General features: G+C 35.6%; 19 protein-coding genes across 34 annotated transcripts; 12 read left to right on the top strand and 7 right to left on the bottom strand.

Annotated features, from left to right (window-relative positions):
- Positions 1-7,336: 7,336 nt before the first annotated feature.
- Positions 7,337-11,204, bottom strand: LOC122317062 (WUSCHEL-related homeobox 8). Its single transcript, XM_043133962.1, has 3 exons — positions 10,751-11,204; positions 8,314-8,844; positions 7,337-7,807 (listed from the first exon to the last, which is right to left on the bottom strand). Exons 1-3 carry the CDS (start codon positions 11,052-11,054, stop codon positions 7,728-7,730), a joined length of 915 nt encoding a protein of 304 aa, XP_042989896.1. The 5' UTR covers positions 11,055-11,204; the 3' UTR covers positions 7,337-7,727.
- Positions 11,205-16,108: 4,904 nt separating this feature from the next.
- On the bottom strand, positions 16,109-21,710 carry LOC122316053. The gene is made up of 6 exons (XM_043132541.1): positions 21,373-21,710; positions 20,711-20,921; positions 20,142-20,218; positions 17,858-19,573; positions 17,580-17,736; positions 16,109-17,184 (listed from the first exon to the last, which is right to left on the bottom strand). The coding sequence occupies exons 2-6, from the start codon at positions 20,790-20,792 to the stop codon at positions 16,538-16,540; spliced, it is 2,679 nt and encodes an 892-aa protein (XP_042988475.1). The 5' UTR covers positions 20,793-20,921; positions 21,373-21,710; the 3' UTR covers positions 16,109-16,537.
- Positions 21,711-25,182: 3,472 nt separating this feature from the next.
- Positions 25,183-35,788, top strand: LOC122315786. Of its 3 annotated transcripts, XM_043131941.1 has the most exons (24): positions 25,185-25,395; positions 27,237-27,367; positions 27,753-27,837; positions 27,941-27,994; positions 28,156-28,247; positions 28,327-28,430; positions 28,796-28,868; positions 28,997-29,384; positions 29,880-30,200; positions 30,295-30,498; positions 30,988-31,083; positions 31,178-31,241; positions 31,359-31,486; positions 32,095-32,341; positions 32,500-32,651; positions 32,739-32,863; positions 33,339-33,462; positions 33,561-33,619; positions 33,882-33,978; positions 34,076-34,265; positions 34,398-34,496; positions 34,962-35,080; positions 35,246-35,305; positions 35,499-35,788. In XM_043131941.1, exons 1-24 carry the CDS (start codon positions 25,357-25,359, stop codon positions 35,595-35,597), a joined length of 3,150 nt encoding a protein of 1,049 aa, XP_042987875.1. In that variant the 5' UTR covers positions 25,185-25,356; the 3' UTR covers positions 35,598-35,788. The 3 variants fall into 3 exon arrangements, 2 of the variants coding, with proteins under 2 accessions (XP_042987875.1, XP_042987876.1); XR_006244114.1 differs by lacking the exon at positions 35,499-35,788 and having other exon boundaries at positions 25,183-25,395; positions 34,366-34,496; XM_043131942.1 differs by lacking the exons at positions 25,185-25,395; positions 27,237-27,367; positions 28,156-28,247 and having other exon boundaries at positions 27,757-27,837.
- A 92-nt stretch (positions 35,789-35,880) lies between these two features.
- LOC122315787 (HMG1/2-like protein) lies at positions 35,881-37,557 on the bottom strand. The gene is made up of 8 exons (XM_043131944.1): positions 37,395-37,557; positions 37,257-37,311; positions 36,999-37,100; positions 36,798-36,855; positions 36,637-36,681; positions 36,464-36,544; positions 36,279-36,365; positions 35,881-36,181 (listed from the first exon to the last, which is right to left on the bottom strand). The coding sequence occupies exons 2-8, from the start codon at positions 37,301-37,303 to the stop codon at positions 36,158-36,160; spliced, it is 444 nt and encodes a 147-aa protein (XP_042987878.1). The 5' UTR covers positions 37,304-37,311; positions 37,395-37,557; the 3' UTR covers positions 35,881-36,157.
- A 2,319-nt stretch (positions 37,558-39,876) lies between these two features.
- Positions 39,877-41,525, top strand: LOC122315788 (serine/threonine-protein kinase ZRK1-like). The gene has a single exon (XM_043131945.1). It carries the CDS (start codon positions 40,059-40,061, stop codon positions 41,139-41,141), a length of 1,083 nt encoding a protein of 360 aa, XP_042987879.1. The 5' UTR covers positions 39,877-40,058; the 3' UTR covers positions 41,142-41,525.
- Positions 41,526-42,455: 930 nt separating this feature from the next.
- On the top strand, positions 42,456-46,058 carry LOC122315789 (protein GET1-like). 3 transcript variants are annotated; one of them, XM_043131947.1, is made up of 8 exons: positions 42,458-42,651; positions 42,775-42,909; positions 43,249-43,328; positions 43,807-43,877; positions 44,422-44,492; positions 44,586-44,667; positions 45,082-45,131; positions 45,818-46,058. In XM_043131947.1, exons 2-8 carry the CDS (start codon positions 42,880-42,882, stop codon positions 45,902-45,904), a joined length of 471 nt encoding a protein of 156 aa, XP_042987881.1. In that variant the 5' UTR covers positions 42,458-42,651; positions 42,775-42,879; the 3' UTR covers positions 45,905-46,058. The 3 variants fall into 3 exon arrangements, with proteins under 3 accessions (XP_042987882.1, XP_042987881.1, XP_042987880.1); XM_043131946.1 differs by lacking the exon at positions 42,775-42,909 and having other exon boundaries at positions 42,461-42,685; XM_043131948.1 differs by lacking the exons at positions 42,775-42,909; positions 43,249-43,328 and having other exon boundaries at positions 42,456-42,651.
- Positions 46,059-46,651: 593 nt separating this feature from the next.
- LOC122315792 (heterogeneous nuclear ribonucleoprotein F-like) lies at positions 46,652-49,115 on the top strand. Of its 2 annotated transcripts, none has more exons than XM_043131954.1 (3): positions 46,652-46,800; positions 46,893-46,983; positions 48,155-49,115. In XM_043131954.1, exons 2-3 carry the CDS (start codon positions 46,967-46,969, stop codon positions 48,930-48,932), a joined length of 795 nt encoding a protein of 264 aa, XP_042987888.1. In that variant the 5' UTR covers positions 46,652-46,800; positions 46,893-46,966; the 3' UTR covers positions 48,933-49,115. The 2 variants fall into 2 exon arrangements, with proteins under 2 accessions (XP_042987888.1, XP_042987889.1); XM_043131955.1 differs by having other exon boundaries at positions 46,736-46,800; positions 48,244-49,115.
- Positions 49,116-49,238: 123 nt separating this feature from the next.
- Positions 49,239-53,303, bottom strand: LOC122315790 (protein RKD5). Of its 5 annotated transcripts, none has more exons than XM_043131949.1 (5): positions 53,014-53,299; positions 52,618-52,867; positions 51,098-51,345; positions 50,249-50,481; positions 49,239-49,712 (listed from the first exon to the last, which is right to left on the bottom strand). In XM_043131949.1, the coding sequence occupies exons 1-5, from the start codon at positions 53,075-53,077 to the stop codon at positions 49,479-49,481; spliced, it is 1,029 nt and encodes a 342-aa protein (XP_042987883.1). In that variant the 5' UTR covers positions 53,078-53,299; the 3' UTR covers positions 49,239-49,478. The 5 variants fall into 5 exon arrangements, with proteins under 5 accessions (XP_042987883.1, XP_042987885.1, XP_042987884.1 ...); XM_043131951.1 differs by having other exon boundaries at positions 50,249-50,466; positions 53,014-53,292; XM_043131950.1 differs by having other exon boundaries at positions 49,239-49,700; positions 53,014-53,287.
- Positions 53,304-54,178: 875 nt separating this feature from the next.
- LOC122315375 (pentatricopeptide repeat-containing protein At4g39530-like) lies at positions 54,179-56,509 on the top strand. The gene has a single exon (XM_043131247.1). The coding sequence runs from the start codon at positions 54,179-54,181 to the stop codon at positions 56,507-56,509; it is 2,331 nt and encodes a 776-aa protein (XP_042987181.1).
- A 4,746-nt stretch (positions 56,510-61,255) lies between these two features.
- LOC122316943 (probable serine/threonine-protein kinase PIX13) lies at positions 61,256-65,106 on the top strand. The gene is made up of 6 exons (XM_043133811.1): positions 61,256-61,479; positions 61,594-61,928; positions 63,119-63,254; positions 63,341-63,483; positions 64,186-64,309; positions 64,511-65,106. The coding sequence occupies exons 1-6, from the start codon at positions 61,407-61,409 to the stop codon at positions 64,924-64,926; spliced, it is 1,227 nt and encodes a 408-aa protein (XP_042989745.1). The 5' UTR covers positions 61,256-61,406; the 3' UTR covers positions 64,927-65,106.
- LOC122315376 (probable serine/threonine-protein kinase PIX13) lies at positions 65,040-66,567 on the top strand. The gene is made up of 4 exons (XM_043131249.1): positions 65,040-65,055; positions 65,495-65,781; positions 65,895-65,989; positions 66,441-66,567. The coding sequence occupies exons 1-4, from the start codon at positions 65,040-65,042 to the stop codon at positions 66,565-66,567; spliced, it is 525 nt and encodes a 174-aa protein (XP_042987183.1).
- Positions 66,568-78,787: 12,220 nt separating this feature from the next.
- LOC122315382 lies at positions 78,788-79,588 on the top strand. Its single transcript, XM_043131255.1, has one exon. It carries the CDS (start codon positions 78,788-78,790, stop codon positions 79,586-79,588), a length of 801 nt encoding a protein of 266 aa, XP_042987189.1.
- Positions 79,589-83,700: 4,112 nt separating this feature from the next.
- On the top strand, positions 83,701-95,138 carry LOC122315919. Of its 5 annotated transcripts, XM_043132248.1 has the most exons (16): positions 83,710-83,861; positions 83,949-84,098; positions 84,208-84,289; positions 84,452-84,562; positions 87,368-87,465; positions 87,569-87,652; positions 87,825-87,961; positions 88,133-88,205; positions 88,319-88,364; positions 88,483-88,592; positions 88,898-89,005; positions 89,116-89,169; positions 89,741-89,802; positions 91,796-92,108; positions 93,656-94,553; positions 94,636-95,138. In XM_043132248.1, exons 2-15 carry the CDS (start codon positions 84,027-84,029, stop codon positions 94,484-94,486), a joined length of 2,181 nt encoding a protein of 726 aa, XP_042988182.1. In that variant the 5' UTR covers positions 83,710-83,861; positions 83,949-84,026; the 3' UTR covers positions 94,487-94,553; positions 94,636-95,138. The 5 variants fall into 5 exon arrangements, with proteins under 5 accessions (XP_042988185.1, XP_042988181.1, XP_042988183.1 ...); XM_043132251.1 differs by having other exon boundaries at positions 83,701-84,098; positions 84,173-84,235; XM_043132247.1 differs by having other exon boundaries at positions 83,701-84,098.
- A 1,494-nt stretch (positions 95,139-96,632) lies between these two features.
- On the top strand, positions 96,633-100,088 carry LOC122314801 (G2/mitotic-specific cyclin-1-like). The gene is made up of 11 exons (XM_043130400.1): positions 96,633-96,817; positions 96,909-97,047; positions 97,147-97,203; positions 97,482-97,527; positions 97,645-97,791; positions 97,877-98,002; positions 98,622-98,711; positions 98,847-99,068; positions 99,161-99,259; positions 99,379-99,557; positions 99,646-100,088. Exons 1-11 carry the CDS (start codon positions 96,778-96,780, stop codon positions 99,788-99,790), a joined length of 1,290 nt encoding a protein of 429 aa, XP_042986334.1. The 5' UTR covers positions 96,633-96,777; the 3' UTR covers positions 99,791-100,088.
- A 1,321-nt stretch (positions 100,089-101,409) lies between these two features.
- On the top strand, positions 101,410-103,358 carry LOC122315383 (phosphoserine aminotransferase 1, chloroplastic-like). The gene is made up of 2 exons (XM_043131256.1): positions 101,410-101,415; positions 101,555-103,358. The coding sequence occupies exons 1-2, from the start codon at positions 101,410-101,412 to the stop codon at positions 103,016-103,018; spliced, it is 1,470 nt and encodes a 489-aa protein (XP_042987190.1). The 3' UTR covers positions 103,019-103,358.
- Positions 103,359-104,393: 1,035 nt separating this feature from the next.
- Positions 104,394-115,587, bottom strand: LOC122315100 (protein GRIP). Of its 3 annotated transcripts, none has more exons than XM_043130866.1 (22): positions 115,282-115,584; positions 114,048-114,557; positions 113,625-113,740; positions 111,293-111,462; positions 110,705-110,798; positions 110,156-110,242; positions 109,955-110,035; positions 109,266-109,391; positions 109,019-109,127; positions 108,859-108,938; positions 107,998-108,126; positions 107,800-107,900; positions 107,171-107,304; positions 106,947-107,044; positions 106,735-106,854; positions 106,586-106,613; positions 106,387-106,445; positions 105,743-105,814; positions 105,619-105,666; positions 105,269-105,374; positions 105,072-105,130; positions 104,394-104,742 (listed from the first exon to the last, which is right to left on the bottom strand). In XM_043130866.1, the coding sequence occupies exons 2-22, from the start codon at positions 114,526-114,528 to the stop codon at positions 104,632-104,634; spliced, it is 2,409 nt and encodes an 802-aa protein (XP_042986800.1). In that variant the 5' UTR covers positions 114,529-114,557; positions 115,282-115,584; the 3' UTR covers positions 104,394-104,631. The 3 variants fall into 3 exon arrangements, 2 of the variants coding, with proteins under 2 accessions (XP_042986800.1, XP_042986799.1); XM_043130865.1 differs by having other exon boundaries at positions 114,048-114,565; XR_006243945.1 differs by lacking the exons at positions 104,394-104,742; positions 105,072-105,130; positions 105,269-105,374; positions 105,619-105,666 and having other exon boundaries at positions 105,742-105,814; positions 106,387-106,509; positions 114,048-114,565; positions 115,282-115,587.
- Positions 115,588-116,605: 1,018 nt separating this feature from the next.
- LOC122315615 (serine acetyltransferase 2-like) lies at positions 116,606-121,343 on the bottom strand. The gene is made up of 10 exons (XM_043131631.1): positions 120,757-121,343; positions 120,024-120,221; positions 119,875-119,934; positions 119,242-119,337; positions 119,092-119,116; positions 118,645-118,739; positions 118,260-118,426; positions 118,075-118,148; positions 116,958-117,017; positions 116,606-116,794 (listed from the first exon to the last, which is right to left on the bottom strand). The coding sequence occupies exons 1-10, from the start codon at positions 121,018-121,020 to the stop codon at positions 116,757-116,759; spliced, it is 1,077 nt and encodes a 358-aa protein (XP_042987565.1). The 5' UTR covers positions 121,021-121,343; the 3' UTR covers positions 116,606-116,756.
- Positions 121,344-127,124: 5,781 nt separating this feature from the next.
- LOC122315614 (protein STRICTOSIDINE SYNTHASE-LIKE 6-like) lies at positions 127,125-129,711 on the top strand. The gene is made up of 4 exons (XM_043131630.1): positions 127,125-127,694; positions 128,262-128,572; positions 128,713-128,845; positions 129,232-129,711. The coding sequence occupies exons 1-4, from the start codon at positions 127,260-127,262 to the stop codon at positions 129,499-129,501; spliced, it is 1,149 nt and encodes a 382-aa protein (XP_042987564.1). The 5' UTR covers positions 127,125-127,259; the 3' UTR covers positions 129,502-129,711.
- A 1,863-nt stretch (positions 129,712-131,574) lies between these two features.
- LOC122315616 lies at positions 131,575-133,677 on the bottom strand. Its single transcript, XM_043131632.1, has 2 exons — positions 133,061-133,677; positions 131,575-132,086 (listed from the first exon to the last, which is right to left on the bottom strand). Exons 1-2 carry the CDS (start codon positions 133,304-133,306, stop codon positions 132,027-132,029), a joined length of 306 nt encoding a protein of 101 aa, XP_042987566.1. The 5' UTR covers positions 133,307-133,677; the 3' UTR covers positions 131,575-132,026.
- Between the last annotated feature and the right edge of the window lie 3,756 nt (positions 133,678-137,433).

Below are 137,433 nucleotides of genomic sequence, written 5' to 3' on the forward strand. Positions count from 1 at the left end.
TCTGGATTAGTTGATTTATGGAGGGGACTCTAGTCACGTTGTCCAAGCTGTGTCATCTCAGGTAGCTGTAGAAGGGAAGCTCAATGGCTTAGTCTCAGATATCAGATGTCTCATTAGTAGCTGTTCATGGATGATTAAGCACGTTGACAGAAATTTCAATGGTGTAGCTCACAACCTCGCAAGAACAGCATTACTCTTAGATCAGGAGCTTATTGATATAGATTGTGTGGATGATTGTGTTAAGTCAATTGTAATGTCTGATATAGATTGTGTGGCTGATTGTGCTTAATCTGATCATCATCTTTATGCTTCAAAAAAAAAAAAAAAGGTATTGCCTAACCAATTTACCATTTCCATTTCGTATTTCACCCCATGATTCTAATCACTAATCTTGGACCAATTAGTTTCATTAAATGGCCCGATTCACAATAAATATAATTCACCCCATGGATTTAGGGAATGTTTGAAAAATTATATATAATCATGTAATATATAAGAATCAAACAAGAGTGAAGGAGATATATAATAGTATTTTTGGATTTTTTGGACAAACAATAATAATTAAATTAAGGTCTTCTGTCCTGCAAAAGTTGACTTCAAGTCTAAAAAATGATGTCTAGTATTTATGGACCACATTGTTTCCAAGTAATTAAGCGCCTTGCTAGCTGCTTCTTGCATGCAATTAGCTAGTAGAACACCATTTTTTTTCAAAATATCAATTGTAAGTAAAAAGTTGGAAACGAGATTAATATGATGTCTTTTTCAAAAACATGATGTGTCGTGAGAAAATATAGATATTGGTCACAAATTAAACTTTTTGTAACCTATAATACGTTTTACGACGAGTTTTATGCCACGAGTTTCCTACAACTAAATTTTGTGAAATAGATTTTTCTTACAAAAAGCCCCCTTTTTGCCATGAATCTCCCCTTTGAAAAAACACGATACTTTTGCAGTGTGTCGAGAAACTTTGTAAGTCCTCCATGGATTTGAGTCTGTATCATATTATATATAATAATATGTTCACCACTTAATATAATGTTGGCGTGCGGATTACTAATTAATTAAACATGCTCGCGGGTCCCTCTCCATTTGAATTTGAAATGGTCTCGTAATAGTTTTAAAATGTTTGGTTGTTCTCTTTTTTGCTTTAATCTTGATTCTACTTAATTAAACACCTAAACTTCCTCTATCAATATTATTAAATTAAGAGATACGTTTATTATATAAAAATATTCTATAAAAATAAACTTACAAGCTAACGTGACATATTGTGACAATAAATTAGATTGTAAAACTCTTATTATTTTTAATAAATATATAGAGTAGTTACAGCTACAGATGAATTTTATAAAAATAAACTCACAAATTAACATGCTTTGATATAATATATTAAATCTATTTTATAATAAAAATAATTTTATAATCTAACATAACACGTCAAACAGTTGATAAATTTACTTTTACAAAATTATTTTCTAGTTAAAACATTTTTCGTAAATATAACATATGGCATTTACTTCATCATTTTGGGAGCTCGTGAAGTCTCTTTATAAACCTAATCATTCATTTTAAATTAATAAGTCTTGCAACAACATGATATCCCCAATCAAACCAGCAAACTTGTTCTGAGTGACGAGCAATCAAACAACTTCCTGATTAATGTCTTCATCATCATTTTCTTCAACACGACCTGTATGGAAACATGATGTTTTCCTCAATTTCTGTGGTTATGATACTCGCAACGGTTTTACAAGTCATCTATATGCTGCTTTTACATAAAAAGATATCAAAGCTTTTATGGATGATGAAAAACTAGAGTGGGGAAAGCTCATAGCACCAGAGCTCTACAAAGCAATAGAAGTATCTAAGTATGCAGTGGTCGTTCTCTCAAGAATCTAACCTTATCAAGATGGTGCTTATTTGAACTTGCCGCCATCGTTGAATGCAGTAAAAAGAAGATGTTGATAATTTTGCCCATTTTCTATCATGTAGAATCCTCCCATGTACGCTGCCAAACAGGTAGTTTTGCTTAAGCCTTTGCTAGATATGAACAAAATTTCAATATTAAAAGTGAAGATTTACAAACATGAAAAGTTGCGATGTGTGAAGTGGGCAATACCAAACGATGGACTTTGCATAATAGGTAACCATTTCATTTTTTTCGCCCTTTAATTTAGAACAAATATAATTAATTAATTTCCTACAACTTTGGAAAATCATTCTAATTTTTTTTTTATTCGCCCATTGTGGTTACTAATTATTTCTACACGCGCAGATTAAAACTCTCTCTCTCTCTCTCTCTCTCTCTCTCTCTCTCTCTCTCTCTCTCTCTCTCTCTCTCTCTCTCTCTCTCTCTCTCATGAAGTATATAAATATATATATAATCAACATGAGTTTTTTTCTTAATTAGAAAAAGTTTCCATGAAATAATCAAAATCGATTTTTCCCCTTTGCGAAGTTGATTCCTATATGGGTTGTATTTTAACTCGAGTAATTATTAGTATTGATCGAGTACTTAAATGTTAAGTTGGATATGAAATCGACGGAAAATAAGAAAAATTAAGTTGTGAATGAAATTCGATGTCTGATCAGAAAAATGGTCATTATCTACTAGGTACGTACTTTGTGTTTGCCGTCAAGAGAAATATGAATATATACATATATATATATATATATATAGGTTATAATGCAATGCGCGACATTCATTGGGAAAACCAATTAATTAGGAGAGTTTGCATTCTCTAACGAGTTTTTTTTTTTATATGCTAGAGATAAGAGTAAGTCTCATATATATTTTTGATATAAAAATAATATTTACAGTTATAAAATGTGCAAGTGCGTACCACGCAATTTCTTTAAAAAAAGTTAACAATAACTATCAAATCTATATAAAAAAAACTAATTTTTTAACAGTAAAATCTACTCTTTTTCAAAACGATTACACGATGTTTATGTATTTCACGACTGTACATAGTAAACAAAATCCAAAATAACCAAGTGACTCTACAAATATGAAAATCACATGACACATCCCTCCAAATTAAACAAATCTAATAAAAATGTGCATAGAGATTTTCTATAAAACTCAAAAGTTTAGCATTGAGTATTTGATAAAATCTAGATCCATTTAACTCAAAAAATCGTTGGCCTAAAAAGTTTCTAAAAAGTCAAGAAATGTAATTTTTTTTTTTTGTAAGAATAATTTTATTTAAATGTCAGTCTTTATATCACACATCATCCACATGACATAATTTAATTTAGAAGATAAATTTTAAAATTTGAATCTTTCAAATCAAATTATGTAACTACCTTCAAATACCAATACTCTTTTTTAAAACCATATCTCTTATTCCCTTCAACCCTTTTCTTGTTTTTGCATACAGCTAATTGAAAATATTAAGTTTTCAGTTAAAGAAAGAAAATCGTGTAAATATCAAGTTTTTTCAGTTATTGTCATAGCTAGCTCCTTTCTTATTTGCAGGTATGAATCAGCTATTATTAAAGAGATCGAGACAACAATACAGGGTGAACTACTTCATAGCAATAAACTCTCGAGTAGTACTGTTTGCAAGGACCAGGTTGGAATAGATCAAGAGTTCCGTGCGGAGAATTTCAGCAAGTTAAAAGACATAGATCAGTCGGATCATGACGTACTCGGGATTAATATTTGTGGTGGGGTGGGTACGACATTATTTATTTATTTATTTTATGTTTGTTCGATGGACAGGGTTTAGAATATCTGTATCATGCATTCTTCAGTAATGATCAAAACATGATTTACTGGCTTGCATTGGTAATTTGTAGTCGCAGAAGGTAGTATTGAAGCTAAATATACACGATGACAAAGCTAAGCGGAGTGCCATCAAGACCGTCTCTACTGTTGCAGGTACCAAATAATTCATTTAAAAAGATCGATTGCAAGTATTGAAAAAAAAAAAAATATATATATATATATATATATATAGAATTAAGGGAATGTTTTGAAAATATTTTGTTTGATTCCATGTATATATCGATCTCATTAGGTCTCAAGAAAGAGTTTGTTTGGTTTTGGTTCATGCAATTTAATTTGTAGGCATTGATTTCATCGGCATGGACATGAAGGTACATGAAGAAACTAACGGTGATAGGGACAATGGATCCGATAAGAGTTAGTAAGCAAGTTGCGCAAATATTGGCATGCGGTTATACTATCCATTGGGCGGCCAAAACAAGTGGGAGTTGAGAAGAAAGAGGAGCCGAGATCATGAAAGGAAGAACCCAAGAAATTAGAAGAGAAAAAGGGACAACAAGTCAAGAAAGAAGAAGGAAGAAGAAGAAGAAGAAGAGAAAATTTCAGAGCTTGTGAAAGCGTATAAAGCTTATAATCCCAACCTTACCCAATATTATATTGCCAACCCTACCCAATATTACCATGTCCAAACCGCGGAAGAGAGCAATTCACATAGCTGTGTTATTTGTTAAAAATATTGGGCTTTTTATCAAAACTGCATGGGTGACAGAAAGACAAATCTTTCTTTTCCCGTTAATTTGTGATCGATGCAATTCACGCAGTATTAATCTTAACAGAAGAGAAATCATGTATATATAGAGAGAGAAGAGAATAAATAAATCTACGTCGGAATTTTGTCTCAACGCTATCTTCCAGATCAGATCCATCTTCCTAATCTATGTTATGTTAATGTCATGAATCTAATATGACCGAGTAATACTACTCATCATTTTAATTATCATCATTATTTTATCATCCTATGATATGACATTAAATTATTAAAAATTATTTATTATATTTTACTTATGAAATAATCATATAATATCACATCATGAAATGAAGAGAATTAAAATGATGAATAAATTTATTGAATATGACCTAACCAATGTCATCAAATATGAGGAATTGTGGGGAGTGCGGGTCTGAAGTAGGGCTGAGCACCGACTTTTCGGAGTCAGTATTGTCATCCTCCGACTCTGACTCTGACTTCGTCAAAGGTTGAATCCAACCTCCGACTTCTACAGACTCCGCTCTGACTCCGACTCTGACTTATAGGAGCAGAGTCGGAGTTAGGCTTTTTTATTGGACTTTTTTCCTTAATCCATTTGATATTTTAATTTTACAATTTTGGACTCTAATCAGATTTGGGCTTCCATATCAATTTTTTTTTAAATATAATTTCTAATTTCTAATTTATTTAACCAAATATGTAAAAAGAAATTATTCACACAAGGATCCTTTATCTTTAGATCCTTAGAACTTGATACACACATTAAAATATTTGACACTATAAAATAAAACAAAATTCAAACTTGCAACAAGAAATTTTTCAACTGTGATACATACATTAAAAATACATAACCAAAATTACAAATTAAAATTATTTATACAAAATTATAAATTAAAAATACAAAACCAAAATTACAAACTAATTATTCATTATCATCTATCCTCCCAAATTATCCAACCAACTCATGGCTCATCATCCATCAAATTCTAATTCCATCAACAAGTTACAACTTACAACAAAAAAACTAATATAAATTGCAACAAATTTCATTCCAACTTGTGCTTGAAGAAAAAAAAACAAAATTAGTATGACATGTTATAAGTTATCATAGAATCATAAATTGATTACTATAATCTATACATTACTACTATATGGTATATTAGGTACATTAGTGTTACATATTATTATAGGTTAAGTGTATTATTTTAGGTATATTTGTTCATACTAGTATTTAACTCACTATATAAGTTATAGCTATATAAAATATATATGATTAATGTATAAAGAATATAGATATTTTTATAATAATAATTAACTCATACTAGTATATATATTCTTGAGTTTAACTAACTATATAAGATATAGTTATATAAAATCTACATAATTAATACTTTAGTTATTATATATTAGTATTACATGTTATTATAAATTTATTATTTATATATTAGTGTTTATCTATTGGTGTTACATGTTATTATGCATTTTAATATTTATACATTATTATTACATGTTATTATATTTATATTATTAACATATAGAAAAATACATATATTTTTATTAACTATATATGTACAATATCGGAGTAAAGTTGGAGCGGCATCGGAGCCGGGGCATCGACCTCCGACTCCGACTCCAACTTTCCTAGAGAAAAAAACTCCGAAAGTCGGAGTCGGAGCTGAATCAGGGTCGGAGTTGGATTTTCAGATTTCTGCTCAGTCCTAGTTTAAAGTCCTTCCATACTTGTACTTCAAATTTGTGAGACAAAAGGAATTATAATATTTTTCTTTCTATAGACAAATTGCATTTACTACTCTCAACCTGAACTAATTATATTGGCTGCATCTAAAAAGTTTAGTTTTCGATATTTAACAATTTTTTTTTTTATTGAAATATGCTGCCGAAGAACAAAATCCTAACTAATTCTAGAGACCAAGAGGGTTCATAAGTCCTCGACAAAGAATTCTTTGCAAATGCATATCGAGTAATTAACTGAACGAAAAATCTCCTGATTAAGGACACTACTTTACTACTCTTATTTTATGCAATTAGACAAGTTGCTGAATTAAACAAACAATTGACAAATTATCATCACTATTAAGCTTGGTTTGGATACAAGAAGTTTGAAAATCTTATATCATCATTATAATTTTTTCAAATTCTGACACAAAATGTAATAAATAATTTAATTTTTTTCAAATCCTAAAATAATAATAATATTAAAAAATAACATTAGATCAATATTTTATTTAACTTTCATCTCAACTTATATTATATCAATACACTATCCAAACGACAGCTCATTCTTTTACGTGAATTTGCATTAGCCAAAATTAATTTGACAACCTCAAAACACTATTTCACAACAATGTGCGGCATTTCCCTAGGCATCCCAACTCCTCATCTTTACTTTTCTCCTGTTTTTTATTTCAGATAAAATGGGGGGGGACAAGATATCATGAAGCCAGGTTGGAGTTGGTGGGGGATATAGAGAATTCACAGGTATACATACGAACGACGCCACATAGTAAGTAGTATCTAAGTAGTGCGATCATGTTCTTTTCTTTTCTTTTCTTTTATCATCATTCACCAATATTGCTTTAATAGCAATCGACTGAAAAAATAGAGGTCCTGTATCAAATTACACAGAATCGGCTCACTGCTATTGCCATTTTAATAACCCCTCACATCACTACTTTACCATAATTACATCAAAACCAATGCTAGTAATTGCAATGATTATCGCCAACTTTGATTGCGCGTAGCTGCTCCCTCTCAACCCAACACTCATGTCCAATTCTTCATCCATGGGTGCAAAATGTCAAAAAGTGAAATAGGCAAAATCCCAAATCTGTTTCCTTTCAAACAAAGCTAAGCTATCACAGTTGTTCAAGTCTAAAAAGCAAGTTTGACATCATCACAGTACTTCTCATGACATATCAAAAAAAGGCTCACTCCGTTAACAAAAGACAGGAAGCAACCCAAGATTATGATCTCAAACTGGTTTATATACACTCCAGCTTAATTCACATCATTCCTGTCATTGAACTATATATGTATGGCCCTCTACTATGTTAGGCATGATAGTCTCAATGGGACTGGATGGGCAAGCTCTGATTGCTGCTTACTAGCTCAACAAACTGCTCAATCTAGGATCTCTCTAGCTTCTAGTGACGATATAACTCTTGAAGAAATATCACAACGCTGGACAAAACAAGTGCCAACCTACATGCCATAGTCTTCTGTTTGCTGATAAAGGGTATAGCTCCCTGGCACTTCCAATTTTCCAGTCAGGTGATCAGTTCCTGCAAAAATTAATCAGGGAGGTAATAACAGTTTTGGTGTTGAGAAGTTCCGGTTCAAAAATAAGTAGAGACATATGTATGTATGTATGTATGTATGTATGCATGCATGTATGCGCACACCTATAAATATGTTGTATGTGTGTGCATGTGTATCAAGACACCTTATGCTCATACATGAATGTAACAAGATAATTCTTTATTCCTAGCTGTGATCTACTTGATAGGAATCAGTTATCCTCTGAAATTCTAGTCAAGAGATGCTTTTAATATGATAAGGAATTACAGAATGGCAGCAAAGACCAACAACTCAGCTAGTACCGGCAAATTAGGTTTAAAAGATGAGTGATTTAAATTTTCTTGATAACCGAAAGTACTATATCTACTCAATTACTTGATGAAAATGATAAAGCATTGCTTTACAGTTCTACTATAACAAGAAAATGCATCAGCTCCAAGTAAGATGGTCCGCCAACAGAAAGAAAAACGAAGTTAAAGAACATGCATACTTGCAGTTGGTAGTAAACCATCGTAAAAAGAGGCTTGGCCTAAACCTCTAGCAGGTTTTAAACTGCCATCTGACGGGAACATAATCTCTTCTTTACCACTCTGTGGATCTAAGAAATGCAGATCAGAGCTTATCTCCTGGTTCTGGAAGCACAAATCTTCAGCCCTGGGATCTGAGTTCTGTTGGGAGTGAAATTCCTCTGGTTTTGTCTTCTTATCCTTGGGTGAATCAACTTCTGTCTCTACTTCTGATTCAGCAGCGTTTGGTGCTACATTTTGTTGTTTTCGTTTTGATCGGGCACGTCTATTCTGGAACCAATTATAGACATTTGTTTCTGAAATTTGGCCATGCTGTCTCAGTTCAGAGGTTATCTCTTTGATCTTCTGCTTGCTTGGAGTTCCAGTCCCTTGATCAAATATACGCTCCAGAATTTGAAGCTGCACGGGAGTTGGAGTCCACCTCTGTCTGGAAGTAATTTTGTGGCCAGCAGATGTCATTAAAGAATCACAGTATATATTTCCCAGCCTCACTCCTGAGAAAGCAAGGGTGGAAGTTCTGTTTAAGCAAACATGAACTCTTGAAGGATAGGCAAAGAGAAATGTTATTATTCATCCTATATTTTATCATCCTTACTCACACCAGCTGATGTGTCAAATTGTAAATAGTTTTGAGTTAAGTAGTTGACATATGAAGCCACTTGAATAATGCCTCCTCAGTCGGTGTAATTAAAAATAACAAAATCTAGAATGAAGCGTAACATTGCTCTTCAATAAATGTGAGGATAACACCCACATCAACTCGAATGCTTAAGAGAAAAGATTAAACATTAGAATTTAGATCAAACGAAGTTACTAGACATCAATAACCAGAATAACATGCCATGTCCCTTTAGTAAGATCAAGAAACTGAAACAAACTAGATGAAGAAAAATGCCAAATTTAATGAAAAATCTTGAAAGAGTGAGGGTCTTAAAGAAAAACAAAAAGTTTCTATGATTATACTATCTTACTTGTCAAGTCCTTTTTTTTTTTTTTTTTTTTTTTTATAAGTATATCTTACTTGTCAAGTCTTAATATAAACATCCATCTCCAGCATCTAAAACCCACATGCTCCACAGGTTTGGGAGGCAGAGACAATCGTGAATGTTTCCACTCCATTCATTTCACATGGGTAATGCCTTATTTCAGAGGCATGTCCACTCTCACATAGGAAAAATGCAGGCAATGAAATATGGGAGATAAAATTATTCAATGATATGCATCTATGACTAGCATGAACTTATACAGCAACCAACTGCAAAAACACCACAAAATTGAAGACTCTTAATGCAAAGAACACCAATTAGCTACTCAAATTTGAGAACCAAAAGGCCAAAAGATGAGAAGAAATTCATTAGGTAATAGTTTTTCTATCAATTTAGAGAACATCTAGTCTGGCTAGAGATCGACTGCTATCATGTTTAATAGCTCTTTCAAGATAAAGCAATAAACTCGGGATCCATATGCCTTGAGTCTGGCTCTCCGGGCACAATATTGGAATAACATCTACATTAAATAAATTAGTGAGGCATGGTACATCTCCCACTTTATTAAACGCATTACAATTTGAAGTAAAAATGATCAATCTGGGACTAAATTAATTTATTCCAATTCAGATAGGTGGAAAAATCTGTAGGATTCCACACAATCCCCTTCAATCCAACTGAGTTGTACCAAAAGCATTTATTAGAATTCCAGAATGATTTAGCTAGATATAGATCACCTATTTATCAGATTCTCACCACAATGCCCATAGGATTTTTCCAAAACAACAAAGACATGGATCAATGGTGAGAGCAAATAGGTATTAATGAGAACTCAACAAATCGGAGAGACCAAAAAAAAAAAAAACCAACCAAATGATAATAACGAATGAAAAAACCACAAGTCACAGTAGAAACAATGAGATCCACGGGACAATATCTTCCCAAGTTATTAAAAGAAAAAAAGGGAAGAAATTTCAAATGTTTATGGGACAAAGTTTTTGAAACACTCATATTGGATGTGTGTATGTATTAGAGAGAACAATTAACAGAAAACAAAAACCATAAAGAAAATGAGAAAAGTATAGACAGAATTATCATAAATATGAACCTAAACAAAACTAAAAACCAAAAAGAAGCAAATAATTCCCCATAAAACCGGGAGCCCCCTTATGAGATCACTATCAACAAAATTATAAAGAACAAAGCATTGAATAAAAAAGCAAAAATATTTTAACCAAATAGCATCTCTGCATCTCGTAAGCAGGAGGTGAAGGGTGAGATCGCGAGTTTAATTCTATAAATATGGACAGAAACCTGAGTTGGCCCATATAAAATGGAAAAAATACAAACAGATGTTATGAAACAAGAAACAAAGCAAAACAGCGCAGCGTATCACATATAGAGGAGTAGAGACCTGCAAGATCTTGTTGGGCGGTAAGGTTTCTGTGCATCTCAACGAGTTTCTCGCAAATGGAGGCGTACACAGCAATCTGCTTGCGGAGAGTGTCCAGCTGCTCATCGGTCATAACCTTCACATACAACATCCCTCCATTTCCATTCCCATTCGCATTAACTTCAATATTACCAACATTTCCATTCTGCACTTGCTCCTCCCTCTCTTGCTGCTGCTGCTGCTGCTGCTGATGATGATGATGATGATGGGGGTGGTGGTCATGATTTCCTTGCTCCTCCCACTCCATCATGTTAAATTCAGTCATCAAACTCTCGGTCTCTCTTTCTCTCTCTCTCCCTCTCTCTCGCAGAGAAAAAATGAAGTCAGTGCGGTCTTTGGCAGGGAAGGAATGGAAGATTAACGAGAAAGTAAAGAAAGAGACAAAACGGGGCAGAGACCCAAAAGAGAAAGGCGTAGAAGAAAAGTTTGCTTCAGTTGTTGGGAGGCGCAGTACCCTAATGTGCGTATCTTAGCGTCACCATGTGTCTCGTGCGCATTTTACGATTTTCTTTGACAATTTTATTACTAGTTTGACGTGTACCAACCGACAGAAAATGTACGAATACGGGGTTTCCCTTCTATGAATAGAAAAGGATGCAGAATGTTTTGTTTGAACTATGGGCCTTCGGTCTCGGTGTTTATAATTTATATTATATTTATTTTACTTCAATTCAATTAGATAATCTCAATACATCTTATTTAACTATTATATTTAAAATTTTTATATAAAATACAATAAATAATTTAATTTTTTTAAATTAAAAAATAATATTATTAATAAAATATAATCTTTTAATAATATTTTATTTAACTTTTAACTTTTTTCTCTATTCATTATCGAAATCTCATCTTAATTTATTTGATACAATAATTTATACTTTCTTTCTCTATTTGCTTTGCATTATTAAGTGTTATACTTGAATATATATGATACTTAACGTACTGTTTGGTCACATAAAATTCTCATCTTATTATTACAATTTTCTCAAATTCTCATACAAAATATAATAAATAATTTAACTTTTTCTTAACTTTTTCAAATTCTAATACAATAATAATATATTTAATATTTAATCTTAAAACTTAAAATTTTTATCTGAAAAATCTCAGAAAACTTGTTAAAAACGTTCTAAATGATCTTCCATTAATTATTTTTATTTCTCAATATAATTTAACATTGAATGAGTTATTAAAAAGATTGCATTCAATCGCATCAATAAATGTGATATAATTTAAGTATTTTCACTACTTAATGACATGAACATAAAGTTGTCTAAGCGATACCAAATCCTGTGGCAGAGCTAGAAATTTATTTTAGGGGGTTAAATAAAACTAAAACAATATATATAAAATATTTTTTATTTTACTTTTATACAATTTTTTTTACGATATATAATAATCTGATATGAAGATTTATAATTAAAAAAAATACATTTAATACAACTTATATATTAAAAAAAATATTTGATATGTCAAGAACAATATATTATGAAAGTAATATAAAGATATTCATACAAATATATTAAACAAAAAAAAAGAGTGTCTAAAATTATAACTTGCATTATTTTAAATAAATAAAATCATCAAGTATTGAATCTAAATCAGAGTTTTTTTAACTATTTTTCTTTCAATATAGACAATAGAAAGAAGTTAGAAATACTACTAATTATAATTAGAAATTTTTTTTATTTATAATAAAAATTATGTATTTTATTTTATATGAGATGTGTTTTATTTATTTTATTTTTATATCAGATTAAATTTTATGAATAGATTAAAATAATTTTTAGAATAGGGACTAATATATGATAAATTAATATTATTTTATTAAATCAAAAAAATTAATACATATTTTTTATTTTTTTTCAAATTTATAGGGGGCCATGACCTGGCCACATCGTCAAGTATGACTTATAATATTGAGTGAGAAGTAATATTTTGATGTATTAATTGTCAAAATCCTTGATATGTATTTAATTAAGAATATATTTCTAATTGTCACTAAAACAAAAGATTTTTACGTTGACATAATATAATAGACATAATAATTTTATAAATAATCCTAAAAAGAACATGTTTTTTAAATACCAAACATGCATTTCTCACATATTCAGCAGACATGTAATAGATGCGTAAAAACTCGGATGGTTGTAGAAAATTGGAACGTAAACTTGAACATGACTTGCATAGGAAACAAAGGAGAGAGAAAAAGTCTTCCCTTAACATGTGTCAGATATTGGTGCAGTGTGAGTGCAGACCATCCTGCTGGCTGCTGCTCTCGTGCACTAAATGTACAGATTGAGTGACAACACGTGTTACAGCTTTACATGGGTCAGTTAGGTTCGGTGGGAATGTATGTTCAATCGTCAACATTACATTTTTTTTATTTTTTTGTCAGTGCCAGGCCAGAGATAGAGCCTCTTTCTTCCCTGCACTTCTGACGTCTCTGACACATCGATGCCTGCGCTACTCTTAGGGCACTGCCTGCTGCTGCTGCTGCTGCCATTTCAACCTGAGACTTTCAGCCTTCTGTCAAAATAAAAGGCTCGTGTCTTTACCATCCCCTTATCAGAGTAAAAGCTATTCACATCATCTGCAGTAGTGCGCAAATCCAACTGTCACCTACTCATTGGAAACACTGGAAACTCAGTCTCTGCTGTCACTTATCCATTAGGACAGCAGATTTACAGGTTATCCACCACAGAAATTCCCCAAGGCTAAGGAAATTAATTGGGAGGTTGGGTGAAATTCAGGTGGTGTATACACGTCAGGCCTGCCTACCAATCAGCTAGGCCTGACCTTTTTGCTTTTATTTTTTTTTATTTTTACCCTTTTCTTTTCTCTCTTAAAGACTGGAGCCAACCATTGGACCATTTTCTTTGTTACTTATAAATATAATTATAATAATATTCTATGTAGTGTGTTTTTTACAAGAACCCACATGAAAACTCATGCAAGACATACATGTTTATTCAATATCAATATTGATTGATAGGAGGATCATAAGAATGCATTGAGGGCAGATTACAGACATTTAATTTTGTCTTCATCGTAAAGCTAAAGCTGGCATGTGATGTCTACCAATAACATGTGTAGCGGCCACATGATGTATAATAATTAAGTCGTAAAAAACCGCATTAAGTGTATTTGGAGCATAATCCATGGACCATGACTCTTGAGAAATTTGTGTCGACTAATGAATGAATATGGTTTTTGACCTAACCATGTCTAATCTTCTGGAAATTTCCAAAACATGATTAAAACAATTCTTGCACCACGCTTGCTTCGACACGTATGCGTGCTTAGAATCTAATGAGATTACAAGTACATAATTAAGCATATTAAACCAGTTTCTAGAAGTGACAAGTAGAGGGAGATCCGACATAACATGTGCTCCCCTATCTCTTTACCTTCACCACCGGGGATGGGGTCAAAAAATATTGATCAGGCCAACACAACATATTTAATTTCTGTTTGTTGGTTTGGATTTTAAGATAAGGTAAAATAATTTTATATTAAAATTGAATAAAATATTATTTTTTTAATATTATTATTATTTTATAATTAAAAAATTAAATTATTTATTATATTTTATGTAAAAATTTTTGATAAATTATAATGATGAGATTTTAAAATTCTTACATATTCTCATATATTCTACTTTCTCTCTCCAATTCTTACATAGAGTGCTACGGTCACCGCTGAGGGCTCCTACTGGGAGCTCCTGCTAGGCCAAAAAAAAAATTCTATTTTTATTTTCTTTTTTCACATTATTTTGTTAATGCTTTTAACTATTTAAAAAAATATAAAAAATTCACAATAGTATTAAAAAATTTTTACTTAATCACTAAGAAAAAAAAATTGTGAGCGATAGCTCCTAGCGAGAGATATAACATTTTCCATATATATATATATATATATATATACACACTTTGAAAGTTTTGTTGGGCAAAATAGAACTCCCTGAAGTCTTTTATTGATCAGAGTCATGATTAGATTACTAACAAATAACAATATCGATCTTTTGGGCAAAGGATAAGGATACAGATTCCATTCCATGCAGTATCCTCCAGAGGTGGAGGTGGAGGTCTACATATTAGAGATATGAGAACATGACAACTAATTCACTAAAAAATATATATATATATATACCCAAAAGACCATTCGGTATTTAATATTTCATATAAGAACAAAAGCGTTGTGACTAGCTAGTGGCGTAATACCTAACTGCAATAGTCAATAGGTATTATACAAATTCAAAATACACAATGTCTACTATTTGAATGAAACAACAAAAAAATGCCCAAATGGTAGCAGTATTCTGTTTATCATCCTTGACTTTGTTCCGTTTGTTGCATGAGGTCCCAATCATGGACCATTCGCTAATTGTAGAAGGAGGAGACGAGAGTTGAAGCTATTAATCTTGTCCATATGATTTTTTTTTATTGGTACCGAGTGTCCAAGAACAAAGTTTAGACTATTCTTAGGAGTGCACAAGTTTTCAATAAGAAGTATCTTGCAAGTGCATTTTAGGTAATTCAATAAAAAGTTCTCCCAATTAGATGGTCCCTAAAAATTGTTTACATTCAAGAGGATTTGAACCATATATATGAAGGGATCATGTCACCAAAATTAAAGTTTTTACCACTTAAGCCAACCCCATTAGTGTAATTTTTGCTCTAGTTTTAATGGTGTTAATTATTTATATATGTTGCTTGAATGTTGTGCTCAAATTGATCACAAATAGAGACAATATTAATGCATACATCATGACTTCAACCTGGGTGAGGGAATATTAATTATGGAATACGAGGGCTCTCCCTGTCTATTGGATTCCAATTTGAACAGAACAAGTAGTACAAGATAATTTTGTTTACCTAACGTACGATACCACCATGTCCATATCTAGTCTAGAGAAAAGTATTGAAATGTCTATACCATTAATTGGTTCAATCAACCTTATAGTTATTACCAAGTGTGCGGCCTTTCTTTTTTCCTAATTTCTCGTTACCTCCACAAGATCTCTATAATTAGTGGAAGATCTTCTAAAAGTATTGGTTTGAATAATATTCTTTGGTCTCACATGACTTTCCGCCCTTACTTTTAGCAACAGTCTTTGGAAATAACTTTTCTACACTTCTATTCTTACATAACTCGATCGTAATTTGATTATTTAATCAAAATGGCAGTGGCTACAGTTTGGCAGTTATATAAGGAAACCTAGATATCCAACCAACCAGGCCTTCTATAGAAATTCAAAACAATAATAAAAAAATAAAAGCTTATGCAAGATCAAGCTCAAGTTGCTCATGAGCAGCGTGTCAAAAGAAAATAATAATAAGAACAACTTTTATTAACAACATGAGATGCCTAAGAGTGGCTGCTGATACCACCAGTCATCAAGCAAACAACTTGATTTTTTGACAGTTGTTATTTATTGAACTCTTAGGGCACAATACTGACACCCACTTTCTAAACAATACTTGAATAAACATATCCCACAAATTCTCGAATTCTCCTATAAATAATAAATCAAAATTTCCCCCCTTTTTTGGTCTAATAATACATGCATAAGTCGTGTACATTACCTATAGCATTGACTCAACTCAATTCTACACGATGAACACGGACAGAGAACATATATACAGGCACATGCAACATGGTAACCTTTTGGACATCAATGTAAGCATGTACATACTAAAATTCCAAATATACACTGTCGACCACAATTATCAAAACCAAACAAGTCTAAAACTCGCGTCCTCTTAATTGCATCTCCTTCACAATTTCCTCAACCAAATCTCCAATTATCAGACACTCCATATCTTTTCCCAGAACATTGACCTCTTCATCTGTAAATACAGACCAATGGGTTGGTCCCAGATCACGGGCTACCATACTCTCAAGCGAGCAGTGGGATTTGTCAGTAGGAGGGTGTAAGTGTATAAGGATAATCTCCCACACACAATCCAATAACGTCCTTCCACATAAAGTGGGCAGCATAGAGGAATGAATCATTTTTCTTTTAAATTTCGACATGGTCGAAAGTGGTCCAAGAATAGTTGAAAGTGTCTCATTTAACAAATCAAATAGCATCTTGTGATCTACCTTCTCGTTGTGATTCTTTATCGTGCTTTCATCCTCCTTGGCCAATTTTACGTATGCTTCTTCCACTTCTTCAAAGATGGAGTTGCTAATAGGCTTTGCAATTGTGCCCCATCTAACTAAAGATTTATCAGATGATCCTTCATACAAGCCAGAAGAAACGAGCAGATCTCTTATGTAAGCTTCCGTTGGGTCCACCAGCTCTACCGTTTCAGACTCATTGGACTCCTGTTCGATTGTTGTGTCCTCAGGCCCATGAGACCTGAGTTGATTTAGTTGCTTCCGCAGCTCTGTATAATCGAAACATAGGAAATAGCGTGAGATAATTATTTCACATGTTGCTATTATGCCAGAAAAAAACAAATGGATCTCTTCTAGGTTTGCTGATATCATTCAAATGCAGTCACAAACTTGTACTAAAATTAAGATCAAAATTGATATATTTTATTTCTACTGACTCTAGTCTTTTGTAGCATATAGCAAACAGAAGTTCATCTGTATATTCGCAAGCAGGTGCAGAAGCCATAAGAGACATTTGGCCTGCGTCCTTGACTCAATCAAAGTCAACAATGAAATGAGCCATGGAAAGCAGCACAAATTTACAACACTCCATAAACAGGCATACACCATTTCACAAATATCCAGAATTTTATATATCAACGCTGGAAATCAATTACTTCCATACCATTCAGATTGGAGCTGATCTCTTTAAAAACCTGTGGCACGTCATCATCCACTGGAGTTACATCCGGTGTTGACATTGGGCTGACAGGCCTCCAGAAATCTTCTTGAGCACTGCTGCACACAGATGCAGGGCTAGGAGGCACCTCAGTGGAGTTATCCTAAAACCACACCATAAAAGTTTCGTTAACTTGAGAACAAGAAGAAATGGTAAACAATTGAGCCCATACTATACTTACATTCATGAAAAAACATATAAATGAAGAGATAGTATATTCGTACATGCGTCTCGCCATAGTTCAGAAGCACTGTTGGTCCACTCATGATATCTCCCATAAGAGTGTGTTCACTGCTACGTGATTCCACCATTGTTTGGATCCTTTTGCCAAACAGCCTCCTTCTAAAAGCGAAACTGTATCTGAAATTGGAAACTTTTTCTTTAAAATTAAACTTTTCTTTCCTCTGGTTTTTTACATCCACTGTAACATTATCAATGGCTTCATGCTTTCTCCAAATGTGGGCACCAGTCAAAATGTGACGATCTTCCAGAAGAAGCTTTCCAAATGACGTTCCTGAGACTGGGGCTGACAAGGACCTCATGAGATTTCTAGGGGACAACTCTCTTCGGAGCACTCCATCATCTGACCCGTGCCTGAAAGATCTGGTTTGCATTTCTTGTTCATCCTTCACAATTTCCAGGCAGCTCACCTCATTTTTGGCCGTCAGTGTATCTCTAGCTTTTTTCAGTTTGACCTCCTCATTTTCCAACACTGATGATGAAGAGGTTGCAATGGGGATGTCAAGCTGTGTTTCTTTCTTGAGAACATTCCTTAGTCTCTCTGGTAAGAATTTCCTGGTATCTCTGCTGATGAAATCCAGGGAACCTGGTCCATTGAACTGAATTTCACTTCTATATGATCTTGTTGATTCTGACGGGCGCAAATTACTTCCAAGATCCTTAGTCACACTATCTCGGACTTGTTTTGCTATATGCCTAGCAATCTGTTTTGGATCTGATGGCTTTTCACTGAAGGGGGTCTCAATTCCACTGCCTCTGGCCGTACAACCCCTCTTAAGAGGGTGCTCTTGCATTTCACATTTCAACCGCTCCTTTACCTCCTCAAGAAAATCTTCTATGCTACCTCGCTCTGCTAAAGTGCCCAAGGGACTTGTCCAAGATTCTTCATTGTCATAAATCATATCTGGACCGGGCTTCAATATCACTATTTTTGTGGGAGCAGAAGATTTTTCCAGTTTCTGACTAGAACTCATCAGGTAGGGCTGCTCAAAGTTTCTCCTTATGGTCCTGCTTCTCAAAGGAAGAGATTCTTTTTGCTCAGACAGGAAAAATTCCATGTTATCTCCAGGTTGCTCTAAATTGCCTCTTTCAGATGACCTTGCCATTAACGCATGACTCTGAGATTCTCTGGGCCTCTCACTTGCTGTTCTCCCAGAAGTTGCATATAGTGCCATCTTTTCCTTGTTGAGCTCCTCTTGAGCAAGCAATTTTCCAGGGATGCTGTCAAGTTCAATAACCCTTGAACATTCCTTAAACCTGGCTGCTTGCCATGATTCAAATTCTTTCTTGAACTTCTGTAGTTCCTCCTCTTGAGGATGTTCTCGACGCCTAGGTTTTCCTAACTTTTGCTCACTGCTCCATCTATCAGCATTTCTATCTTTACTACAGTAAGATGGGTTGAATTCCATCGGCATGGATGAATTTGAGTCCCAAGAGACATCAGCAACTGAGCTCTTTCTATTCCTTTCCTTCTTAGATAACTTTGTTCCTATGTTTTCATTCTTTTTTACTGTTGGTTGAACTGCATAATTTGTAGCTAACGGCAACATGTCCACTCCCATCAGCCTTGCAACAATGCTTGGGACATTTTGTCTGGTGTTTGATTGTTTGGTTACTTCCTCATTTATCAACTTCTTCATCGAAGCCTCAATTGGGTAGCAATTCTTTTCAGACCAGTCTTCTTCAACTTGATGAGAGAACTGATAGATAATGGCAAAAGTACATTTTTGCAAAAGGTTACTACAAGATATATGTGAAGCAATCATTTTGGAACAGTAGGTAACATTTAAAAACTGTTTCTTAGAAAAGCAGGTCATAATCAAAAACTTATTCAAGGAATCTATATCGGTAGAACATAGCTAAGTTAAAAAGGACTCGAAAATAAATGATTATGGTTGATTATAGAACATATCTTGTGGAGTTTGCCTCTCATAGATTTATAGAAGTTAAACCATTCAAAAATAGGATAAAAAAATTCACCAGATTTTCAGTGAAATGAGAATAAAATAGCAAAATACTTTTGAAAAGCCAACACAAAGCACCCAAAGAAGTAAAGGGAACGCTTTCACACTCATTCCAATACCAAAGAAGATTCATGCCCATCAGAAATTCTATAATAGTTGCTCCCAAATCCCTACAATTCCACACAAGAACTATTAACTGCACACTTGTGAATGCCACAAACTTGCTACCCCAAGAGTGCAGTCTCCACACATTATAACCACCTTGTCACATTAAAGCTATAGCAAGGCATGCAATGAAAGTTACCGGTACATCTCCTACAGCACAATAGCTCTGAGGAGTTTCTAATCGCAGCTCCAGACTATTCTGAGGAGCTTCAAGGCCTGCAAAGTAATTAGAATAATAGCATTGCCTTAGTAAGCTGGGTAAGAGAGTAAGATTAGTAAGAAACAATGTAAGTACTAATTCATTCCACTTCTGGAGGGGCAATTTTCTAATTTTTTAAATGTTGGTTTGATGTGTAGATAAACCATCCTTCAGGACTTGACTTCCAGAACCTCTAGTGAAAACCTATAGACGAAATGTTCCAAGATTTTGTTGATATAAATCAGCCAAGTTTGTTTCCTCATAAATGCATGGCACACCCGAGAACTCAATATCCTGAACTTACTGATATAAACTTTATTCATCAAATCGCCACATTGAAACCATTGGCAATAAAAGCCATCGATATGTTTATATTTAAACTACAGATTCTAAAACGAAAACATAGACAACGATTTAAGAGCATGACCCTGTAAAAGAAAAGCGTTCAAGGAGCCCTTCCTAGTCTACATACTCTTCTGCCGACGCATGGATGGGGCAAAAATACTTACCCCCAACATGTCTCTTCTGCGAACGAACTTTCCTGGCCATGTTCCCCTGATTGAAGTCGAAGAAGTGCAAGAAGCCTCCCATGCAGCCAGCGGGCTATAAAAAGGCTGTCATCAACTCATCCCAATGCTACCGAGTCACCACTTCCATGTATGGATCACCCCATTAGAAGCAAAAGGAAGTTTTTTTTTTTTGCAATCTTCACCCTATAGTCTGCAAATTGCACAAATCACCCAGGTATCAGTCAAATTGCATTTGGATATTGGATATATATATATATCAAGTTCAAATTGGTCAATTATACACAAACACGGGTGTGATTTTGAAGTGGTGACCGGAATGGAGCCCAATTAACGACTCGAGTGAATTTAAAAAATAAGAGCAAGAAATCTATGAGCTGAGTTCATAGAGTTTTCATAAGAAAAACACAAATCATAAGAGGCAAATTTTGAATCTTGGAAACTGTAAAGCAAATTTGAATCTTGGAAAGTATAAAACGTCCAGTCTACTACGGTCGATTGAATTCCTTTAAAACTATTTCAGACCGTTGAAATTGTTGGGAAAAAACAAAACCAATGTACAAAGCTATAAGAATTCTTTTTCCGCATTTTCACACAATTCCGTTAACCGATTTCATACACTTTTTATCAAGGAGCAAACGTACCGTTGAGAGAAGTATGAGCCCACGAAAGGCATCACATCAGCAGCAACAAAATTTGTAAGATTAGGAAAAGAAAAAGGTTGCGAGGAGCCTCGGTAAATGGATTCGAGCGTAACAAAATAGTTGATAGAAATCAGTGAAACCAGTGATTGAGAGAGAGAGAGAGAGAGAGAGAGAGAGAGGGAATTCAAAGGTAGAATTTGTACAGTTTTTGAGCCCCCAAAAACAATAGTAGATCAGTAGTTAGTAGTGATTGAGGTAAAATAAACAAATAATTATTTATTGAGGAAATAAATTTATATAAAAAGCCATTGGCTTTATTTTATTTTTTCAAGTTTAGTAGAAGAAGAAGGAGGTGGAGTCCGTTATTACTCGATCAGAAAAGCAGAAAGCTTCCATCTCTCCCCCTCCCTTTCCTTTTTTGCCCTTTATTCTTACGAGCGGTGCAACTCTGCCGCTAGAGTGTGCCGTTCTTTTTGACGGCTGGCCTTTTTTATCATATTTTTTAATATATTTATATATTTTTAAAAAATAAAAAAATATATAAATATATTTAAAATTACTTCCTTAATCAATAAATTAAAAAAAAAATTATTACCAACGATGATTTTGAGAGGGCAAAGAGAGAACATAATAGTATTTTTCTATTCTTATACCTATGGGTCAACTTGGAAAAATATCTTAGAGGTTATTTATATATATATAATGCAAGAAATAATAAGAAATGTTATCATTTATTTTTAATTTTTATTATTTTTAATAACACATAGTTAGATATGACATGATTTAATTTATAAAATAAAATTAAATTTAAATTTTATAAATTAAATTTTAATGTAGACAGTATATCACTTGTATCCATTTACAAATAAAAAAGACTTGTACATATATATATAAATAATATTTACATTCATAATTATGTAAGCGTTGTGTAATTTTTAAAAAAAAAGTAAATTAATACGGAACCCACATAAAATAAAAAAAAATTAATTTTTTAATCGTGGATCTCACTATTTTTCAAAATGATTACGCGACATTTACACATTTTATGACTATATGTTACTCATATTATATAAATATATATATATATATATTATTGTGCGGGTTTGGGGACCACGTGAAGGGAAGAGAGGTGGTGTGAACCGTGTAATTAGGGAGGGTGTCCTATGAAAAGGAGGGAAGTAGTTGGGCTGGTTTGTGGCATCGCATCATTTCAATTAAATATTGGAATGGAATTGAAACTATTGGAAGTATATATATATATTATTAATGTTATCTATTTTAAGGCAGAGCAGAGGAGAGTAAAGAATAATATAATTGGAAGAAAGAATGGAAGAACATGGTATGGCATTGGAATTTTGTACATAGAGGAGGACTAAAATCCGAACCGAACCAAGACAAAACAGCTCAGAGACAGTTTGTTTCACTCCTCCATTTGGCGCCACTTCTCCTCCTCCTCCCTTATTTATTTATTTACTCTGATATATGTACATGATCTTCCTTGCACGTTTGTCTCGCCAACAATATTAATACAATTATATGAACAATATGTAAGATGATATCCCATGTAGACATCATTGTCATATTGCCTGCCATGCATATATACTCTCTAGCAGTGGATGTTTGGCAGGCATTGTATATATATGTTCAAAGCTATTGTTATCTATCCTCTGAGCTCATCAGCACCACCTTGGACCCACCAACAATATATACAAACAAGCTGAAGCTGGATATTCTCTCTTTGTTGGAACCCACTCCCCCAAGCCCAACCTCTCTCTCTCTCTCTCTCTCTCTCTCGTATTACAGCAAATTTTGATGTTGCTGTGCCGATTTTCACCATTGCAACAATTGTCATGATAAGTTTTCTACTTATATATGCACGAACAACCTAGCTAAGTGGCCGGCTGCATTAATTTCACTTATTGTTGATAGCATGCCTACCGAGTCCCTCCTCCGATCCAGTCCTAGGACGGACATAAATGTATTTGAACTACCTTAAACTCCTTTATTATCATAAGAAAAAGCAAAAGAAGCGTATTCAAAATATTAAAATAGGCGACAATAATATATAGGTAGTCTTTTACCTTTGAAGGAGGAGGACCCAAAACATAAACCAGTCATGTTCCTAATTTTAATAGAAGACCCAAAGTACACAAATTAAGATCAAAGTTTACTTAAAAAACCAATATACTTTCTCGTAAAAGAATAATAAAGATGGCCGGATGCCCGAAGATATGTGATTTTATAAAGCGTGGTTCTCAATAAAAAGGGAGAAAAATGAAATAAAAAGAAGCCTATCTCATAATACAAGGAAGATGATGATGTTCTGTGCGTGGTAGGGTAATTAGGTTGTAAAGTGACCCTTTTCAAACGACTCTCAGAGCGTTTGTCATGGACTCATGTGCTGCTATTCCTTTCCTCCTCTTTAAACGTATTGTATAAGTTGTTTTGTTTTGATAAGATATCAATATAAATTTAGGAATTATTCAATTGGTAAGCGGAAAGGAGAGATGGGGGGAAGACGTGAATGAGGGTGGGAGTGCATTATTAGGACCCCGGCGCCAAACCGTACGGGGGACCAATGTATTTACCCACGACAACGAGGCGCTATCACAACTGGACAGCTCTTTGTTGCTAATGTTTCCTCTATTATTATTATTGGCCCCCCCACTGTCGTCCCCTCCCACCACCTTTTTTTCAACAATTTATTAGCAGTTTCTAATGTTATGTTATTGTTGGGGGGTGTGGGGGTTGTGGGGCGGCGCTGCTGTCTTTCTATCTATTATAAGTCTGCCTAGACCCAGACTGGCCTCTTTCTAGTGATGGCTTTCATTTCGGGCTTAGGGAGTCTTCCCAGGGATTCTAATGGGCCAATTATCAACCTCACTTTGGGATCTGGGTTGGATCTGTATGGGATTCTGCATCAAAGTTGGGGGCCTATGGCCATTCTACTGACATTACGCATTATTACTGTAATCCATGCACTGCCGAAAGCTATCCACCTTATCAATGAATTTTGAGCTTAAAAGGGAAAGGGATGATTTTAGTGAAGAAAGGCAATGACTTTGCGTATCAATCCTTATTTACTGCTGCAATTGGCACTTCAAGAAGGATGTAGCACGAGACGGCTCGGACAAGTAAAAAAATTAAAAAAAAAAATTGTTGGGACCCAACTTTCATTGACAATAACATTTCTGTAAGAGAAATTGTGAACTGATACGATAATATACCTTTTTTTTAATCAAAGGAAGATAACCAAAATCCTTCGATTTTCAGATGAAATAAAGAGCAGTTAAATTCATTCCAAATAAGAGGAGAAATCTTTATTTATTTATTTATTTATTTATTTTTATGGTGAAATCTTTATTATTATTAAAACAAATCTACGAAAAAAGGCGTAACCAAAAGATTTGACATGGCAATATCAAGCACGCAAGCCCCTTTCACTTATGCCACGTACCTCACCAACGTACCAACCACCGGCATTAGTTTTGCCACGTGTTGTTGTCGTACTCGTCCGAGAAAGGTGACATTGTTTGATTCGACCACATATATGCATCTTTGCTTATGATTGTCACTCACAAGCTTTTAATGCCTTCGGCTTTTGTTTCTCCTTTGGGCTTAATTAAGAATTGGATACCATGTAAAACGGTCGAAATTGATCCTAAACAGCAATGTTTCCGACCATCTAATCAACCTCCACGTGGACAAACCTCTCTCATCCTGATCATCCGTTTTTTTTTTTTTTTTTCTCTTTTGGGTCTATTAAAAAAAAAAAAAAACCGCTCTATCTGTTGTCACTTATCCCTCGTTTCAACTCATTATAAATAAAGAATACTCAAAAGACAGCAAACTGCAATCAACTGCTAGCTTCAACTCTCTTCGGTTTCTTCACAGTTTGGCTTCGCGTTTCTTTCTATTCGTTGTATCCGTCGTTCTTGGGCACTTTGAATTTCATCTGGCTGTTTATTCTCAGATCATCATCCAATGTTTGTCAAGAAGTTTGTCGAGAAGGCTGCAAAGAAGGTTAGTGATCGATCATCTTCTCTGCGATTCTTTGCTTGATCTCACTTCCTCTGATTTCTCCTCTGATTTTTACCTTTTTTCTTGAGGATCTAGATGGTCCTTCTCTATCTGGATCACTGACTTTTCTTAAGGATGGTTTCTTTTCTTTTCTTTTCCAAGCCAAAGTGTTCACTGTTCTTGTTTGTTTTCGCTTTTTCTCCAGTACCTGTACTTCTACTCGTGAATTTATGTCAAAAAGAAAACCATCCTTAGTTTAATACATTGAGTAATATTGTCCCGCTTGGTTCTGCAAACCACGCTTAGTTTAATACATTAATGTATGTCACCGATCTTGCTTCCCAGTTTTCAATCTATTTGTGAATAATATAAAATGGTAACTCCGATCGTCCCGACTTCCTATACATATTTTCTCTTGTAAGTTGAGTTCAGATCTTACAGTGTGATGTGTGGTGAATTTTGCATTAACGATGAAAAGGTGCTTCTTTCTTTTTGCCGAATGTCTTTAACTTTGGGGGTAAAGGTACAGAGAAACTCCGATCAAAACGATAATCGAGTCGTCTCTGTCTGCATTTATATTTTCTGTTGGATCATGACAATCTTGAGTCGCTTTTCCGATATACCATTGATGTTTTTATGGCAATAATTAATGGAGTAATCCGTTTCATCATGCATTTATTATGTTATAAATGACGTATGGCATCCAACCAAGAACATGTACGTACGGAGTAATTTGTTTCTTTCAATTTTCAAAAATAGAAGACTTTTATTTTGCCTTTACTCTCTGCCTTATCCATGTTTCTCTATTTTTAAAGATTTTTTTTTTTTTTTTTCTAACATGGACAGAGAAAACTAAATATTTTATGTTATAACGTTATTTTAACCTAAAACCTTGCGTCATTTCGAGTATCATCCCCTCTAAAAAAGCCTTTAAAATAGGTTTTAAAACACACGACACATCGCCCCATCCACTTAGCTAGCTGTCCAGTTTGCCTAGATGTCAATACTTATTATTGAGTGGAAGGCAAAAGTAAAAAACAGCTTCTTATCCTCAAGAGACAAGTCACACAAAATAAAAGCAAATAGATCAGAAGTTTTGGTAAGAAAGAGAAATGGGAAAAACTTAATCAATAATAATTATTATTATTAATATAGGTTGTGGTGTATTCAGAAAGTAGTGATTGTCATTGAAGAATGTTTCGATGGAGAGAGAGAGAGCAGTGTAAACTTGACGAGGTGCCAATTGATGATTGGGCATCGGTAAAATATTGTCCGAAGAAGATTTGAAGTATTAAATGCTATAAATAAATAATTAAGCAGTCAACATGCCCACGTGAAGGGCGGTGGCAAATAGTATTTATTACCTACCCGCATGCGTCTTCTTTGAACTGGTAGTAGAGGACGGTCAATGAATCTCATCAAATGGCATTCTTCAATTTTATATATGTATGTATACATATATTGGTTTCATTGGAGGTCCTAATTACGCTACAAAAGCTAGAGTTTGATAATAGTCCGAATTTTCAGGGAGATCTTCTAAACCCTTAAAGACTCACGTTAATCACCAAAAAATATACATTGTTGTTTATATACTGTTCATGTTAGATTATACTGATTATATACTGTTCATGTTAGATTATATTGTTTATTTAAAAAGATATTTTTAAAATTTAAAGATGAAATATAATATATTTGGATAAAAAAAATTAGTGCACTGTACAGATGAGATAAAAATTCCACCTGTGTTGGCCATCCAAACCGGGCCTAATAGTTAGAAGCACAAGACTGTACCGGTCGAACTCAATGCTAGAGTAACATGTGTAAATTCCTATTTTGGGTTGCAGCCTGGAGGAAATTCAGATGGCTTGAAATCGAGTGAGGTTGACCCACGAGTAGTGTTCCATTATGGGATCCCATCGGGGTCTACCATGTTCGCTTATGACTCCATTCAAAAGATACTTGCAATTTCTACAATGTAAGTTGCTACTTTTCCTTTCTTCTGCTCCTATGTTAATTTTTTCCTTTCCCTTCCCAACTTTTAAGGAACATCGGTTTCTTTTTTGTAAGAAATGAATGTTTTCTTGAGGAAAACAATAGGCATAGCTCATGTAGACAAGACTTGCGCAAGAGAAACCTCCGTATTAACACTATTTGCAATCAACTTCAGAAACATTTGATGTAATATCAAATATAGAACATTCATTTTTTTATAGATAGAACTCTCAATCCTTTGAATTTGTCCATTATGGACTGTATGAACTTTGAAAATATATATAAATATATTTTTTATGTTTCATCAAAATGTGGAAGTGTTATTGATTCGAAACTTTTTATTTTTCACCCTTCTCTTCCCTTCTCAGGGATGGCCGAACTAAATTATTTGGAAGAGATAACACTCAAGCTTTACTCGAATCAGAGGAGATGGTACCAAGCAAATTTTTACAGGTCTGGTGTTCTTGTTCTGCCATGATGTGTACTGCTTCTTCTTGATGTCTAAAAAAATCTATCTTGATTATTTATCTAATATCAGTAATGGCATTTATTTCAGTTCGTGGAGAACAAAGGCATCCTTTTAAACGTGACTTTCAAGAATCTCCTCGAGGCAAGTATATTCCACTAGACTAGTTGCTGATTTTTAGAGTTCGGCCGGTTTTCTCTGTTTGATGGGAGGGTCTGTCATTGTTGTTACGCTTTCATAAGAACAAAATCTACTCCCGGTCTATGATTTCTGGGAATTGACTTGCAAACCAAATTATAACTTAGGTTTGGGACATAGACAAGAAGCTGTTATCTCACGTGCACGTTTTTAAGGAAGATATTACCTCCTTCACAGTAATGCGGCATAGTCTTTACATGTAAGTGTTATAGCCTTTCAAACTGGGATTCGTGCACCACCTTCAACTAAATTATGAGTGTGGTAATATTTGTTGGCAGGTACGCTGGAGATTCTGGTGGTAATATTTCGGTTTTGAAGCTTCATGAAGAACCATTTCTTATAGAAAAGATGAAATACACTATACCTCTCTCAGCTTCACATGGTGAGATACATTCCCGTCCAATTTTTTGTTTTCAAAGTTCTTCTGTTTTATAAAACTATGTTGCTTTGACTCTGTATTTCGAATGATTTGTCCATGAGTTTTCTTGCTTACCATGGTTTTCCTTGATGGGGAGATCTTGTTATCAAAGACTTACCAATGAAGAGCCATGGAGAGCCAGTGAGGGATCGAATTAATTAGAATAATAACCTACAACTTTGTAAAGCACAGGCTAATATGTACTTGACCTTTGTTGCAATCGTCTGATCAATTTCTTTGCCTTTTCTGCGAATCATTTCTCTTCTCAAGATCTTTTTCACACAATGCTTCTTGTTGTAATATCTAACGTGCTCAATGATCTTGTGTAGGTGATCCAACTGAAGGATCTGGTGATACTGCTGTGCTGCATATTTTACCTCAACCAATGGCTGAAAGTAAGAGGTAGTTTCACCAAACACGCTGCCCTTGTGTTTTTTTTTTTTTTCAAACTCTGAATGATGGAATTTTTTAACCTTATTTCATTATCTATAAAAATCCTCAATTTCCTCATTTGTTATGTTTAAATGCAGGGTTCTTATAATATTTAGGGATGGTGTAATTACATTATGGGAAATTCAAGAAAGTAAATCCATTTTCACCACAGGTGGAAATATGTTGCAGTCACTATATCAAGAAGCAAAGAAAGTGACCTCTGCATGCTGGGCATGCCCTTTTGGAAGTAAAGTTGTTGTTGGGTACAGCAACGGAGAGATTTTCATCTGGAGTATTCCTTCTACTGCAAATACTGAATTAGCATCAAACCAGGGTTCTCAAAATGGCCCTATATGTAAACTGAATCTAGGTTATAAGATGGACAAAATTCCTATAGCATCATTAAAATGGGCTTATGCAGATGGGAAAGCAAGTCGACTTTATGTTATGGGTGCCATTAACTCTGCATCAACAAACTCGTTGCAGGTATCCTAGCAATACTATTGTACACCAGTGAAACTAATATGTTCATTTCTTGACATGTTCGTTGGTGATTTATCATATGTGTTAGTTCAGTCTCTCAATAATAGCTTTTTTTCATTTACATGAGAATGCCCTATTCATGAGATATAGTGCAGAATTATTCAGCATTCAGATGGACTAGATGGTCATTTTGAAAGCTGTCAGTCTTTGAGTCCATTGGTCTTGTTGTAATAGTATGAGTCGGATGAGGTAGCTTGTAACATATAACACAATCAAAATCACATTGTATAGAAATTTTCAAACAAGCCCATCCAAGCAAGTATATCACAGTGAGCAGAAGAACTTTCTTATTTGCAAACATCAGCTTACCTTCCCCCTTTTTTGGGTTTGTTTGGATCAAGATTAAATGTTGATCATAACTCTGCAATGTTCATTGGGTTTTTGCATATAGTCATGATTTCGGATGAAATTGTAAACAAATTCATTATGACATGGCAGGTTGTCTTGTTGAATGAGCATAGTGAATCTCGCACGATTAAGCTGGGACTTCATTTGTCGGAGCCTTGTATTGACATGGAGATCGTTTCAAGCAGTGAGCAAAGCAAGCATAAACAAGATTCTTTCCTCTTGCTTGGAAAATCAGGACATGTTTATGCCTATGATGATTGTTTAATAGAAAAATATCTTTTACAATGTCAATCTAGGTCCCCACCCTCACTTCCAAAAGAGGTCAAATTGAAGATGCCATTTGCCGATTCAAGCATCACAATAGCAAAACTTATTACAGATGACACCTGTTTGCTTAGTCCTGCAGATGAGGTAGAGATAGACTCAATGCATTATTTTACTTATTTTATATGGTTGTTCTTAATAGTTTGGTGATCTAGTATTCTGATATCTCTGATCATTTTAGGATTATGTTCAAATGGCAAGAAATATTCCACCACTTCTCCCCTCCGAGACAAAACAGAAAGATGGAGGTCCCTTTCATTCAGCCCATTTCAGTGGATTTTCCAAAGTTAAAAACTTGTACATTACTGGACATAGCGATGGCGCTATGAATTTCTGGGATGTATCATGTCCCTTTCTTCTCCCAATTTTATCGTTGAAGCAACAGGTAAGTTCTAAATTAGTTGCTTATGTGATTTACATCAGTAGGAACAATTATTCCTCTGTTAACATTGTTTTTATTAGTCCTACTAGCATTGTTCCTACCGCTGACTCGATGACTACTGCTTAAACTTCTCACTCTAGCTAGAACATACTTTCTACAATGATTTTTTTTGTTTATAAGCTATAGAGTCGTGAAAGAGGAGATTTAGAGGATGAAGAGATGAATAGGCTTTGCACAATGAATAATGACCCAATAGTTTCTACTTGAAGTTAAATTTGAACCTCTTTTACTTCTGACATAATAGGCATGTTACTTGTACCAAAAAAGGGACGTCTTAATGAACATGTCCTTGTTTCTCATTTGGGATTTTAGAATGCAACCAAGAAGGATATTTAAGGCAGTAAATTTCTTAATTGCTTTGCGAGATTGTTTCAAGGTAATGGATATAAGTTTTTCTGCTGTGTTTATTGTACGTATTTCTTTTTAATGCAGAGTGAGGATGATTTTTCATTAAGTGGTATAGCACTGACAGCATTGTATTTTGATGGCAAGTCTCGGCTCCTTGTTTCTGGAGATCAGAGTGGAATGGTGAATTGTCTCTGCCATGTCAATTTCTGAATTATAATCAGTTTTTCGGTGTTTAGGAGATTTTTGGTATTTATACTATATATACGATCCTCAGGTCCGCATCTTTAAATTTAAACCTGAGCCATATGCCGCAGAAAACAGTTTCATGTCGTTCTCAGGTATTATTAATTGCATGGTTCAACTACGAAGTTAAATTTGTTGCCTTTAATTCTAAGTTTTGTTGCTTCACATATTAGTCCGAAGGCAATGATTGCTTTTTTAACTTTCCTTGGCAGGAAGTACAAAGAAAGGAAACAATCACATCATCCAGAGTGTTAAACTTATAAAGATTAATGGCTCGGTGCTTTCTATGAACATGAGCCACAGTTCAAGACATCTTGCTGTTGGGTCTGATCAAGGATTTGTAAATTCACTTTTATTTTCCTAGCTCTTCCCTTCTATTTTATGGCTAATGAATTGTTATTTACATTTGTATCTAAGTATAATTAATAGAATTCTTGAAAGGCCCCTAGACCTTCACTTGGGTGGTATAGTGTGTGGCTGGGGGATGGGAAAGATCTTGAGTTCAACCTTAATATGGTTGATCTTGAATGATGACAGTATGTTTCAAGAACAAGTTTTGATAGGAAATAGCTAGGTTAAGTGTGGACTTTATAAGTACCATGTTATTAGCATACAAGGCTTTGATCATCTTAATTAGCTTCAACTAAAGGCTAAAAATCAATTAGTGGGAGGTAAAAGCCCTGCTTTTTTCTATCTTGAGTCGGGAGCACTAACTAGGGTGTGGGACATTGTATAATTAAACAGCTGACACTGATATCTATATTTAGTTTTCACTGTATAATAATACTTTTCTGCTGGAGGCTTAGTTGTATTTAATTTAACACTTCTTAAATAGTTTTATATTTATAGAGTTGAGCTAGTATTCCAGTTTTCCTAGTAGGCTGTCCATCATCAGGTTTTATGTTACTGTCTCATAAATTTACTTCTGTCTACTCATTTTTCATACAGGTTTCAGTAATTGATATAGAAGCATCCACTTTATTATATCAAAACCATATTGCAAGTGAAATTAGTGCTGGTGTTATCTCTCTCCAATACCAAACCTGCAGTTTACACAGTTTTGAGAAGAAAGTTTTGGTTGTTGCAACAAAGGACTCATCTGTCTTGGCACTTGATAGTGATACTGGAAATACACTGAGCACTGCCAGTGTTCATCCTAAGAAACCTTCTAAAGCTCTGTTCATGCAGATCTTGGGTAAGTGCAACTGGCTTCAGGTTTCTACTTGACAGGATGGTCAATAAATGATACTGTCACACAGTGGTGACCTTAAGTACTACCTCTTTGATGTTCAGTTATTATACTCAGGACATTGAACAATCCGATTGAAAGAATTGTCTTTTATCGTTTCACAGATAGGCAGGATATCTTAGCTCAAAGCTCTAATATATCAAGTGGTCAAGCTCTTAGTAAAGGAAACGCCTTGGAGGATTCCATGCCAAAGCAGTTACTATTGATATGTTCTGAGAAAGCTGTTTATGTCTATTCTTTAACACATGTCATTCAGGTAACCTGTGCTTTATTTATATAGGCAGTAATCAACTGGGGATCTACATTAGCTGATACCCGACAATACCCTTCTCCTTTGTATCAGGGAGTTAAGAAGGTGCACTACAAGAAAAAGTTTCAAACCTCTTCTTGTTGCTGGGCTTCAACATTTTACACAGTCTCTGATGCTGGGCTTATACTCCTTTTTACTAGTGGACAAATTCAAATAAGGTGAGGATAATCTTCTTAATCTTTATGCCCCAAATTTTTGTCAATAAACATCAGATGAGTACAGAGTCATAATTGCCATACCACGTGTACTGTAAAAAGTGAAAGATATATAGACTCCTGCTCCATATGCTAGAAAAGAAAGGGATGCACGGTCCATTTACAATGGAATATATGACTGTTAGCCATGTTTTGCTCTTTGCTTGTAGTGATTTCATATCAAGAAAATAGGAAGAAGATTTAATCTTATTAGATATTCTGAGTAAATTTTTCTGAGAAGCAGATTGTACATGGTTGCTGGCTAGTTAGCAAAAGCAAGTATCTTTGCTTTTTTGGGCTAGTCTTGATGTTTAAAATGAATGCATATGTGATTTGAAAGCATTTAATTACTCTAGTGTCCATTTGTGTATCTTTCATGGAAATTGGGATTTAATACATTTTAATATAACTTTTTTTTTTTTTTTTTGGTGAAGTTTAGATCCTTGCCAGAACTCTCTCTGATAAAGGAGACTTCAATGAGAGGTTTCAGTTATTCTCCGTCAAGCCCAAATTCGTTGCCTGACATTTCAATTTGTGCTTCATGTCAAGGAGAACTTATTATGGTACCAACAGAATGGACTTACCATTTCGTTTCAAATTAGTTGCTAAGGATTAATCTTGAAAATGCTCAGACCAATTACTTGGATTTCTTTATGCTCAGGTGAATGGTGATCAGGAATTATTTGTTGTCTCAGTTTTATTCCAGAGGACAATCTTTAGGTATATAGATGCACTTCAAAATAACTTCGGTTATTTATTTTTATCTCTCCTCCCCTCCCCTCCCCTCTTAAATGCCACAAGCAATTTATCTATTTATATGAGATTTCTGTCATGGTTTTTCAGAAAGACATTCCCAAGTGGGAAGGACTTCCTTTATCCATAGCTTCTCTTTAAGAATCTACGTGAGAGAGAAAGCAATGAAAAAGTGCATTTGAGGCTCCTATTTATACGCGTATTTCTTGACTTCTTTCTATTATTCCAGGCTTATGGACACTGTCAGCCACATTTACAGGAAAGATTTGAGTCTTTCACAAGAAGAGCTTCTTGGCCGGCCCACCGCCTCCAAGGAAAGGAAAAAGGTAGATGGCAATTGATCATTGGTAATTTGATAATTTCTGAAATACATCTGTGACCTTATAAGTTCTGGATATAAAGTTTTATACATTGGCATGCCAGGGTATATTTAGCTCTGTCATTAAAGATATTACAGGCAGTAAAGCAAAGCATGTACCTGAAGTGGAAACAGCAGTTACTAGAGCAAGCATCGAAGATCTTGAAATCATCTTTTCAACTGCTAACTTTCTAAGTGATACCGGGGATGGAGATAACCTGGCCGTCGATGAGGATGAGATTGACATAGATATAGGTAAGATTTGCATTACTAGGCCCCTACTCTATATGCTTGAGACAGTTATGCCAGCAATGATATTATTTTATCATTTTTTCTAATCCAAAATGACTTTGAGATTGCCAACTACGTGGTCGTTTGTTTGTGAAGATGACATCGACCTTGAGGATCATGGAGAAAAACCTAAAGAACAGAACATGTTGGCAGCTAATAAGCAGAAACTTGCAAGCAAGCTACAGGCTTTTAAAGGTAATTATAAGATGTATCACAGCAATTAAACTCCATTGGTATACTTTCCAAGTTTGTCATCATTTGCATCTGTGACATCTTTTGTCATTAAGCAATATGTGTTCCAAATATCCATTTACTGTAGGGGGAATGAATTGACGTTTGCTTACATCATTTACCTAATACCAAAAACACCATTATAAATGGATTCAACTTACAAGGGAAATGTAAACTAAGACCATTTTGAATGACAGTAGACATTTTATATCCTTGGCAATTAAGCATTAGAAACCAAAATTTTCTACTGCTAAGGCCGCAAAGTTTAAATGAGACTTCGAAACAATGTTTTTTTAAACCCATATATCATTTTTTGTATGAGCAAATGTTTAGATTGCCAAAAGGGGTCCAGTCTTGAGGGCGTCAGCTTCATGGTTTGAAGACAGCGATTAGAAGATTTTACCGGAAAAAAATGTTTCAATTTTACAGGAAAGTTTAACAAGATGAAAGTCAAGAACCAGAAGAGTTCCAGCAAGGAAGAGCAACCAGAAGAGAAGGCTGGTGCTGTTGATCAAATTAAGAAGAAATATGGGTTTTCTTCGTCTGGTGTAAGCGCAATTAATTGCATTTTTTTTATGAACGTGGTTGAAACACTTCGATTTCTTTGACTTAAATCATTGTCAGGGAATGTTTTGCTTCTTCAAATTATATTGTCATTGCAGAAACAATGTACCGCCAAAATGCACGAGTAATTTCTCTGTCTTTTGCTGCAGGAACCTAGTGCAGCCAAAATGGCAGAAAGCAAACTGCACGAGAATTACAAGAGGTTGCAGGTAACTCCATAATTTAGTTGCGGGAACCAGGGGTTTATGTCATCTTTTTTATGCAAAAAACGTTCGAGTTTTCCAGGGATTGAAAATGTGGTATTTATCTCCGAATTGATACCAACATGGTACAACTATAAGGATGAGAAGTGCTGTCGAGTATTTATTGAATTTAAATGGAATGTTTTGCTCCATCGAGCAGGGAATCAACATGAGAACTACAGACATGCAAGACACAGCAAAGTCATTCTCTTCTATGGCAGAACAAGTGCTGCATGAACAGCAAAGACGAAGCTCGTAAGGCCCCCTGTGGAACCTAATCGTCTTATATTACAACATTTTGAGCTTATTAAATATGTTTCTGCTTATTCAATTCTTTAGCACATATAGCGTGAATTGTGGCTTTCATGCAACAAAGTGTGTATGGTATGGTGCTATTCATACGTACATGTAAAGAATTCTTTTGGTTTATAAAATGATGGAGATTATGTATTTACTCTTCTTCAAATGGATGGTGTATCCAACGGTCCTCGTTTAATTGACTTTGAAAGCTTAGATTCAGTTGAGACTCAGCCAAAAATACATTTCCTCCCCAACCAGTTTGCAATTTATCCCATTACTGAAAAGTTTCACTTTTCGCCTGAAACAGATATTTCAATTGGTCCAAAAAGGTCAGGCAAACAGATTTAAGTCAAGGAAATTAAAAGGATATACTTGGAAACGAAAAGATTAGGTACAGAACCATATGGGATTCAGGAAGATCCTGAAACTAATCCCTTCTTCGCTCTATCTACTCCTACGCGAAATTTCAAAATATAAAAAGCAGCTATCTTATCATGGACAAACTACCCGCGCTTTTCTTTATTCTTCATCCTCTTCTTCTTCCTACATATACATACATACAAACACACAAAAAAACTCCATTTAAAAAAAGATCGAATAATTTAAGAATTTTTTCGCTCCAAATTCAAAATGAACATACCTCGCCGCTTTCGTCCCCTTCTTCCTCATCGTTCACTTCGGACTTGGACTTGTCAGACTCTTCCTCATCCGCTCCGTCTCCTCCCGCCTATCGCAACCAAATCCAAATCAATTTTTACAAAACCTCTCAAAAGATTACCAAAACAACGATTAATTTATTTGACACGAGACAACAAAACTACGTACCAGTTTCTTATTGTAAGCCTGCATGTTCTTGTTGTACTCCGTTTTCCTCTTCTCTGCCTTGGCTACAAAGGGAGCTTTCTCCTAAAAATTTCGAGATATGCCGTCAAGCGATGCATTTACTGCTTAATCTCAATTTTTATTAATTCTTTCCAGTCAGTCATGAAAATACTTACGGATTCAGACATCGATTTCCATTTTTCTCCTCCCGCCTTACCGACCTAGTAATCGTTCATTTAAAAATAGATAAATATATATATATACAATAATGATAATCGAACTCCGCGCACAATAGAACCACAAAAGAGTAGATCTGAGTTAATGAGGTTAGTTTTACCGCGGAAACGGCTTTGTTGTTGGGATGCTCTTTTGCGTATTGCTTCCGAAACTCCTCCCTTTATTTATGTATTCATTCCAAACATAAGAAAATTATTTTTTTTCGCATAAATAAGGAATCCGGAAAACACAGAAAAGAAAAATCGAAAAACGAGAAAACTGCGGATCTGTGAATATATGGTTTAAGATTTAGAATTCATACATGAAAACGAAGAAGGCACTCGCAGGCCTCTTCGGCTTGTTTGGATCCTTTGCAGCTTTCTTCGATTGTCTCTTGCCAGCTCCAGCACCTTTACTCTTCAGCCTAACAAAAAATTCCAAAGGAAAAATGAGCAAATAGTTAATGTTATTTTTAAAAAAATAAATTGATCCAATGTACAAGAAAAATGAGACCTGAATCGCAATATTCAAAACAAATCTTGACAATACACGGTCCAAAATTATTAAGTAGAAAACTCACCTGCTGTCGGTTTTTCCGGTGTCAGCCTTCGACTTGCCACCTTTCATGGCGATTTCTGCACGAAAACGACGATAAATGTCACAAACCGGTGGAGAAACGTTGGAAAACGATGTGAGCCGGGCCGAGTCGGTGGCTTACCTTAGGTACTAGGGTTTTCGAAGGAGAAGATAAGCAAGGAGGCGCAGATAGAATAAGAGAGAGATACGCTTTTGCTTTGTTACGAGAGAGAGATAAGGGCTAAGGAAGAGGACGTGCCCCAAAAAAATTAAAAAGACAACTAAAATTAAAACTGAATCGCGAAGGAATTGAAGTCCGGGTTTGGGCGGGATTTCAAAACATCTATAGCCACGTCAACTATCCGTGTGCTCTTCCACTATTGGGGGTCCTCAAGTCTCTTGAATCTAGCTTCTATTCACATTGTGTTTCCTTTTGTGTTTCTTCCTCAAATTCGCTGGCTCAGGATCGACGGAGCGGACACGTGGACTTCTTATATCGGTTTTGCTGTTTATTATCTTTTCGACACGTGTACTCGCATTTGCCGGAACGACGAAGATAATAATGATTGATGATAATAATAATACGAATCGGGTTATTTATAAGGTGTACTAATTGCGTCTAAATATGTAGAATTTTATTTTTTCAGAACCATAATAGATGTTATGGTAGACATTTTACTGTAGAGACTTTGTGGTACGAGGAATTTTAACAATGAAATAATATTACTATTTTAGATAAAAAAAAATAATATTTACAATCGACAGTATATAAATATTATATAATTATTTAAAAAAATTAAATGAATATGAGATTCATATTAAAAAAATAATAATTTTTTTAATAATAAATCTCATACTTTTTTCAAAAAGATTATGCAGCGTTTGCTCACTCTATAACTGTATGTAGTATTATATTAATAGAGTTACTAGAAATACAAAAAGATCTCATACACTGATGTGGGACTAGTGTGCCACATTTTTTTTTCTCTCCCTATTTCTCCCCCTCTCTCCGTGCTTTCCCCGCCTACCTCTCCCTCATTGTCAGCCACCACACTGACCACCAGTAGGTAGTGACGCATTGGTGGTCCACACTTAGACCACCGGGGATTTATGACTGCAGCCACAATGACCCCCTCCCACGAGAGCCGTGAACAAAGCTCTCCTGCAGGGATCGTGGCATGACCAGGGAGGGGTGTCGGCAGCCACCTTACTATTTGCCGACATCATCGGTTTCCTGGGAGATGATCCTTGACCGCCTAGCCATGGCGGGGACCTCGCTGCACAACCATGTGCATGAGAATGCATGTGGCCGTTAACTCCTTGGCTCATTCGCGTCGTGGCGCATCAAGGGTGCCGACAGCATCCTTATGGATCGTTGACCTTTTTTGTTCTCGAAGAAATGCCCCCGAGCACCGTGGCGCACGGTGAGCAATGGTGGCCTTGGGCCATGAAATCCATGCACGATGCATCGCCCCCCTCCCACTAGAGTTCGAGCTCCCATTGGAGATCAATACCATCATCACTAGTGTCTCCCGCCGGGTTAGGGGTGGTCCCAAATCACCTCCCATGACAATTGCTTTGTCGTGTCAGCTATGTGCACAGGACTGCACATGGCCAAGAGCCTTGGCCCATTCCCACCATGGCATGGCATAGCCTCCGGCAGCCACTTAGTGGCCCACCGGGAGTTGTATGCCCCTCCCAAGGATGGTTCCCGACTACCCCAACCATGGAGGATGGTCCCTGGCCATGTACGCAATGCACAAAGTGTGCAAAACTTGAGAAGCAAACAGATATATACTTAAGGAAAAAAAAAAGACACGTGGCATATTGATAGTGTGCCACGTCAATGTGTGGAATTCTTTTATATTTATAATATTTTCTATTAATAAAATATGCACATGGTAATCCTTTTAGGGCTCGTTTGGTTACACAGTTCAAATAAAGTAAGATAAAATTTTTATTAAAAGTGAAATAAAATATTGTTATAATATAATTTTTTAATATTAATTTGTTTTGAAATTTGAAAAAATTATATTGTTTATTATATTTTGTATAGAAATTTGATAAAAGTATAACGATTAGATGAGATAAGATTAGATAATTTGATATTTGGTAACCAAACAAAGACTTCAAATACCAAATGTTTTTCTTTTCATAGCTTAAAATTTGTGATAACTTTTGAATGGAATATTCTACCTTTTTATTTTCCATGTTATTGAAGCTTAAAAATGAATTATACACAAGTTTGTTCTATAGGTTTGATTGGTTTTACCTTAGATGTGGAATTATGAGATCATGGATAATGTACTTAGTTTGAACGCAAACAACTACGTCGGTTCCCCAATAATAATGTCATTTTTAATTTTCCCAAGTCTTCACAAGTTGTCATGACACATAACGCTAGTGACCCATCAGAATGTACAACGCTAGTGTACTAGTTACGACATCTCGCACGTGGTTTCACAACATCTTTAGAGAGAAGACGAAATGGAGATGATGAATAAGAGTTTAGAAAGAACGAAATGTCACATGAGAACAATGCTAGTGGAAAAGAGAGGGAGGGAGATCATATTCTACGTAGAAGTTGCAATGAATGACCGTTGAATCTAAAAAAAAAAAAAGAAAAAAAAAAGTCCAATAAGTTCAACAAAACGCGTCTCTTTAAATTTCCATGTACTTTCGTAGATGGTAGGCGTAATTGGCCAAATTCAACCCCTGCAGAGTGCAGATCAGAGGGTATAGATAGATCCATCATTTTTCATGAATATGCAGGCCAAAAAGAAGAGTCGTTTAAAGAACGGAAACCATGTTATTAGAGAAGCTGGTAATCTCTTGTACAGATTATTTGAATTGGCGGAAAAAGGAGGAGAGTCGACATGAGAGACAGGCAGAAAGGGAAAGATTGTTTCTAGACAACGGAAGCAAGGTCTTGGAGGAGCTGGTTGCCTCTTGTAATGGCAAGCCTACTCCAATCCGTAGCTTCTCCCATGAAGAGCTCAGGTTAGCAACCGGTAACTTTGACGGTCGTCGTGTTCTTAATCAAATCAAGAGTTATAAATGGTACAAGGGTTCTCTCGACGACCGAACAATTTCCATTAAGAAGTACGAAAAAGATTCGATCGAGCAAGAGTATGTCGTCACCGATATCGCTATTTCTGCAAAAGTAAGCGGTCACAAGAATGTTTTAAAGCTAGTCGGGTGCTGTCTCGAGACTCAACTGCCCACTTTAGTATATGAATCTGCCGATGGGACCCTTGCCGATCGTATCTATGTTATCAAAGACGATGGAACTCGGAACGAACATCAGCCCATGGCATGGCAGAGCAGGTTGAAGATTGCAAGGGAGATTGCTCATGCTGTTGCATACCTCCACAATGCCTTCTCCAGACCCATCATTCATAGGGATATAAGATTGGGAAATATCTGGTTAAACCAACACGATGTTCCCAAACTGGCTGAATTCTCGCTCTGCATCTCAGTCCCCGAGGGTGAGACTTTTGTAGAAGACGATGTGCATGGGAGTATCGGGTTTATATGCCCAAGCTATGTTGCTACCGGCAAGGTAACAGAGAAAACAGATGTCTATAGTTTTGGAATGATGCTGTTGGTGATTTTAACAGCGCAACGTCCTTATAATCGTAGAGTAACGTCTGCTGATGATGAAGGAGATGCGAGCTTAGTAAATTACGTAAGAAATCATGCAATAAGTCAAATTGTGGATCCGGCATTAATGGTGGATGGATCACAAAGTGTACTAATAGGTACGGAGCAACAATTGCAATCTGTACTGCAGCTTGCCCTCACATGCGTTGATGACGATCCAGAGATTAGGCCGACCATGATTGATGTTACAGAAGAACTACGGCGGATTGAGAGGTTCGTTTCATAATTATCTTCGATCTCACGTACGTGTCGTGTACTTCTACATGATTCAAATTCTTTCATGAACACCAATTCGATCTGTTCTGTACGAGGCAACCTGGTGCTGATCTCTTTGCTCGCTTGCAATGAAAATGGTAGCTTTAATTTGAACTCGATAAAGATGACATTCATTGGGAGTGTCGAGTTTCAATATGTTGTTAGCTAGCTAGATACAATAAGATTTTTGTACGCTTGCTCATGATGAGTGGATGTACTCATCAAATGCATCATTTGATCTGTTGATCAATTCTTACTTTCAATTTCATGTCACAGCAAATAAACCAAAAAGTGTTGTATGTTGTATGGATGTGTTTTAAAACAATATCCCTATCTATTCTCGTGATCATATACATGACAGATCAGGGCAAATGCCATTATATAGGCCAAAAGATCCGAACAAGCTAGCTAGGAATACATGACCTATAGGTGTATATAAGAACGATGATATGGATGTTCTACGAAATAAAATAAACTTAATTAAGAATTAAACAATTTATATCTGAATCAAAATTCAGCAACCACACGCAGAGGGTGAAATAGTTTTAGATAAATGATATTTACAGTCGTGAGTGTGCAAAGATTATATAATTATTTAAAAAAATGAATAAATAAAAAACCTACGTGAAAAGAAAACTAATTTTTTAATAATAGATTCTAAATTTTTTTCAAAGAAATCGCATGACGCTTGCATACTTTATCACTGTATATAGCATTATTCGTGATGATGAACTCCATCCAAAAAGATGTTGGAAAACATCTATTAAATAAATTATAAACTGAAAAACTTATTATATGTAACCATGAATGTCATAACATAATTGAAGATGCGCATACCTTTTCAATCCTCTTAAATACTGCACTTTTTAATCAATCACTTGATCAGAGTTGTGACAATACAAATAAAATCAAAATGTACTTAGATGACAACATTTTATACAATCATGTATTAAAACGAGGGTATTTATGTAAAGTGATTTTACTTTTTTAGTTACTTTACAAAAATACTCTGTTCTCATTTAAAATATAATTATATAAACTTATAAAAATAGTTATATGTCTATTATTTTTCTAGGTGATAAAATCAGATTTATTAAAATGGAAAAAACAATGTTTAATATATTAAAAACTCTTATTTAATCAACAAGTTTTTCCTCATCAACCCATAGTAAAATGGGCCAACCTTAATTCAGCCTTCAAGCCAAGGCCTGGACTTGTTTGTTCACTTTGCCAATCCACCACCGGTCCACCACAGAATACATTAGAGTCCAGTTCCCGGCCCGGCCATTAAACCGATCTCGTCCTCGCTCACAGACTCACAGTCGCTGCCATATCGCTTCGTAGGAATGCGTGGAACTGATTCCTAAGAAGCGATCGATCTAGCGAGCGAGAGAGATGGGAGTAGAGAAAGAAGAAGAAACCCTAGGACATCAGTGCTCGATGGCATCTCTTCTCGTCTTCATGATTGTAATCAGCTTCCAGTTAGTCTCCATCTGGCTCGAACGCTTGAAAAAGGCTCGTTCATATTATTTTAGCTTTATTTCGTTTGGTTATAGATTTTGCTTCTAGCTAAAAATTATATTTCTCGTTGTGTTTGATGAAAGAGATGGTTGCGAATAGAGAGGTATTGCTTGGCAAAAAAAAAAAAGGAGCCGAAAAGTATTGTATTATCTGTATTATCGCACAGGAGTCCGGATGCTATCTGATGGATGCTGACGTTTTATATTTGTAAATTGGAGGTATATATTTGAATTCAGTTCTTAGATGGGGGGTTTTATATCACACTTAAAAACTTTCCTTGAAACAGAGATTAACCGAAACGTATCTTATATATTTAAATTTGGTTCTTAGGCTGTCTTAAACATAGCGTATTTAAGATTAAGATTATCTGCAATGTTGTAGCTTATATGTAAATCGATGTAAATAAGTTAGCTGACTGCAATAATTGCATGCTGGTACTATCGGGGAAAGATTCCACTCTAAGGTTGCAATAATTAATTGCATGCTGTTTTTCTAATCATTCTTAAATAACATCTTCTTTTATTTATTTATTTATTTATCATACTGTCTCTTTTTAGAGAGGACCTAAGAGTGCTGAAGTACTCCAGTTACAGGGAGAGATAAAGCAACTCTTGAAAGAGGCTAGCTCCTTGTCACAGTGAGTGGTTCGGTAACTGACATTAAATTTCTACTTGATTGGGCGGAAGCTGTACTGAGTGCCTGATCTCTTTTGATATTAGATCAAAACAACATTTCATTGGTTTAACATTTTGTGATTATTTTTTTAACCATTAATGGTACGTAACTATGCATCACTGCAATCTTGTTTTTCCAAAAGCTTTTCTTACACTTTGCTGCCGAATGAGGATCCTCAACCAGTAGTAGATTTCTGTTACAAGTTAATCTGCTTTATTTTTTTAATACAACTTAATATGCTTTATTTTTAAAATTTATGGTTGTTCAGTTTTTATTTATTGTCGTTGGAAGAGTTTAGATTTATTTTTAAAGGAATACTTTAGCCTTAAATAACAATTTACCTTTCAGAGAGTAGATGTTAAATATGGATAAAACTATATCTTTTCTTTTCTGATGAAATATTCATATATCTATATGATTTGCTTCTTTGTTGGTTACAGGCCATCCACATTCGCACAGGCTGCCAAGCTTAGGAGGTTAGCAGCTGCCAAGGAGAAGGAAGTTGCAGATTGTAAGACTATCTGCAGCTCAGCTCATCAACTTACATTTACTCATTTTATGGACATGTTAGCATGTATAGTCTTATCAATTTTAATTTCTTGATTGATCGATTGGGCAATTTTGGAATTTGTTCAGTTTTTTGTAATTTTGCAGTTTGTTTATCTTGAGTTTTCAGCAAACCTTTTTCGGATTTATTGTGTTAACTGTACTTTATAAAATAATTTCTTGTGTCAACTGTTATCCTTTTAATGCACTTATGTGTAATGTAGCTGGTTGTGCGGCATCCGCCTGCTATGCAATTCTTAAAATGGAAAGAAAAGAAAAGTAAAGGAACCTCATTAGATCTTTGCACTGCATTTGTGGAGGTTTCCTCTGCTTTATCTGTTTATCTCATATCCCTGTCAAAATTATTCATTCCCGCTTGTTTCTTTTCTGACCTTCCTGTCTTCCAGTTTAAAAAATTAGGCAGTTTTTGTTATATTTTTTTTTATTTCTAATTTTATTTCATTTTCTCCTATTTAAAAGAAAGCTTCTGACACTTCACTGATTTCCAGATCAAGAATCACATGGCCAGGAAATGAAAATGTCATATGGTTTGCACCTAAAAGTTCTGTTTCTTTTTAAGGTGCTTCTGGGGTATTTGATTTTGCTGAGTTAACCTGAATTTGCTGCCTTGGTTGAGTTCCAAAGAGTTTATTGATTTGGTTTTGTCATGTAGGTTCTGACATATTTTGTGCTCGTATGCTGGTTCTGGGGGGTTCCTATTGCCACCATATCTCAGCAACTTGTGCAACCGTTTGGTAATGCTTGTTGCCATTAACATTTTACTTTGTTCACTTATGCTGCTGAAATTATACTCTTAAAGACTTGTAGTTTGATTGATCAGCTCATACTATCTTCCTTTTGTAAACTAACTAAAGAATATGCTACTTGGGCAAAACAAAGCAGTCGGTAGGTGCAGAACTAGCTGCTCTTGCTCCCCATGAGAGAACCCCTTTGAAATTGGCTTTGCACATAGAGTTACTTATGGTATTACTTACGTACTGGGACGATAAATCATTTCATACTTTTTAAATATGTTTTGGCATCCCATTATAAGATTCCTGGCTTTTTCTCAAGAAGGCAGGATATTCTTCAAGAATAGTATGAAAATTATTTGAGACTTCCTGCCTTTTTTCGAACTTATATGTATCCGCCTTTTTTCGCCTTCACAGGGAGGGTGCTATCTTGGAGGACTGGTGGCATCTCAAACAACAATGTTATGGTAAATAGCCCTTGACTCATTTACTCTTCTTGTTGTATCTGTGCATCCCGTGTGACAGAAACCTATGTGGAGCATGGGAAATTTGTTTAGCTATTTCTCTGTTGAGAAATGGCTGTGTTAAGCCTCACATCCTATTCCTGCTGACCACTGTAGTATATATTAAATTATTGGCCATGGTTCAGAAAATATATCAATACAATTTCTTTACCAAGAGAACACTTGGTGCAACTTAATATCAAGAAAGCTATGAGTTTTGTTGTCTTATTAACTGTTTAACTGTTTACTTTATGCATTATCTTCACCCAAAAAAAAAACTGTACCAAAATTTTTTGAAAATAGCTTGGCACTTGACTTGGGTGTTACATTAACAGATGTACAAGGATAACATTTCTTAGTGGTTAAAACTCTGTACTCTTTAGGTATCTAAATAATCCATAACACTTTAGAACACCCTTTTAAGATATCCGACTATCCCACATTATGATTGTTTGCGTGCATGACGTATTTAAATCAAATGTTTGACAAGGACATAACTCATTCGGCCATCTCCTACGGTTTGGCCATGAGGCTCAATTGTTTAATCAGTTGAACAAAAAAACGAAAAAATGGTTATTTTTAAATCATGTATTCTAATGCTTATGGGATTTCTGAATATTTTGGCGATTGACCTCCTAATGTCGCTGCAGGTTGGGATAATACCTTGGTTACTATTATCCACGAGGGTTAGCAAACTTGCTTGTCGACTCTTAAAGGTAGAAAATAGATTCCGGTGATTATTGCATTGGAAATTGTAGAATCTCTGTTCTCTAAACACCGTCTTAGCCATTTCCGATAACGATGTACATTTTTTCTGTTGGTATTTATTTGGCCTGAATGTAAATTCATATTATGGAATAGTGAGCAATGAAGTTAGCCTCTTGATTGTTATGAGCCTCTTGATTGTTATGAGATTGTGAGGAAATGCCATGTTATTTGATTCATTCTTCTTTTTATCTGGGGGCACATGCCATAAGGAGACACAGGATGTGGATTTATCGTGTCAAGAGTGATCAGACCCAACGCTACAACAAATCCCCAAAGATGTAGAAATAAACCTTTTTTTTTTTTTTAAACAAACGCAGATACGAGATCTAAGCATAACGTACCATCATGAATCATGATAAATTGCATTTGTCATGAAATGCTAGATGAAGAAGACATACAGTGAAAAAGTATCCAATGGCAGACGCAAACGAAAAAGAAGAGACGCGGGGGGGGGGGGGGGGGGGGGCCCGGCGGGGGAATATGCTCAATATCATGCGATTGAATAGTTGATCCAGTTCTATTTCAATCGATATTCTTTTTAAAAAATAAACATAAAAGAGTTTTGTTATAGTTATTTTTATATATTTTTTATACATTTTATTAAAATACGTAAAAAAATCCATAAAATGATTGCAACATAAATTAGAAAATTTTAATATATTGGTAAATTAAATTTGAATAAATTAATATATTTTCGTATGATATTTAAGTCAGTTTTATACCAAAGTAACCAAACGTAATTGTTAGAAAGGCTATTTAGGTAATTGGACAGAAGCTCTCCTGTTTTTAATTTTGGAAGGACCCAAGGCTCGAAAACAAACACCCGACGTTGGGGGATGGTGGCTGATGAAGAGCTACGGTTAGGGTAGGGTTTCTATTCTCTGGCAACTACAACGACGTTCTGTTTAAGGTTTTGCTTTCTCTATATCATTCGACCTTTCTTTTTCACTTCTTCAGAGAATCGAAGCAGCTACCCAAGACACCAAGGCAAGCAAACTAACCAACAAAACAAACCAAAAAGCCTCGTAGCTATGTACGGACCGAGAGGGTAAGTTGAGTAAATCCCCTTCTCTTTGTTGCTTCCTTTTCTTTTCTTTTTTGGTGAAACTTTCTATTTGCTTGTTGCCACTCTTCTTCGTCCTGCCGCTTGCTATGGCATCACCGTAATTTTTCTTTTTGTTTTGATTTTGGGCTTATCTGATTCTGACATGATGATACATAGGATTTAGGGCTTTTGGTGCTCTTTTGTTTTTGTTTATTTTTTTAATGAAAGAAACCGTATTTCTGGGAATATAGATCTTCCATTTTCTTAAGGAATGAAGCGAAGAAAATTCTATTTGACTTTTAATCACTTGTATTGTGTCGATAAAAGTTACTGATTTTCTGTGTACATTAAAATAATCAGTTGAGATTTTTTATCTTTTTTATTATCAAATATCATCAATAATAAATTGATGTGTTGTGTATAATGGTATTTTACAAGTCTTATGCGTCAAGGAATTTCAGATGATTTTGTTATAAGTTGATAAACATCTATACAATCTCATCTAGACCCAAATGTTCACTCTCTAGAATATGCGTCAGGAAGTGGAAAATATTTATTTCTTAATGCTTCGGTTTTTTATCAGTGTGAGCTCAATCGTTGTTCCACCACCATCTTATTTGGCAAGGAGTTGGCGACTGATTTATTGCCTAGTTTTTAAGCGGAACTTCGTATAATGGCTGGCCTATGCTACCTGTTCCTTTTTAATTTTGCATATCGCTTTCTCTATGTCTGTTTCTTTGTGCAACAAAATTTAAGCTGAAGTTGGGATGCGGTATGAGCAAATTGTGTGAGTTGATAACTCTGAAGATGAAATTTTTTTTATTCTTTTACTCACCTAATTAGTTTTTTATATCATTTTAGTTCTTTATAAGGTATAATTTTAGTCAACATGCTGTTTTTCCGTGTTCCATGCTTTGATGATTATCACTGTTAAAGCTTGATTTGTAAGACTCTGTGTTTCCTTGCTTATGCATAGTCATGTTTGGCTTCTCTGGGGTTTTTATGTTGTTGGTTGATTTAAAAAGGTCTCTACATAGACTTTTTGTTTTGAGTATAAAAAATGAAATGATAAAGAGTTGGGTGTCAGGGAATAGTGGGTTGGGTTTGGTTTTATTAACAGGTTGAGTGGGGGATTTTTTTTTTTTTTTTCTTTTTTGGGTATTTATAATTGAAGGGCAATGTTGGGAAGCGGGGGGGTTTCGGACGGGTACGAGGTCGGCTCAAAGAGACAAAGAATGATGGAATCCAATCCCTACTTCGCAGTGAGCAGCGGCACAAGTGGCTTTCAACCTTATGGCTATGGTGGCGGCTTTCAACCCCCTCTCTTTCCAGTGATTCGGCTCAGGGGGCTTCCCTTCAACTGCACCGACATTGACATTTTCAAGTTCTTTGCTGGACTGGACATTGTGGATGTTCTACTTGTCAACAAGAGTGGACGGTTCTCTGGAGAAGCCTTTGTTGTCTTCGCGGGATCAATGCAGGTTGAGTTTGCTTTACAAAGAGATCGGCAGAGCATGGGTCGGAGGTATGTGGAAGTTTTCAGATGCAAGAGGCAGGATTACTACAATGCTGTTGCTGCGGAGGTAAACTATGAAGGAATTTATGATAATGACTATCATGGAAGCCCTCCTCCAGCTCGATCAAAAAGGTTCAGTGACAAGGACCAGCTGGAATACACTGAAATATTGAAGATGCGTGGCCTCCCCTTTTCAGTGAAAAAGCCCGAAATTATTGAATTTTTCCAGGATTTCAAGCTGATAGAAGAAAGGATACACATTGCATGTCGCCCTGATGGGAAAGCTACTGGAGAGGCGTATGTAGAGTTTGCTTCTGCAGAGGAGGCTAAGAGAGCTATGTGCAAAGACAAGATGACAATTGGGTCTAGATATGTGGAGCTGTTTCCTTCGACACCAGACGAAGCAAGACGGGCTGAGTCAAGATCCCGACAGTGATTAGGCACTTCGGCCAGTGCTGAATCTTGTGGATTATATATGGTGTTCCAATATGATTCGCATGTTTTTTTCAATCTCTTAAGATGTATCTTGGTGCTAGAACATTTGATCAACTTATCCGTTATGGTTTGACTTTTGGATTTTACTTAATGCATAGGTGCAAAGAATCCGAAATTATGTTTATTTGGGGATACTTCAAACAAAGGTCCATATGGAGAGGGATCAGGTTTTTCTACCGGTATGCTTAACCAGTTGACCAGGTTCAACCCAACCTAAAGGCCAACGCGTACGAAGAAAGCAATAATGTCAAGGAAAATAAATAGGCTTTATAACATGATATAAATATGGTGGCAAACCAGACCATAGCGTTTAAGGGCTACAATCAGAAACAAAACTGTACAATTTGAAGGCCAACTTGCATATAATTAGTTCTTGCTCCTATGCTCTTTACACGGCTCTCTCTCTCTCTCTCTCTCTCTCGCTCTCTTCTGGATAACGCCTTTTATACAACTTGCACATGCTTTGTAGTTCTTGTTCTTATGCTCTTTATATCAGCTGATTGATTGATATTGATAGGCCATGGTTTCTAAGAGCTCTAGCTCTATGCCTTCTTTTGAAAACATCTTGCCTGAATCTTTTGGTCTCGGTCTGCAACTCCATGAAGGGTTTTCTCTCTATATTTTCTTTTTCGCTCTCCAACATCCTTCTCCTTTTTGCCACTGCCATGGCAGCTGCCTCATTCTCCTGCTGTTGGCGTTTTGCCTCTTCCTGCCAATAGGTCTATATAAACTCTTCATGTACCAAATTGCGATAGATACGTTTGTGGGTGTGCTCACAAATCACAAGCTAAGATACATGCTTGCCCATGAACGTGCATACGTGTAGAATAGAAGAATTACTTTGCCATGTAATAAATGGAAATGCGTCACAGCTATTCTTGCATCAGCATTTACCAAAGTGAGAAATTTTGGTTCAGGGGGCTGATTATTACAGTTACTGCCATAGCATCAATTGAATTCCTACTGTCTTTTTTTTCTTCTATACTTTTGCTTTCCTTCTATTTTACAAATCTGGTACAAATGCTTTAATGACAGAAGCCAAAGTTAACAGAAGGAGAAAACGTCAGGTCATGTACCGGGAAAAACTTTTTTTTATGGTTGTTGTGGTAAGTGTGCACCAGGCAAGAACTATCTCCATTGAATGGTGCAACAGAACTACAAAATAAATATAGAGTTGAAACCTGTTTTGAAGACGACTATAATATGGAACATTGTGCAGCAAAAGTAAACATATTAGGGAGGGAAAAGAGAAAGAACCTGAAGATCTTGAATGAGACCATCAAGGGATTTGATCTTCCTATGTGGCCAACGAGGAATACCTAATTCTCTACATTTCTTCTTGAGAACTGTAAGTCCAACTTTCAAATTTCTTGAAGCTTCTGTGATTGGAAGATCAAAATACTTGGCTAGATCTGATAGAGCAATGCTTGCAATGTGTTCACTGGCTGCCCTCTTTTTCTTATTGTCTACAATACCTGCACTCTTCCATCCTATCTTTAAGATATCAAATCTGAAGAATTCAGTAAAATTCTGAAGTCAAAAGGAAGAATGAAATGAAACTTTCAAATTCTTTTTCCAGAGGAAACACTCTTTTCCTGCATAAGGTAGATCGAAATTGTATAGTATACAATAACCATTTGTGATTTGCTTTCATAAAAGGAACTGAATAGAGTCAACAACACTATTGCAACAACAAACTACGTTGTCAATATTATGAGAGAAATTGACATTATCAACCTGCTATTGCAACAACAAATTATGTTGTCAATATTATGAGAGAAATTGACATTATCAACCTGCTATTGCAACAACAAACTACGTTGTCAATATTATGAGAGAAATTGACATTATCAACCTGCTCTCTCTCCCTCTCTCTTCAAAATATTATCTATTGAACATTAATCAAGTTCTAGCATTCTGATTTGAGTTGTTGCTGAGATGAAACCTTTTCTCTTTTGTATATAAGAATTGCCAAGATCAAAGCTTGACTTCAGCTCCACGGTATTGCAATGCTTTAGACAGAGGGAAAAAAGAGAGGAGGAAAACAAAACCAAGGATTTGACTCAATGTAGAAAGTTATACAAAACAGATAGACAAGCATTAAACCTGTTGAACATTGCTCCTTATGTTGATCTTCAGATAATTCAGACATGCTTGCTGGATAAGGAAGGCAGTTAAGATCCTGATGAAGTATGGGCAAACTTTTCTTGGATTGATGATAATTTACATAGTTCTCTTGGCATGTTTCCTCCTCTGCAAATTGTGATGGCTCACTGTCTTCCCTTCTGCAGCCCAACTCCAAAATAATTTGAAGATCGCCTGACAATGTTGGCACTGACTTCAGCTTGGGATTTCTGAATGATTTAAAAAGGAAGTTAGGAACAGGAAAGGCTAGTTTATCAGCCAACTTGGAATCACAACATGAAAGTTCTACTCATAGTCCAGCAAGAAGTGGCATACTGATTACAAAAAAAGAAGTGGCATGACTGGAGTTAGGATTGATAAGCAGTTCAGACCATATGATAGATAGAACCTCTATTAAATTAATATGAATTAGGAGAGGGATGATTTTGTCAATTGAAATTCACAAAAATTATCGTTTTCTGTGGTTTTGAAAAGCAGAGAAAATAGGGGAAATGCTACCAAGAACCGAATTCATAGAACTTTCAGCGGGCATCCTGACGCCCACCAAGACGTAATATATAATAAAACTAACAATAGATAGTTAAAGACCAAGTCAACCACATTAGTGATAAGCTTGTTATGAAGGTCTAAGTCCACAATCTGCTGCTAAAATGTTAATAATATTTCAGTGAGAAGTGCTATTTGAAGACCTTTACACTACACATTATCTACGTGGCATAATTTTATTTGTAAAACTTAAATTATAAGATATCTCTTCCAAATCAATTTATACTATGGTGTAAAATCCTTGAAATAAAATTATTCTATCTGTGGTGTTTGGTAAGGGAGAAAAAGGAGAGACTAGATCAACAACACCAAGCATTACCAAGAACGGGGTGACCATTATCATAAAGCATCTCCACTACTTTTATTGAAGATTGCTCCGATGCTTTTCTGGGCGTGTGATTTTCAGTATCTGAAGCCCTGGCTTCAAAACAGAAAAAGTGATTTCTTGAAACAGATCTGGTTCCACATGGCAACCCCTTCGCTTATTTTCATGCCCAAACAGCCTTCAAGAATAAGGCCAAGAGAGGGAGAGGCTACTTGGAAAGTGTTTTCAGATCCCAAGTCCCTAGAAGGAAACTTGTCATGGCACATCATCCTTAAACAAGCTACTGCTGCCTTACTTCAGCCACTAAAACCAGTTTCTCATCTACGTAAGTCTTATAACACCAAAATGGCTTTTTGATGGTCCTGCGTGATTATATTTGCTGTCTTCTGTTTATACCGCAATATACCCACACACAAATCTTTGCAGTTATTTTCTAACAAAAACCAGTTTCTGTGTGTACAAGAAATATCATGCTTCGATATATATCATGAAATCAAAAGGTAATCATTTGAGTTAAAATAAGTCAATCTAGCAAATGGGTACCTAAAATTGAGACAGGCAAATAAAAGAAGAAAGCTTTGAAAGATGGAGAATTCGGATAATAGTGTACCTGGAGATTGAAAGCAGAGAAGGAATGCATGCGAGATGAGGCGAACGATCGGCATGATATGCAAATATGCAAAGCCAAAAGCCGTTCATAAGCCCTTCAAAAACTTCGGAAGGCCGGAACTTAAGCAAGAAGAGAGCTGGGTTGGCTTCAATTTCCATGTAGGACCCACTGACCGAGAACAAAAACCCCCTCTCAACTTCATTTTCCTTCCCATTCTCCAACTGGTATACATGCATGCTCCTGATCAATTCTGCAACCAAAACACGAAAAACAAAAGATCAAATGTTGAGAAATACCACTTTTTATGACAGAATTTTCTTCATTTTGGAAAAAGAAAAACAAGAGAAAAAGGCTTGTGCTTTGAAAAACAAATTCCCTGGGGTGGGACTCGGATACCTTCGTTTATAGTGTTTTGAAAGACTAAGAGATCTTTTAAGAAATGGGTGTCAGAAGATTCCATGAAGAATACAAGATGATGATCATTGAAAAACAAGTGCTTCAAGAACAAGTCGGCAGATAGAAGGAACAGGGTCGGCTCATGAGGCGAAGAAGCCGGGTTTTATGACGAGTTTGGACGATGATGTTCTTCATTGGTTGCAATTCGAAGGAGGTAAGCAAATAAATATAAATAAAGGGCAATTTGTCTTTTAAAAGCCTTTTAACATAATAATATATCCGTTTGATTGTTGTTTACGTCTGAAATTTTCGGGCGAAACACTCGGAAAAACTAAAGAAAGAAAAAAAAAGAAAAAGGAGCAATTTGTAAAATCCACAGTAGTGGAGTGATCCGAAGTGATTTGTTTGGATATTGGCTTCTTTGAAAGGTAAAATATGATTGCAAGTATAATTGTATATTAATCTATATATTAATATGATGTGATTGATAAAAAATATATTTTATTAAAAATAGTGTTGATTTAAATTTTAGATATAAATAAATCAGTATTAGTGTGCGATTGTATTTTTGTACGTAACAAAATTCTATCTGAAATAAGGGATTAGAATCCGAGGTTAGCCTTGTCGTCTAGCACCTTAACACACGCAAACCGCACTCCTTATGTTGTTGGACCTTTCTGAGGTTTGCCCATTAGCTTTAAGGCGGAGATACCTCTGGACAAACCCAAATATACATGGAAAGGACTATATAAAGGTGCATGCATGCTTGATAAGTGGCACCAGAGGCAGAGGTGTGTTTCATAGGCAAATGAAATGAACATGGGATTACATAAATAAAGTAGTCTTAGATGTAGAATGTAGCTGCGGATCACAAGTGTTGACTCCGAGAGATGGATAATTGATTTTTGTATGCATTGCATGACCTCTCCCCTATATATGAGAATATTGCGATGCACTTGTTAATATTTTCATCATTTTCGTCTTCATTTAATTTTCTCCTTTTCACTAGGTTAATTTGATGATTAAGAGCAAAAGTCAAGTGATTTAGTTCTTAAAAGCCGAAAAATAAATTTTCTAAATTACAAACCGGATAAAGATTCACCGCTCTGCCAGTGCCGCATCGATCAAAGACATCTTGTCTGAGAATCAGAGCCGTCCGATAGGGATGCTTCTTCGGTCAACCTTGATCAAATTCTTTTCATGCTCTCTCCCCGGCGCCATTGACGCCATCCCCCCTAGAGTGCCCGAACCGTCCATTGTACTGCTAATTCAGAAGAAGTCAAAGCCTATATCGATCAGCGAGTGTAACCAAATCCATGCAAAGCTTGTAGTGTCGCGAGCAATCTCAGAAACCCATGTCGCAAACACCCTTTTGAGCCTTTACACGAAATGTAACGCTTTAGATCATGCAGACTTCTTGTTCGACAAAATGCCTCGCAAGAACGTGGTGACGTGGACTTCAATGATTACGGCTTATGTTCATGATGGGTCTTTTGGGAGAGCTATGAAAATGTTCAAAGGATTGCTTGAAACGGGTGATAAACCAAACAAATTTACTTTTTCTATCGCCGTTCGGGCTTGTACCGGTCTTAGTTCTCGCGAACTGGGTCAGCAAATTCATGGCTTGATGGTTCAACTGGGGCTTGAGAGTAATGAGTTTGCGGGTAGCGTTCTAGTGGACATGTATTTCAAGATTGGGAATGATCTTGATGATGCGTGTCGTGTTTTTGATGGGTTGTTTACCAAAGATAGAGTTACATGGAATGTTATGATTTCTGCGGTTGCACAAGTTGGTGATTCTGGTAGGGTTTCAAGATTGTTTTCGGATATGCGGGTGTCTGATCAGTTGGAGCCCAATGATTTTACCTTTACGAGCTTGCTCAGGTGTTGTTGTTTATTAAGAGAGGTGGAGCAAATACATGCACTTGCTGTGAAGTTTCACGCTGAAGATGATGTTGTGGTGGGCAGTGCTTTAGTGGATTTTTATGGTAAGTGCGGTGATATGGCTTCAAGCTGGAAAGTCTTCGATTCCATGGAGGAGAAAGATATGTTTGTTTGGAGCTCCATCATTTCGGGTCATACGAGAAATGGTCGAGGAGAGGAAGCTATCATTTTGTTCAGGGAAATGTGTAGACAAGGCATGAGACCCGATCAACATGCATTGTCAAGTACATTAAAAGGTTGTGCTGAGAATGGAGACTTGAACACAGCAATTCAAGTCCACGCCCAAATGATAAAGAGCGGATGTGGAAGAAACTGTTTTGTTGCAAGTGTTCTTTTAGCTCTTTATGCAGATTCAGGCAATATATGTGAAGCAGAGAATTTGTTCAGAAAAATTGATATGAAAGATATTGTTGCATGGAACTCAATGATCTCGGGTTATGCTCAAATGAAGGAGGGCTCTCTTTCTTGCATCCAAATGTTTCAAGAACTTTGCTTGACTGACTTACTGAAACCTGATGCAGGCAGTCTAATTGCTGTTCTAAAGTCTTGTCAGAGTAAATCAGATATGGTCACAGGTGTGCAGATCCATTCCGTGATAGTGAAATCAATTCAAAGTCTTGAAACTCCAGTTGGGAATGCACTAGTCCACATGTACTCCGAGTGTGGAACTATAGATGATGCTTACAAGTGTTTCAATGATTTGGCTGAGAAGGATGAAACTTCTTGGAGTTCTATAGTTAGTTGTTATCAACAGAATGGGTATGATTTAGAGGCTCTGCAACTTTGCAAACAGATGCTAGCAAATGGGGTCCATTTCACCAGTTATAGCCTTCCATCATGCCTTGCAGCTTGCTCGAAAGTTGTAGCTATAGATGTAGGCAAACAGTTTCATGCTTTCATTATCAAGTGTGGTTTTCATAGAGATGTCTATGTTGGGAGCTCGATCATAGATATGTATGCTAAATGTGGAGACCATGAGGAATCTAGAAAAGTTTTTAATGAAGGGCAAAGGTCAAATGAAGTAACTTACAATGCCATGATTTCTGGACTCGCACTGCATGGGAAAGCCCTGGAGGCAATAGAAATATTCAGCGAGATGGAGAAGATGAGTTTAATGCCCAATCATATCACATTCTTAGCTCTTCTATCAGCTTGCAGCCATGCAGGTTACACAGAAAAGAGTTTATATTTTTTTAATTTGATGCACAAGAAGTATCGTATTAGGCCAGAATCTGAACATTATTCCTGCTTGATTGATGCATATGGTCGGGCTGGAAAGCTCGAGGAGGCGTACCAATTCATTAAAAATGATGGAAGTGTTTTGGCATGGAGAAGTTTACTTAGTGCTTGTAGGATTTATGCAAACACAAAAATTGCAGAAAAATCTGCAACAGAAATTATAGAACTTGATGCCAACGATCATGCTTCATATGTTATACTCTCTAACATTTACTCTGGGGAGGGAAAATGGGAAGAAGCTATGAAGTTGAGACAGAAAATGGCCGAGATTGGGTTGAAGAAATATCCAGCAAGTAGTCGGTTGATACACTGATATATAATTCACGAGTTTGCTCTATCTGTATGAGGAGATGGCTACATTTTGTTGACAGAGGCTTGAGGCAAATGTAGGAAAGCTTTGAAACTCAGATTTCTAGTGGACAAAACCTCCTTGATGTAATCAGATTCTGGCATGGACAATTTGGTTATATTGATTAATTACAAAATGATTTATAAAATAGTTATGATATCATTGCCTTTGGTTAAAGGTATCAAATAAGAAAATATTCACCAGTGAAGTCCCTGTCTAGAGTCCAACCATATATAGCTCTATCTATTTATTATTATTATTTTTGAATCCAACCAAATGTCGGATGTTTTTGCGTGGAAGAAATTATAAAGAATATTAAATATTTTTCTCCAAGTGGCTTATCGCTTGCCTTTATTGCCTCTCAACTGTTGTGCTTTTGGTAACCTCATGAGCTGTCAAGTCAAATATAGATAAGTTGGTTGTTGTTTCTTGCAAAGTAGATAAAATGGATTCAATTCAATGATTTTCGACCCATCTATGTCTATAAGAGCATTGAGCACGGCAGAGCCATTGTGATTGCCATTGAGTGGCTATATTTTAGCCAGTTGTATAAAGAAATAGTCTACGATGGAATTAGTTAAATAAACAGGAATAAGTCAAATCGTTGAGTCAAATACGCTGGCCATTCAAATTTTTTTGTTTATTTTATTTCTTTATGCATCTTTCTAGATACTAGAGAAAAACAAATCAATAGAAAAATTATCATATTTTACATTTAGTTGGTGTATGTCTGCAAAGTAACATGTTGAATTATCATATTTTACATTTACGTTTATAGTAGTTATGTTGAATTGACAATATATTTATTAAAAATTATCTTCTTCTTCTTCTTCTTTTTTATTTTTTATTTTTTATTTTTTTTATGTGTATCCGTTTTTTAAATGATTAGCTTAAATAAACTTTCCAACTATCATAAGAATAAAAACAGTAAAGAAAGAATAGAAATAAATATTTAAATGAAATAGAGAATCAGATATATCTTGTTTACTTTCACAAAATTTTTCATTTCATTTCATCTAATCATTATAATTTTTTCAAATTCTTACACAAAATAAAATAAACAATTCAACTTTTTCAAATCTTAAAATAAAAATAATATTAAAAAAATATATTTTAATAATATTTTATTCAACTTTTAACTTTTATCTCAACTCATCTCATTTCATTTGTAAAAACAAACGAAACGAGATGAGTTAAGATAAAAGTTGAAAATTCAATAACACCAACACCAGAGAGTCTGTTATTGACTAACTGTTGAGAAATAAATCACACATTGCCTGTGGATAAGGTCTTGGACATGTTTATAAGCAATGAACAACTCTCTCTTATTGAGTCGGTTTTATGATATGAGTTAGGTCCATAAATTTTTTCATTGTATCAGAACCTAACACAGGATGAATGGCCCCCCAAACTACTTATCTTGTGATAAGGATCAAGAAATATATTGACCTGCACGTGAGGAAGAATGTTGTGGAATAAATACCACATTGCCTATGAACAAAATTTTGTACATGTTTATAAGCAATGAGCAACAATTTTTTGTTGAACCGATTTTACAAGATGAGTTAGATCAATAAATTTCTTCACTAACTAAATGAAAACAAATAAATTTCTAATCAAATTTTGGTTAAAGTAAAGCTAGTTTACTACTAATGCTCTAATTGTTCCAATCATGCAGGACTAGACCTTGCTTAGGTAAAAAAGAAAAAGAAAAATTTATATGCTCCTTCATCTTGACATTCTGGTTTCAGTTATTTTCATTTGCGCATATTTGTTCATTTAAAAAAGGGTAGTGAGATACTTATAACTCTTTCACCACTATTTTACTATTTATAATGTATTTTTTTAATATTTTTAATCTTAAAAAAAAATTAAAAAAATATATAATTTTACTGATATTCATTTATTTAATTATTAAGTAAAATAAATTTTTTTTCAAAATTAAAAAATTAATAAAAAAATAATAGAATAGTAATAAGATTTTCATTATTTTTTAAGAGCACTAGCAATGATTTATTCATCTTCATTTTTATTCTCAAATTTGAATAAACTTACTTTAAAATCACCTACATTGGCTTATCTATCTTTATAATTTTAAATAACTACGAACAGTAATTATTCATCTTTAAAGATGTCATTTTCCTTCTTCAAATATTATTTTATTATTTTTTTCTCTCTTCCCAACTCTTTCTTTTTTTTTTTTTTTTTATTATTTTATTATTATTTGATCAAAAAATATATAATCTAATGTAAAAATTTTTCTTAATATTTAAAATTAATTTTTAATATAAAAATAAAAAATTCATTACTAATGCTGTAAAAAAGCGCAGTAAATCTCCAAAAGGAATCGGAAGGTGCATGCCAGGCCGGAGACACAGAGCCCCACCACCATCGACTTCACCATAAAGACGTGCATGGATTAAACAGCAACTCCAAAATAAAAAGCTGCCATTCATGAAAAAGCCGTATATTTCGAGGGCCCAGATCCGGATTATCAGATGGTGACATAAAATTAAAAAAAATCAATCAACTTTGAAATGCACATGTAGAGAGACCAACGAGTAGCTCGACCTCACTGACTCCAAAGTCACTGAAACCGAGTAAGACGGATTAGTTTTGTCCATCTATTTCCGTGTTCAGCAGAGACTATAAACTGGATGGAATTCTCCAAGTCATTTTCGATTGATTATCACGTTTTCTACTTCCAAACAGCTAAAACTGAACTTCCAGAGTCTTCATATCCAATTTCCAAAGTCAAGTAATATATATATAGATCAAAGGGAAAGCTTTGATTACCAAAGAAAGAAAAAAGTAAATCTGAATTTTCCACTCGTCTTCACCCTCGATCGGATCATCAAAGTTTCCGAAAGTTAAATCATACATCTACTATATTTATTAACAATTAAGTGGTCAGACCTAATAAAACAACATGATCCACAGGGGTTGGAATATTATAAAAAGATTCCAACTATCTTTGGTCATTGATGGAGATAGTCGTGTCGAGGACATCCAGAAAGTCCCCCCCCCCCCCCCCCCCGCGGGAAGGCTATTTACGCTATTGCCTAATGCCCTCATTTTATAAGGTTTTCAAAAATTAAAATAAGGAGTTTTTAGTTTTTATTTTAAAAAAATTATTTTATTAGATAAAATTTTAAATAATTTTATATTTTTTGATGTGTGCAAGATTCCATAATATTAAATTTAATATTTATTACAATGAATTATTTCTATTTTAAATATTTTTTAAGATCTTGTTAAATTCAAACACAAAATTTACATTGAGACCTCGTTCAAGTTATTGTATTAAATATAATTTCAAAAAAATTTTATTTACATATTTTAAATAAAATATATTTTATTGAAAATTTTGAAAATATTCCATATAATAATTTATATTTTATTGTAATATAATTATGAATAACTCACTTAAATTTTACTTTAGATCTCAATTTGTATTGAGCCGCGTCTTCCTCCCTTCGCAACATCCATGTAAATTCTTCTAGACCATACTCGATCTCATTACTCACTAGTGTGGATTCCCAACACACATGGCAAATTTTAGTGAAGATTTTTAGTGTCGTATAAGTATTCCATCGCCGGATACGACACCAAATTAACTTGCCATTTTTAGAATGGAAATGGCTTTGAAAGCCATTAGGAAGGAACCAAGAAGTTGCTTCTATAGTAATTAGTATGGAAAATGCTTACGATGTGCTCGTTTAATCTTCAAACCACGCGCATCTCAATTTGAACTGCACACTCTTCCTTAGTTACATGCCTTTTCACTCGTGCAAGAAAGCAGTTTACTTTTGGATCTTTCTTCCTTTTTCTTAGCTTATAATTTGTCTTGATTTACCAAGAATCTACCCTAGGCCTGAAAAATAGAGAAACCCACCACTTTTAACTCTTAATTTGCAGTCTTGAATTTGGTTGTTATCTGGTGAGAGTAATGCAAATATACAAGTATTTTTATAATTCTGTTTTATTGGTAATTATGAAATAGAGCCATTGATAATCACAGAAAGCCTGTACTATATACGGAAGACAAAAGAGGCACCTATGTAGATCCTATCATGAATTTGTAATTTCCACAGAAAGTTTGGTACACTGAAGGAATCATAATGCATGGGAGGCTGCATGGACTGCCTAACTTTGTATTGGTAAAGTTAAAGCTTCTACTGGTCTTTTTCGCAGTACAGTAAAAGATATGCTACATTGCAGTCAGCCATTTGAATTTTTGAAAAATCTACAGACGTTTCAAATCAATGTGCGCACTCTTAAACAGCAGAATGTTTCCTTTGAATTTCCTTCCTGAACACTAGCGTTTTTCATTTCCAACGCATTTCTGTTCTGTTGTTGCTTGCTTTGAATAATAATAATAAAAAAAAAATACAATAAAATCCAATCAAAAGTTACTTTGTGACTCCCGACCACTCGCTTCGCACACGGACGTCGTAAAAAGGGTGGACAATTCGCCTAGACACGCGGTTCGGTCGTTCGTTGACTACGATATTGCGACAAAAATAGCGACCGATTAAAGAAAGGAAGGTTAAAAATGAAATTATAAGTGATTACCTTTGAAATTGAACCTCGTCAGCTTTCTATGAAAGAACATAGCGAATTCATGGTAACTGCGTCGCAAAAAGTCCAACGAGTAAATAAAAGTATCCATATTCCTTATTCCACACATGCTATATCTATTATCTATTATATATAAACGTACACATAATGGAACTCCACTTTTCCATTCTCTCCAGCCTCTTGCAGCCTTTGCCTTTTCTCCTTGGACTCAGCTATAGCTTATAAGCAAGTTAATCTCATCTTGTTGGCGTGGTAACGGGCATAAGAATCATAGGAGGATATGGGTCTTTGCTATGGATCTCTCGCTCATGAGTCTGATCCTACTGCCAGCACCTCACTACCTACGACTCCTGGTTTGCATTCCAAATTAATCTTCATTACCCCTTTCTTTAATTTCTGTTTTTCCATTTCTTCTTTTAATGCCTACTAATTATTATATTTGATTCTGTTGTTTTCCATTTTCTTAGCAACATCAAGCGGCAAGAACATGGGATCATCGGGGACAAGCAGCAGTACCGGGAAGAGTCAATTTTCAGAGGGAACAATTGGAAGCGTTGACGAGTCATATCCTGATGGGAAAATCCTGGAAATGCCCAACTTGAAAGAATTCAGCCTTTCGGATTTAAAGACGTCGACCAGGAATTTCAAGACGGATTCTTTGTTGGGAGAGGGAGGCTTTGGGAAAGTTTTCAAGGGTTGGATGGATGAGAAGACACTCACACCCTGTAAGGTTGGCACCGGCATGCAGGTTGCTATCAAGAAATTGAGCTCACAAAGTACGCAAGGTTTCCAAGAGTGGCAGGTATTAATTCCAACTCTAAGAATCGTCAACAGTCTTTGTTAAGCACTCAATTTACTGTCATTTCTATGTTCTGCAGAAAACATTATATTTTATTTTTTTGGAACAATGAAAAAGAAAAAGCGATAGTGATATTAATTGTTGGAATCGTGTTTGGGCTTAATTACAGCTGATATTCCATTGTGGAATCCTTCATATAGCAGTTGGGTATTTAATTCTAACTTTCAATATCATTAACAAAGTCTTCAAGAAGCGTGTAATTTATGATCTTTTTCTATATTCTGCAGCCTATATTTGATTATATTTTTATGCACTACTTATCATGAAACCAAAGATGGGGGAAGAAAGGGCTGCCACTGGTTGCAATCATTTTTGCATTTTAAGTACAGCCCCATATCTCATCTCATTGTGGAATCCAGCATATATCAAATTGCATGGGGTCCCCACTTGTATCACATGATTTGTTCTACCGACGGAGGGAAAGAGGTGCGGCTTTTAAGATCACCACCGATGTTCACGCTGCTGGCACATTGCTTAACCTTGAAACGTCCATGTGTTAGTCAACGCCATTTAGCATATAGGCCAGCGCAATAATGAGTTTTTCGATGTATACTTATTTTGGTTAATTTCAAGAATTGAATCTTACTATTCAACCAACCCATCACTAATTCGGTTCCAATTTGAGCTTAGGTTTGTTTTGACACCCGATTAATCACAAAAAAGAAAGAACAAAAGAATAGCAATGAGATTAGGCGTGACCCTAAAGGAATAGCAATAAGATTAGAACTTGGTCCATTGTAATGCTTGACTAGACTGAAAATCTACTCTTACTAAAGTTCAGTAGTTTGTAATTCACTATACCTGTTTCTAATCAACTAAAATCCTGGGTGTAGACTAATCGTTTCACTGAAATCCTTTCGGGACTTAGTTTCTCTCTACTTTGCAATTGCCAATATGTTACTAAAGCCTCAGTCAACATGAAAAACTAATGCATTAACATCTTACATATTTTATACTTCATATGTTATGTGAAATGACCTATTGAATTTGGTTAACTACCCAAAATTAGTGGTAGAGTTTGGGCCTCTGGTTAGTTTGACCAGTTCCCTATATTTTTAAGACTTTCTAATATAAATATTTCTGCTGCCACTAATATCTTTTTTTTATTTTTCTGTTTCGATCTGATTGTGCAGTCAGAAGTAAATTTTTTAGGAAGACTATCTCATCCCAACCTGGTCAAGCTACTGGGGTACTGTTTGGAGGAAAAAGAGCTACTACTTGTGTATGAGTACATGCAGAGGGGGAGCTTGGAGAATCATCTTTTTAGAAGTATGAGTTTGAGGAGAAAATTTAAAAAACAAAAACTGCTTTTGCTGGATTAGCTTGTTAACTGAATGAGTTTTGTGGTTCGGCAGGGAATCCTAACATTGAACCGCTTTCTTGGGACATACGACTCAAAATAGCTATTGGAGCAGCTCGCGGCCTGGCTTTCCTACACACTTCAGAAAGGGAAGTCATATACAGAGATTTTAAGGCCTCAAATATACTGCTTGATGAGGTTTGTCTCTGTGATTCATATATTCTTTTCTAACTGTAGTGTTACTATCTAATACTCTAATTGTTGCAAATAATATCAGAATTCAAAACCAGATACGAAGGTAACTTCTATTTTGAAATGAATGATAGCATCTTGTTATTCGGAAATTCATTTTGTTTCCTTTTGATTGATTTGGCTACAAAATGCAGCATCGTCCTTTTTGATTGATGATTATGAAGGGTTGCTGAAGAAGACACATGAACCTGTGTCATTTTAGTTGTAGTTTGTGGTTGGAGTATAATTGAAAATGCCGTTCACTCCATGAAACTTTTGAAGATCAAAAGGAACAATAGCTTTACTAAACCTGATACCTTTTTGCAATAATGTTGTTGTTGGAGTATAATATCAATGCGTTTTAATCCATGAGACTTTTGAAGAATAAAACAGAGCACTAGGATTACTAAACCTGAAAACTGGTTGAAGGTTATGACTTGATTATCACCCATGTGCACAAAATGATCCAATCATGCCTGTTGCAAAATATTGGCGTGTTCCTATGTATCATAACGGTGGCTAGTGGTATACATTGTTTCCACCAAGTCAGTAGTTTGATAAAGAAATTTACACATCGCCTATATTAAATGGATATTTTAAAACCATCGGATATGGGACAGATATAATACATATTTATCTGTGTTTTTATATACGTTTTTACTCCTACAGAACTACAATGCAAAAATCTCAGATTTTGGCTTGGCAAAACTGGGGCCTTCTGGTGGTGACTCCCATGTGACAACTAGGATTATGGGCACATATGGTTATGCTGCTCCAGAATATATAGCAACAGGTAATGATATCTCTAACAAATCTCAGAAATTTATGGAAACGGAGAATTATATAACGAAGTCTTGTAAATTCAATACACAAATGAATTTCTGATGTCCGTTTAACTCGACAATTAAGCCATAATTTGAACATTAAGTGCAATCTTTTATTTTTTGGTCGAGGAAACCACCTAATACGCCTGCCATTGCCTATCATTCAACAGGTCATTTGTACGTGAAGAGTGATGTGTATGGCTTCGGTGTGGTGCTGCTTGAAATTCTAACGGGTTTACGGGCACTTGATACGAAAAGGCCTAGCGGGCAGCAAAATCTGGTTGAATGGCTTAGACCATCTCTTTCTAATAAAAGAAAGTTGAAAACCATTATGGACACAAGGATGGAGGGCCAATATTCATCGAAGGCAGTGTTACAGGCAGCAGAACTCACTTTAAAATGCCTGGCATCGGATCCAAAAGGCCGCCCTTCTATGAAAGAAGTGGTGGCGGCTTTGGAACTTATTGAAGCAATCAAGGGAAATCCAAAGAAGTACAAAATCAAATCTACTGCTGCAGCTCAAGGCCAACACCATAATCATCATCATTCTTCCTTTCATGCTAGGCACCGTGGTGCTGAAACTTGATACAAACATAAATATTTACATAAAGCAATGTGAAGTAATCTTTTTTTTTTTTTTAGTTAGTGATCTCTTTGGATTGAAACAATTTTGCTGTTGTAGCTCACCAGTTCTGTGCGATGGGGTGTGTTTATTGTAATTCTCTATTGTAATACCCAATGCAATGAAATTCTAACGTTAATCCCATTGGTTTTTCCTGTTATTTTTGTTGTGGTTCATAAAGGAACTATAGTGTGGTAATTAAAATCCAGACTGACGTAGCAATTCTGAACAATAAACTTGTGCCCTGAAGTTAGATTAGCCTAGTAAAGAATCATAGCTTGATTTGGGTCTTGCCTAAGAATCTCTTTCTCATGAGGTTTATCCTACCACCACCACATCACCACTTACGCCACGTAATATTCCAAACTAGTCTTACGTACGTGTTGTAAGTAAATGTTGTGATCATCTGGTTTCTTAATTTCTGTAATTCCATTTCTTCTTTTAATTAAAATTTCTTCAATTACCTATAAAAAAAATTAAAATTAGAATTTCTGCAATTATATATTTGATCGTGTTGTTTTCCTTTCCTTAGTGACATCAAGCAGCGAGAACATAGGGTCATCAGCGGCAAGCAGCAGTACTGGGAAGGGTCAATTTTCAGAGGGAGAAAGTGGGAGCATCGACGAGTCATATCCTAATGGGCAAGTCTTGGGAATACCCAACTTGAAAAAATTTAGATTTGCGGATTTCATGACTGCCACTAAGAATTTCGAGTCAGATACTTTGTTGGGCAAGGAAGGCTTTGGGAAAGGTGCTGGAGTGGGGGTTTCTATCAAGAAATCGAACCCAGAAAGTTTGCAAGGTTTCCAAGAGTGGCAGGTAATAAATTAAACCCTAAATATCATCAATGTAGTTGTTTCAAAGCATTTAATTTTACTGTTATTCCTGTGTTTAGTCTTGTTTGCAGCCTCATATTTTATTGTTGAATCCAGCATACACAGGAAATTGAGGTTCCACTTTGCTTCACATGCTCTGTTGCAATTGAACCCAAATACACCAATGAAGGGAAAGATATGTGGTTTTTCAGGTCCCCTTCACACAACTAGAACATTACTCAACCATTAAATGCTGCATGTGGTAGTAAATGCCGTTTAGCTTTTAAGGCCATACCAAGAATGCATTTTTCAGTGTTTATTATATTCTAAAACATGAATCTTAAAATCCACAAAACATGTTACTAATTTGGTTCCCATTTTTAAAGTTCATTTTGAAATGCACAAGACAGGTAATATAAAAGGCTATCTCATCCCAACCTGTTCAGGCTGTTGGTATATTGCTGGGAGGATAAGGAGCTGCTCCTTGTGTATGAGTTTATGCAGGGGAAGCTTGGATCATCATCTTTGTAGAAGTCTGAGCTTGAGGAGTAAACCGAGAAAATAAAAATTACTTGTGCGAGGATTAATTGTAAATGAGATTTTTTGGTTTAGCAGGGAATCCTACCTTTGAACCGCTTTTATGGGACATTTGGCTCAAAATAGCTATTGGAGCAGCCGATCAGGTTGGGGCATGGATTACTTGCACACTTCTGAAAAGAAAGCCATATACAGAGATTTTAAGGTCTCAGATATCCTGCTTGATGGCCCGATGATGTTTGTATTTCTTTAATCCATGTTTTCTTTTCTGCCTATAGTTTCAGTATGATATTCTAATTTATTGCCGATAATATAGGATCTGATAACCTGATAGGAAGGATCGGATAAAGAAAGTCACATACAGAGATTTGAAGGCCTCAAATTGCTTGATGGAGTTCTAAGTTGTTTCTTTAATTTGTTGCTGCTACTTTGAAATGATTGGTAGTATTCCGTTTCTAAGAATTCATTTTTGTTTCCTTTACCTTACCTACCAAATGCAGCATTCTGCTGTGTTTGATTGATGAAGTGAATCTGGATAACATATATATATATATACCCCGTCTTAACATTCTGCTGTGTTAATATTTAGTATGATCGGCTAATACTCCTGCATTGACCATTATTAAACGATAGTCATCTGTACATGACGAAGAGTGATCGTGTATATGGCTTTGGCGAGGTGCTGCTTTTAAGGCCTAGTCATTGCCGGCAGAAATATCTGGTTGAATGCATGGCTTAAGCCATCTCTTTCTAATAAAAGAAAGTTGAAAACCCTTAGGGATATGAGGATGGAGGGCCAATATTCAACACAGGCAGCAGAACTCTCTCTAAAATGCTTAGCAGCAGATCCCAACAGCCCGCCCTTCCATGCAACGTCAAGTGGTGACGAGTTTGGAACTTATTGAAAAGGGAAAGCCAAAGTAGCCAACATTAACCTATTCATCACCGTTTCGCATTTCACCCACAGCATCATGGTACTGAAATCTGATGCCAAAAGAACGAAAAAACAAAAAATGTGCAGCTTGACGTAATTGAATCTGGTTGATTTATTTCTTTTCTCTTCTTTTTGGCTAGTGATCACTGTTGATTCATAAGAAAGTTTGCTCTCATTTGAAAAATCATCATTTAAGTTGAAGTGAATTATATTTCGTAATTAATAATGAGTAATGCTAGATATAAATTCCGAACAGACAAGTTTTATACAAGTCATTTGTAAAAAAGTAGATCTCACTAATAAAAATTAGTTTTTGTTATATTTTTTTAAAATAAAATCTATTTTTTTATAATGACTTGTATAAACTGGACTTATCTATTCGAGACTTGCACTAAAAAAAAAAGTACATGAGATAAATTAATAAATAATTTCCTACAAATTTTAAATAGATTATAAAAAAATAACATGATTACAAAGTAACCAAAGACTTTAGAATCCTTTCCCTTTTTTTAAAATAAAAAAAGAAAAAGTAATTGCTATTATATATATATTGATTGATTTAAAAGTTGAAAGGCACCAACCTTGGCATGAATGATGCTTCCACTAAGCCGATGGCTCCGCCGTTCAAAGATATAGGTAGCTCCTAGCTTTTTTCTCAATTCCATTATCGCATTATTTATTAGCTATGGAGAGAAGAGAAAGACATCAGCTCAACTTTGATCGCGTCGTCCAAAGTTGATTACACGAACGTACGATGGTCAATCTATGCAACACGTAAATGACGTGGCTATTAGCTTTATTCCAAAGTTTATTTATTTTTAATTAGCTTTTTGATGAGTTAAGACTGATGACGTGGTTAATATTGGATCTACTTGAGCCGTCTTTTTAAAAAAAAAGAAAAGAAAAGAAAACTTGTGTATACGTGGCAATTTTTGTCGAATTAAGAAGAGGTAGAGTTGGAGTAAGTATATAAAAAGTACTGCATGCATGCATGGATGGGAACGGTAAAGTGTCATGATCAACTCATCTGTCATTAAATTTCCCCTAATTCGTTAGTGGGTGCAAGTAGATATATGGAAATTAAACTGATGATCAATAGTTTAACGGTGCCGGCCATATTATGTTGCCAGTGCTACAAGTCGTTGTTATCAAGATTCATCTACAGCTACTACAAGTCGTTTGCCCTCCTCTAATGATGCACGTAAAGAAGGACCTGACCAAGATGACTCGAAGCTTGTAGCCTTATTCTTTTATTCCTTTTCTGTTATGATTAGCTGTATATTGATTCTTTTATTTTGTCTTTTAGCTAGCAATTAGTTATGCATTTAGTATACATAAAAGTCGAGTGTACATAAACTTTTCATGCAAAATGAGAATATGGTAGGTTGATCCTCTGTTTTTCCTTTCACATTTCTTTTCTCCTTTCATCATCATGGAAAAACAATCAACAAACACTGAAAATGACAAACCTTCTTCCCCCATTCTTAATTTTTTTGACCCAAAGAATCCCTATCGTGTTGACCATGGAGATATCACTAGTGTTATCCTTGTTGCCGACCTTCTCACCACCGATAATTATGCAACATGGTCACAAGTTATGCGTCGAGCTCTTAGAGCAAGGAACAAGCTTGGTTTCATCAATGGGAGCATTGTCAAACCCACTAGCCCTGAAGATCCTTTACTTGATACTTGGAAAAAATGCAATGACATAATTGTATCATGGAGGAAGGACATACCATATTGCTCTCATTGTCATATACAAGGTCACACCCTTGACAATTGCTTCAAAATAGGGACTACACAAGCTCCTATTTGCACTCACTACAATCAGATCGATTATTTGGTTGAAAAGTGTTATAAGTTACATGGCTAACCTTTGGAGCACAAACTATATAAGGGAGAGAATCCTGGACCATCTGTTAATCAAACCAGTTTATTAGTTGACTCCAACCCAGAGGAAATTCATGAGGATCGAGTAAGTTTCACTAAGGAGCAATATCAGCAACTTGTGAACCTGCTCCAGCACAATGATTTTTTTTACTACTTCCTCCTCTGTGAATCATGCATAGGTTATTTGTCAACTTGCTTCTAGTGAACCTAAGGCTTCAAAAATATCTGGTATACCTCTTTGTTTTTCCTCTTTTAGTAACAAACCTCTGCACTCTTAGGAGATTTCTTGGATAATAGACTGATCACATTATAGTAACACTTCTTTATTTTCTTCTATCATTTCAAAAGTTTCTTACTTAGTTAAATTGCTTAATAGTATTTCCATTCCTGTCACCCACTTAGGCAATGCTTAGGTCACTAAGAACATTCTACTCAAGAATGTCTTGTGTACCATCTTTTTCTTTTAATTTGATTTTTGTCAAAAGACTTACAAAATCACTCACTTAATGCTTGTTTTTCTTGTCTAATCATTGCTTCATTTAGGACCTTTCTACCTGGACTACGATTGGAATGGGTGAAGTCAAGAGCAGTCTCTATCATCTCCTGCTAGAAACAATTGCTCCAAATGTCCTTGCAGCAATTTTATCATCTATGTCAGCCAACATTTTCACCTTCTTTAGCTTTTGTCATAAAGAATAGGAATATATCTAACCTTTGGTATTGTCGTCTTCATCACACTTCTAATTCTAGGCTTGTTTTAATTGATGATCCTACTGTAAAGGACACTTTCAGTTCTAGTAAAGTTATCCCTTGTTCTATTTGTCCAATTGCTAAGCAACACAAACTTTCTTTTCTTGCTAGGCATCACAAAACTCATGCTATTTTTGATATAATCCATTGTGACTTTTGGGGGCCGTGTTCTATACCTGCCTATGATGGAAGTAAATTCTTCTTAACCATTATTGATGATTTTTTTTAAGAACAACTTGGGTTTATTTACTTCACACCAAGTCAGAAACCAGAAAATGCCTTGAGTCCATCTATAATAGGATAGAAACTCAATTTAACACTAAAATTAAAGTGCTTTGAAGTGATAATGGAATTGAATTCCAAAGGATAGAATTTTTTAACCAAAAAGGTATCATTCATCAAAGATCTTGTGTGGAAACCCTTCAACAAAATGGAATAGTTGAGAAAAAACACTAACACATTTTTAAATGTTGCTAAAGCCCTCTGTTTTCAATCTAGTTTACCTTTGCATTTCTTGAATGATTGTGTCCCCACAACCATTTACTTAATCAACCGAACCCCTACTCCCTTGACAATAAATCCCCTTATGAAGCTTTATTTTCTGTCAAGTCCATATATACTCACCTTAGAGTTTTTAGATGTCTTTGTTTTGCCACAACCATTACTCATGGTCACAAGAAATTTGATCCAGAGGTAGAAAATGTATCTTTTTATGTTACCCCTTTGGAGTTGAGGGATACAAACTCTTGGATCTTGAAACTCAAGATACTTTTGTCTCTAGGAATGTTGTTTTTAATGAACAATCTTTTCATTTTCTTTCTCTCCATCCCACTAACTCTAACCATGGCACTCCACTTGTTATTACTTCTCCTATACTTGATTTTCTTGATTATCCTCCTCCCACAACTTCTATATCTTCACCTGTACCTTGTTCCACTAATAACACTCCATCACCTTCTGCCACTATACATGCTGAATCACCTTCTGAGCATGCAGTTTCTCCACTTCTTACATCCTCATTTTCTCCCATTGAGCCCACTCTCCGCAGGTCCACTAGAGCTCAAACAGCTCCTCACTATCTTCAAGACTTCCATTGCCAGGAGGTTGCTTTGACTCCCATTTCCCAGTCCAAGGTTCATGTAGCTTCTCTTCCTTCTACTTGTTCCTTTCTATTACAAAATTACTTGTCTTATGATAAAATTTCCCCTTCTTTCCAAGTTTTTCTTTTTCTATTTCTTCTGTTTTTTAGCCTACTTGCTACAACGAAGTAGAAAAAGATCCTAACTGGTGCACATCAATGGATGCTGAATTGCATGCCTTAGAACAAAACAACACTTGGATTCTCACAGATTTACCCCTGGAAAAGAGCCTATTGATTTAAGATATGTATATAAAGTGAAGCACAATTCAGATTGTAGTGTGGAAAGGTTAAATGCCTGTTTAGTTGCAAAGGGATTGTGACGCCCCCAAATTCCGTTTGGGATCGGACGGACATTTAAAGCGTCGAGACATGCAACACAAGGTTACCTACCCCCGTTCATGACATATAATATGTAATGTTCCTAACATGCATCGAACATTATGCAATATTCACAGCGGATAATTTTTTTCTTTAGCAATACTATGCACCAAATTGAAAATATATCAAATGCTTAAAACATACTTCATACATAAAGACCCATTGAATAGATCACAACACTAGTCCAAAATGGTTATGATCCAAAAAGTACTAAAGATGTAACTCCATTGTACAAGTAGTAATTTACGTTAACTACTATATTAACATTGACATCGCACCGTCGCTTAGTCAACTGTGTCTAGTTGATCAGCTCCTAATTCTCCTTCAGGTCCTGTAACAAGATCTACTATTCGGGGGGAATGGTAGTTGGGACTACCAAAGTGAGATTTGATTACAAATCTCAGTAAGTTAACAAAAAACTTCCATACAAGCTAATGATGCATGGATGACAGTAAAAGCATAAATGCATAATCAAATTCATAAGTAATTAAAGCATAACTTGGCGTACAGCATAGCATAATTGACATAACTTAAATTGAAACATGAACTGAACTTAACTTGACATGAACTTGATCTGAAACTTGACTTAACATGAAAAATACATACTCCACAGTTGTTGTGGCCCCATGTATTCTACGTGTAAATACATACTCCACAATTGTTGTGGCCCCATGTATTCTAGGGAAACTTATTCTTTAACTGCTTAAATACATACTCCACAGTTGTTGTGGCCCCATGTATTATACATGTCACAATTGTTGTGTCTCACGTAGTGTATGCGTCACAATTGCTGTGACCCCATACATAAGTAATCAAGATGAAACGTGACTGGAATACGAAATGACTGAAGCCCTGACGTAACATAACGTGACTTGAACATAACTTGAAATACATGACCAACTTGAGATAGAAACATTTTGTAACATGGCATAACATATAATAGACAACATATTTAACATGACATACTTGTAATGTATAGTAATACATGACAGAATATATTATGTAACAGATAAAAATTGATGACAGAATAAGTTCTGTATAATAGACAATTACGTGATAACTTGGCATGTCATGACATATATGATAACATACATACATACACTGTAGTTCCTTTACTTAGCACACATACACAGTAAACTGCTAGTAAGTTAAAAGCTAACTTACCTCGATCTCCGGGTTTCTTATAAAACTTCAAGTGCGACCACGAGGAACTGTAATTAGTGATTCTAAAAGTTAGAACTAAATCACTAATAATTTGAAATATGGAAAATACTAACTTAAAGAGTAAAATTTTTATTTTACTCTCTACATGTGGGAAAATGACCGTTTTACCCATAACTTAAGGATTTTGCATACTAACTCCAAAAGTTTCCAAAATTTACATTCCTCATATAAATTTTGTCCTAAACTTAAATATCAACTCAGAAAAATTTAAAACAAAACACAACTATGAAGAACACACTATGGCCGAAACATCCATAGGCCATTTCCCTTGATTTTTATTGCAATTCCTTCCAACTTCAAAACTCATGCTTAAACCAAAATTTTGCAACAAACATCTTCTAATCCTAAGTTCAAAACCATACTTAAAACATCCATTTAGAAAAAGCTAATAATTAACACCAAACGTTTTTGTAAAAAGATTCAAGTACTTGAATCACAAGTTTTGACCTTAAATCAAAACATCTCCAAGAATTTCAAAAATCAAATCTTACTTCTAACATATTCATAATATCATCCTAACATCAACCATGCTTTAAATCATCAAACTAAAGTCACCAAAATCACAAAATAACATTTGGAGTTTTTGGTTTTACACTTAGTCCAAAAACAGAAACTTTTTCCTCAACTAGTTTTGATAAATCTCTTGATCTATGACTTATAAATATATGATCTTCAAACCAAACCATCACATGGTTTAAAAAGATGTCCTAAAACATATATAAACTTCTAATTCAAGATCACATGGTTAGAAATTAACCAAAACATAAATTTAGCCAAGAATATCCACACTTTGGCTTATTTGAATATCTCTTTGTATAAAATTTCATATCTTTGAAACTAACACCAAATATCTTCAAAATAATAATATAACATGTATATAAGATACTTAGGATCCTCCAATAAAATTATCAAAGTCATTGGAATAGGTTTAGACCACCAAAGAGTTAAACTTTCTCAAAACAGAAACTATTTTTCTTCTTCCAGTTTCTAAGTTTCTAAATCTAAGAAAATCTTTCATCAAAACCTTTAATCATGCAAAAATCCTCAACCAATAGTCACATATACATGTTAACAATACTCCATAAAAATTTCGGACCAATATCTATCCATTAGCTTGGTCAAAAACTCCAAACTATAACATATTCTCCAGTTTATTTTCCAGAATGACCTTTTTATAGTTTATACAATATTTTACTGACCAAATGATCTTCAAATGAGGCAAATAAGATATCCATGTAAACTAGACTAAAAAAGGAACAACTTATATGAAGGAGACTTTATGATAAAACACTTACAAAAGCTTCAAAATGGGTGTGCAAAAGACCTCCTAAAAGCTGTCCGAGAGAGAGTGTTTGATATTCTTTCAATGGAAAGTGTAAATGAAGATAATTTCGTGGGGAGAGGTGGCTGGAGATACTTATGGATGAGATATGGAAGAGATGAGGCTGGAGTTGAGAGTTGAGTGTAGTTTTCTCCTACTCAAAATATCTATAAAAGATTATCTCATAATATTCTATCCAATAATATCTATAAAAAATCAACTTAAGATATTTTTATCTAATAATATCTATAAAAATTAATTCAAAATATTTTTACCCAATAATATTCATGAAAATTATCTCAAGATATTTCTTTTTATCCAATAATATCTACAGTTTTGAACAGACGTTTTGTCCGAAAATATGAAAAAATGTTATTGCGCCATAAGACTTTAAATAACCCTCCGAGTCTAATGGCATAAACCATAATACATTTTGACACTTCTAACTATCTCCAATAATCAAAAACATACTTCTGATACCATAGTAAATAATAACACTAACTATGTAGTTAGACAAAAACCTATACGATTAATGGATTCGTGAAAACTTATGGGGTTTTCACGAGATTCCTAAAGTTAATAGAAATTTCACAATTGAATTTCTAGCGGGTTGTTACAGGGATACACCAAATAAGAAGGCATCGCTTACACTGAAACTTTCTCACCAGTGGCAAAAATGGTGACTTTTAGATGTCTATTGCCTATTGTTATAGTTCGAGGTTGGTACTTGTATCAATTTGATGTCAATAATACCTTCCTTCATAGTGATTTAGAAGAGAAAATCTATATGAATAAACTACCTGTTTATTCCAAAGGAGGCCCTAATCAAGTTTGCAAGTTATTGAAGAGTCTCTATTGCTTGAAACAAGCCTCTAGGCAATGGTATGCTAAACTTACCTCATGTTTATTGGTTTTTGGTCTCAATCCAAGGTCGATTATAGTCTTTTTGTCAAGATAACTAATGACTTTTTTATAGCTCTTTTAATCTATATATGTTGATGATATCCTTGTGGCAAGTGACTCTCATGATTCTATAATAGTCCTTAAAGAATTTTTGAATGATCATTTCAAGATTAAGGACGTCCTTGGTTCACTCCGTTACTTTCTTGGTATTGAAGTGGCTCATAGTTCTCAAAGGATTCATATTTGCCAACGCAAGTATGCTTTGGACATACTTGTTGACTTAGGAACTTTAGATTCCAAACTTGTCAAGGTGCCAATGGACCAAAATTTGAAATTAAGCAAGGAAACTAGTTGTGTGTTAAAGGACCCCTCCATTTATCATCGGTTAATTGGGAGATTATTATATCTAACTATTACTCACCCAGATATAAGTTATGTTGTTCATACACTGAGTCAATTAATTGCCACTCCTACCTCTGTACACTTGGGTGCTTCCTACAAAGTACTTAGGTACATCAAGATAGCTTTAGGACAAGGCATTCTATCTTCTACAACTTCCTCTTTGCAACTCCTTGCTTATTGTGACTTGAATTGGGCTTCTTGCCCATATACTCATCGATTCGTGATTGGATATTGCGTCCTTTCGGGCAACTCTCTTATATCTTGGAAGTCTAAGAAACAAACAGTGGTTTCATGCTTTTTAGCTGAAGCCAAATACAAAGCTATGGCAGCAACTTGTTCTGAGCTTACTAGGCTCAGATTTGCCCTGACTGATCTTCAAATTCATCATTTTCAAGCTGCTAAACTCTTTTATGATAATCAAGCAGCCCTCCACATCACTGCAAATCCAGTTTTTCATAAGAGAGCCAAGCACATTGAATTAGATTGTTATCTAATTCGAGAGAAGATCCTTGATGGTTCTGTTTTCACTTCTCATGTGATCTCCACACACTTGCAACTTGCATATCTTCTCACCAAAGCCTTGCCTTCTTCTACTGATCTTTGCTCTCATTTGCTCAAGATGGGAGTGGTAAACTTTTACTCTCCATCTTTTTTTTTGGGGGGGGGGGGGGGGCGGGGGGGGGGGGGGGGGGGGGTGTTGTAATTGGAACATACCAGTGCTACTGGTCATTGTTATCAAGATTCATCTATGGCTACAAGTCGTTTGCCCTACTCTAATGATGCACGTAAAGAAGGACTTGATCAAGATGACTAGAAGCTTCTAGCCTTATTCTTTTATTCCTTCTTTGTTATGATTAGCTATGTATTGATTCTTTTCTTTTGTCTTATAGCTAGTAATCAGTTATGTATTGAGTGTATATAAAAGTCAAGTGTATATATATAAACATTTCATGCAAAATGAGAATATGAAAGCAAAGGAAATTCCCTCCATCTTGTTTTTCTTACATCGGTCATATGATCATCAATTGAAACCAGAAATTAATGCACATGCAGGTGCGTCAACCGAGACCATGCATGCATGATCTGAAGGAAAACATGAGACCAATTTGTCTCGAGAATTCCGGAATTTGCTGATCATGATAAAGCTGGATTGATCAGATCAGGAATGCCCGCAGATATGACGAAAATACAATTACTGCATCATGTGTCTAGCTATAAGCTAGCTACGTACAATATTATATATATATATATAATTATTCAATAGATCGCGTATATCTTTGTACGTATGAAATATTTGAAAACATATATAAATATATATATATATATATATATCTATAAGTACACATGAAACGCATGAATATTTGCTTATACATTTTATAAGGTTAACATGCATGATGATCAAGTACTAGTAAATCCTACGTACCTTGAGATATATATATATATATATATCATGATCATCGCTAACAACATGCAGATGCCAGATAGCAGTTGATCAGCATCAACAAATTAAGGAAGGCGGCGTAAGAACAATTAAATAGCTTAGTTAAATAGCCCAGTACGTTCCTAGCTATACATAAACAAACCCTCGCATACACATTATATATATACATGCATATATACATACAGATCGACAGATAAATGAGTACGCGTATTCATTTAGCAACTTTTTTTTTTTTTTTAATTATTTAACGTAGCTTTCAATTATAAGTAGTATGAAAAAGGTGCAGATAATCAGTAATATTTGTCAAAAATTAGATTATTGTTAAAGATAGAATCTGGATATTAATTTGATTAGACCTTTAAATATCATTAGAATCATGATTTATAACATTCTACCACATTTCATAATTCAACGCTTACGATGTCCCACTCTATCTACACTGATCCGGTAGTAGCCATTTCTTTTTTGAAGATTTCACTCGTCTATTAATAGTCAATAACTTAACCCTATATGCGCATACATAATATCAAGGTATTTTAATCCAATTTATAGTTCACCCTAACCATGATTTGAACGAGTACTATGATACGTAATAAAGTAGATGGAAATGTAATAGAACGGTATTCATCAAGGAAATAACATGATCTGTACCTTGTAATTTATGTTATTTCCTTGAGGAATATCGTTATATTTGACAAGGTACAGATGCAGAAAATGCTGCTCGATCCTCTACCAGTACTCGAGGCTGCATATATATAACATAGTCACAAGCAAGTAGATCGAGCAATATTTGAATTACGCTAAAAAATTACATGCCGTCAAGGAACAAAGAAACTTTAACACACAGTACTGCTTTTTCCTGATCAAGATCATTTACGATTTCAAACTTAGGGTTATATATATATATATATTTATCTAAAGTCAACTGTTTGCTCCCAAAGCAATGGAATTGTAAACCCCGAACGGCCTGCACAAGGCATGCAATTAAATGGATAAATAACATGAGACAACTCAGATCGATGAAACATGTAATTACCACAACACACAATTTTAAACCGAATCCCGCGTCGCAGCCTCTCTCATGCCCGTGCCCCTATGCAGTGAACTCAGCCCAGTCCGCACACTGGGGCTCCTCGCCACACAGCGCGTTTTTGAACCACCTCAGGAAAAGCAATCCACGACAACCCAGCCAGCACCCGATGCCAAACACCATGGAAACCGCCCCCAACAGCCATATTCAGAGCCCCTGTTTTGCGCTCACTAAAACAGAGAACTCCACCAACGCCATGCATGAGAAACCAGCAATTCGGCCACCACCAAGAGAGGCCAGCTCCGACGTAAACCACCCCTGCAACGCCACCTTTGGGACCCCATAGGCCATCGTACCAAGCACCTTTCCAATCACGCGACTCAAGCAACGAAGGGCCAGACCCTAGCGCACAAGCGTCCTGCGCGATTTCAGGCGTACCCAACCACCGGGAAGATTCGCTCAGCCACAAGGTCAACCTCAAGCTCTCCCACCTCTGACCAAACCTCCATCCCTATCCTTTGTATATAATATGGCAGCTTTAAGTAAGGTGACACGCCGATCTGTTTTAGGAAACCAAAACAGGGCATTATAGGAACTCACAATTGCACCGGTTGCTCCTCCGCCTCCCACGTATGCCCATGCGGTCTTACGTCCCCGAAAGTCTCCCTCTATGGCATCCTGCCCTCCCCTTACCGACGCAGCAAACTACCAAGCCGATGTGCCCCTTCGCCGGTTGCGCGTTGCCCAGCTGCACCGAAGCCATCCTTGACACGTACTTCCACTGCGCCACCCTTGTTGGAACGTCTCATTTTTTCATGCTTAAGCACATCTCCACAGTTCCGGAACTCACGGAAAGGGTACGGCGTTTCATGCAAAAGGAAAGGGTACGGCGTTTCGTTTCATGCTTAATTAAGCACATCTCCACCGTTATGGAACGTTGCGTCATTCGGTATATAAGGGGTGCTAGTGCAAAGGTGAGAAACCGTGCTCCAAAGAAACACAGTACATCTCTCAATCTTTGTCGTCTCAGTCACAGTACTTTGTCATTTCCAATCATCCATGGCCAACCCTGGAGATTCCTCCTCCTCCTCCTCCGATGAGCAACAACAACTTGGGCGTGAGACGCCGCCTCAGATTCATGCTTATGCTGTCGGAGAGGATGCCCCAATGCAAGGAACTGATCAGAAGATTTCCCCAACTAGGGCTCAACAGACTGGGGGTAACGGAGGAAACAACGTTAGGGCTGAGGGTGGTACTGATACTGTTGATGTTGTTGGAGCCCCCCCGGAGGGTCCTAAGAGGAAGCGGAGAGGCCGAAACGAGGAACAGGGCTCATCGAGCATGGGCACGCAAAAACCTAAGAGGAAGGTGGAGTTACTGGATCCACCAACGCGCGACCCCGACTGCGTCGTCTGTGGCAAGCACTTCAACTCGTGGAAGGCTTTGTTTGGGCATATGAGGTCCCATCCTGAGCGTCAATGGCGTGGGGTGTTTCCTCCCCCGACTGGAAGCTGGGACCCTTTAGGATCACCAGACCGAGAAGTAGAAGCAGGAACTGGAACTGGCACTGGGCGCATTGGCCCTCGGGCTCAAGAAGAAATCGCTTCGACTCTTCTCAACGTGGCTCAGGGCGTGATGTCGAGAATGACTCCTGTGATGACCGGTGCAGGTGACGTGGATATTGGAAGTAAGGGTGATGAGCCTGCGCCCTCGGCTGCTAAGGATTCCACTTCTTCTCCAGCGGGAGGCCTGGGAATCGATCTGAACCAGCCCCAAGAGGAAGACCCAGAATCTCCGAAATTCGATCTGAATATGCCTGCTCCGGAGGACGATGATGAGGACAGTACTGATTCTTCTTAAGTCCTCTCTCTCAGATGTGGGAAATGCCTGTGTTGTGCGCTGCTTTTTTTTACGTTGATTTCTGTCCGTCGTCATGCATGGGATTCATGCATGAATAAGAATAAGACTTATTTGTTTGATCTGTTCCAGTTCTTGTCCTTCCGATACGGTTGGACGTCATGTATATACGTACGTTGATATTTCCTTTTGTCTTGTACTTAAAAAGTTGAATAATGTTGTGTTTGGAATCTGGATGCTGTTATTGCTGCAATAAAATTATTATTATTCTTAATATATATATTTGATCATTCCTCTTTACTTGTCCTATGAAAATTGTTTGTAAGCATAATCAATTTTGGTTTTTTCTTTCATGGCTGTGCATGCATGCATGGGCGCCATGACAATTGAAAGATGAATCATTTTTTGTCGGCCTATCATACACTTAAGTAAAAGTTGAGTAGCACTGGCCGTCCTGTAAATATATATATATATGATTTAGAGTATCTGACTGATGAAAACATTTGTACGTGTGATCAGGGGCCAACATATTATCCAGATCGCATCTGGTCTATATATCAATATTGGCGCTGCTGCTGTATTGCGCGCGCCACGATTTTGTTTGACAAACATGCATATACTGTTTAAATACGTATTATCCAGATGTGGTCTGTATAACATTGGCGCTGCTGAATCGCTGATCACAGCCTAACGTACAGTAAAAATTAATCACTTCTGAGAAAAGAAAAAGAAAAGAAATGATTAAAGATATATCGATGATCTTTAATCCAATCCTTTGCGTGGCAGATATCCAGATATTATATAGTGCAGATCGATAAAGGCCGCTAGCTAGGGTTGTGGGAATAATAAGACTGTAGTAGTACTAGTACTGTTGTTAAAACAAATTTGCAGTCAAAGTCGAATCCGATATGGCCGTCCACCCAATGACCTTGATAGAAAGGGTCTATAGGGTTTTGAGTTTTCCAGCTCAGTGTTTAAATAAATTTCGCAGTTAATTAATATACGCGCACCCACCGGCCGGACATGGGATTGCAGCCTCTTACCTATATATTGTATGAGTGTCTTCTTATTACCTAAAGCTTTGTGTAAAGAGCTAAATTCTTTAATTTCAAATTTCTGGTGGGACCATCAAGACAATAACTCTAGAGTTCATTGGAAGAATTGGCATTCTTTGTTTTAGAAGCAAAATGGTGATATGGGGTTCAGAGTGTTTCAACAAAGCACTCTTAGCAAAACAAGCATGGAGAATGTTGCAATCTCCTAACTCACTTTCAAGTAAGGTTTGCATAGCCAAATAATTTTCTACTTCAACTATTACAGCTTCTATTTTGGGCCCTAGACCTTCTTTTATCTGGATAATTATTTGGCAATGCACTCATCTGCTTAAGGAGGGACTTATTTGGAGGGTTGGAGATGGTAAACAGATATATGTTTGGAAGGATAAGTGGCTATCAACAGCAAGCTCCCACAAAGTTCAATCCCTTGTGAATGCTCTACCCGAAGATGCAACGGTTGCTAAGGTTATTGATACATCTATAGGTTGGTGGAAACAAGACAACCTACAAAGTGTTTTACATAAAGATGGTCTTTCTCACATGTTGCAGGTCCCTGTGAACCCTAATGGGTCTTCTTACAAGCTAGTATGGAGTGCTACTTCAAATGGACTTTTTACAATCAAGAGTGCATACCATTTTTGTATGCAACTTCACATGAATAAAAGGGGAGAATCATCAAGACAAAATGAATGACAACAAATTTGGAAGAAGATCGATCTGGCACTTGCATGCATCCCCTACAGTTAAGAGCTTTTTTTTTTTTTTGTGTTGTTGCCCAGATGACTAACACAAGAGGGGGGTGAATTGAGTTATATTAAAAAAAATAACAATTATAAATCAAATATATAATATAAAATATAAACAAAATATGAAATAATAATAAATATAAAGAGTAAGGGTAAGAGAGAAGCAAACTCAGTATGTTAACGAGGTTCGGCCCCACTGCCTACGTCCTCGCCTCAAGCTACCCTTTGAGAATTCCCAAATTCACTATTCAACCTCCTTCAGGTGGAGATAGAAACCTATTACACCTTTGAACAACACCGCTATAAAGGATCCGTGTAGAACACCTTCTACACTTGTAATCACCTTACACGTGGTGATTCAATTATTCTTCGTGTAGAATACTTTCTACACGCACAAGGGTTATACACACCATTTTTCTGATACAAGAGCTGATATTAGGTAGGTTATCAGAAAATACTCCTCAATGAGTGAAATAAGAACAATACAACACAAACTATATCTCTCAAAATGAATAAGGATTAAAGCTCAATGCTTAGAGAAGAGAGAATGAAAGCTTTGAATGAATGTTGTATGCTCTTGGTGTTGTGAATGTGAAGCTCTCAAATGATCTATTTATAGGCATATGAGACTTCATATTCAAATTTAAAAAGATTCACATGTCAAAGACAACATCATTCACTTTTTCAAAAAAATCAAACTTAATCTTTTATTTTTGGCATATGACAAAAGGAGCACACTTTCATTTTCAAAAAAATTCAAAAACCTAATCTTTTACTTTTTGCATATGACAAAAGGAGCACACTTTCATTTTCAAAAAATTCAAACCTAATCTTTTACTTTTTGTATATGATAAAAGGAGCACACTTTACTTTTCAAATTTTTCAAACAAAATCATCTACCTTTTGTATAAGTCTAAAAAAGTATAAATCACTTTTGAAAATATTCAAATAAAACATGCACATGTGAAAGATGACAATCAATCATCTTTAATATTTTCAAAGTTCAACCCTTTAATCAAGGCATGTACATGTAAAAGATGACAATCAATCATCTTTAATATTTTCAAAGTTCAACCCTTTAATCAAGGCATGCACATGTAAAAGATGACAATCAATCATCTTTCAAAATTTTCAAATTTAATTTTCAAAAATATTCATGCACATGTGGAAAATGTATTTTAATGCTTTATGATAAAATATTAATTTTGAGCATTAATCCTAATTTCGAAAGTTGAAGAGATTTACAATATTACTCTATAACTTTAATGTGAACTTATTCCCTTCTTGCTCATGCTTATTTCCTTGATGTGCTTGACTCTATTGTGTAGACAAGTTGAGCTTGAGACTTCTTTATTCTTTGAATTCATTTGTTATCATCAAAATTCATGTGTAGATATATAATTATACAAAACTTAAAACCTTGGGTTCAACATGTGTGATGTGCATGTATGGATGCTTTTCTTACAAAGTTAAATCTTTGTAAAAGAAAGATGGTTGTTGATTCTTTATGTCCAGTTTGCCCGCAAGAAGATGAAACTCCTAGACACGTTATCTGGTCAGGCCTTACTGCACAAGATGTTTGGTTTTTTGAGGATGAGGTCTTTTGAAAGGCCTCTATTACATCCAAAACGTTTGATGTAATTTTATCACTGATGATGGATAGGTTATCTCTACAGGATTTGGTTCTATTTTCTTTTTTGGCTAGATCCATCTGGCTTAGAAGAAATGCTTTAATCCATGAAGGTACTTTTCAACATCACGTTATTTTCTACAATAATGCTTTCAAAGCATATAATGATTATGATGCTGCTATAGAGAATCTAAGACAACCACCTAGTAATCCACAATCTAGTATTCCACTTTGGTAAGCACCTCCAAAGTATTGGGTAAAAGCAAACTGGAATGTGGCTGTCAACACTGATAACAGAAGAATTGGCATTGGTGTTGTTAGAGATAGTTCTGGATTTGTTCTAGCCTCTTTCATGAAACCTTTCACTTTCTGCTTGGAACCATCTATAGCTAAAGCATGAGGTCTATTAGAAGCAACTCATTTTTGCAGGGATCTTGATCTGCAATAGGTTATTTTTGATATTGTTTATAGGGATCTTGATCTGCAATAGGTTATTTTTGATATTGTTTCTATTCCTAATTGTATTTTCGCTCTTGTACTGGCTGAAAGGCCGACGAGGTAACTGATCCAATGACATTGAAAAAAGATGTAATGACCCGGCCCGTGATTAGATCCAGCCTGTTTCATAAGCCCAACCCGGCCCCCGGATGAAATGACCCTATTTTTATCTTCCCATCCGGGCCAGCCCCGATGTATCTCTCTATTCACTCTTCCGGCGCAGACACCGCCACCCCGACGTCTCCTTCTTCCCCTATCTCCCGTCTCTCTCTCGGCTGCTCTCTTCTCTCTCTCCATCTCCATCTCCATCTCTCTTAATTCGCTTTCTCTCTTCTCCCGTCACGCCGGTAAGTTCCTGTTCGCTTTTCTCTGTGTGTCCGTATCTCCCAGCTCTTCTCTCTCTCTCTCTCCCCCACTCTCCGTCTGTTTAAAAAGTTACAAGACTCGGCTCCGGGTGCATCAATTAAAATAGCAGCGGCAATGGCACAGCGCGCGATGAATTTCATGTTGTAATGGGGGTATTCCTAAGAAGAAACGGCAACGGTGGCTTGTTAGCTCGTCTCAAAGCACTGGTTAACTTGCAGGTCCCTCTCCCTCTGTTTCTACCTATTTCTTTCATGATTGAGTTTCTTCATTTCTTCGAACAGTTCTGTAACAGGCTTTTCTTCTTCTGGGTTGATGTTTCATGGGCAGAGATTCAAACATACGTTAGCCGAAGAAGGTTCGCAAACCCAATTATACGTGAATATGGGTTCTTCATCTGTAGCCAATGGAGGTTTCTCATCCGTTATATGTTATTTCAATGAATGTTATATTCTTCTACTTCGTCGTTTACATTTACGTGGACTCTGTGCACATTATTTTGGTTGACTACTTCGTTATTCTTCGATTAAACTGCTTTGTGTATTAGTAAGCCCTGGTTTCAATGGTGACTTAGGTCATATTGATAAATCGAAATGGACAAAGTTCGATTCCAGAATATTTGGGATAAGCCGTTCAATAATCCCGCAAGCCTCATGGACTGTGTTGAAAATTCTTAGGAGTGAAGGTAAGTTTTGTTTCAAGCTTGTCCCTTTTTTAGTTACCATCCCTTTTAAAAATATTTTCTTTACACATTAGATTTTCACATTTATGTTAGCTTTGTTGGGGAGTTAATCAAAACTGGATATGATTGCTGGCTAAAGGCTCTGGGCAACGAGTAGGATGGAACCTTGACTTGAGCATTGTACTTGTATAAGTGGCTAAGGCTCATTCGGGTTGATGGTTGACATGCTACCAATATACTGGAATGGCAGTTGTCAAAAGGGTTATTGTCTAAGGAAGTGGTTTCCGGACTAAGCTTGTTGTATAGGAACATTTATACCGTGAAATTGAAAAGAATAATATAGTTGCTGGCTGAGTCATTTTGTTGGGTGGCTTCTTTGGGCAAAGTGTTGACAACTGATAATCTTAGAAGGAGAGGATTGTTTATTGCTGATTGGTGTGTCATGTGCAAAAGGGATGGAGAATCAGTATATCATCTTTTCCTTCACTGTGAAGCGACAAGATTCTTGTGGAATGAGGCTGTAACACCCCGTTCCCGTAGGATAGAGACGTTACTAACAAACATGATAAAAGGCCCGGTAAAGAGACTCATTACTCTGAAATACCTCATTTATTGAAAGAAACTTAACTAAAAGGATATAAATAGTCTTGAAACTTGAAACTGATTAACGCAAAACATGAGCTAATCTTAAACAAGACTAGTTATTGAAATGACATAAAAGAAACTTAATTCTTGTGTAAATGACACTTATTTGTCTCTAAGTCCTTATACTAAATCTACTCCTGGCCATCCAGCTCTGCATCATCATAATCACCATCTGTGGCAATCAACATAGAAGAAAACAAAAAGACAAACAACAAAAATGAGTCGAATACTCAGTAAATAATACATCATACCGTAAAATACTATCTAGCTTAGCATAAATTTGATTTTTAAAGCCTTATCATAACTTTCATATAACATTCATGGATTACATGAACGGAAACATTCATAACCATGGCAACATAAAGCGTGAATGCATGAGTAACTTGTTTATCTTGAATTGTACTTATTTCATGGTGAACCACGCTTGAGTCCATGGCACCACATAACTTGTCATGTAGTGAAACACGCTTGAGTCCGTGTTTCACTTAACTTGCATAACATGAAGTGAAACACGCTTGAATCCGTGTTTCACTTATCTTGCTTGACGTGGAGTGAAACACGCTTGAGTCTGTGTTTCACTTATCTTGCTTGACATGGAGTGAAACACGCTTGGGTCCGTGTTTCACTTATCTTGCTTGACATGAAGTGAAATATGCTTGGGTCCATGTTCACTTAACTTGCATGACATGGAGTGAAACATGCTTGAGTCCGTGTTTCACTTAACTTGTGGTAACCACGCTTGAGTCCGTGGTGCCGTCTTAGCATGACTATGGTAAACACGCTTGGGTCCGTGCTACCCTAAAATGTTTATCTTTCTTAATGCATGATAATTTTCTTGGACTTCATAGACTTTTCTAGCATGGCATATTCTTGTACATGGCATGGCATAACATGATATATTCTTGTACATGGTATAGCATAGCATGACATGGCCTAACATGATTTAATCATTTTATGACATTTCATGGCATGCATGATCTCAAAACTACATGAATATGGCATACATGATCTGGCTATTTGTTACATGGCATGCTTGACTTAGGTTATTGCATGAACAATACATGGCATACATGGTCTAAGCACTACATGAATGAAGCATGCATGATCTGGCTATTTTAATTCATAGAATACCTATCTTAAATTATTATATGATCATATCATGGCTTCCATGTGATTTTAGTAACATTCAATCCATCAATCAACAATCCATAAAAGCATAACACATATATAGGCTTACTTTCATGTAAATCATCATAATTCATAGAAGTTCATGAAAGCGATCTAACCTTGATTTGGCTCTTAGCTCAACGTAGATAACCATCAAAACCATATCATATTACCATACCCAATTATAATATTTACATTACACATACATTTATATGATCATACTATTTACCTCTTAGCGCTGCTTCCGAAATCTCACGTCGTAGCTCGTGACCTATACGAGGCACTAGACGTTACTAATCTTTCTAGAAAACGTGTCGTAGCAATCTAATTACTTAAAATCTTACCATAGAGATAATTTAATAAATAAGTAATTAATAAAAAGAATAAATATAATCAGAACATAACTAAATAATTTCTAACTGAATTAACCTAAATTCTAGGTTCGTATGTTACAGAGGCTTTGAGCTGGACAGGTTTACATTGGGTGATGCCCAAAGAAGTGGTGGATTTGTTGGTAGGGTGGAAGGGATTTTGGGCTAAAGCTTATGTAATGGTGGATAATTTTCTGAATCTGTTTTAGTTTTCTGGTGTTAGTTTTATTTTTGTTTCTGGAAGTTGTAGGTATTTCCTTTGTATACGTCCTGTGTACTTGGGCTTATGCCTATTTCTTTGAATAAAATTATTACTTATATAAAAAAAAAATGTCTATTTTGCTCCCATGTTATATAGTTTTCTGCTTCTGTCGTATTCAGGGACAACACTGAAAATTATCTTGAGGGTGCCCTTTTTTGGAGCTGGAAGGTATTTTTTTGAAGAAAACTTGTTAAAAAAAAATAGCAATAATTATGGACAAAAGAAATTTACTTATTGGGGTCCCAAGGGAGGTCCTGGGGGAGAGGGGCGGGGGGGGGACTTGTGCTGTCCGTGGTTTTTTGGCCTGATTGCACATTTGTTTTATTCACAACTAGATAGCTTCCTTTCATGTATGACGTGCAGGGTTTGAAGCCTATCTAGTGGGAGGCTGTGTTAGAGATTTGCTCCTAAATAGGACACCAAAAGATTTTGATGTGATTACCACAGCTAAACTTAAGCAGGTTTTGTGACACTACTGTTTTTTGTCTGATTCTTATAGTAATGATGAAGTGCTTAAATGATGACATTCAAGGATTTCTGTGGGTTTTCTAAATCTAATTACAGATCAAGAAACAGTTTCATCGTGCTGAGATCATTGGACGGCGATTTCCTATATGCAGGGTGCATATCAAAGGGTCTGTAATTGAGGTTGGTTCGTGCATTTAATAACCATATAAGATTCTTCCTTTATACACATGTGCATGGGTGTCTGTGTGTGTGCACATGCTGCTGAAATGCAAGACTCTTCCATATAAGTATATATAACACAAATATCCTATCTCAATTTCTTTGTTTAGTTTCTTTGATTCCTTTGAAACAGGTTTCCAGTTTTGATACAGTGGCAGAACGTGCTGGAGAAAAGGAAAAAGTTTTTTCCTTGAAAGTTCCTAAAGGCTGTGATGAGAAAGACGTCATACGCTGGAGAAACTCCATATGTAGAGACTTCACTATCAATGCGTAATGTTTCTTTCTTAATTTGTTTCTTCCATTTTTTTAACCTTATTTCACTTGAATGTTTTTATGTGCGAGTTTTGGGTTCCGAAGGTTTTTCATGGTCTTTGCTTGTTTACTATGTGACGTTAGACTGGTGCTATTTAACTCTAAATGTTAATTTGGTTTTGTGAGCAGCTTATTCTTTGACCCGTTTGCCAACACAATTTATGATTATGCTAATGGAATGGTGGACTTAAGATCCCTAAAGGTGACTCTTTATTTTTGTGCCAGTACTGGTCAAGTTTCAGCATCAATTGATCTATGTCAAAGCATCATTTGAAGTTTACTTAGATTTGATATTGTTGGGTGATGTGGTCTCAGCTGCAAACATTGATCCCTGCTCAATTGTCATTCAAAGAGGATTGTGGTATATATTTATTTGTTAATCATCTATAATCTTTTAGCATCTTGATATTTGGAGCCACTGGCTGAATCTGGTATCAAACTATATGAATCTGAACGATTATAAGCAATCATTCTTGCAGCAAGAATTTTGCGGGGCTTAAGAATTGCAGCTCGTTTGGGCTTATCATTATCAAAGGAGACAGATACTGCAATTCATAACCTCTCATCATCTGTTCAGAGTTTAGACAAGGTAGTTGCCAAGGATTTAAATGCGATCGGTATCTTGAGTGAATTGTCATAAAAAGTTATTGGGTGTTTTTGGCATATCTTCTTGATGGCAGAGATATTCTAGTTTTCCTCTTGTATACCTCCTGTGTACTTGGGTATGCCTATTTATGGTAATAAAACTCTTATTAACTATCCAAAAAAAAAAGATTGGCTGTTTCTCATGAAAGCTACTATATCAGAGAGTTTAGATGTGCATGGAAATGTAATTTCATGTTTTCAACTTCTTCCTTCTACTCCATGCTAAAATAACATTCTCTATGTGCTCAGGGCAGGATAGGGATGGAGTTGAACTATATGCTGTCTTATGGAGCTGCCGCACCTTCTCTCTGCTTGCTTCAGAGATATAACCTACTTGAAATGCTACTTCCATTTCATGTATGTATTTTTACACCATCTGTTTCACAGCGATGTTAATGAATTCGGTCAAAGTGTATCACGAAGTTACTTGTGAAAAAAAAGTGTATAACACGAATTTTGGATTACAGGCAGCATATCTTCAAGAGGCCAAGCAGAGTGCCAAGAGTTCCACTATGTTGATGGTAAGCTTAATTTAACAAGGCAATAGTGAAGGAAACTCTCTATTATGTTATTAATTTGGTTGGGGATAAATATGTACCTATGGTGTGAAATTGAGTCAATCTTGGAAATTTTTTTATAGATGGAGTTAAAAGGGAAATAATGTTTAGATTGTGAGATCACCACATTCTTGAGTTGGAGGAAAGCAATTTTTGTTAAGAAAATAAAAGTATCTCTTTTATGCTAGATAATTTCACTGATACTAGCCTGTCAACTCTACTTTGTTATGAGGTTAACCTAGCTTGAGTGTGTCTTCCATCCCGGTCGACTAAATTACCTCGTGTCCTTTTGTGCATGTGAAAAGCACATGCTCTTTAATGGGATAACAGCGTTAGATTAATGGAGAGAATTGTTTTTAGTTGTTTAGGAGGAGTTAATGATATACTAACACATATGCTTCTCACGTACTCCAAAAAAAAAAAAAGGCATGATAATTTAATATACTAGGTTGGAGGAATTTCCTCCAAAAAATCTGTCACTTTACTAATTTGTTAACTTTTTTCTTTTTTTTTTTTTTTTTTTTTTTTTGGGCAGAAATTATTCTTCTATTTGGATAAAGTGATTACTTGTGATCGACCTTCTGATTGCAGTCTATGGTGAGCCAATGATTTGCTTTCTCTGTTATAATTTTTTTTTGATAAGTTGCTTTCTCTGTTATAATTATCAACATAATGTCATCAATGGTACTATAAAAGAAACATAATGTCATCAATGTGTGATAATTTTAAACTTGATTAGTGGGAGATAGTTGCTTGACTTCTTAAGTATCAAAAAATAGTTTTCTTGAATTTTAGGAAATTTGGGTATTTTTTTGTTCAAATTTGTTTCCATTTTGGCTTGGATAAGCCACTGTTGAAGGTACAACAGATAATACTCAAGATTTTATTGATTCTACAAAACCCTTTTTGTGGGAGCATTGGTTCCAAACTCCCCAATGGAGGAAATTATTGTCAGTGTGTGGGTCTTGACCATAAGTAATAAGGTGAAGGGGTTGTTTAAGCTCTGTCAAAGACTTCAGCACCACCCTGTGGTATACTTTTCAGCTCACACTTAATGGCCTAAATTCACATGATTTTCTTGTTTCCACTATTATGACCTAGATAGGTCTTGTCTCTTGTATACCATCTTGTGTACTTGGGCTATGCCTATCCTTATTAATCCTACCGTTTACTTATAATAATAATAAAATAAAATAAAAAAACTTTTCAGCTCACATTGTTCCCTGGGCAGCCGCTATAGATTTTAACTGGCTGAGCTTTATTAACTTTCTTGTATCTTTTCCTACTTCTAATTAGGTGTTGCTCTTGTTAATGTCCTGTGTACTTGGGCTATGCCCTTTGTCCTTTTGAATATAATATTCAATTACTTATAGAAAGTAATTTTGGTTGACAAGGAAATTATTCCCTCCGGAGCAGAAAATGGCTTATCCCTCTTGAGAAATATAAGACATTTTCCATACTGTTTCTCCCCCATAGCCCCTTCTCCAAACTCCCTAATATCTAAGTCATACCTGGAGCACCCAACCAGCCCCTCCTCTGTTGGTGCCAACACTTGCCTTCTGGGATAGCCATCCCATCCTCCCCGTTTCCTGGAACCCCGAACCATACACCCCTGCCTTCAGATTGCCTCCACACCCTGCCCCTCTTTCGAATCTGCCAGTGCCACCACCTCCTCCGCCCTCTCAAAACAGCCTCAGCTTTGCAAGCTGCAGCCTTGGAACACTTCTTGGCCTCCTCCCTGTGTTTGGTGGTGCGCAACTTGGTTCATTCGGCTTCATGTCTATACTACTCCTCTTTCTGTTCAGAGTCATCTTCAATTTGGCTTTTTGTTGTGTTTTGGATCAGTTGCTGGTGATGTGCAGTGTGATGCAATTCTTTTTTCCTTTTCTTGTTTCCATCTAGCGGTTGTCTTCCGACTATTATTAAGCTGATGTTGCTTCGGGTGGAGGGTGATGCTGAAAACAATTTTTATACTTTTTTGGAGTCTTCACCAAACAATAGAATCCAATTGTGTTTCTGGAAAATGTCTACACTGTTGGAGTTTCCACCTAGAAATAGGAAACAGTCGGTTTCCCCCGAAAATATTTCCAACCAGTAAACATTTTTGGAGCCGTGCATCCCATGTGATTATCTTAACAATAAATATTTTTCCTCTTCATTTATATGGTACACATTCTAACCCTCTGGATAACTCTTTAATCAATAGGTACCGCTTAGCTTATCTTTTAATTTAGGGAAGTTTCTGGTTTCCTTTATTTTCTTGTTAAGAGTGTTTCTGGTTTCCTGTCAATTTTTTTTCCTGTTTCAGTCATAGATGCATGGTTAGAAACTCATTTATCACCTAGCTATAGATGTGAGAACAATCTTTGTTGTGAGTGTCAATGGTTGGTTGTTTCTCTTGGAGGGAAAATAATTAGATAATTCATTGATACATGTTAATTTCTTTCTGATAAGTAGGGACTTGTTAACTTCTTTAACAAGAAATGTATTTTTCCCTAGTTTTAGTGTAACTGGTCAATTTATATGCTATTGTATCTTTGCAGCATTGATTTCTGTTTTGATGTGGTTTTATCTCTTTTGTATGGGACAGGATTGGATTATTGGCTTTCAACCAGGCATTAGTAAATAACCCTCAAGAGGCTCTTGTGATTTTAACATTTGCTTCTGTTTTGTACCATGGAAGCTGGAAGGAAGGTGTTAAATTTGCCAAAGAAAATGCCCGAATGCAAGTTAATTTTGCACCTGAGATCTTGGGTTCCTCTGATATTAAAGCAGATGAAGAACTTGCTGACGCAGTTACTCAGTTAGCATCTTTAGTGCAGGATTCCATAGTTGCTTTGACTGAGACAGAAAGTCTTTTCAAATCAATGTCCAGATTCCCAGTTTCTCAGTGCTCTGGTTTTGTAAGTATATCTATTCTTCATACCTATAAAAAAAAAAGTATATCTATTCTTCTTAAGCATATTGTTAATACCCTCAAAGCTGCATAATTAACTAAAGGATGAATTCGCCAAGTTTGGGTTTGATGCTGCTCATCTGAGGTAATTTGAATCTGATGTTGTAGTGCTGTTGTGTCACATGTAGGCTAATGTTTTGACTGTGGGCCCAATAATATTGGTCTTCATTCATAGGAAACAAAAAGAGCAAAATAATAATAATAATAATAAAAATAGAGCTACAATTGGGGCATGGTCTGGGTTGGAGGCTAGTCCAGTCCAAGCCAACATTCAACCTGTACAACTCAGCTGAGGCCTAGTCTGTGCATAAATTTTTTGGCTCAGGCTAATATGTAATCTCAAGTTGGGTCAAGTTGATTTTTAAACTACAGTGGTTTTAGGCTAAGTTGTAAGCATGATATTTAGCTCCTAGCTAGAAAATAACTTATGATATGGGATATTTATTGCTTGCTTTCCATTACAAAAATTAAAATTATGATGAATTTTAAATGGACTTTAAGATATAAGATTAAGTTTGATATACTTCAATGTAAAAATAAATATATTTGACTACCTGTATAATGAGAGAAGAAAAGCATAGATATTAAACATATAGATAGAAGAAGGGTAAATAACCGTTTATGTTTAATTGTTAATTAATGACAACCGTGAAAAATCCTAATCCCTAGGTTGCCGAAAGCGTAACTAAAAGAAAAGTTGGAAATCTACTGTCTCATGCCTGTCTTGCTTTTTCATCAATGGATGATAAGGCAAATGCTTGTATATAAGTTGGCTGATTTCCTCTCATCTTATCCCATCAATGGTCAACCAGTGTTACTGTGTCATGTGATTGCACATATCTAGTTGAGAGAAGCTGCTTTTTCATTCTGGCTTGTTACAATGGTGATTTTTTATCACAGAAATACATGTCGAATATGTGTGTGCATGTGCTTGCATAAAGGGTTTGATAATGTCACTTACTGGATAAAGGGTTGTAGGTGGTTGTCTGAAACGTCACATATTTAACCTCATCTTGAGGTTGGTTAATATATTAGGTTAAAAGAAATCAAATTCTAACGGTGACTTGACCTTGACTGTTTCCTGTGATAATGTGCCATCAATATATCACGTCGAGAGAAATATGGGGTGAAGACATTGTTATTGAATGGGCAAGCTCACAGCCGAGTTCCTCTGTGAACTTAATCAGGGCCTCGAAAAACTCTGGCCCCAATTTTAACCCTATCTTTAATGATTTATGAACCAGGTATCTCCATTGTGGTTGGTCAGGCATGTTACCCAGACATGTCTTACTATTTCTTTTCTTTTTTTATTGGCATTGGTGTCCGGGAACAGTGTCGCAACTAATCCCGGGAGACATGTCTTACATTTTCAGTTCCTAGTGAAAATCTGTGTCAGCAATTGACTTATGCCCTTGGTTTCTTGGAGTAAACGGATGTGCAATTCTTGTATACTTTCCATTATTCACCTGATCTGATAAAAATGGGGTTCTTTAGGTATTTATTTCAAAGAAGATGGGGAAAGATGTCGCTGAAATTTTCAATGTGTTCTTAAATGATATTGAATCATACAATTCTGGAAGAAAGAGTTTTGAGATTAACTATCATTTGCTTGGGAGGGGGTTTCTGCATGAGACAAGATTTGTTCTTGGCAAGATTATTTTGGAAACCATGAGTGAAGTTGTTAAAGGAGGAATGGAGGTTGTCAAGGTAGAGGAAACTCAGCCAGACGTCACCAAGGAGAATTGTGGTCTGGCACTTTCTGATCTCGTGAAGCCACAAGTTGTGAAGGATAGAAATCATAAACGTGGCTTGTCAGAATCTAGTCTTGAACCACAGCACGGGAAGGTGAAGAAACAAAAGGTGATTAAGAAGAAAAGCAGTGGTCTCTCCAAACAGGAGGTAGTTGATATGGTGAAGTGCCTGGAGGTGGGTGAGAAGCATCAGACAGTAATCAAGACGTCTCAATTGCCTCAGGTAGAAGCAAATATGACACAGGGAATCATGGTAGAGAGGAAAAATTGTCAATTGCCAGAGCAGGAGGTTACAAAGGAAATGCAAGAGGATGTTGAGAAGGATAAGTCCACAGATAACGGTAAGAGACATTTGAAGGTGGTGGAGAACATACCATCTCAGGATAAGGTAACTAAGAAGGATAAAGTACTTGGCAGTCGTAATTTAAGTCGGGAGGCAAAAACGAAGCAGAAAAAGATGTTAGAGAAGGAAGGATTGCCTTTCTCATCTCAGGAGGCGGTCAAAGATAAACGCGATGAAGTACTGGTGAAGGAGAATGGCAGTAAACCTTTACTATCAAGCTTGTTCAAGTAAAGTTGTCAATGTTTGTTGTAAAACATGTGCCAGTAAGAACGCCATCACCAGCAAATGGACTTGGCGGGTATCCCTTCTCCCCTCATTCATTTTATCTACCTCTCTCGTGTTATCTGGATGACTAAACTCTCTCCTGTCTGTGTCTGTAGGTGTACAATGTACTCGCAAGAGCTGACGGAAATAATCGTTGAAACATGTATCATCGCAAGAAGAGAAGTCTCTCTGGAGAACTGAAGTGTACTTGGAACCGAGTGAAGAAACCCAAACTGTCGGACGGAGTGGGCCATGGGCTTACTTTTTCTTTTTGTTCTTTTCGTTATGTAGTAGTTCAATTCAGTAAGTGAGGTTGTAAATACTATTGGGCCTTGGCCCGTAACGGTTAGTATTGCTTCAAAGTTTCCTGTTGATTAGCTAAGCCCATTAAGTGGGCAACCTTAGGCCCAGGTATGGAGCATCATATGCTCTGTGAATGTTTACAAAACATGTCCTCGAGGTGTGGGCTTGGGTCAGAGAGGATGCTTCTTCTATATTGCACCTCCTATTCATTAAGTTCTATTTTAGGTCAATCACCATATTGTCATTGCTGATACGATGGACAAAGGTATTTCTTTGGTATTACCCAACCTAATAATAATAATATGTTACCGAATCAGATTAGGATATGTCAAGCTTTTTATTTTTGGGAAAAAAAGGGAGGAATTTTATGGTAGAGTTTTGAGATATTGTTTAATATTCTTCTTTACAATAATCCTTATTAAATATCTAAAGAGTATGTTAGATATAACTATCAAGTGTATAAGCGTCGTATAATCTTTTTAAAAAAAAATAGAGTTTATTATTAAAAAATTAATTTTTTTTATATAAATATGATGTTTATTTAATTTTTTTTTTAAATTTTAAAATTATAATCATTATAATTTTTATAAATTTTTACATAAAATGTAATAAAATAATTTAACTTTTTTAAATTTTAAAATAAAATTAATATTAAAAAATTATATTATAATAATATTTTATTTAATTTTTAACAAAAGATTACTAAACGATTAAGTAAACGAGATTACTAAGCTTGGGCAAAATTGATACGCTCCTGAAAATTCGAGGCCTTATCCGACGGCTAAAGAAGTAGAAAAAGGGTGGATCGGACGGGAATTGATCGATGGGCCAGCGTCCTTGAAGCTTTGTCACACTTTGCCAGGCTAAATAAAAACAAACACTGAAACCAACGCTACTGACATTCCCGAGATTTTTGAAATATCTCCATGATTAGTTTAATCATATAGGAAGCTGCGTTTTGCATCTCTATCACATGCGCCCTTCAATGGCTTGGCTCCTCCCCACTGATTTTATTGGTGGTCCCTCAAGGAGTATTGCATAATTTCCAAGGGGCACCCATAAAAGAGTAAAGAGAGAATGTACTAGTTTAGGTAATGTTAAAAAGATTCATTAATGGTATTTATTCTCTCTCCAAGTCCAGAAACATGACGAATTACAGATCAATTTGTGGACTCATTGTCTGTCAATATCAATGTAATCATTGATTAGTCTACAAAATGTGTTTGTTTTCCCCTTCTTTTCATATAATAAACAAACAGCTCAGCCCCCACAATTTTCCCATTGTTTTTATGGATGGAACTTCAAAACTTGCTTCAAATGAAAAATATACGAAAACTATCAACTCATGACAGGTAATATTGACTGAGAATATCTCTAACCTACCTAATAATCTTGTCTGAGGTTTGATACCAAGATTTTGAAATGCCGAATTTATTGAATTTTCCTTATCGTGCATTACCAGTCGAATTTGTCATTCCACATATTAAGAGCAAAGCTTGGTGGTTAGTTGCCCACAGAAAGAAAGTGGATTGTATTTTCCGTGAAAGGGTATATCACCAATGATTAGAAGACAGACCACCAAAAAAGAAAAACAAACAAGAAATTTAATTTGAAATCAGATGATGCACATGAGAGTCTGAGACATGACATACTGCCAACCAAGTGACCGTTGTTCGGACAAAAAAATTGAGAGCCTCATTTGTCAAAGACACTTTGATCCAACGGTCACAATTCACTAGCCGTTGCATTTGAAAAAAGGAGAGGCCGTGACCACTTTACAGACTAATAATAACGCGCCGTTTGTTTTTTGATCTCTATATTTCTCTCTACCTTTGTTCGTATTTTCTTGGAGTAGGGGCTCAGGTCTTAGATGCTCTACCCTTTAGGCTAGTGGGTCTTGGGATCAAGGAGCTTTGTTCTTTGTTAGTCATTGTTCTTTCTAATAATCAAAGAAAATGGTTATTACTGACGAGAACAAGCCCACAAATTTTCAAGGTAATTTGAGATTTTTTTGATGATTTGAGACTTGAATCTCTCTGTAAAACCTCAAGATCTGACATGGGTCTTTTGTCATTTTTTTGAATAGTCGGAGGGTTAGAGATGGGTACTAGAAAGTCCAGGCAGGAGATTAGGCAGCAGAACAGAAGGGCTTTAAGCGTCATTAATCAGAATTTAGTGGGAGGTCAAGCATACCCTTGTGTTGTCAACAAGAGAACCCTGTCAGAGTAATGTTATTGACGCTTAATCTGAAGTTTTAATGCATTCGTGCTTCTTGCTTTTTAGTCTTTGGAATTAATTTTTCTGTTTTCGTTTGTCTGTATTAGAAAATATGATATCTGTGAAAAGAAGCAGGCTGATCCAATTCATCGACCAATCACGAGGTTTGGAACCTAGAATGACACCTTGAAGTTTTTTTTTTCCTTCATTGTTTTTGGCTGCTGACTGAAGGACGTAGAAAGAATTGAAATTCAAAACCTGGATATTAGATCTATTTTTGGATAAGAAGATATAAGATCGTTGTTAATTTCAGAGAAGAAAAAAAAGAAAAACAAAAACTTTTGACTAAATGCAAGTTTAAAATCTTTTTGTTTTCTAGATTTTCATCAAAGCTTTTTCCTAAACTTCTTGTAATTGATTTTGATCTTCTGTGTTATTTTAGGAAGTTCGCTGCACAAATTGCAAACAGGCAGCAAGCTTATTTCCAGGTATCACTAGTGCTCTCTCTCTCTCTTACTACATGAAAATATGGATTTAAACTTGTATAAGCGCTCTAATTTTCTGGGTGGTACTAGCATTGATTTCTTAGTTCTAACCATGAACAGGAAACCAAGAAAGCGAATCCATCAGCTTCAGAGGGATTTCAAGCTTGCATATTTATAGACGAGGAACACAAGTCACCTAAAGAAGACCAACCAGTGCCCATGTTTTTAGAACAAACAGAAGCAATGTCTAGTGGAACTGAAGAAATGGTATCTTTCTTTCCCAACAGCCATTGAAAATTGTGTTGATCAATATTCTAATTTTTTTTTTTTAATAAACGTTCTCAATTGGTAGGAGGAGATTGAAATGGAGGATGTAGTTGAAGAGCCTGTCATGGATATTGACAGCTGTGATGCAAAGAATCCACTTGCAGTTGTGGACTACATTGAAGATCTCTATGCCTACTACAGAAAAATGGAGGTGAATTTAAATGTCTTATAGTTTCTTTACTGTTTCAGTCAATAAATTTTCATGTTTAATCGTGCGTATGCTGTCTACCTAGACGTCCTTCTGCAATGGATAGTCGGGCAGTGTCTAGGAGTCCAAGCCTTTTTAGTAAATGCAGTCCTGTACATTTAGTATTTAAAATGACCAAATAGGAGCGTGCTTTTGCTGCCAAATACACGCTGTACACCTCAATTTCTAGTTAGTTATTGGAGAAACTTTATCTGAAAACATATATATCTAATGAACCCTCCAAATTCACGGAATTAAAACTCCCTTCAATTTTATTAGCTACATTGTCCGAAAAGCGAAGCACAAGTTGTTAAGCACCTCTCGAGTTGAAGTAGTTATTGACACAGATTCGGTTGATGTGGTGGTAAAAACTCGGATTTACCTCATTTAAGCTTGGATATATTGAAAAGTTTTCCATTTTCTATTTCTACACAAGTGTGTTACCGCCATATAGTTCCAATTACTATTTCATCCGAATTTCAAGGTATCATTTAAACTCTCAGATTTTGATTACAAATGAGGTAACTAATGAAGCATCAATTTCTACCAAGTTTGGTTACGAAGTGCCAGTGATTCTATGCAGAGTTTTAGCTGTGTCTCTACGAACTATATGGCACAACAATTTGACATCAATGAGAGGATGAGATCCATACTGATTGACTGGCTTATTGAGGTATACACATAATGTCTCCTACTGAACCAATGCCTAAACTGGTAATTGGGTTTCTATTTCGAACTTAAGCTTGATTTTATTTTTCCAAATCAATGTTAAGTTTGAGTCATGGTTCTGCTTGCTCGAATTTAACAGGTCCACGATAAGTTTGAACTGACGAAAGAGACATTGTTCCTAACGATTAATATAATAGACAGATTTTTATCTAAGCAAACAGTAGTAAGAAAGAAACTTCAGTTGGTGGGTTTGGTTGCCATGCTCTTAGCATGCAAGTACGAGGAAGTTTCTGTTCCTATTGTCGGAGACTTGATTCTTATATCAGATAAAGCTTACACAAGGAAGGAGGTTCTGGACATGGTACTTTTCTTTGGTTGGGAATTGTGATTATACCCAAATTATAATATATCACCTTGCAACAAATAAACCTTCTGCTCTTCATAAAACTGCAGGAGAGCTTGATGCTCAACACATTGCAGTTCAACATGTCAGTTCCAACCCCGTATGTTTTCATGCAAAGGTTCCTCAAGGCTGCTCAGTCGGATAAAAAGGTTAGTGATCAAGAGAAAAGAAAAAACTTAGTGTGGTTTTCTTATTGGTGCATAATGACTTCCAAAACACTGTCTAGGAATATTGCTGCCCTTATATTAATCAAATCTATATGAAACAGCTTGAGCAACTGTCCTTCTTCTTGATCGAGCTTTCGCTGGTGGAGTATGAAATGCTCAAGTTTCCACCATCTTTATTAGCAGCTGCTGCAGTCTATACTGCTCAATGTACTCTTTATTCGTACAAGCAGTGGAGTAAGACCTGTGAATGGCATACCAGCTACTCAGAACATCAGCTATTGTGAGTTTCTTACCATTTAACTTGCACATACAAATCGAGTACATGAAAAGTTCATTGATCAGATTCTTCTTGATTTGCTTGCTCACAGAGAATGCTCAAGACTAATGGTAGGTTTCCACCAAAATGCAGCAACGGGGAAACTCACTGGGGTACATAGGAAATATTGTACATCTAAGTTTGGCTATACTGCAAAATCTGAACCGGCTCATTTTCTTTTGGATACCCAACTATAGCAGGCCATGCACAGTTACTAACATTACATGACTTTGTAATTGGGTTGATTGGGGATGGGGAATACCATAATAGAGCAACTAGGGTTGCACTGGTCATTGATCTTCTAGATTACTAAGCTTGCAGCCTCGGTTGTTAATTGCACACAGCCATGGTTGTTTTCCTTGAGTTCTAATTGGAAATAATCATTCTTTTCCCCTTCAAATTGTACTTTATTGTTGTTCTCTGAACAATAATGTGATGACAGTGTCATATTTCCGTTTCCACTAATCGTTATATCACATAAGGATATATGCTTCATCTGGACACTAGTATTATTTCGAAGTAATTTGATTTCATTTCCCTTTCTCTCTTACGATTTTTGTTTGACAAGGGGCTGGATCTCCGAACATCCCTGATAGGGCGATTGGCATTCATATGTTAAATGTTCCTCCATTCGCTTTACTGGGTCCGATGGGGGAAATTTTTAACAAGTAACATGTCAAGAAAATAGCCAAAAGCTTGATGGCTGATGACATATGATCCGGCTCTCAAATGGAAAATTTGGATTTGAAACCCCTTTGCATAAAAATAAAATAAAGAAAATAAAAATAAAATGATACTTAAATAGTCTAAAATGCAGGCTTTTTAATGCGGTTTTCAGGTTAGTTGTGCTATTAATTTATGTGCTACACTAGTTCATCTATATATAAGCTCCATTTGAACCAGATTTCATCCGAACAACAACGTCACCTCTGTCCCCCAGTCATTTTGGCAGCCAAGTTGCATGAGTTCATTGAAAGGAGATAGTTATTTCCAATTAGAACTAAGAACTAAGCGCAAGTTACTTTTGTTCATTGAAAGGAGATAGTTATTGGAGACAGAAAGATAAGAAAAACAGAACCACCTTTCTAAGAGTTCACAAGCCCAGCAGGTGGGTGAGGGCTATTGAAGTGAAAAAACCAGCGAAAGAATCGAATCAAGTTAATTTTTTCATACCAACCCAAGAGGCAAAAGGCCAACAACGTCATTCTCAACCTTTCCTTGCGCAGCCAATATTTAAAATTTCTGCTCTTATTCTCTTTTTCGCTTTGGACGACAACTTTAAAAATTCCAAGTTCATATCACGTACTATTGATTTGTTAAAACTAGAGTGGTATATATGAAGATCTAAGGCCTTTTTTTTTTTTAAAAGGGAAATAACAATTTTAATTTCTCAACAGTTGAATTTCGCCAATTTGAAAAATGTAGTTTTAATTTATATGTCGGGGGCATGATGCAACAACAACATGTTGAATCATGAATGTCATGTGACATTTATATTAAAATGTAAAATAATATATATAACTTTAGGAGTGAGAATTTTGTACCTATTTAACAATATTATAAATTCGTCATTTAAGCTTAACGATTAAATTTTTAAGTGCTACTCAAATTAAGAATCTTGATTTGCATTAAGCATAAACCTAATATTAAAAATGATATTACATACATAACTTATTTCACAACTCTATTTTAAATAAATAAAGTTACGTATAATTACTTTTATATATTTTTTATATATTTTATTAATATAATTAGTTATATTAATTTTTTTTAATATACAACTAATCATATAAATGGAGTATAAATAATACACAAAATGATTGTACGTCAAATTTAAAAAATTAATTATAAGTATATCTTGAAAACGATGTAGAGTTGGTAACCTTCCAAATTTCCAATCCACCAACCCCCCACATCAAATTAATAACTTGGCTGCCACGAATATAATTTTCTTTGATTAGGCATTTACTCCTACAATTGGTAGACTATATTCATATATTATAAATATAAATTCCCCCTATACATATATATATCCGCTCGAAGATTCCAAACTGAAACATATTATAAGATCTGCAAAAATACTCTCTCCCTCTCTCTGTGATCCCAGATCCATAAGGCACCGCGTCCACACCACCACCACCCCCGCCATCGCCATGGCAACCTCATCCCACTCTCTTCTCCTCCAGAACCCTAATCGTGCTCTCCTCAAAACCCCATCGCGTTCCATCCTCCCCACCACCCACCTCAACACCGTCAACCTCCCCACCAAGCTCATCTCAATCAGATGCGCCGCCACAACTCAAACCCAAGATCACAGCCCATTGACCCAGACCCAATCCCAAGATCGAGTCTTCAACTTCGCCGCCGGGCCCGCTACCCTCCCGGAGAACGTCCTCCTCAAGGCCGAGTCGGAGCTCTACAACTGGCACGGATCCGGCATGAGCGTCATGGAAATGAGCCACCGAGGTAAGGAGTTCCTCTCCATCATCCAAAAGGCCGAATCGGATCTCCGTACCCTTCTGAAAATCCCCTCCGAATACGCGGTCCTCTTCCTCCAGGGCGGCGCCACCACCCAGTTTGCTGCGATCCCTTTAAATCTGGTTAAACCAGACGAGCCAGTGGATTACCTGGTCACCGGGTCGTGGGGGGACAAGGCCTTCAAGGAAGCACAGAAGTTCAGTAAAGCCAAGGTGATCTGGTCCGGCAAATCGGATAAGTACACGAGAATCCCGTCATTCGAGGGGTTGGAGCAGAGCCCGGACGCCAAGTATTTGCATATATGCGCCAACGAAACCATTCACGGTGTCGAGTTCAAGGACTACCCGACTCCGAAGAATGGCCTTCTGGTAGCCGATATGTCTTCGAATTTCTGTTCGAAGCCCGTGGATGTGTCGAAATTCGGAATCATATACGCTGGGGCTCAGAAGAACGTGGGTCCATCTGGGGTCACTATTGTCATCGTCAGGAAGGATCTGATTGGGAATGCCCAGGAGATCACACCCATTATGTTAGAGTACAAGATCCACGCCGACAACAACTCGCTCTATAACACCCCTCCTTGCTACGGAATTTACATGTGTGGATTGGTTTTCGAGGACTTGTTGGCGCAAGGTGGATTGGAGGAGGTGGAGAAGAAGAATAAGAAGAAGGCCGAGCTTCTGTACAGCGCGATCGATGGGAGCAATGGATTCTACAGGTGCCCAGTTGAGAGGTCGGTGAGGTCGTTGATGAACGTACCGTTCACATTGGAGAAGCCGGAGCTGGAAGCGGAGTTTGTGAAGGAGGCGGCTAAGGAGAAGATGGTTCAGCTCAAGGGACATAGGTCGGTTGGGGGTATGCGTGCTTCCATATACAATGCTATGTCTTTGGCTGGGGTTGAGAAGTTGGTTGCTTTCATGAAAGATTTCCAAGCAAAGCATGCTTGATTGCTTTATGATGGCTTATTTGGTGAGCCTCAAATTGCTAGGCATCGTGGCAATTTTTTTTTGGCTTTTTGTCTTCTTGTTTGTTTGTTTGTTGTTGTTGTTGTTGATGAGGGTTGTTGGGCCGTTCATGTTTTGCTTGCATTTCAGGATAATGGTCTGTAATGATGCTCCTTTACATATCCATCAATATAAATTGTAACGGTTTAGGCTTTAGAGTATTATTACATTACCGTCTTGCAAAATTCATAAAGCTGATGAGTTTAGTTTCTTGTCACCGGAATTAGAGAATTGCAAGACATTTGTACGAAGTTTTGATGAATCAATAAAGCAAGCTTTAATATTTTTTTCTTTTTCTTTTTCTTTTTCTTTTTCTAGCCCCATCGTTGTTTTTATTTATTATTGTGAAATGTCTTACTGTTTGTTCTATTAAAAAGAAAAAAGAAAAAGAAATAATAATTTTTCTCTTTGTTGACATAGGTAAATTCATAGAAAAAAAAATGAAGTCACGAAAGAGACAAATCTCTCTAGCAACCAAGTTATAGAAGTAAGTTTGTGCACCTTTTTTAAATATATATTTTATATATTAATATTGGTGTGCGAATCAGTGAACTCTAATTATAAAAAGATTTTTCCTTGATATTTATACCTGCTTGTCCTTCAATGCCGTCGTAATGCATACCGCTTACACGGAGTGGTTCTCATTCTTCATGTAACTTTTTAAGCCGCTGGTATTTGATGGGTCCACAGCACCTACCGGCAAAAAGTATCGCAGCAATTTCAAACGCTTGAAACCTATCGTTATATAAGTTTTTTTTTTAAAGCTTCTGATGAAGATGGTTTTCGTTTTCAATACGTCATTCATAGGTCCGGAACACATCTTTCACACACCAACCCACACGTCCATTTACACGATCCAACAACCCCATTAATTCACGTAGTTCAATTAAACCGGCAATGCTAATTTATTTGTCATTTTTCTCCGTAAAAATTTATTAATTGTAGCTTCTTTTTCTTCTTTTTTTGGTTTTTTTGGGGAACGGGTCATAATTGTGAAACTTTAGTACATGGAAGGAACAAGAAATTATTCATCGCATGGTGCAAGACCTATTTATACACCGTGGCCGAGTGCACACTACTGTTGGGCTCAACTCTTGCCATCGGAACATGAGACCACATGAAAATTTACGTCGCACAAATGCATTTCAACTCGTGTGTGTATGTGTGTGTGTAGAGAGAGAGAGAGAGTCCTTGTTCCACAGATATGGAAGACTCCTCACTGGAAAATGCCTTCTTGTTTCTCAATGATGTTATTCTCACGTATACTCTGCATTGAATTGTGAAAAGAAAGGGAAGAAAGTGAGCGTGACCCAAACACTGCCACAATGTTCTACTCCCTCTCTTGAAATTTGATGTATATCATTCTCAACTTTAATTGTTCTTTACAATATCTCAACCTTTCTCATGCAACAGTATATTGTTACAAGATAAATACAAGATTATCGAGACCACACCTGCTCTTTAGAATCTGCGCATGACAGCCAACATGATTGCAACTGAGTTGCAGATGCAGATAATCCTGTGCAAGGAAAGAATCCTCTGGTTTTCTCCCGCCGTTAAGAAAATGAGAATCTTGAGAAAAGAGAGCCGGCAGATCCTGAAGCATCAGTGGCTGGGTTTGGTGGAACATCTGTAGAGTTGCGGTATGCTTGTTGACACTTCTGAATCTGTGTTTGCAAGTCAACAGGCAGTTATTAACAGGCAGTTCAAGATGCTGTATTGAATCTCATCAACAATCTCGAGTTTTTTTTTTTTTTTAGGTAAATGCACTTCTCTTCTTTTTTAATAAGCTTTAGACAAGCTTTCTCCGAAGTTAAAACAAAAAAAGTAGATGATAAGCCACAGACAGACAGATTGATTCCTTAATCTTTGTAATGATCTATTATGGCTCTGGGTTACCATCTTATGCGAGCCAGCATCCTTATACTTACTTACCACGACTTATTTAAGAATACTCAACAAAAATAGAGCATCTAGTATACGCTGAGAATCTCACCTCCTCAGGACTAAATTGAAGAAGCATCCCAATCACTGGTAGTAGAGCCTCCACTTCACCTGTTTGAAAAGAAATCATAATAATCAAAACCGCTAAGGTTTCTGACATCACTAACATCTAGGTTCTTCAAAGATGATAGGGAGTAGAATTCAGCAATTAGTTTTGAGATTGTAACAGCTAATAGTTCATGAGGATACCCGTTTCAAGAAGCTTTAAGATAACATTTTTCAAATACGTCATATCTACTCCTTCCCTCTTCTGCATTCTTTCCATGTTGCGAAGTTCAGCCTTCAGTATGGCTTCCTGCAATCATTACAATCAGAATTTTGTTATAAACTAATAAACAATACACCTTGGTTTTGTGGCACCTGGCCAAACAATGTTAGTTGAGTCCACACATTCATAAACATTCAACAGTCTGGTACAGAACATTATCATTTCAGCTGAACTTATTTCATAAAAATGCTCTTGATGGCCGGCATTTCTTTTGCATTTCACAGTAAATCCACAAAAATTGTAATCTGCAACAATTCAGACAAATGTATACCTGTTGGCTATGAAGACGATTTTCACGTTCAAGCTCCTCAATTTCCTCCTGAATTGAAGCAAAAATATGAGAAACTGAACTGTGGGGAAAAGAGAATTCAATATTTATATTTTATCTGACTTACTTGAAGTGCTAAAATGTGCCGTTGTGACTGTGCTAGCTCTTCCTCTCTCTGAGCTTGCTGCCTTGCCAAAAGCTGAGTTTCAAGTGAAAAATCATTTATTCTCAAGACATTTGGATGGTTCCTCAATTAGAATTCTACTTCCATGCAATGCATGAAGCAAATTTTTCAAAGATATACCAACTATCATGTATCCCTTTATATTAAAGAAAAATTTGGATAAGTGATACGTCTAGCAGTTACATATGAATAATAAAGGCTCCTGTGACGGCTAATCATTATTCTAAGTAATGACTACCAGAACGTCATCCATAAAAAAATCAGCTAACTGTCACATATAAAGCCCATAAAGATACGAAGCAAGCCTAAGTAGACCCAAGAAAGTTTGAGGAGAAATGTAAAGGACATAAGATTGACGTAGAAACTGGTGCCCCAAAAAACAAAAAACAATTTCCAGTTTGCTTGGGTCTTTGTCTAAATCAGCTTTCCCTCATTTAAGGCGCTAAAATTTGTCCTTCAGAGATGGCAGAATCTTGCAGATCTGATGTAAGTGTCTTCCCACTAAAACTGTTGTAATAAATGCCTTTGGAGACTCAAGAAAGTAAATTTCACATGAAAACGAATGTTTTGAGAGGAGATGCTTATACCAGAATCTGCTGTTCTGCTGCAGAAGTGCTTGCATTCTGTGCATCTTGCTTTTGCATGGCTGCCAGTTTGATATAAAAGGATAAGTCAAGACGTCACCAGCCACCCCAACAGTATAGTTTTGTCTAAATCAAGAAAAAGCTTTCAACTTTTATCTAAATATACAGAAGCTAACAAGTGGTATCAAGAGTAAATTCATACCTGTCCTGTAGTTATCATAGTGATCAACCTGAGATTATTTATCAGATTGTCAGGCCAAGGTCTAAAAACGTGGAAAACCATCTCATGGGAAAGTATAAGGATGAGGAGAGATTTTACAAACATTTAAGAAGTCAAATAAGGAAACATACAGGTGGTCTAGATTCCAGAGATTGATGAAGATTCTTATTATCATCTAAAAGTTTAGCCATCTCTTTGTCCTTCTCCTCGATCATTCTATCAGCAAGATCGCGAAATGAGTCATGCTCTTCCTACAGGGTTATGCATCCAATTAAAACAAGAACAAAAAACATAACTACACAGACAACTAACCCAAGCCCCAGAACAACAAGATACGAGGTACCTTTAATACTTTATAACGTAGTTTGAGCTCCTCTAATTCTCTTTGCAGGTCCTCCCCAGAAGATGCTTCGTTTTGAGCCTTCACAGCCTCACATCTCACTGTAAATTTTATTAACATTATAGAAAAGCTCAATTGATACGCATCCATGAATTGGAGAAAAAGGAAGAAAAAAAGATAGTAAGAAACTTTATTATTTGACAATGCATGGAATGTGAATGTCGTACATCGCCATGTTTCTTCTAAATTTTGAAGGTTCATTTCCCATGCTTCCTTATCTGATTGGTGGCTAGCAGTAGCAGAAATAAGCTTTATTTCCAAATTCTTAATCTGCTGCTTGGCATTTTCAAGGATCATATCTCTGGAATAAACATGGAATTGAAGAGTCAAGCGAAGAAGTCTTCGCACTTCATGGAATTTCAACAAAGACTGGTAAATTAAATTCTCAAATGAGGTATTTGTAAATAAAAAAAATAATATAGAAATGAGCAGAGTTCTCTGATGACAAATTATAATAACTACCTGATTATTTGTATCGGGCTTTGCCTATTCTTTGATTAATATATTATATTTACTTATAAAAAAATAATAATAATAACTACCTGATTAGCAAAAACCAGCATGTATTTTTCATATGCATAAGGTATTCATCATTTACCAGATGCATTATAAAATAATCTTATACCAGAATTATCAGCAGAAGAAGCAAACGAAAAACTTTTAATATGAAAGAAAGCAACCAAACTCAACTCAACTAAGCCTCATTCCAAATCCCATATAAAACAAAGCAATGAAGGGAAAAAAAAAAAGTATTTGAATAAAAGGGAAACGAGACATTGTCAACATTTATTAACACCTTTCTTTGAGTTCTTTATCATGATTAGCCAAAGCATTCTGAAGATCTTGTAGGGCTCTATCCCTTTCTGTAGAGACAGATGATACTTCTTTTTCAGCTTCCTACAGGACAAGGAATGGCAATGACTTTCAGATATACCTATGATTAACCATGTATTTCCATCATCTTATAAGATAAGAGGAAACCACTAGGACGTACATTTAGCGCTTCTTCAAGAACTTTAAGTTGTTCAGATTCTTTAGATGCAGCTAGCTCTGCATCCTTCTTTTGGAGAAGTGCATGAGCACGAACCTTGTAGGAAGAAAATTCATTTTCAAGGCGGCTGATCTGCAAGATTAGTTAGGAGAGAAAAGTACAAGTTCAGACACGAGATCAGGAAATATTTAGATGCATGCAGCTTCAAATGAAAGAGCAGTAACATCATAGTGTAGCTAAGCAAAACATGGTTTAAGCGCAAATGTGTGTGTAATTTATTGTCCCTACTAGTCCTTGGTGATAAGAGGTTCCTACTTTGTTGAACCCACGAACCCCTAAACCACCAAAAATACTCCATCAGATTATAGGCAACAGGAGAAGACAGATGCATGATGTCCTGAGCAGATATCCAGCAATCCAATGCTAGAATAAAAGTCTATGTCAGTACCATTGTCCAAAAATTTTCCATCAGCTATTTCTAAAGACAAGTTAAGTCAAATGACCATCGGTCATCACCAGTTCACTTGTGAAAAGGGATAGGGTTGTATATCACTATTTGATGTCCCCAGTAAAAGAGGCCCATTTCTATACGAATTTGAGGCCAATGGGAGCAACAAATGCTTTTAGCCAGAAGATCACTTTGTTGGATATCCAAGGGATTCCAGCTCTAAGATGACATACATTTTGAGCAATAAAGAAAATGTACAAACAAATAATTCTTCATTTTCTTTATTTTTTGCATCTTACCCACACTATCAGACCTATAATTCATCCCCATGAAATATGTGTATGCATGTCTGCATGCATGTATGTATGAAGAATGAATTCAGAAGTTGTGGATGGAATTAAGAAAAATTAGATAACCTCCTCCTTCGCGGCCACTAATTCTGCATCTCTAATACTTAGCAACCGGGCTTGAGCAGACACCTCAGATTCCAGATGACCTACCCAAAGATAAAGTTATTAATATTCATTTCACATCTATAAGAGATCTGACGAAAGTTTGAAAGGGATGCAAATATACTTCTCATTTTAGCTGCTTCAATTTCAGCACGTATACAATTACTCTCGGCAATTTCCAGTTTCGTTCTAAGTGTCTGCGAGGCAGCTTCCCAGCCCTCCTTTTCTTTCTCCTGAATGCCTTACACACTTTATGAGTATAGAAATGATATACATATGCATGCAACTAGCTATATAGTCTTTTCATTTTAAGGAAGCCCGCTTCTCATAATCAAAGAAAAAGCCAAAACACATTATAGAAAAAATCATACGTGCTCATGTTTTAGGTGAGCAATCTCTCCCTTTACAGTTTCCATAGAAGCTCTAAGCCGAGCTGCTTCACCAGTTGAGGCTGCATCCATCTCTGCAATCTTGGACTCTTTTTCCGCAACTAGCACCTGGTAATACATCTCCAATGCTTAGTATTCGTCCAGCAGAATTAAGATATAAAAATATAAAACCGAGTTTTCTTTTTTTTTAAAATACTAAAAAAAAGCAATGGACTAGATAACTTCATTATTCCTAAAGCAATGATTTGTGCCCTTACACACACAGAGAGAGTCACACAAAGTGCCGTCTTAATTAGATGAGTGTTGCATCTCTAAAGGTTTAGCAAGAAACTATCAAAACAAGAAAACAACCACATCCTCATCCTTCAACCTAACCTAAAATGGAGAGGAGGGATCATTTATGCTAGAGCTCATTGGCATAAGAAAGTAATGCACCACACTTGCTTCTCTTTTACTCCTAAAAACCAGCCAACAACAGAATGACCTCATATAAAAAAGGACTTATGCTATTAAAGCCTGGTGTGTAACACACCATTTACTGTGGGACCCATTGTATTCATAAAAATACCAATACTTTTTAGGAAAGCTGTCATGACAGACTTCCATATTAGCGGTGTGTTTGGTGAATAAAAAAAAGGCTTGCAAAGACTTTATTCATAAATAAGTTCGACCTGTAACGCAGAAATAGTTTCAGTTGCTTTGCTTCTCTCCGAGAATGCATCAGCAAGTTGGGCTTCCAAACTCTCCAGATTCTGAGGAAAACAGAGACAGTTCTGAAGCTAAAGCACAAAATGTTGTACACATGTAGCGGTGAAAGAAAGTACAGTCCTTAAAATAAACATAACATTCAAGCCATCATGGTGCAAGTTTACCTTCTGATGTTTAGCAGAGAGCTCGGCTATCGAAGCTTGCCTCTTTTCATCCGCAGCTTGTAATAGTCCTCGCATGTCTTCCAACATCTAGGACATAAGCAAGTTAAGACATCATTTGTCTTCAATAAATGAAACAAAAAGATGATAAAGGCATAATGATGCTAGAAAATCTCAATGAGCTAAATAATAATCTATCAGATCAAGCTAAAGAGATATAAAAGCCGGTCAAAAATAAATTACATATTATGGCAATTCATTTACCGTAATCAGAAGTTTACCTATAAAGTCACCAGAGAATTGGAACTGTCGATACAATAAAATTAATCTTAAACATGAGGTAGTATAAAGCACTAGCACATAAATTGAAGATATACCCGAGGATCTTTTATTTGGTCCAAAAAAGAATAGTAGCCAGGGTATATATCCAAACAACCATAAACAGAAACATTACATTGCAGATATATCCACATTCATAAACACACATGAACATGCAGGGGATTATACATCTAGGAAAGACAAACTTTTCAGTCATTTCCATTATATGCATACCTGTTCCTTCTCCAATAGTGACTGTTGCAAAGCCTCGAGAGCACTCTCTTTTGGTTGCAATGAACGCCGCAATTCCTCAATGGTGTCTCGCAGTCTATATTTCATCATTACAATCATGAAAGAATGAAACAGGACTCTAAATAGAAATTCTTATATTCTTGAATTTTGAAAGCATCTTGTGGGACCGTGGAAAGATGAGGTCTTGATCCTCAAGTCTAATTGATTTTCTATTCACAAGGAAATTACTAAGAGAATTTCATAGAAGTTTCTAGTTGATTTTTTTTTTTCCAATAAGAAAATGTGAACTTTATTGATTGTCGATTAATAAAGTATACAAAAGACGTATACTTATCTTTCATATGCCTCCTGTGTACTTTGTTTACATCTATTTACTTTGACTACATTGTGAAAGATTTTTGAAGGGGAGATCAACTTGCATAAAATTAGGAAAAACATATCTTTCATGCAAAAGATACAAAATGCTTCTGACATCAAATAGAACACCATGGACAGTGAACACATGCCTCACTCACCCACAAAAACATAAGCAAATTTCTGAAAATGATACAGAGTTAGTTTGAGATTTACTTATTGTTTGTACTCCTTAATTGTTGCCTCTCTGCATCCATTGCTTTTAATGCATCATTAGCTTGCTGCCGTGTACGCTCAAGCTCTTGCTGCAATGATGTCTGTTGGGATGATGCTTGCTCAGCCGCATCACTCACTTCACGAAAACGAGCCTCAAGATCATCCTTTTCCTGAAAATGACAATCTCCAAATAACATCCGAACTTAATTTTGGGGAAAATGAGACCTTTTTTCTTCTGCTATTATTAAATCAAAAGCTAACAACACATAAGGAATGTAAACTTTAAAGTGGAATATCTAGCATCATTTTATAGCTCCAGTCCAAGTTATCTAATTCATTTTTCCTGAGCAAAGGCAATTGGTGACAAACATCAGCTCCAGTTCAAATTTTTATAGCAGCCACTACATATATATATATATTAGTACTTATCAAAAATATATATATATATATTAGTCGTGTGTGTCACTCCACCGAAAATTTCCTACTGTGTCAAATATCCATATCAGTTTACTAAAGATCTATCTGTTATAATGTAATCATAAGAAATGTACTGTTAAGGCGTATTATAAAATTTTGTCAACACAAGATCATACTCCGTTCCCTTGGAAGAATATTTGGAGGCCTTGTGTGCCTTCTAAAGTAGGATTTTTTATATGGAATGCTGCTCTTGGGAAGATCTTGACTACGGATAATCTAAGGAAAAGGGAATGTGTAGTGATGGATTGGTGCTATATGTGCAAAAAGAATGGAGAATCTGTGGATCATCTCCTACTGCATTGTGAGGTATCAAGGGTGTTGTGGGATGAGATCTTTCAAATGGTTGATGTTACTTGGACTATGCCTCTGAGAGTGGTGGATTTGTTGGGTTGTTGGAGGAAGATACAAGGTTGTCATCAAGTGGCAGCAGCGTGGAAGATGATCCCGTTGTGTATCATGTGGTGTATTTGGTCGGAAAGGAATGCACGTTGCTTTGAAAATAAGGAACGCACAATGGAGGAGCTAAATAATTTTTTTCTCCGCACTTTATTGCTTTGGTTTTCCACTATTGTACTAAATGGGGACAATGTTCATGATTTCTTGTCTTTAATTTATCGCTCTTAGAATGTATTTAGGTGTTCTTCTCTATACTTCCTGTGTACATGGCCTATGCCTATTTCATTCATATCAATAATATTTATCTCTTACTTATCAAAAAATAAAAAATAATGAATTGATTACCATGGGAAAATATTCCAGGGAAAAGATAAATTTCCAGAGAAGAGAGAGAATTTCACAAAGCTAAATCCTCCACAGGCTAAACCTCAATAAATTCAGGAAAAAATTCTAATTGATTTATCTCCCATCAAATCATAAGGAGCTTTTTTTTTTTTTTAAGATTTCTCCTTTCATTTTATAAATCTACAACAAGACCTTTGCCAATAAAAATTGGGAAGTGTGTCACTAGTCAAAAGGGAGAGGCTCACGTGCCCTAGCAATGGTGCCAAATTTTACAGAATTTTTGGAAACTTATACAAACTGTTTAATTGAGACTCTCTCTCTTTCAATAAGAAAAAAATTATAGCGTCTCAATTAAATGTTTTATGTAATATCAAGGTTCAAATCCCCTTGGATGCAAACAATCTCTAGGGGCCATCGGACTAGGGGATTTTCTCCTTGAATTACCTGAAGTGCACTTGTAGGAAACTCCTTACCGAGGGCCTGTGCACTCCCAGGATTAGTTGGGACGTTGTTCCTGGACAAATGGTGCCAATAAAAAAAAAAATGTTTTATGTAATATCACGGAATAGTCCCCAAGAAGATGCTGTTTCAAGAGCAAGGCCATCCTAGTGAGTATGATTTTCTAAGGATGCACTTAACTGAAAGTGCCAACTAATCCCAGGGGTTTGAGAACAAAGTCCCAACTAATCTTGAGGGTGCACAGACCCTCGTCAAATAATTTCCCATAAGTGCACCTCGGGTAATTTAAGGGGAAGTTCCCCCAATCCAATGGCCCCTAGAAATTTTTTGCACCCAAGAAGATTTGAACCTTAGATCTGGAAGGAGCATACCGTCAAGACCAAGGCCTTTACCACTTGAGCCAACTCCTAGGGGTTGGATGAGCTTAACTGAAAGTCTCATAAAGATGATATGTCTGAACATGGGAATCAGTCAACTATTCACAACCATGCAAGCATCCAAAATATGTGTAAATAAGGAAAAACCAAATAACTGAGTTAGATGTTTAATATTTGATTATTCATGCCGATCATAACAAATTGATCTCAAAAGATAGCAAGGTCAAAAGTCTCGCAAGGTCACAAACTAAGGCAGAAATAAGGTTAAGATGATTTACCTTTTGAATATCTTGTATGCGTTGTTTAGCTCGTTTGTGAAGCCTGCTAAATTTCGAGTCAAGTTCAGAGTACTTCTCTTCACGCTCTTTTATTTCTTGATCCAACTTCTGTTGAGCTACGCAAAGTAAACATGCTATGCATTCAGACTAAGAAAAATTCCCACAAAGATTATTGAATTCAAGATTCGGAGGCTTTGGGCAATGTGCAATTCCAGATTTCTTTTTTTCTTTTCCTTTCAAAATACCCGCAAGGAAGACCATTCCTCAGCTCAAGCTCCAGCCCCAGCAATTAGTGATCATTTTTAGAAACAGAACTGGTTTCTAAAAATGAAATGCAAACATTTCATTATATATCAAGTTTTCTTTCATAGTGAATTAGTTCGGGACATACAAAGATTGTTGTTGGAACAGATAAAATCTGACCTTCAGCGAGCTTTGAAGAGAGATCTTGGGCTTTTGCATCTGCCTCCGAGTATGCCTCTGTAAGATGCTTCAAAGCCACCTCCGCTGCAACCCTTGTCTGTTTTTCCTCCAAAAGTTCTCCCTTCAAAGATTCTATCTTTTCACGAAGTTCTTTCACATCTTCATATTCCCCATCACCAATCTCACTTGCCTTTGTCTGTTGGTTAGACACATTTGAATCCGATTGAAAATGCCTCAAACCCTCAAACTGGGACTTCAAAAATTCATTCTGAAATCTTAGGTCAGTAACCATTTGAACCATCTGATCATAAGTATCATTTGAACACGGGTTGACATCAGGCAACCCATTTTCCATGGCAAGATTCCCATTGCTCGTGTAGCTCATGTCAGATGAGTGTTTCTCAGATCTTAGAGCATCTTCTGCATGAGTTTCCAACGCTCCAGCCAAATCACCTCCCTCAGCTGCCATTGTCTCGCTCATCAGTCTTGCTCTTCTGTCCACATTGGCTACTACATAACTTACATACATAACACAGCTTACGTTAGACAAGCGAACGCAAGATGGATCTGAAATTATAACTTATTACTAGCTAGATGCTATTGAAGCTAAGAAACCCAAACAAGCCAAGCCAAGCCAAGCACTAGATCTGTTTTGGCTTTACTAGAGAGTGCAAAATCTCATGTTAGTGTTTATCAGAAGTTGGAAGTGAGTTTACAAGCAACCAGCATATGTATAATGCTTTATTTTCACCCTCTCCAACTTATAGCAAAAGCATGATGTCAAAAGGCTGGCATAGAATTATTGTTATATATTTTCCATTTTCCATGATTTATCCAATACATGCAACACCCCCCCCCCTCTCTCTCTCTCTCTCTCTCTCTCTCTCTCTCTCTCTCTCTCTCTCTCTCTCTCTCTCTCTCTCTCTCTCTGTCTCTCTCTCTCTCGAGTTTTCCACTTCGCAGTACGAGATTTCTAAATATTAACACTGGAACAGGGCCTAGCTAGTGGCAACAATCAAGTGAACATTCAGCGTAAGGGTATAACTTATCAACGTAATTATATTTCAACGTCGAAAATCATTAAGATCCCTAACATTTTAAAACACGGATAACTTGAAACAATTATTCATCTAAAAATGCCGATACTAATGCTCATGCTACTACGATTTTTCCGAAATTGCAAAGTCAAATGCCAGAAAAGAGGAAGATTTGAAGGGTTTGGAAATGGCTGTACCTTCTACAATCAAAAGTGTTGGGATCTATCCACCAAACACTAGAGATTCAATTTAGACTCGAGATCCAAAAGCGAAACGTTTTGAAGAATAGTGGGGACTGAGATCGCCGGTGTTCGAACGGATGTCAGTTCTCATGGATACACAGGCAGACAAACAAGGGAAGGAAACAATTAAGCGCCCTCGTTTTACGGGCCGTATTCCTGCTGTGTTTCTAGCAGGGGAACGTCGCTAAGAAAGATAGCTCCGACTCCGCCATATGGAGTCAGGAATAACCAGGATTCAAGAATGGAATACTTCATCTTTGCAAGGGTGATCTAGTAATTTCGAAAGCTCCACCTCACTCTATCTTACTTGAACACCTCGTTGATATACCTAATTGGGCCGCACAAGGTCTAGGCCCACTGGTCATTGCCATTGACGGTACAACCCAAGCACTCTCTACAGCATGTATCCAATATGATAACTAATAAAATAAGAGTAACATAAATATAGTTGTGCACAAGTATTATTTAATTATTTTTAAAAAATAAAATAAAATTTTTTATTAAAAAATTAATATCTTTTTATGTAAATTTCGTATTTATTTATTTTTCAAAATGATTGCATGTCCTTGTACACTCATAACTACATCTATTATTTCTTATAAAATAATAATTCTTTATTCATATCCCATAGAAATTTGCACTGAGTAAAGATGATAAAATGAAAAATATGATTTCTCTAACAAGTCCGTAGAGAATAAAAAATTTCATTCGATAACTTATCAAATTAATTGATTTTTTTCTATTATTTGTAGTACTCTTGAGTTGTCATAGCTATAGGACTAGCCGACTAGGAATTGAATGGTCCATTAACCATTACCAAATAATAAATATCCACCCTCCATCACCATAAAAAAATAATAATACCTTTTGAATGTAGAGGATTTGGACGTTGGAGTTTAGTGGCTGGCCCGACTGATTACAATACAGGTGGGATCCACTTGGTCAATTATGGTAGCCAGCCAATTGGATTCATTCAGTGAGCTTGGCAACCTTTATGTTATGGGGTCCTCGCGAAAACCAAAAGGGAAAAAAAGATGCCTGATGGTCATTTTTCTCAAGGTATCCACAACATTTTCATGGATGCAATTATCTCAGACTGACCAAACCAAGGAACATATTGTTTTTGTTTTTTCTTTTTCTAAGATGATCAAAGGTATGCACATTGCCCTGTCAGGTTTGAGACGTCCCACGCCATCCTGTTATCCCTCATTTTGTTTGCAAAAAATAGAGAACTCCAATATAAAGGGGTGGGATTCCAATTAAAACTACAAAGAAAGAATAAAGGAAGGAGAAGAATAATCGCTTTGCTTTATCATCTCTTGAATCATGCAAACGAGTAACGACATTTCAAAGCTAATGGAAAAACATTTCATCGTTTTTGCATTTAACATGCTGAAAGGCATTGCCAAATTGCCATTTTCCCACAGCCCTTAAGTGCCTTCATCACTTCTTTCACGGTCTTGAGCTCCTGAAAAATCATTATATATAGATTGCTTGATACTATATTGTGAAGAAAAAGTATATTAACACTAATGGAGATGCCGAGAGAGATACAAGCACCTTTGGTTTTACTACCATCAAACCAACATAGTTCAGATAATTCCTAAACAAGAAACCCCAATAATACTAACCGGTTGATCTTCCGTCTTTAAAAATAACTGCTGCTTGTTGAAAAAACTCTTTGCTAGCATCTGCAAATAGTAACGAGCATGATAATAAAGATACTTGACTCGATTATCTGTTTTCACATATGAAATGTTATAGTTGACAATGAGAAGATTAATTTTATGAAGCTAAGGTCATAAAAGCAGGACATTCAACATGTACTTCCAACTGAATCTTAACATGGTTCAAAGATAGATTCCATGGTCACTTCATTATCCTTAATCGTTTCTAGAACTTCCAGCAGCAAACATGGGATCTAAATATAGTGGCTATGGAGGAACTAGGAATACTTATAAAGTCCATCTTTTAGCACAGGTGATTTCCTTGTCAAGATCAATATAATGCCATGATATAGATTTCTATAATGTGATGCCCCATATGACAAGGATAAGGGTAGGTAGTATATAGGATCCCACGTTATTTGGAAATGAGAAGTTCTTGTTCTTTATAATGTCCCAATGGAATTCCAATTGTATCATTGATTAACCCTATTAGAGTATAAGTCATGTGATTTGGGTCTTCCATTGGGGCCTTACAAATGATATTAGAGCTTATCCCAACTAGAAATGTGAAACTTGAGCGGTATCACCTGCAATGGACTGGCCCAATGAAGACGTCAGGAATTTAAGGAGCAGAGATTGAGATGTCCCATATGATAAAGATAATAGTAGGTGGTGTATGGGATCTCACATTGCTTAGGAATAAGAAGTTCTTGCTCTTTATAATGTTTCAATAGGACTCCAATTGTATTATTGACTAGTCCTTTTAAAGTATAGGCCATATGATTTGGTCTTTCCATTGGGGCATTACATATAAGTTTGTTAAATGCAAGCATATAATCTTCAACAAAAATGTTCCAGATTCTAGGAGACAGTACCATTGCAAATGATTAAAGCAGCATGGTTGTATTATACGGTCCAATTTGAATTTAATTGGTGTTGGTTTCATCCTCTAAGCTATTTGCTGCCTTTCTAAAGGACCTTAACCTAGTTTTCAAGTTAAATGCAAATAACAAAAGCAAGTTTCAACCTGCATGGAAAAAAAAATTCTAATTTGCAGGTTTTGTTCATGTATGTGGCATACCATGCTTCATTGTCAATGATGGATCTTGCTCATCTACATATCCAATCACTTTAGCTGGTATTCCTGCCACCATGCTTGGGAACACAAAAAAAGAAAGTGAAACATCTTTTTTATATCATTTCAAAATTAATACTGATGGGAAAAACCATAATGCTGAAAAGTGAAAATCAGACATTTCTTGCTACCTGTGGGGAGGGATGTCTTTTAACACAAGGGATCCTGCAGCTACCATCGCACCTTTACCTATTTTTATATTCCCAAGTATATTTGCACTAGCTCCAATTAGTGCACCTTCACCTACTTTTGGATGACGATCACCAACTTCTTTTCCTGTTCCTCCTAAAGTTACACCCTGCCAAAACATTTCTCTGTCATAAGCATAATGCAGTCTCAAAATGCAGTTTCCAAAGCATAAATCTTTGCAAAATTCTTAGCAAGAAATTCAGATGAAATCATTGTTTAGAAATTAAACAAACAAAACATGAACTACTTGATGTCTTGAAACAAAAATAATTACACTATCCATCCATCAAATAATGGGTACACAAAGGAAAAATGAAATTGACTCACATGCATCAATGAAACTCTGTTTCCTACGACAGCAGTTTCACCAATAACCACACCTGTCGCATGATCCAGTAATATTCCCTCTCCAATTTTCGCAGCTGTACAGGATCGTCAAAAATGAAAAAAGAGAATGGTAAAAGGTAGCCTTCAACAATACAGAAATAATCTTCATCCTAGAAATGACCGTTGTCTCAGATTAATGTAAATTCTGTAGGTAACAACCATTTCTCTGCAGAAAATCAAGTTTTGTACATAAAGCTTCAAAAAGTCAATACAAAGATATCTTTAACTTTCTTAATCCTTTCATCAAAATTTCTGGTGAAAACAATAACAAGAATATGTTTAAAAAAAACACATATAAGCCACATTCCATTGCTTTTAAAAAAATAACATCCATTACTATTAATTTTTTTTTTTTTTTATTAAAGTGAGAACTAGAAATTAACATACCTGGATGTATGTCAACTCCAAAAACCTGAGGAGAAAAACAGCTGCCAAATTAAATAAGGATAGATGAAGAGAATTGGGGATATGCTTATCAAGGATCATCCCTTCTTGTACATTTCTGTGGGTAAATAAATCAAGAAAGTAAAAAGCCACCTCACTGATTCGGCTTTGTAATGCCAAGGCCAACACTTTGCGCCCTTGGCTCCACAAGGCATGTGCTACTCGATATACTTGCAGAGAATGATATCCCTACAGCAAAGCATAGCTCACAACATCAAGGATGTACTTGACTTCTTTTATTTTTTTAGTGATGCCTAAACACACTCATGGATCCATCTAAATCTAAAACATAAACAGAAGCTCATAACAATATGGACAATATATGGAAGCTAATTTTCTGTGTTTTTTTTTTTTTTTTTTTTTATTGTTTGCTAATAAACCCCATTAACCAATTATAGGAACTTGACCAGGCAATCATCACACTTCATGATGCAGGAATAGTGGTTATCAAACTCGCATCCCCTTTTGTAACAATCCATGTGGTTTATAACCACATTTGGCCCAATAAAATAAACATTAACACATTACATCAATGTTTCTATTTCTACTTTTCTTATCAATATGGGGAATGAAGGGAAGGGGGGCATACCATACTTCAAGTCCGATCTTGTAATGTTTCATTTCCTTGTATAAGGTATAACTAATTAACTGCCTTTCATCCTTGGCATAACAATACAACCAATATCAACATACCGCAAAAATAAAATAATGGATTGCGAAAAGTACCTTAAGATACAACAGAACTGAGCAATATGACAAGCACGCAGGATCTCGGTCTTTAAATGCCTGTATAAAGAATATTCTAGCCATTAAAACATGTTCGGATATTCAACAACATAGCTCACACATATTCTTTGGGCTCCCAATTAAGTTACCTGCATATCTAGGCGAATTGAACGTTGAATACTAGTGTCATGCATTATCACTTCACAAAATATATCCATCAGCTGAGTCGCCAAAAGTGTAGGATTCTGCAGTCTATTCGCAAGAACAAACCCCAAGGCTTGCTCTAAGCAATCATGGGATAATATACTGGCATACAAGAAGCTACTCAAAATTGGCTCCTTTTCTGCCTGCAATGATGTTTGGCAACAAATATACGAGCATGGATCAAATAAAACACCGTTCCATATTCCAATTATCTGTGTTTTTATGTGCGTCCATAATCTAATCAGGAACCCAATTATATAATAGGCTAACGTTTAATTGAGCCTGTGAGTGAGATTTCAGACTTCACTCGTATTGAATTAGCTTCTTTTCTACTGAAAGCCAATACTCTTACCCCAACACATGAAAAATTCACTACTCATGATTTGGTTAAACAACCACGAAATTCAACCTAAAGAGACCCCATAGAAAAAGTCGAACATAAGTATAACCAACTGACAACCTTAAAAGTCATTTCCTTGTATCCTTTAAAGTCAATTTACATCAATCCCACATAGCAAGAAAATAAAATAAATTTGAACTCCAAATAAAATGTAACAGCACCCAAAAACTTCTTTCAACACACTTAAAAAAAAATATATCTTTTAACATTGAAAACCCATCACTCACGACCCAGGAAAAAATGAAAATAAGAAAGAGTATTGGAAAGGTACTCTGTACCTCCAACTTGGCCTCTTCTTTCACAGCGTCCCAAATAGGGTCAGCAAGCGGGTCATCCGAATTGAAAACCGACACAACAGAGTCCGAGTCAGGTCTTGAAATCCCCAATGCATAAACCGGAAAAAACTTCTCTAACCGGTGCTGGGCAATCTTGGAATCAATAAATCTCTTCCTTTCCTGCTCATCCTGGTCCTCTCTAAGAGAGAGCCGCTCTGAGAGCATTTTGGGAAGAGAAACCCAGCTCTCATCGCTCAGGCAAGCCATGGAAAGCAGAGCTACACGTCTTCTAAGGCCCCACAAGCATACAAAGAATTGGAAAGCAAGCAGTGGCAATGAAACAAAAAGCGAAAGCCGATAAAATAAAGGGAGAGAGAGAGAGGTCCTCAAAATGGTGGCTGCTGTCGAACGGCTGCGTTTCTTATATTCTCAACTTTCGAGAAATGAAAAGACACTTGCCGAATATAAGATACGATCCGAATGTGATTGTGATGACGGTGATAAGCATTATGGAAGGCTCACGGAGTCGCGTGTAGTTTACTTCCCGCTACTCTCTTTCTTTTTCTTCCTTCTTGGCCCTAGACAGGCGGTGGAGCTTCCCTTTTCTTTATTTTTGTTTCTTTATCACAATAGTGCTTAATGATTAACCAAGAGCATGCTCATTCGTCTAATCAAAGCCATTTTTAAAATATAGTCAAAAGTACGTATTTTTATATAAAAATAAAACCTTTTAAGATATAATTTTACATTAAATTTATCAAAATAATAATATTATATTATTTTTTAATAATAATATTTTTATATTTTCATACTTTGCAACTGCTCTAATTATATTTTTTTTCCTTTTTCTTATTTTTATTTTATTTAAATTATTATTTCTCAATTATTATTTTTCTTCAACTTAAATTATTGAAATAAAATATTCTTTTAACTATGAATAGTATCACGCCAAAGATGGAAATGAGTTTATATAAACTGTAACTCAAATTTAAAACTAGCAAGTCGTGACTACTCAAATGCATAGCAAATTTAAGAGATAAAAAACCATAAATTTAGATGCATTGACATTTGGCTAAACCAATGTCATTACTCTAAAGACATTGTGATCTAGTAAATTATAAATTAAATTAAATTAAAACATTGGTATTTATAATTAGCTTCATTAAAACTCTTGAATTTAAGTTTAATTAAAGATGTCACTTTTATCTATTTTGCCTAAACTATTTAAAATGTATCCCTTTAATGGATTACTTATTTTATCTAAATTCCCAAGAACTTATTTATTTATTAAACTCTACATTTGGAATGAGAGCTAACTACACTGTCTCTCTAATTTCTAAATTTAGAACATGGCATGACCACCTCATATCTATTTTAGTTAAAATATTATTACTAATACAATATAGATCAAAATAAGAAAGTTTAAGCTAAATCTTAGTTAGTTATATAAATATTTTCCTAGCCCAATACCAATCTCTAAGAAAATGAGTTGTAGCATGGGAGGATCGTTTCAGCTGCGAGGACATAGAAACGAGTTAAAGAGATTTTACACATTAGACAACTTGTGAAGCATTATATAATTAGTACTTTAAACACTAAAATAAAGTTATTTGTGACGAGTTATATGTGAAGAGAATGGACTCATTTTGATATAAAATAGTAATTTTTCGTAGCAAATAATTGACCATTAATAAACCTTTTTTATTGTAGTGTTTTTTGAGTGAGTTAATATTAGGTACTAGATTGAGATCATGTAGGATATATATCAATTATCAAGTGTAATGTGAAGTGGCCAATGACTATTGGACAAGAAGAGTAGAACAAGTACTAATTAGAATCCATCATTCGAGTTCCATCAATCCAATATGGTAATTTTTACCTTGGAATCATTAATTTTATTCATTATATAAGATTAACCAAAAAATAAGTAAAGTTTATAATTTTATTAACGTTAATTTAATAGGCCGTTAGGTACTCCATTTCAAACAATGATACAATATGTTAATAATTTAGCTATCTATTGAAGCTAAGCTAAGGTGGGTGGGACTTTGGTTGGATACCAAGTTAATTAATTTATTAGAATCCATAACACATTGAATTAAAATATGTACAAATTCCCCACCAATTGTGTAGCGTTTGCCAACTCATCGATTTCGAGCATAGTAAATGCAACCAAAGGACTGACCATATACCGAGCAAGGCAGGGCCTCATACACTTGGAGGTATGGCACACATCGGCACCGTGGGAACCATTCGACCATTGTAGTATGCCTATGGTGTTGCTCCGTTGAAGGTCATTGGCCAAGCCATTATGCGCCATACTTTGGTGCTGCGACGACTAGTGAAATGCAACACTAGTGTTGCGTTACTAGCTCATGTAGGATCAGAAAACACCGTGGTGTTGCCAGAGCTAAAGCAACGATGCCAAGTGCTGTGTCTCCAAGGTGAGGCGCGGTGCATTGAGGGTGCACTCGGTGAGGTGAGCACTACAAGAGCACCACGCGCAATACTACCTTCCATACGGTGGCATTGAACATTGCCAATCACCATGACGAGGTGCATTTCTACCATGGAAGGGCTAGAAGCAGCACACTTCCACAAGGGGTAGGCTTGGCTAAAAGAAACAACGCACACCTACGACACCGGGTGCCGATGTCACAGAACAAGAGGGGGCAGAACATAGTGCTATCATAAATATGATTGTTGGGGAGGTCATGTCGATCTAACTTTGAATTAAGACCACATTAATGTGATGGTTGAAGCTGGTGTAATGATTGATATTATGATCTAATGATCATTTGAGGTTGTGAAGGCAAGAGATGAAACCCATGATGATCAAAGACACTTAACAAGTAAAGAGACAAAAGAAGTAGAAAGATGATTAGTGATTGTGGACACTATTAACTAACCAAATTTTGACCAGCAAAGTGACGAAAGTGCATGAGTAGAGAATATCAGGACATCCAACCAAATAAATTTTAAAAAATAATATAGTGAAACTATCAGGGCTTGAAGTTTTGTGGTTGAAGTTTTAGGATTGAACTAAGAGTTTCAATGCTCGGTAGTCTTAGAGAGAGATATCTTTCATTTTCTCTAAAAAACCTTATTTCAGTGAGAGCCGTTGTCAGAGATGAGGGTAGAGTTGTGGCTTTCACCCTTCTCTCCTTTTCTTTTCCATTTTCACACTATGCATACACTTTCAAGGTAATGTTTTTTCCCTCCTCCCTCTAACGGTTTGGTTTTGGTCAGATTTGCTGCTCTCCAGCTGCCATCCACCTACACGCGCTATACCACCTCATCCTACAATTGCTAATCTACTGGGATGGAGCAGAGCCACACTAAAATGTTTGATTCGTTGTCCTTGTTGCCCAGATGACTAACACAAGAGGTGGTGAATTGAGTTATATTTAAAAATTAACAATTATAAATCAAATATACAATATAAAATATAAACAAAATACGAAACAACAATAAATATAAAGAGTATGGGTAAAATAGAAACAAACTCAGTATGTTAACGATATTCGGTCATACTGCCTATTTCCTCTCTTCAAGCTACTTCTTGATGATTCTTAAATTCACTATTCAACCTCATCCAGCTGGAAATAGAAACTTATTACACCTTTGAACAACACCGCTACAAAAGGATCCTTGTAAAATACCCTCTATACTTATAATCACCTTACATGTGGTGATTCAATTATTCCATATGTAGAACACTTTCTACATGCACAAGAGTTATACACATCCTTTTACTAATAAAAGAACTGATAGTGAATAGGTTATCAAAAAACACTCCTTAATGAGTGAAATAAGAACAATACAACGTAAACTATATCTCTCTTAAAATGAACAAGGGTTAAGACTTAATGTTTAAAGAAGAGAGAATGAAAATTTTGAATGAATGTTGTATGCTTTTGGTGTTATAAATTTGAAACTCTAAAAAGATCTATTTATAGGCATAAGAAATTTCATATTCAAATTTGAAAATATTCACATGTCAAAGACAACATCATTCACTTTTCAAAAAATTCAAATAAAAGTGTTTTTTTTCAATTTGTCAAAGACAATATAATTCACTTTTTCAAAAAATTCAAATAAAATTTTCTTTTTTTCAATTTTCAAATGCAACATCATTAACTTTTCAAAGAATTCAAATAAAAGTTTCATTTTTTCCAATTGTCAAAGACAATATCATTCACTTTTCAAAAATTTCAAACTTAATTTTTTTAATTTTCGTACTATTTATTTTTCAAAATTTTCAAATAAAATCATCTACCTTTTGCATAAGTCAAAAAGAGCATCAATTACTTTTGAAAATATTCAAATAAAGAATGCACATGTGAAAGATGATAATCAATCATCTTTAATATTTTTAAAATTCAAACATTTAATCATGTTATGCACATGAGAAAGATGACAATCAATCATATTTCAAAATTTTCAAATTTAATCTTCAAAATATTCATACACATGTTGAAAATATATTTTAATATTTTATGATAAAATATTAATTTTGATCCTTAATCCTAATTTTGAATTTCTCAAGAGATATACAATATTACTCTATAAGTTTTAATGTGAGTTTGTTACCTTTTTGCTCATGCTTGATTTTTTGATGTGCTTGACTCTATTATGTAGACAACTTGAGCTTAAGATTATTTTATTTTTTAAATTCATTTATTATCATCAAAATCCATATGTAGATATATAATTATATGAAACTTGAAACATTGGGTTCAACAGTCCTCACGAGCCGCCGCTCTCCGACACCTCCAAAGGCTACAAGTGCTTTACCAGCAGTTTCGTTTCACCGAGATCTTCCAAATCTGGACCATCCCATCTTCTTTCTACCAATACGTGGTTGCCTCGTGTCATCACAAGAGCTCGAGAACAAAGATGATCATTGCCCACAGATCAGTCTACTCGATGCTATGCTTTTTATTATATATTATTGCTTTTTCTAACCGATGATCTTGAATAAGGGACTATAGATCTCTCTAAAAATCATTTCAAGACAACAAATAACAATGCACTCGCTACTCTCAGCTCTTTCAATTGAGGTTCCACTGCTACTAGCGGTAGTTTCCTTGTTCGAAACTTTTTGCAAACAGTTTATAACCGTCTTTTAAAACGGCATCCTATTAATAGGACATGGATGAAGACTAAGAAATTGATCGTAAAATTTTTTTTTCCTTTTTATCCACCTCTTTACACTATTATTCTGGAGTGTTTATTGGAAAACTCCATTCCCTCCTTATGTATTCTTTTTTTTTTTAATAAAATTTACTGGCTTATTTGATAAAAAAAAAAAAAGGAACCAAGAGTTTATGGTGATGTTGTACGTATGCGGCGCCGTTGTGCACTAGCTAATTATGGCTTGGCGTTGAAAGATACAGAGCTTATTAATTCTATACAAAAATTCTATGTGCAGTCATTTTTACGGATTCTTTTGTGCACTTCAGTGATATAATTAGTTGTGTATTAAAAAAAAATTAATCTAATCAAGCATATCAGTAAAGTGCTCAAAAAATACGCAAAAGTAACTGTATATAGCATTACTCAATTTTATAACTATATATGGTGTCGATACAAGAGACCAGAGCCAAAAATAATTAATTTTGGCTAACTACTTTGAGACCACGTGAGGAGCCATATGATGTTCCCGGCCTAGCTAGCTTCTCCCAAAATCAGGTTAATTAGAACATATAAATAAATATATATATATATATATATATAAATATATATTATTCTAGTGTTTGCAGCGTATAAAAATCATTTTTATTTTACTCACTCAGGTTAGATATAGCATAGTACGTAACATCTCACAATTATAATGTTTGCAAATAAAAACTATCATTATTTATAAATAATCGTTAAAACAAAATACTATATATAAATTAAAATATGTTTATATCAAATAGGAAATATTGTCGTTTGATTTTAAAATAAAGCAGTGATAGACTTAGAACCTATTTACAAGTTTTAATAAAATAATATATTTTTTTTAAATATTTATACACATCAAATTACTAAATAAAAGTCCAATTAAAATTTTAAAAAACATATGATTTTAGGCCATACTTCTTGACAAATGGTTAATCTATATATCCTTGTTAAATTTTGAGAATCCAATGACAATTGGCAATGATTTTAGATCCTTGTCCATCATGTCCAGGCTGATGCATGCTTCCTTGCTAATTATTTATTGGTAGATATATATATATATATATATATATTTTGATAAATAATTATTCGTAGATATGTTTTTTTGAAGATAATGTGGATAGGGTTGCAGATAGTCCTCGTAGAGATAAATACATATATCCTATTATTATATATATATATATTAATATAATAGCTCAGTAACCAATGCCAAAGTCAAAAACCCTATTTCTCACCTCAAATAGCTCCCTCGAACCGATAATAAGGCGCCATATCTCCTCTCTCTCTCCCTCTCTCTCTCTCTGTAACCGAGTGGCCGAACTCACTTCCCAGTCCCAATCATGGCCGATTCGAAGAACCTCCACTCAGCTTCACGAAACAAGGCTTCTAGCGAAAAAAAAGCCACATGGTCTTTCACGGTTTTTATGGCCGTATTGCTTCCCATTTTTGCCGCCATAGTTATTTATCAACTGGACTCGTTCGACCCGGCTCCTCTACCCCCGGACCTGCTGACTCGGTACGTTATTTCCGTGCCGGCAAGTAACAATCGTATGCTCCGAGGATCGGAGCCCTTGGGTGCGGGCCACTTGTTGGGACCGGAAGATGTCCCTTACGATCCCATATCCGGAGTCATCTACACGGGCTGTGCAGATGGGTGGATCAGCCGGGTCACGTTGAACGACTCGACTGTGCAGAAATGGATAAACACCGGCGGCAGACCGTTGGGAATCGCTGTTGTACGTGACGACGAAGTCTGGGTTGCTGATCCCGTAAAGGTAAACAACTAAACACTGACCTGTCGTTTACCGTTAGGTACTGCAGATCAGACTTGTCCAGAGCTATGGGAACTCGCCGGTGGACACCTGCAGCTACGTCACTCCAGTCTTTGACTTGCAAAATCTACATAGATTCCATGCCCGAAAAGAAGGAAAATAGGGTTACAACCCTTTATAAAAAATATACATAACATTAATATTATGTATAATACATGTTTAATAATTTTTAAAAAAAGTTAATTGGCATATAAAAATATCTAAATCATATCACATCAACACAAACAACGAAAAAATAATAATTAAAACGAAGAGTACTGTTATGAATTGTTTCACTTTATTTTTTGAGCAATGATACTGTAAATCGAACTACATTTTGTTTACAATTTATTAATAAAATAATATTTTTTAAAATTCAAATCCATCAAATCAAAATTAAAATTAAAATAAATATTTCAAAAATTATTATTTTATACACATATTGTATAAAAATTGTAAAGTAGTTGTTGTTTTATCATTTCTCTTATTTTTTATATTAATGAGATCTGGCCATGAATATGTAATTTGCAGGGCCTCCTGAAGGTGAAAGCGGCAGATGGGACAGTGGAGCTGTTGACAGATGAGGCTGAGGGACAAAAATTCGGAACGACAGACGCAGTAGATGTAGCAGATAATGGCATGGTTTATTTTACAGATGCTTCGTATAAATATGGATTGCATGAGTTCATTTGGGATTTTTTGGAGGGTAAGCCCCACGGTAGACTTCTGAGTTATGATCCAGCGACCAAGAAAACAAAGGTGCTGGTTCGCAATCTCTACTTTGCTAATGGAGTGGCAGTCTCGCCTGATCAAAATTATGTGATCTTTTGCGAAACCTTAGCGTATGTACTTAATTGCTAATAATTTCCAGTCTTGCATGCAGGCACATATGCTTTAATTTCATGTTAGTATGTACTCCTTAAGTACTTTTTGTTTATTTTGATTCCAATTATATATATTAATGGGTCACTAATATGCGCAGGAGAAGGTGTAGGAAATATCATATACAAGGCAAGGAAAAAGGAAAAGTCACTGAGTTTATTGATCATCTACCAGGCATGCCAGATAATATCCGATATGATGGAGATGGCCGCTACTGGATTGCATTGGCAACGGTACTATATATATCGGTTCTAATTAGTTTCCTTTTAATAATTAATAGCCATGTTTTTTCATGTAGTAGTGTTTGTTTCTTGAGAAACAATATTGATGATCTATATATAGTATCATGTGCATAGAATTCAAAAACTTAGGATCCCTAGCTGCTTCATATAGCTCGAATCTGCATGTGTTAGGATCAGGATCATCATGAAAAACACACACGAAGTTTTTGTAAATACCATGTACCGGGGTATATATCAATTAATCTTTTGGTTTTATTGTGGTTTTTATCGAGAAAATCCTTTTTTTGGGTATGTATGATCGATCTTGCATGAATTTTAGAAATCAGCAAGTAAATGTTTCTCATCATGATCAGTCTATTTTGGGGTAATGCATGCAGGCACCTACACTTTCATGGTATTTAGCATTCAGATACCCTTTCATCCGGAAGTTTATAGCAATCATGGAGAAGTACATAGGGCGACCAAATATGGAGAAGAATGGAGGGGCTCTTGCCGTTGATTTGGAAGGAAAACCAACTGCTCACTACTATGATCCTGGACTGTCACTGGTTTCAAGTGCCATCAAGATCGGACATCATTTGTACTGTGGATCCCTTGTTGCCCCGAACATTATCCGCCTCAATTTGAGACAATATCCTGCCACATAGCTAGCTAGCAACATCACCCCCCAGATCATCTATTCTCTTGATAAACAGGATCTCGTTCTAGCCCTGGATCATCTGTGCTGCGTGTGTACGGCCTGGTGCTCAGGCCGAAGGTTGATATATGTCTAATTAATGACTCAGTGAACCTAATTGATTATGATATCATACACACACACACACACGTATAATGAATGAAAAATAACATTAGTTGAAGTTTTTGAATAGTAAATACAATTATAGATTATTTAAATATTATGGTTTTTTTTTTTTTTTTAGAAAAGAGTCAAAATTATTATTAAAAAATTAATTTCTTTTTAATATAAATCATATATTCATTTTTTTTTTCTTTTTTGCAAAAGAGTCCGCAACTTGCATATTATTCGTAAATGTTAATTAATAATTAGAAGTGATATCAATATGACATGATGTTGGCCCATCCGATTCAGATATTACCATAAATAGCAAGGGGCCAAGTGGAGGTGCAAGCATGTGATCTGTGTCTGTCTTTAATTGCAAGTTGTAGATCAGATTCACGTTGTCCACGAGCAATGTCAAGTATACCACGAGACAAAAGTAATCTTTAATTCGCTTCTGAAAATGGTTGAGCAAAAGAACGTGTATATATATATATATAATATATATATACTAGTAGGAGCAAATTAACGTCCAAGGGACGTTTGCCCAATTGAGGCAAAATATATATGTTAATTATATATATATGTATACATGTAACAACATATATGCTCAAATGATAAAAATAAAGAAAATAAATATGAACTTTATATATATGTCAGCGTCCTATTTAAGTTTATAATTATAACAGTGAGAAATTTATATGAATTTAAAAGTGAAGAAATAAACATAAAGTTTACATACAAGTAAGCTTCCTATTTAAAGATATAATTATAATAGCGAGAAGTTTAACAAAAAGGCATTTAAAGTATTTATAATATAACTTAACTTATAGATTCGGCAAAAAGTACGTTCAGCTTATTTTGGCCTAATTATCCATGTTCATTCATTTTTACATGTAAGTGTATAATTCATTCTTTTTCTAAAACTGCACTTACAATATTTGCTAAATATGGTATTTGTTTCTCAAACTTTAGGGGCTACGTACTTTGGACCAAAAGGATAAATAACCAACAGATATGTTTTAAGAAAAATAAAAAAAATAAATAAAAATATCTACTATATATATAAATGCAAATATTAGAGGAAGTAGTAAATTCAAATTTTTTATAAACATTATTATTAAATTTGCAATAATTATTAATGTATAAATTAAAACAAATAAAATTTTACAACAATGTAAATTTTATTTTTTTATATTTTAAATCCTTAATACAATTATATGTGGAATTCATATACTAAGCAAATAAATAAATGAACTATGTGCTATTAGCTAGGTAAACAAACATATAACAATGTGCGTTTTTCTCATTATAAGCTTAAAAAAAAGGCCCAATTCATCTAGGCTAGGAATGAGCCATCAAGCCCAATAACCCAAGAACCAAAATGCCACATTTTTTGGAACAAACAGGCCCAGCCCACCGCATCCCAATTTCCTTTTTTTAGTGATGCCTAATACCATCCAGATTAATTTCATCAAAGCCATATTCAAAATTTAATGAAAAGTACAAGTTTTCTATAAATCTAAAACCTTCCCATCTATAATCCCTTTTTGGATTCATCAAAATAATAATATAATATTATTTTTTTAATAATAATTTTTTTTCATTTTTTGCAATTAAACTAACTATATGTACATTAATAATTTAATTTGATATTTAAATTATTGATTTCCAACTAATTATCGTTGCTCTACTTCCTTGATCTCAAATACTTGATCTATGAATAAACTACACAAATGCAAGCTTCTATATGACAAAATAAGGACGTATACATCATAATAAATCAATTCTCCTGTATGACAATACAAGTTCTTGGAAGCTAGAATGGAGAAACCAAAATAAATCCATAAATTCAGCCAGTGCTCATCCAACATCTGGAGTTAATAAATGAATAACAAATCCAGAATTTTAAGTTAATAAATTCAGACTCAAGTCATAAATCTAGTGAATAACAAAAACTATTATTCAACCTTAATAAAAACTCCAAAATACAACTTCCATTCAGATTTTCCTTTCCACGAATAGCTCCAAAATACAAGTTTAATAAACAGCCCACAAACACTTCTAGTTATACAAGATACTTCACAAGTTTTCTAACCACAAACTGCACCAAAATACAAGCTACTTGACAAGTTTTTTAACCACAAACTGCACCAAAATACAAGCTACTTGACAAGTTTTTTAACCACAAACTACATCAAAATACAAGCTACTTCACGAGTTTTCTAACCACAAATAGTTCCAGTTATACAAGATACTTTACAGGTTTTCTAACCACCAACAGTATACATTATGCAGTCATAAATAGCAATCTCGTGAAGTACATTTCATCTTCTGAAGTTATTGTAAAATTTTCTAAACCAATTATGCATAGGATTGCTGACATTATTCATTTCAACCTTTGAAACATGATGCTTTTGGCATATGCGGAGCCTCCCTGCCGCATATGCCTCCCTGCATATGGATAGACAACCAAAAAGGATGTTGGAAGCGTGAAATATATATACCATGCATAGTTCACAAGTGTCAAGCTAACAATATATGTTTAAAATGCCAAGCTAAATTGTAATTGCACAACTCTACATATGGAGATTGTTGCTTGGAGTTGAGATAAGGTAAAAATCAAATCTTTTAGATATACGTATGAAAATAATTTGTAATAATCAAATAAAAGATTCTTGATTTGATTTCATCTCTAACAATAAAAGATTCTTGGGTTCTATCACTTACGTGTCTTTTTTTTTGGATATGAAAGTGAGATCTATGTAAGCTCTTCTCGATAAGAAAGCTCATTTGTTCAAAATACACAATGCACTGCTAATTATCAAACCAAGCTAATTATACCATTCAGTATTTTCAGAGACACCCAATTTTCTGGTTTGCCACACAACCGGTAGTGAATGCTTGTGGAGTTATAAAAAAAAAAAAATGGCTCTTTGTTTTAAATCCTAGCAGCGGAAGGAAGTAATTTTTTAGCTATATATGTTTGAGATGCGCCGTTATGGTACACAATATATGTTTTGAGCAAGATAATGCTATCTTTTAATGCAAACACTGAAAACGAAACTGTGTTATGTTAAATCACAGAAGGATGTATAAATGAATCCCTTAGGTTAAATCGGATCACTAAACTTGGTTAAACAAAACCACAAAATTCAACCTAAAGAGACCCCATAGAAAAAGTCGAACATAAGTATAACCAACTGACAACCTTAAAAGTCATTTCCTTGTATCCTTTAAAGTCAATTTACATCAATCCCACATAGCAAGAAAAAAAAATTTTTTGAACTCCAAATAAAATGTAACAGCACCCAAAAACTTCTTTCAACACACTTAAAAAAAAATATATCTTTTAACATTGAAAACCCTTCACTCACGACCCAGGAAAAAATGAAAATAAGAAAGAGTATTGGAAAGGTACTCTGTACCTCAAACTTGGCCTCTTCTTTCACAGCGTCCCAAATAGGGTCGGCAAGCGGGTCATCCGAATTGAAAACCGACACAAAAGAGTCCGTGTCAGGCATTGAAATCCCCAATGCATAAACCGGAAAAAACTTCTCTAACCGGTGCTGGGCAATCTTGGAATCAATAAATCTCTTCCTTTCCTGCTCATCCTGGTCCTCTAAGAGAGAGCCGCTCTGAGAGCATTTTGGGAAGAGAAACCCAGCTCTCATCGCTCAGGCAAGCCATGGAAAGCAGAGCTACACGTCTTCTAAGGCCCCACAAGCATACAAAGAATTGGAAAGCAAGCAGTGGCAATGAAACAATAAGCGAAAGCCGATAAAATAAAGGGAGAGAGAGAGAGGTCCTCAAAATGGTGGCTGCTGTCGAACGGCTGCGTTTCTTATATTCTCAACTTTCGAGAATTGAAAAGACACTAGGCGAATATGAGAGATTCCGAATGTGATTGTGATGACGATGATAAGCATTATGGAAGGCTCACGGAGTCGCGTGTAGTTTACTTCCTGCTACTCTTTTCTTTTTCTTCCTTCTTGGCCCTAGGGAGGTGGTGGAGCTTCCCTTTTCTCCACCTCCCTTTTCTTTCTTTTTGTTTGTTTGTTTGTTTATCAAATTAGTGCTCAATGGTTATAACCAAGAGCATGCTCATTCGTCTAATCAAAGTCAATTTTAAAATTTAGTTAAAAGTAGATACTTTTATATAAAAATAAAACCTTTGAAGATATAATTTTACATTAAATTTACCAAAATAATATTATATTATTTTTTAATAATAATATTTTTATTTTTTCATATTTTGCAACTACTCTAATTATATTTTTTTTCCTTTTTCTTATTTTTATTTTACTTAAATTATTATTTCTCAACTATTATTTATCTTCAACTTAAATTATTGAAATAAAATATTCTTTTAGCTGTGAATGGTATCATGCCAAAGATGGAAATGAGTTTATATATACTGTAACGCAAATGTCAAACTAGCAGATCATAACTACTCCAATGCATAGCAAATTTAAGCTAAATCTTAGTTAGTTATATATATTTTCCCAGCCCAATACCAATCTCTAAGAAAATGAGTTGTAGCATGGGAGGATCGTTTCAGCTGCGAGGACATAGAAACGAGTTAAAGAGATTTTACACATTAGACAACTTGTGAAGCATTATATAATTAGTACTTTAAACACTAAAATAAAGTTATTTGTGACGAGTTATATGCGAAGAGAATGGACTCATTTTGATATAAAATAGTAATTTTTCGTAGCAAATAATTGACCATTAATAAACCTTTTTTATTGTAGTGTTTTTTGAGTGAGTTAATATTAGGTACTAGATTGAGATCATGTAGGATATATATCAATTATCAAGTGTAATGTGAAGTGGCCAATGACTATTGGACAAGAAGAGTAGAACAAGTACTAATTAGAATGCATCATTCGATCGAGTTCCATCAATCCAATATGGTAATTTTTACCTTGGAATCATTAATTTTATTCATTATATAAGATTAACCAAAAAATAAGTAAAGTTTATTAACGATAATTTAATAGGCCGTTAGGTACTCCATTTCAAACAATGATACAATATGTTAATAATTTAGCTATCTATTGAAGCTAACCTAAGGTGGGTGGGACTTTGGTTGGATACCAAGTTAATTAATTGATTAGAATCCATAACGCATTGAATTAAAATATGTACAAATTCCCCAACAATTGTGTAGCGTTTGCCAACTCATCGATTTCGAGCATAGTAAATGCAACCAAAGGACTGACCATATACCGAGCAGGGTAGGGCCTCATACACTTGGAGGTATGGCACACATCGGCACCGTGGGCACCATTCGACCATTGTAGTATGCCTATGGTGTTGCTCCGTTGAAGGGCATTAGCCAAGCCACTACGCACCATACTTTGGTGCTGCGACGACTAGTGAAATGCAACATTGGTGTTGCGTTACTAGCTCATGTAGGATCAGAAAACACCGTGGTGTTGCCAAAGCTGAAGCAACGATGCCAAGTGCTTTGTCTCCAAGGTGAGGCGAGGTGCAGTGAGGGTGCACGAGGTGAGGTGAGCACTACAAGGGCACCACGCACAATACTGCCTTCCATACGGTGGCATTGAACATTGCCAATCACCATGACGAGGTGGATTTCTACCATGGAAGGGCTAGAAGCAGCACACTTCCACAAGGGGTAGGCTTGGCTGAAAGAAACAGCGCACATCTACGACACCAGGTGCTGATGTCGCAGAACAAGAGGGGGCAGAACATAGTGCTATCATAAATATGATTGTTGGGGAGGTCATGTCGATCTAACTTTGAATTAAGACCACATTAATGTGATGGTTGAAGCTGGTGTAATGATTGATATTATGATCTAATGATCATTTGAGGTCGTGAAGGCAAGAGATGAAACCCATGATGATCAAAGACACTTAACAAGTAAAAAGACAAAAGAAGTAGAAAGATGATAGTGATTGTGGACACTATTAACTAACCAAATTTTGACCAGCAAAGTGACGAAAGTGCATGAGTAGAGAATATCAGGACATCCAACCAAATAAATTTTAAAAAATAATATAGTGAAACTATCAGGGCTTGAAGTTTTGTTGTTGAAGTTTTAGGATCGAACTAAGAGTTTTAGTGCTCGGTAGTCTTAGAGAGAGATAGCCTTCATTTTATCTAAAAAACCTCATTTCAGTGAGAGCCGTTGTCAGAGATGAGGGTAGAGTTGTGGCTTTCACCCTTCTCTCATTCTCTTTTCCATTTCCACACTATGCATACACTTTCAAGGTAATGTTTTTTCCCTCCTCCCTCTAACGGTTTGGTTTTGGTCAGATTTGCTGCTCTCCAGCCGCCATCCACCTACACGCGTTATACCACCTCATCCAACAATTGCTAATCTACTGGGACGGAGCAGAGCCACACTAAAATGTTTGGTGCGTTGTCCTTGTTGCCCAGATGACTAACACAAGAGGGGATGTATTGAGTTATATTTAAAAATTAACAATTATAAATCAAATATACAATATAAAATATAAACAAAATACGAAACAATAGTAAATATAAAGAGTATGGGTAAAATAGAAACAAACTCAGTATGTTAACGAGATTCGGCCCTACTGCCTATATCCTCTCTTCAAGCTACTCATTGATGATTCTCAAATTCACTATTCAACCTCATCCAGGTAGAAATAGAAACTTATTACACATTTGAACAACACCGCTACAAATGATCCATGCAAAATACCCTCTACACTTATAATCACCTTATATGTGGTGATTCAATTATTCCATATGTAGAACACTTTCTATATGCACAAGGGTTATACACACCCTTTTACTGATACAAGAACTGATAGTGAATAGGTTATCAAAAAACACTCATTAATGAGTGAAATACGAACAATACAACGCAAACTATATCTCTCTTAAAATGAACAAGGGTTAAGACTTAATGTTTAAAGAAGAGAAAATGAAAATTTTGAATGAATGTTGTATGCTCTTGGTGTTATAAATTTGAAACTCTAAAAAGATCTATTCATAGGCATAAGAAACTTCATATTCAAATTTGAGAATATTCACATGTCAAAGACAACATCATTCACTTTTCAAAAAATTCAAATAAAAGTTTTTTTTTTCAATTTGTCAAAGACAACATCATTCACTTTTTCAAAAAATTGAAATAAAAATTTCTTTTTTTAATTTTCAAATACAACATCATTCACTTTTCAAAGAATTCAAATGAAAGTTTCTTTTTTTTCAATTGTCAAAGACAATATCATTCATTTTTTAAAAATTTCAAACTTAATTTTTTTAATTTTCGCATATGACAAAACGAGTACTATTTATTTTTCAAAATTTTCAAATAAAATTATCTAACTTTTGCGTAAGTCAAAAAGAGCATAAATTACTTTTAAAAATATTCAAATAAAGAATGCACATGTGAAAGATGACAATCAATCATCTTTAATATTTTTAAAATTCAAACATTTAATCATGTTATGCACATGAGAAAGATGACAATCAATCATATTTCAAAATTTTTAAATTTAATTTTCAAAATATTCATGCACATGTTGAAAATGTATTTTAATGTTTTATGATAAAATATTAATTTTGATCCTTAATCCTAATTTTAAATTTTTCAAGAGATATACAATATTACTCTATAAGTTTTAATGTGAGTTTGTTACCTTCTTGCTCATGTTTGATTTTTTGATATGCTTAACTCCATTATGTAGACAACTTGAGTTTAAGATTATTTTATTTTTTAAATTCGTTTATTATCATCAAAATCCATGTGTAAATATATAATTATATGAAACTTGAAATATTGGGTTCAATA

This window comes from Carya illinoinensis, chromosome 7 (assembly GCF_018687715.1).
Source record: "Carya illinoinensis cultivar Pawnee chromosome 7, C.illinoinensisPawnee_v1, whole genome shotgun sequence".
Classification (NCBI taxonomy): domain Eukaryota; kingdom Viridiplantae; phylum Streptophyta; class Magnoliopsida; order Fagales; family Juglandaceae; genus Carya; species Carya illinoinensis.

What these genes read in the sequence shown, in the direction of transcription:
- LOC122317062 (XM_043133962.1), bottom strand. Translation starts at nt 11,054, where the DNA reads ATGACTGAATTTAACATGATGGAGTGGGAGGAGCAAGGAAATCATGAC. An exon ending in CGCCCAACAAGATCTTGCAG is followed by an intron (nt 8,845 to 10,750) that starts GTCTCTACTCCT and finishes TTGCTTTCTCAG; the next exon opens with GAGTGAGGCTGGGAAATATA. An exon ending in TGGTTTACTACCAACTGCAA is followed by an intron (nt 7,808 to 8,313) that starts GTATGCATGTTC and finishes TAATTTTTGCAG; the next exon opens with GAACTGATCACCTGACTGGA.
- LOC122316053 (XM_043132541.1), bottom strand. Translation starts at nt 20,792, where the DNA reads ATGGGAGGCTTCTTGCACTTCTTCGACTTCAATCAGGGGAACATGGCC. An exon ending in GTGCTGTAGGAGATGTACCG is followed by an intron (nt 19,574 to 20,141) that starts GTAACTTTCATT and finishes ATTATCTATCAG; the next exon opens with TTCTCTCATCAAGTTGAAGA. An exon ending in GATCAGCTCCAATCTGAATG is followed by an intron (nt 17,185 to 17,579) that starts GTATGGAAGTAA and finishes TCGATTATACAG; the next exon opens with AGCTGCGGAAGCAACTAAAT.
- LOC122315786 (XM_043131941.1), top strand. Translation starts at nt 25,357, where the DNA reads ATGTTTGTCAAGAAGTTTGTCGAGAAGGCTGCAAAGAAG. An exon ending in ACCTCTCTCAGCTTCACATG is followed by an intron (nt 28,431 to 28,795) that starts GTGAGATACATT and finishes GATCTTGTGTAG; the next exon opens with GTGATCCAACTGAAGGATCT. An exon ending in CCAATGGCTGAAAGTAAGAG is followed by an intron (nt 28,869 to 28,996) that starts GTAGTTTCACCA and finishes GTTTAAATGCAG; the next exon opens with GGTTCTTATAATATTTAGGG.
- LOC122315787 (XM_043131944.1), bottom strand. Translation starts at nt 37,303, where the DNA reads ATGAAAGGTGGCAAGTCGAAGGCTGACACCGGAAAAACCGACAGCAG. An exon ending in ACCGGAAAAACCGACAGCAG is followed by an intron (nt 37,101 to 37,256) that starts GTGAGTTTTCTA and finishes ATTTTTTGTTAG; the next exon opens with GCTGAAGAGTAAAGGTGCTG. An exon ending in AAGGGGACGAAAGCGGCGAG is followed by an intron (nt 36,182 to 36,278) that starts GTATGTTCATTT and finishes ATGTATATGTAG; the next exon opens with GAAGAAGAAGAGGATGAAGA.
- LOC122315788 (XM_043131945.1), top strand. Translation starts at nt 40,059, where the DNA reads ATGTTATTAGAGAAGCTGGTAATCTCTTGTACAGATTATTTGAATTGG.
- LOC122315789 (XM_043131946.1), top strand. Translation starts at nt 42,566, where the DNA reads ATGGGAGTAGAGAAAGAAGAAGAAACCCTAGGACATCAGTGCTCGATG. An exon ending in GGCTCGAACGCTTGAAAAAG is followed by an intron (nt 42,686 to 43,248) that starts GCTCGTTCATAT and finishes GTCTCTTTTTAG; the next exon opens with AGAGGACCTAAGAGTGCTGA. An exon ending in AAGTTCTGTTTCTTTTTAAG is followed by an intron (nt 44,493 to 44,585) that starts GTGCTTCTGGGG and finishes TTTGTCATGTAG; the next exon opens with GTTCTGACATATTTTGTGCT.
- LOC122315790 (XM_043131949.1), bottom strand. Translation starts at nt 53,077, where the DNA reads ATGGAATCTTCTGACACCCATTTCTTAAAAGATCTCTTAGTCTTTCAA. An exon ending in TCAAAACACTATAAACGAAG is followed by an intron (nt 52,868 to 53,013) that starts GTATCCGAGTCC and finishes TTTTGGTTGCAG; the next exon opens with AATTGATCAGGAGCATGCAT. An exon ending in TCTCTGCTTTCAATCTCCAG is followed by an intron (nt 51,346 to 52,617) that starts GTACACTATTAT and finishes TAAATCATTCAG; the next exon opens with AAATCCCAAGCTGAAGTCAG.
- LOC122315375 (XM_043131247.1), top strand. Translation starts at nt 54,179, where the DNA reads ATGCTTCTTCGGTCAACCTTGATCAAATTCTTTTCATGCTCTCTCCCC.
- LOC122316943 (XM_043133811.1), top strand. Translation starts at nt 61,407, where the DNA reads ATGGGTCTTTGCTATGGATCTCTCGCTCATGAGTCTGATCCTACTGCC. An exon ending in CTCACTACCTACGACTCCTG is followed by an intron (nt 61,480 to 61,593) that starts GTTTGCATTCCA and finishes CCATTTTCTTAG; the next exon opens with CAACATCAAGCGGCAAGAAC. An exon ending in GGAGAATCATCTTTTTAGAA is followed by an intron (nt 63,255 to 63,340) that starts GTATGAGTTTGA and finishes GTGGTTCGGCAG; the next exon opens with GGAATCCTAACATTGAACCG.
- LOC122315376 (XM_043131249.1), top strand. An exon ending in AAGGTTTCCAAGAGTGGCAG is followed by an intron (nt 65,782 to 65,894) that starts GTAATAAATTAA and finishes TGTTGAATCCAG; the next exon opens with CATACACAGGAAATTGAGGT. An exon ending in AAAGATATGTGGTTTTTCAG is followed by an intron (nt 65,990 to 66,440) that starts GTCCCCTTCACA and finishes GGCTCAAAATAG; the next exon opens with CTATTGGAGCAGCCGATCAG.
- LOC122315382 (XM_043131255.1), top strand. Translation starts at nt 78,788, where the DNA reads ATGGCCAACCCTGGAGATTCCTCCTCCTCCTCCTCCGATGAGCAACAA.
- LOC122315919 (XM_043132247.1), top strand. Translation starts at nt 84,027, where the DNA reads ATGGGGGTATTCCTAAGAAGAAACGGCAACGGTGGCTTGTTAGCTCGT. An exon ending in AAATGCTACTTCCATTTCAT is followed by an intron (nt 89,006 to 89,115) that starts GTATGTATTTTT and finishes TTTGGATTACAG; the next exon opens with GCAGCATATCTTCAAGAGGC. An exon ending in TTTCTCAGTGCTCTGGTTTT is followed by an intron (nt 92,109 to 93,655) that starts GTAAGTATATCT and finishes GGGGTTCTTTAG; the next exon opens with GTATTTATTTCAAAGAAGAT.
- LOC122314801 (XM_043130400.1), top strand. Translation starts at nt 96,778, where the DNA reads ATGGTTATTACTGACGAGAACAAGCCCACAAATTTTCAAG. An exon ending in CCTACTACAGAAAAATGGAG is followed by an intron (nt 98,003 to 98,621) that starts GTGAATTTAAAT and finishes GATTCTATGCAG; the next exon opens with AGTTTTAGCTGTGTCTCTAC. An exon ending in TACTCAGAACATCAGCTATT is followed by an intron (nt 99,558 to 99,645) that starts GTGAGTTTCTTA and finishes GCTTGCTCACAG; the next exon opens with AGAATGCTCAAGACTAATGG.
- LOC122315100 (XM_043130866.1), bottom strand. Translation starts at nt 114,528, where the DNA reads ATGAGCGAGACAATGGCAGCTGAGGGAGGTGATTTGGCTGGAGCGTTG. An exon ending in CTATGATAACTACAGGACAG is followed by an intron (nt 106,446 to 106,585) that starts GTATGAATTTAC and finishes TCAAACTGGCAG; the next exon opens with CCATGCAAAAGCAAGATGCA. An exon ending in TTCAATTTAGTCCTGAGGAG is followed by an intron (nt 104,743 to 105,071) that starts GTGAGATTCTCA and finishes TTGCAAACACAG; the next exon opens with ATTCAGAAGTGTCAACAAGC.
- LOC122315615 (XM_043131631.1), bottom strand. Translation starts at nt 121,020, where the DNA reads ATGGCTTGCCTGAGCGATGAGAGCTGGGTTTCTCTTCCCAAAATGCTC. An exon ending in AAGAAGAGGCCAAGTTGGAG is followed by an intron (nt 120,222 to 120,756) that starts GTACAGAGTACC and finishes ACATCATTGCAG; the next exon opens with GCAGAAAAGGAGCCAATTTT. An exon ending in TACAAAGCCGAATCAGTGAG is followed by an intron (nt 119,117 to 119,241) that starts GTGGCTTTTTAC and finishes TTTTCTCCTCAG; the next exon opens with GTTTTTGGAGTTGACATACA.
- LOC122315614 (XM_043131630.1), top strand. Translation starts at nt 127,260, where the DNA reads ATGGCCGATTCGAAGAACCTCCACTCAGCTTCACGAAACAAGGCTTCT. An exon ending in GGGTTGCTGATCCCGTAAAG is followed by an intron (nt 127,695 to 128,261) that starts GTAAACAACTAA and finishes TGTAATTTGCAG; the next exon opens with GGCCTCCTGAAGGTGAAAGC. An exon ending in ATCTTTTGCGAAACCTTAGC is followed by an intron (nt 128,573 to 128,712) that starts GTATGTACTTAA and finishes TAATATGCGCAG; the next exon opens with GAGAAGGTGTAGGAAATATC.
- LOC122315616 (XM_043131632.1), bottom strand. Translation starts at nt 133,306, where the DNA reads ATGAGAGCTGGGTTTCTCTTCCCAAAATGCTCTCAGAGCGGCTCTCTC. An exon ending in AAGAAGAGGCCAAGTTTGAG is followed by an intron (nt 132,087 to 133,060) that starts GTACAGAGTACC and finishes ATCCATATGCAG; the next exon opens with GGAGGCATATGCGGCAGGGA.